The sequence below is a fragment of the Silene latifolia genome, chromosome 11, assembly GCF_048544455.1.
Source record: "Silene latifolia isolate original U9 population chromosome 11, ASM4854445v1, whole genome shotgun sequence".
In the NCBI taxonomy this organism is placed as follows: Eukaryota; Viridiplantae; Streptophyta; class Magnoliopsida; order Caryophyllales; family Caryophyllaceae; genus Silene; species Silene latifolia.
Window position 1 is genome coordinate 492,840 of NC_133536.1, and position 142,730 is coordinate 635,569.

Consider the following 142,730-nt stretch of genomic DNA (forward strand, 5'->3'; position numbering starts at 1 on the left):
TGTTGTTGATCGTAACATAGTAATTTCGTACCTATTTACATAATAAATGTATCCGTTTTATCATTAATCATGATTTATACCTATTTTATTATCTTTAGTACCACTTTTTCTTAAAATTGTACAATGGTCTCCCAATAAAGCTTATTAAGAGACCGTCCTCCAATTTAATTATAATAGAGCTTATTATAAAACAATCGTATCAAAACTCGATACCACTCGATAACGTCGTCTCGTCGGCCAAGTGTTGACCAAATTCCCTCACAATTTCTCCTCCTTCCTTAAACCCTGGTTAAACCTTGCACAACAATCCACCTAACAGATTCCCATTTAACCAAACCCATAATCTTCCTAAAAAATCCCCAATTTACACCCTAATTTCATTTTCAAAACCCTAATTACCTCAATCACCAGCTCACTACCATGAAATTAACAGAAAAGCTGAGATTAACCGTATCGGAAAACCCTAAGACATGGATACTGATCGCCGGCGTCGGAGTTTTCGGCGTCGCCGCCGTCGCGGTGGTAACTTCTAGAGAAATCAATCGCCGAAGAGAAATGAAGAAGGTTATAGAAGGTGGTGATTTCGGCGCGTTTGTTGATCGTTTTGTGCTTTTACCGTTTCCGCCTCCGCCGCCACCTGCTGCTCCTCTTCCTCTCCATGGTCTTACTTTCGCCGTCGAGGATATGTACGTCTTTTCACATTTTTTTCTCTATTACTGTATTTGTTTATCTTTGATTTGATTAAAATACAGCTCATAAAGAATATGTTAGATTTTTGTTTTCATTTGATTGATTTTGATATTCATTGATGTCAACATTGATCAAGATATATTAATATAGGTGCCTCCGATGATCGTGTTATTAGTTTTGAAAGGTTATAGCTTTTGTATATTGTAAGAAAGTATCGGTCAAAATAAGTGTTTCGGATTATCGTATTATTAGTATTGAAAGGTTATTGCTTTTGATTGCGAGAGAGTATCGGTCAAAGTGCTTCTGAGATCATAGTATTATAAGTTCTGAAAGGTTATCGCCTTTGTGTTGTTGTGTGTTGTGAGAAAGTATAGGTCAAATGTCTTGAAAGGTTATAGCTTTTGTATATTGTGAGAAAGTATTGGTTTACAAAAATGTGCTTCTGAAGTTCTGATGATCGTATTATAAGTTTTGAAAGGTTACAGCTTTGGTATATTGTGAGAAAGTATCAGTTAAAATAAGTGCCTCTGATGATCGTATAATTTTGAAATAAAAGGTTCTAGCTTTTGTATATTGTGAGAAAGTATCGGTCAAAATTGTTTTATTTTTCTACCAAGGGCAATAAATTTTGAATGAATAAGCTGATTGAGGTTTTGATCGGGTGCAGATTCGAGATAAAAGGAAGAGTGACAGGTTTTGGAAGTAAACAGTGGAAGAAGACGCATGAGGAAGGAGGAACGACGGCAGTGGTGATAACAACCCTATTGAGGAAGGGTGCTACCTGTGTGGGCTCCACTGTTTTGGACCAGTTTTCCTTTGGGTATACGCTTTTTCCCTTAATCTCCTGCTACCTATTGTATGTGTGAATAGCTAGTACAAGATCTCATTTGAAGAAGTTTTAAGCTCACGAGGGTATCTTTCCATGATGTGGTTCGTTTAATGACTAATATATTGACTACTCCCTCTGTCCTATTCATTTGTTTACCTTTTTTATTCTTTATGAGGGGTATTTTAATCAAAAGTAAACAAGTGATTGGGGCGGAGGGAGTATGTTGTAAGCTTGAGACGGTCTGAAGCTAGACTAGCTCAAGCTTAGAAATGTTACGTGCGGGCTCATGTTGTATTTTGGTTATATAGTTATGGATGTTTGTTTTTAGAAACTTAGAGAGGTTACATGCAAGGGGGTGGAGTTTCAGACTTGCAAAATCTTGTATGAGACTGTCTCAGATCATTAAAGTATTAAGTTTAGAGGTTACTGCTAGTTTCCTTTTCAGGCTTGAATGATTGATTCAGTTGATCATTGAAATTTAATGGTATATGAGATGTTATTCATCAATAGCTTCTATGTGGTTTTCCAATCAATGAATTGACTTTAAAGAGTTAATATAGTGATGTATAGGGACCATCTGAGGGAGGTCTGTTTTAATTTGTTATAGAGGCGTATTTAATTATATGTGGGTGAAAAAGCAAAATGAGATTAAGTTGGTATTCATATATGTCGTAGCCGAAGGCCTGAATCTCATCGTATTTGGAGAAAGTTGTACCAGATAGGCAGTTTTAGCTATTTCTCTATTTGTGCTTTGTGGCAAGATGACCTAGCGAATTTGCAAGCTGCAGACTTTGAGTTCTATCACAATTCACATTAAACAATGGAATTCATTAGTCGTCAATGGACGTTTTGACTATGTGTCACAGCCTCACGAGTCCTGACTAGTTTAGGGGTAAGACTGAGGGTCTTGCTTTAGAACTGAACTTACCAAAGCCTTTCCATGTTTACTTGTTTCAGTGTATTTTTCTTCTCTGTTTGCTTACTGCTTACTCTCTTAGTTGTGGTTGTTATTTTAAATCATGGAAAAGCATGTTGAGTTGAAGCAGTGTTGCCTTTTAGGATCACTGGAGAAAATGCGCATTATGGAACTCCTATCAATCCGCTGACACCACAATATATTCCTGGGGGGTCTTCTAGTGGCTCAGCTGTTGCAGTTGCTGCTGAACTTGCTGAATTTGCACTTGGTATGGGATTATTTCTGAGACTTCTGTATTTTTTGAAGTGATCGTAGTAAAAATAACCCTTTGCCCATCGATTTTTCTACGACGGTTGTAACTATAAAGAAAGCATGCATGCTCAGAGAGCTATTTTTGCGAGGGTGGTTGCCTGTTCATTGAGTTTGCTAATGCACATTCCTTCTGTATTTGTTTGTTCCATTTACGTGGCTCCGTTCCCTTAGTTTGGTTGTTAGCACATATAGTTGTGGTGCATGCTCATATTAATAATGATCTAATCAACTTTCTTTGAAACAACTGAATGCAGATTGTTTTGAGTGGATCTTCTGTTAGAATAATTAGTTCTTACAGTATTTTGTTTCAGTCAAGATTTTCTGGATGAGTAGTCTGATTAGGTTTCTGTAAGTGCAGGTATCGATACAATTGGCGGTGTGAGGATTCCAGCAGCCTTTTGTGGTGTATTTGGATTCCGTCCGTCTCATAGAGCTATATCTATGATTGGCGTCTTGTCAAATTCACAAAGTCTAGATACTGTTGGTAACTTTCTGCTCTTAACCATCTCTATTTTGCTGCCGTCACCATCCTTCATTCTTTGTGACTTACATAAAAGGAACACTTTGGTCTTTGAAATGACAATCTAAGCTCCGGAATGTTCTGCTGTCATTCATTTTCGCATATCCTTCCCCATTTTCCATATTAGTCCAGTTAAGTGCTTTATTAACTCTTAAGTTACGGAAGTAAGATTGCTAATGGCAACATTATGACAAAACTGAGTTCAACCTAGTCGAGGAACTTTAGCAATCCTGTCATCGTTGTTCACCTATAATTTTTCAGTGAACTCGTAACTGCGTCTTTAGAGATGCCATAGTATTGCTGAAAGACTGCATACCGACTACCAAGCTCGATGCAGGAGCCTATACATCATATCTTTGTTACTTCACTTTAGTAGCTTGTCACATGTCAACACAACATTCCTTCCAACAAACTTGAACACTTCATTTTAGGCTAAAATGTGACATATTCTCAAAATAGCTGTGTGGCACGCGCCTAATACTTGCAGTTGAGCATGAGAAACATACCATCTTATTTTCTTTATTTTGATCTTTATCTCACGGTTTCTGATGGGCCATGCTAGGTCGCGTGGAACGAAGACTCCCCCCCCGCCCCCCCGCAATAGTGCCAAGCTGGTCCATATGATATTGCCTGTCATTTATCCTTTTTTAGTCTTATTTTGACACTGGTCATGCAATATCGTTGGCACGATGAAAATCTAATCTTCTTGTTTGTTTCTGAGCATGTCTAGATTGTAACCTTGAATAACGGTTTTAGCTTTTGTTCACCTAATGCCTTCATACAGGATGGTTTGCAAGGGATCCCTCTATTTTACATCGTGTTGGACATGTCTTGCTCCCAAGTAATACTCAATCTAGAAGGTCAAGGAGATTCATATTTGCGGATGATCTTTTCGAGCTTTCAAAAGTTCCAAAGCAGAAGTCTTCATATGTGGTGAGCAAAGCAACAGAAAGTCTATCTGGATGTAAGTTGACTGTTTGGTTAGTTTGTAGGATTCTCTTACTTATGTCGAACCGTGGAAGTTGTACATCAATAGTGTCATATGTAATAATATCTGGATTCATAATGTTGTCTAGCAGTGTTTGGTGGTTATTATGTTGTTGTAATCAAGCTTTATTGATTGTACAGACGAGAGTCCCAGGCATGTGAACATGGGCGAGTTTATTGCTTCAAACGTTCCAAGTCTAACAGGGTTTTTGGAAGAGCCCTCAAACGTGAAAAATGGTGTCGCTGTCCTTAAAGCACTTGCATCAGTAATGGATCTACTTAACAGGTATAATCTCTTAAAACTCTGTGCATTAAGTGTATCTATATCTATGCTACACATATCATTAGTCAACAATTGTGATTAAGAAGTTAGGCCTTGGAATAGTACTATGTGGCCACCTTCCCTAGTTCTTCAAGGCTTTGTATCTCTCTAATGCAGTAAAGGGATACGAATATTAGTTTGCTTCATTTAATTACAATACAGCTCCATTTGGAATTCATACTGAACCTAAAAGACCTTTTGGCCTCCTGCTATTATCAAGCGCTTATATTTAAGTGTGGAACGTGTGTCAGGGCTAAGGAGCTTGAGAATCAATTGCTGATAGTGTTTTGATAAGTGTGTGCAAGGAGATCTGAAAGTGAACAACTGGAGTGGTTGTCATGCTCTTTTATTTGTATTTTCTCCTAATGTCATTAGTGTGTTTTCCTATTCCTCTGTTGCTTTAAAATGGCAAGGAGAAAGGTCCATGATGAAGATTGAGTTAGGGATGAATCATACAAATATACAATAGAGGAAGAGTATCAAGTAAAGATCTATATATTTTATTTTTAAGGCTAATTTACTTTCTATCGTGATCAGGAAGCCTACTATTGAGTCACTTTCTCATTTTAGTTGCTGACATCATGTTTTTTTTTTCTTTTCACTGAAGCTAAACTGTCGTAAATGGAGATTACCCTTCAATTTGGTAACTGAAATCTTCTTATCATGAACAACAACGAGGGGAAACTGATGAATTATTAAGTGGTCGGGCATTTTGTTAAACACCTATCACGAATTGTACTATTGTAGTCCTCAGCTTAACTGAATGACACAGAAGTATTTTTTGTTTGAGGTTTAAACACTCAGTGAGATATACTGTGCACTCAGATTAGACCTTAATAAATAATAAATGAAACTCTCTGTGACCGGCTTCTGTCTTCCAGTCACTGTTTTACGTGAAGTCACTCCTAGTCCTAGGACAGACTTGATCTAAATTAGTTTAATGTATTACAAAGAGGGTTGAAAAGTACACGAGTTTCATTTGTTTATCCCACACCTAGTTTTGGTTCATCAGTTTCATTTTTTTTCCTGTTTTCTTACACCCATTCAGCTACTTAAAGTTGTGTAATTGTTTCTAAAACACTGGACACAGTCTTAAAAATACAGAATTTCACTTTACTTTAAAGTTTACACGCAAATTATATTACTTAGAGTACCCTACATGTGCAATAAAAATGCTTGCTTCATACTACAGCCTACAGGCATGCCATATTGCCATGGCGTTTTGCAGGACTTGTGTTGTTTTAGTTTGTTGCAGTGAAAGAAAATTTGTTAAAGCTGTTTTTTCTTCCGCGGCTCTGCTTTTTTATGTAAAATTTGTTATTCTGGTTTTATAGTTTTCCTCTGTCCCTTATGTCTTGTAGTTGCAACTCGTATTATGTGGTTAAATATCTGTTTTGTTCTGATCAGCATATACTGCCTCTCAGATATGAGTTCAAAACAAATCACGAAGAATGGTTTACATCCGTGAAACTGAAGTTGCCGTCTGATGTGTCTGGACTTGTTCACAAAGGTTCTGATTCAGTACCTGACAAGCTAAAAAAAATTTATAAAGTGAAGTCTGAAATGCACACGGCACTGCAGACCCTTTTAAAGGTTCTTACTTTCCCTTATTATGTGTGTGCTTTTTCACTGCTATCTGGAGGCAAAGATGTGTCGCATTTTGCAACTTTTATTGGCTGGTTGAAGTTACAGTTAGAGTTTCTCTCTCTGTTTTTTTTTTGGGAACTTGGTCAGAGGACTTTTCCCACGAGGAATGTAATACATTAGGACTTCAATAGGGAGAAACGTAGGGTGAGATAACGGTGAGCGAATTATATAAAATTGGACATTTGTTGAGGATAATACTGTAGTATAGACCTTGAGTCTATATCAGTGTAACCTTCATTCAAGCTGTTATAGGCATAACTCATAAGCTTCTCCACAGTGCCTTGTAATTGAATAGCACATGGTTAAAAGCTAATGAGTGCATTCGTACCAGTTATTCTATGGAGACTCTTAAGACAATTACGACTTCTGTAATTTTGCTGATTAGGTAAGCGGTAGTGGTTGCTCTGTAGCGTATTACGCCTCTGACCTTTATTTACGTGTCATGTATCCATTGACTTTCAGTGGCAACTACTGACTACTAACTAGGATTTGGAAAATTGGAAGTAATGACTGAGCATGCAAAACTCATCAATACTGATCAACATCTATTTAGCTGAACAATTTGGAAACTTACTCTGAAATAGTATAGTGCTTTTCTTGAGTAGCTCTTGTGATTTTGACTTAAGAGAAGCACTTGACAAGATTGTGTGTTGGTGGTTAGCTGCATCCAATTGTATATGTACCTTTTCAGATTAAATTCATAAAACTGTGAAAGCTGCTTTTGTTTCTTAATTTGAGGAATATTTTTGGGCCATATTTGTTTTTTAGCTTCTTGCTAACAAAAGCCTGTTGGACTTCTTTTCTTTCTTGCTGACGTTATCAGGTGTATCATAATCAGATTTAATCATTGTTCAGATTCAATCTTTGTTTTGAATGCTTTGACATTGTCTCATTCTCGTTTCATTTTCCATCCCAACGGTTCCATATGATGGCTCATGTTAGCGTACCTCAAATCATCTTTGGTTCACTGTTGTTTTGCACTTTTGTGAAAGTTGGCCATAATTTGATTGTGATGGCTTGATTTACATCCTTTTTGCTAAATACTTTCTTGCAGGAAGATGGAATACTCGTTCTTCCAACTGTAGCTGATCCTCCCCCCAAATGTAACTCCAGAAAAGGTCTGCCTATTGAGTTTTATGATAGAGCACTAGTCTTATCCAGCCTATCAAGCATGTCAGGGTGTTGTCAGGTAATTAAGTACTGTCTGCTGTTTTTCTATGGTTTTATTTGCATATGATATGGTAACCTCTATGCTTTCTCTATTTCCCAGGTTGCTGTTCCACTGGGCGAGCACGCTGGTTTTCCAATATCAGTTTCATTTATTGCATCTCATGGAGCTGATAAGTTTCTGCTTGATACAGTTGTGGACTGTTACTCCTCACTTCGGCAACAAGCAAGTCTTTCTGCTGAGTCTTTGCCAATGGCTGATGCTAACGATGACTTGAATGCTGCTGAACTGCTGAAAGAAAAGGTGGGTGTTTCACCATTGCACAATTAGAATTGTGAAAAAAAGGCTTATGTTATTGTTTTGAGTCGATTCCTCTGTGATGAATGGATTTACCAGTTGACAACTGGCCTTGTTGCATTGCTGTCAAATACAGTTCGAGCTGCTTTCCTTGCAACTTCACCTGTGCATCTTGTACACTAGTATACTATGTTTACAGATTGGCGAATCATAGAAATCTTCACTCGTATTCTTTGCTATGTAGGTATATGTTCATTATGTGCTAGTATTTAGTAAATGCTTAACATTTATTGCCTAATAAATAGTAGATGGTCACCTGACCTGACATTTTGCATGGATGGTTTCCCAAATAGTAGCGGTACCTTTCTGATCCAAGTTCTTACCGGCTTTGTTCAGAAAATAAAAATGAAATGTTTTTTTATTGTACTCTAGAGGCAGGTCAGTTCCATATGTCCAATGGAGCCAAAGACTCAATAACTCTTTGGTTCTGGATTATGATGGAATAAATCAAAATGGCTCACTAAAGTGGCTGCGATTTTTGTTTCATCTTGGGTCATTCGGAAACATCCTCTTTGTGTTGCTAACACAAAGGTAAGGCTGCGTACATCCGAACCCCCCCAACCTTACCTCGCAATTTTGCGGGAGCCATTGAGGCACTGGGGTAAACCCCTCCCCTCAACCCAAAAAATGACATAAAAAAGTCTACTTTCTTTTTACCGTAGTGTTTTAAACAATAATTAATTCAGATCCTGTGATGTTGCAATTCGTTTACTGTGTTGCTAGTAATTTGTGAAACTGTAACATGTTCATTTGGGGTTTTGTTTTCTCTGAGTTTAAAAGTTGCGGTATATTATGACATGAGTTAGTGACTTCACATTTGTTCAAAGGGCTTTTTGATTTTGTTTAATGTTTTATACGTTTCTGTAATGTATGAATGAACTAGTTTCAGTTAGTTTGTTCCATGCTTGCTTACTAGATATGAGTATACGAGAGTTTCAATTCTTACTGCTACTCTGTTAATATAGGAATGAGTCCTCAATGCTCTTAACCTGATGTCATTGGCAACATAGACAATCATGCATTATTTGTCACACAACATAGACAATCATGTTATTTGGTGTCGTCTTTTAGAGAACATATTCCGTAGATATGTTGAAGGAGATTTTAAATTTGTTTATTGTTGATGGTAGGGTAATAGTGCTTACAAGGGAAGACAGTGGAATAAGGCTGTCAATTATTACACTGAAGCCATCAAGCTGAATAACATAAATGCAACTTACTATAGCAACCGAGCAGCTGCATATTTGGAACTCGCTAGGTAACCAATGCTCCTTTTATTACAAACATTTCAGGCCCTGATTCTTTTGTACAAATATCTCAAGATTTACTAAGATGAAAGTTGAAGCATTATGCTAAAGTGAACTGGACTTAATATTTTGTGCCTTAGTCCTGTCGCAAACAATAAATCCAGTTCATGAAGTTCTATAGTGAAGTCTAAGAAGTCCACTAAATACAGTGCCATCATTTTAATCTTTGCTCCCATCGATACCTTTGTAAGTCAGTATCTGGAACTCAAGGATTTCTTGATTGCATAATGAAGTTTGTAGGCTAGAGTGATTGAAGATTCTGTATTCCGTGATCCCAGGTGCCTTGAATTAAGCTTATTTCTGTTTTGACTTATCCTTTCTGTGTAGCTTTCAAAAAGCCGAAGAGGATTGCTCAAAAGCTATATCACTTGATAAAAAGGTGACTTATCGCTTCATCTTAGTCACAATATGCTTTGTTGTTTTATCACAATCTTTTAATGGTTTTTCAGTGTTTCTGCTCTCTCCCCTTCCTCTGAAACCCCAATTATGGCTGTAGGAGTATCACTTAGCCAGATTATGGCCTACTACTATTAATCTGAAGTCATTGCACTATAGTGTCGATTATTTATGATAAATTCCTGTATCAAGACGGTTGATACCGTTTTCTCGTCTGGATCTAGACCTTTGGGTCATTACTTAATTTATTCATGCTCACACCTCTTGCTGGAGCAGCGTCAATGGTTCTTCTGTACATCGTACGAAGTATCAGTTCAGATCGTCATAATTGTGGGTAGAAATGTAATTTTGCTCCTGTTAATAGTTGATGCTCTGTGCAGAATGTGAAAGCATATTTACGTAGAGGGACTTCTAGAGAATCACTTCTTCGATACAAGGACGCAGCTGAAGGTGATAAACTCATGCTCATTCTCCTTTTGATTATTGATACATCTAGCATAGTCGTTGCTCCTCTCGTTTAACTTTTGATTATCAAGTCCGACTTCCAACAGTCTGTATCCCCTAAGATACTGTTCTTTGCAAGGAGATTTGCTCCACTTTTTTACTTGGATGTGTGTACATGCAAAATAAAGTGTTGCGTTTGTCTTGATCATCTTCTATATTTATATTTCGGATTGAGCCAAGAGTGACTTGAATGCTTGCTTATGATGGTAACTGTAATTGCAGATTTCAAGCATGCTCTTGTTCTCGAGCCTCAGAACAAAGTTGCCAGTACCGGAGAAAAGAGATTGAAGAAGCTCTTGAGCTGAAACCGGACATCAAACCCAAGAAAAATGAATCATTGTTCAAGACAATTAATGATAGAGAAGTGAATCAAGTAAACGGTGCTCCGTAGTTTGTGCATCTACTTCCGGCCTTTTTTTTACCTGTGCATAGAATTACCGGCGTCATTAAAACCAATGTAAAATTGCGTTGAAAATTTTTGACCTCGTAATTGGTGGCCATTGGGAATTCGAATCCCTGCTTATCTTCCGTGTTATAAATTAGTCACGAATCTGTACACAGTGATTCAACAAATACAAGTTTTTTGTATTGACCAAAGATGGGTGTTCCATCGTTTGAAAACTTGCTCAATGGCGTCATACAAGAAAAAGTATAGAGAAAAATCGGGTTGGAAATGGACGAATTCCACTCCAATACAATGTTACGAAATGGACTTAATGAAATTCCACCCTTCTCATCATTCCAGTTCAGTTTCATTTACACAACGAAGGACCACTTTTGCACGGGATTTTCAACACTTTTTACGCTCCCTTCTTTTACCGCTGTAGTTGTGTATGTGTCTCGCAAAATAACCGAGTGCAAAATTACTTCCCTTTTCTATCCTGAAGTATACTGTTACTTGAGTTAAGTTGAGTTAGACCCTGTTCTTTTGGACTTCTATTTGCTGAACTGAACTGAGCTTATAAGAGCTGAACTGAACTTACAGGAGCTGAGCTGAACTTAACTTAACTTAACTTATATAGAAACTGAACTGAACTTATAGGATTAGGAGCTGAACTAAACTTATATGAGCTGAACTTATAGAAGTGAAACTGAACTTATAAAAATTTTACGCTTTATATATATTAATTCTTTTTTTACAACTAATACAATACATTACAATAAAAAAACAAATTATATATTACATTTTTTTTTCTAACCATTTATTACCATATTATCATCATACTCGTTACTTTCATCTCCATCTTCATCGAATCCATCTATTTTTTTTCTAACCATCTATTTTTTTTTTAAGAATAATGTATATAGGATAATTTAAATATTGGATTTTTTTTTGCATTGATTTGAATGAAAAGAGTACTATTTTTTTTCAATTCGTCAATATTAAAAAACGGGTATGCATTTATATATAATATAAGTTGTATGAACTTGTCTAAACTGAATTTATAGGAGCTGAACTGAACTTATAGGAACTGAACTGAACTTGTAAGAACTAAACTGAACTTAAAAAGGCAAATAGAAGTCCGAAAGAACAGGGCATTAATCTTACATTGATATAGAAGTATAATGTTTTTTTATCATATATCATACATCACAAATTCTTATTTAAGGCGACAATACTCGTCATAAACTTAAAACGAGTTAAGTATAATACATGAGATAAAAGAAGGGGTAGAAGGCCACGAGCAATACATCACAAATTTGTGATACTTCTAATGCCACGAAGTTTTCTACATGCAAAGGCAAATAATAATTAAATAATAGTCCACTCACAAATGTCGATATATGGGGCCCTAAAAGAATGATGCATAGGGACTAACAAAAGGGTTAACTTATGACAGCACATATCCGTCACTTCGGAGTGACGGATACCATTTCCTCTAACAAATAAACGGTGAATCAAGTAAACGGTGTTCCGTAGGTTTGTGCATCTACTTCCGGCCTTTTTAACCTGTGCATAGAATTACTGGTGTCATTAAAAACAATGTAAAATTGCCTTGAAAATTTTGGACCTCGTAATTGGTGGCCATTGGGAATTCGTATCCCCGCTTATCTTCCGTGTTACTCCGTATAAGTTAATCACGAATCTGCACACAGTGATTTAACAAATACAAGTTTTGAGTATTGACAAAGATGGTGGTTCCGTCATTTGAAAAGTTGCTTAATGGTGTCGTTCAACACAAAGTTTGGAGAAAAACAGGGTTGGGAATCGACCGATTCCACCTCAATACGTCACAATTTTTTGTGTACGACGACAATATTCGTCTTAAACTTAAAAACAGATGAAGTATGCGGATAAGACAGAAGAATGATGCTTAGAGACTAACAAAAAGGTTATCCTATACGGAGTATATGTTAGTGGGAGTATATTTAATCTGTTTTTATTTTAAGATGAATATTATCGTCCTCGCCCTCCTCGGTCATATACTAATCAATACATTAATCAATTGCTACTTTGGGACTTTAAATGCAAAGGTGCTTGCATCATTGCATGAGGGACAAGTACTCTCAGGTCTCAACACAAATGATGCAAGTAAAATGCTCATGAAAAATAGTGATACTAAAAAACATCTGTTAGTTTCTTATAAGATAGATATATTCATCTTAACATTAAAACGGGCTAATATCATTATGCTCGAGTATACAACACAAATCTTTTACATTTTTCTATACATTTTGCTTTTGTCTTATTCATACTACTTAACCCATTTAAAAATTAAGACGGTTACACTCGTCTTGAACAAGAATTTATGAAAAAACATATTGCACACGACTTAAAACGAATATAACAATATCTAGTTTTAAACTAGTGCAAGCACGGGGTTGCTTTTAGAATGCAAGCAAATGAGGAAGATTTCTATAAAATAAGTTTTAACTTCGATAGATAGGAACTGAACAGTCTCACAACACGACTGTTAACTGATTGACATGTAATACACAAAATATTGCATTAATGTAATTCATACTGAAATAATTTCAATTAAACGACAACTAAGGGATTCTAAAATATTAGTAATCTAAACGAAAAGACAAATTCTTGTTTAAGACGAATGTATCTATCTTACCGTCTTAAGTTAAAGACGGGTCAAATAATATGATCAAATAAAAGTATAATGCATAGGAAAAAATGAAAAATTGATCTTAAATGTTACTCCATACTGTAGTAAATAAACTTGATTTATGACAAAATTAAGAGAAAAAAAAAAGTTGGGATTAGTTTATTTCAACATTAATATTATTATTCTTATTTATATTCTTATTGTTATCATTATTATTATTATATTAATTTATTTACTATTGTTATTATTATATTTATATTTATATTTATTATATTACTATTATTACTATTATTACTATTACTATTATTATTATTATTGTTGTTGTTGTTGTTGTTGTTTATATTATTAATTTATATTTAATATATTTATTTATTATTATATTATGATGACTAATGGCAATATTAGTAGTATTAATTTTATATTATTATTATTATTATTATTATTATAATATATTCATTATTATTAATATCATTAATAATATATTTATTATTATTATATTAGTAAATTATTATATTAAGAAATTATATTAGACTTATTATTATTATTATTATTATTATTAATTGTTATTATTATTATTTATAATATTTATCTATTTATATTATTATTATATTATATTGATCATATTTATTTTTAGTTATTATTATTATTGTTATTATTATTAACATACTGGAGTATATTATTATTTGACCTGTCTTAATATTAACACGAATAAGTCTGTTTTAAAGAAGGCTCAGTGGCTCACCGATGTAAAAAATGCTTATGGAAAAGAGTGATATGTATACGTCTACGGCTTTTGACGGATTAAAGTGAGAGGAAGGTGATAGGGCGTTACCGGGTGACGTCCAAATTGAATGCGACCATGCATTTTTAATTGAAGGAGTCCTCATTCACCGTATGTGAGAGAGTGACGCCTAAATTAGACCCTCTCATTTTCCAAAGTGAGAAATTGTGAGAAAATATCTTGCTTGCACAACTTCACGACAAAAACAACATTAGCCACCTCTATACCCCAGTATCACAGATAATTGATTTCTGGGAAATTTGCCAAATTTTTCCAACTGGAGTGGCCCTCGTGTTGTCATTCTCATCCACCACATCTTTCTATTGATCCGTTAAATTCTTTTTAACTTAACATGGTAATAATTAGGGCTACTGGATTCACTCGGTACTTTATAAATTGTGAATTGTTAAGAGTGAATTTTATCGTGTCTCTTAGTAAAAAAACACATAACACACATTCAATCGTATCGTGAGTCATTAAGGGCGTATCCGCGTATAATCCAATTCAAACCCAATCTGTATCTGAAGTGACCGATCCTATTAAATCAGACTCAAATGTGTATTACCGCTCACTCACGGTTACCCTAAATAACTTGATACATCCCACCTGTAAATGATTCGAGCTCGAAATAACCCAACCCCTCCCGAATTCTCCTAAACCCGAACTTGAATTGACTCGACCCAAACTACTTGACCTGACTGACCCGATTGTCAGGTCTCTCCAATTAAAATGCATGTAAAAGAATGATGCTTATAAAACCGGGAAAAAAAAACAGGTGTATCTATTTTAAGTTTAATGGATCAAATCATATAAATAAGACAAAAGTAAAATTCATAATGAAAATAAAAGATTTGTTCTATATAAACCATCTTCATATACTTCCATGCACAATGCACCATACCCGAGCAAAGAAATAATTCCAGTTGGAAATCCATGGAGAAGCTGTTTGTTTCAAGTTGGTGCGACGGTGAGACGGTGCCGGAAAATTATGTATTTCCACCGGAATTAAGACCCGGAGATAATCTAAACCCTAAATCCGATATTACAATACCAATCATTGACCTTAACAAGTTACATGGGTCTGACCGTGCATCTATTGTCAACCAGATTATGGAGGCTTGTATAGAATTCGGAGTATTTCAGGTACCATCTCCTCTTCTTCTTCTTCTTCTTCTTCTTCTTCTTCTTCTTCTTCTTCTTCTTCTTCTTCTAAAACATATTCCGTTTTTTCAATCCCGTTTTTATTGTCCTCCTTTGAATTTAAACTTGCTCATTTAAATTCATTTAACAAAAATTCATAAATAACACATCTCATGACTTTAATTACCAGTTAAGCTGGTTGACATCCGGCTATGCAATATTATCTCACATGCAGTGGTGGAGCTAGGGGGGTCTAGCAGGGGCGCTCGGCCTGCTGGCGGATGGAAATCGCAAAAGTTTTAGTTAGAATTTTTGAAAAAAAATCGAGTTTTTCTTATACCATTACCCGTACGTCCCCGCTGATGAGTTCAAATCCTGGCTCTGCCACTGCTCACATAAATGTCAAAATTGTTTATGTCAAAAAATTATCTCAACCAAAAGTTTTGTGGGTAAGCTGATGGTTGAAGTCTAAGATCGGTGTTATATTCTAATATGCCCCCTCATCATATGAATTGAGGAGGGGTGGGATGGGAACTCGTGAGTTTTTAGTCGCATTGACTCTGATACCATGTCAAGAAATCATCTCCACTTTTTGCTTCTTAATTGAGACATATAAGTAGTTAACAAGAGTTAAATTGTAGAATGTGGCAAAATGGACTAAATTTCACTAAATTAAATTAGTGTGAGACGGTCTTATTTGAGAACATGATGTATATCATAATCGGATCAAATTCTCCGAGCAGGTTATTAATCATGGAGTCTCAAGGGAAACAATGGATGAGACGAGAAGAATGTTTAGTGAGTTTTTCAAACTTCCAGCTGAAGATAAATCAAAGTTCATCTCTTGGGACCAAAATTCAATTTTCAGTTTGTACACAAGTAATTATAATTACCATGAAGAAAAGATTCACTTTTGGAGGGATGTTGTTACACAGAAATGTCATCCTTTGGAAGAATGCATTCCTTACTGGCCTCACAAACCTGATGGATATAGGTTTGTCCGTTCCATCAATTATACTTTTAGATAGGATTTGAACTCGTGACCTTTTGGTCACCGTAACTACATGATTTTAATGGGAAATATAGCAAATCATCTTCATAAGTTTGATATTATGTGCAATCAAACTCCTTAACTTATAAATATAGCAAATTAACCCCATAAGTTTATTTTAATGTGCAATCAACCACATCTCTTATTTTTAAGAATAAAATTTGCTAATTAAATATTTACTATTATTGAAAATCAAAATTATTGATTAGATTTTAATTCTAAAATTCTTGATTATTGAAAATCATGTTCAAATATTTTTTATTTTAATTTATTTTGGTTTAAAATGTTCATAAGATGAGAATTGTTAATGAAATTAGAATGAAAAGTTACATGACCATATTTTTTTTATACTAAATTTGGTTCACATTTTTCGTTAAATATGTAAATATTATATTTAATTCTTAATAAATATATTTAAAATACTTTTATAATAGAAAACAATAGGTTTTAATTAAAAAATGATAAAAAGCTTGATTTGTGCTTAATTGCACAATTTTGGAAAGTTATGGGGTTAATTTGCTACAAATAAAATTTAAGGGGCTAATGTTCACATAGTTAATAAGTTATGGGGCTAATTTGATACATCCCCTGGTTTTAATTAGTACCATGTGAGAAGATTATCTCAACCAAAATCTTAAGGCGATTATATGCATAACCTGGTTTCACATGATCAGTTTATTTTGTCAATCGACTTTGGTCGCGAGATAAATAAAAGAACTCTATGATTGTGAAACCAACTCAACTTTAATTAACATTTGTATTAATTAACCTTAAAATTGCAATTTATTCAATTTTTTTTATCAAATAAAATATTGTGAAATTCTGGCTCGTGTAAATGTGACCAGACTACATATAAGTGTAGGGAAATTATCAAAGAATATAGCGTAAAAATGATCGAGTTGGGATCAAGAATATTGGAGGTGATAAGCGAAGGACTAGGGCTCGAACCAGGGTATTTTGGGAAGGAGTTAAGCCAAGACGCGAAGGTAAATTTGAATCACTACCCACCGTGTCCCGATCCTCGTCTCACGCTTGGAACAGCAAAGCATAATGACCGTAGTCTTGTAACAATACTCTTGCAAGGCCATGGCAATATTCCTGGTCTTCAATACTGTAAAGATGGTGAATGGACTACCATTGATCCTAGTCCCGACGCCTTGGTTGTTTTCATGGGCCACATCATGAAGGTACGTCTTCAACGGGGCTGTTTTGGTAATTTTTACCGAGTTAGTTAATTTAGGTTTAGGCTCTGTTTGGTAAAACGGTGAAAAGTCACTGAAACACGAAAAGGACTAAACCACGATAAGGATGAAATTAAAAAGGACGCGAAAAGCTAAATTGAAAATTGGAAACCGATAAGGTAGCTGATTAATTGTAAAGTGTTAGGTAAAACTAACTGAAAAGGTAACTGATTTTTTTGTAAAATGACATAAAAGGACATTAATAATTATAATAAATTAATTTAAATAAAGGGTAAATATGTAAAGTAGAACACTTCAGCTACCTGAAACTTTAAAAAGTTACCTGAAGTAACTTTTCATTACCAAACAGCACTAGGTAAAACAACTACCTGAAATATTAGTCAAATCAGGTTGCTTGGTCAAATCAGGTACCTGAAATGTCTTGTTAAACATAGCCTTAAAGCGGTTTTATATGTTAATCAAGTGATTTTGTATGCGTTTGATTGATTATGATGCAAGTAATAATGAACGTAAACAAAAGATATTGACACAAGAGATTTGATGACGCAGAAAACCCGATATGGGAAACGATCGCGAGTAGCAGACGGTATCCTTCTAAGATTTGTGACCCACGACTTCTTTCTTTCCTTGTCTAATCACTGGCCCATGAGCTCACCTCATTTTTCGGCCCAATTAGTCTCTGTGGCCCAATATGCAAGATTTGGCCCAAACAGTGGTCATCTCAACCAATTACTTGTGTGTAATATTATTTTCAAACGTATTTATGAATTTATTTTCGGGCTCTATTGCGCAGATTGTTAGCAACGGGAAGCTGAGAAGTGCAGATCATCAATCAGTTACGAACAAAACAGAAGCTCGAGAAAGCAGTGCGTTTTTCTTGTGCCCGACACAAGACTGTGTTATAGAACCTGCTAAAGCGCTGATCACACCGGAGAATCCTCCACTCTTTAAGAGTATAACCTACACCGAGTTTCTCAAAGCTCACAACGCAACTCGAAACTTAAAAGCAAATCCCGAGGATGTCGTCAAAACCTTTTCAATCAAAGCATAAATACCATCATAAATCGTTTTAATTAAGAACAATTTGTCTTGTTTAAGATTGTTTTTTCTCCTTGAATAATCGAATATTTGCCGTCAATAAGAAGCATTACAGCTTGTTTAATGACAAGTAATCACTTAACGTCTAAAATTGAGTTTAATTGACGGAGAATAAAATTTAGGGGTACACTTAGTGATAATGACAACAATTAGGGATATCATATATGTTTTAAAAAGTGTAGGTTCCAGGTAAAAAGTCAAAAATTTGAGGAATAACGTATAGAATATCATTTTTTTATATCTCAAGGTTAATTTGACCCAAATAGACATAAACTGACTGTGACTTATTTGATCATTTATAGGCCGGTGACAGTCGTCAACATCTAGATGCAAAGGTCTGATCACAACATGAATTTCGTATTTTCAATGTCAAAGACTTCAGACGACGATAGCTGTGACAAGTCTGACACACCCCCGAACTTGAGTAAATCGGGTCAGTCGGATCGGGTTTGGGTCGGTCAAGCCGGATCGGATCATATGGGGTCAACCACCCATTCAGGTCGGATCGGGTCGGATCGGGTCGGGTTCGGATCATTTTGGGTCAAATGATGTATCGGGTTTGGATCGGGTCATTATCAAGTTGGTCATTTCGGGTCAAATGATGTGTCGGGTCAAGTCATTATGGGGTCCGGTTAATTTATCACATTACTTCAATTTTTGACCATTAAATTTAGTTTTTAAGCATTATTTGGTTTAATTACTTCATTATTAAGTCAAACATAACAATCTAATTACAAAATCGCTTTCATTTTGATCAATATTAAGCTTAATAATTATCGTTTCATCAATTTAATCGGTCGGGCAATATGGGGTCGGGTTCGGGTCACTGATCGTCGGGTCATGTCGGGTTATGGGTCATCATCGGCTCGGTTTCGCTTTCGCTTTCGGGTTACAATATTCTCGGGTCGGGTCGAGTTTGCTCGGGTTTAGGTCGGGTCAGACTTGCAATATGATACGTCATGTAACATGATAAAAATAGTAGCTGAAACAAAAGCAATGAATTAGGACACTTTGCAGACTGATGTAATAAGTAAAAAAAGCTTATGGAAAAACACATTGCACACAACTTAGTGACAGCTTTACCAATTGTAGGGTAAGGTGTCGGATGTACGTACTTAAAGTTGCATAAAAGGAGTCTTTAACACGATTGAAAATGTCAAAGTAAAGAAAGTAGCTAAAACAAATTTGTATACACTACTATATCACGTAAAAAAAGGAAAATGATAACGTTAACCACACTCTCTGTTAATAAGGACATATTACTATTCACGGCCTCACAATTATGGGTGATATTAGTAATTTTGGAGTGACGTAATGCCTTACCCCAAAATGAGACACGTACTTTGATTCTTCCTGCCTGCCATTAACAAAGAATCAACTATAAAAAAACCCATGCTCTATTTTGTGACGGGTCATAAATTATGGTGGAAGAAATGTAACCTTTTTTTTTTATGATAAAAAGTAATCATTTATAATTTTTATTTATCAAATAAGATATATAGCGAGTCCATTTTATCATAAAATGGTCATGAAAATGTGTGTAAACAAACACCCAAAACGTGCATTACGTTACGTGGTTTGCTTTTCTATGTTTTAATTTGTGCACAAGTTGTAATTACAACTCCCTACCTACCTTTCTTTACAACAGTAGGTCTCCCTTGTGACGGGTCGGATCTTGCGACGGGTATTTTGTGAGTGGAAATGGGTAGAGGGGACAAGGTGGGCACCCACCCCATGTGCTCCTTCTCTTACCCCTATGGATTTTTTGTGAGACAATATGGTACCCGTCTCTTGTTTGTGACGGATACCCTCCGTCACAAATAAGAATTTGCGTCTTTACAATACTAGTAATTGAACTAGCTAGGAATGCTAGGATAGTTTTACTATTGACGATTAATTTAATAAAAGATAAATAAATAATTGAACTAGCTAGAAATGCTAGGATAGTTTAAATCGTCGTATACTTTTTTTATGCACCATTGCACCTCTTACCCTTATTAAAAAAATAGCTTATCACTCAAACCCGAGAAAAGAAAGCATTCGAGTTCGAAATCAATGGAGAAGGTGCTAGTTTCAAGTTGGTGTGACGGCGAGACCGTGCCGGAAAATTATGTATTTCCACCGGAATTAAGACCCGGAGATAATCTTCTTCCTAAATCGGATATTAGTATACCAATCATTGACCTTGACAAGTTACATGGACCTGATCATACTTCTATTGTCACCCAGATTATGGATGCTTGTCAAGAATTTGGAGTATTTCAGGTTCCATCTCTTCCTCTTTTTTTTTTCACCCCATTTTTATTTCAATCCGTCTTGCTTTGTAACCGTCTCTTTAAAGAGACCTCTCACAGTCTCTCTCACTTGCCCTTATGACTCATGTCTCTTTAAAATCGGTCACAGATGAGAATTTGTGTTTTTATTGTCCTCATTTAATTGACTTTATTGGTCAAAATAAAATACGAGTATATATCTATCAACTTTGACCACGCTGTCACTTTGTTGTTAAAACATGACTTAAAATCTAAAAGGCATAGACTCAGGTCATAAAATTAACTTTACATACATGGTCGCAGCTATTTGATATATTTGATGCATGAAATGGAATATTAGAGAGTTCAAATTTTATAAATTCGGTTCAGATCTTAACAGAGTTTGATCTATAGTTGACATCAGGTTATGCATCTATAATAGAAAGTAATTAGTGATTTATGGTGTGTTTGGATTGATAGATTTGGAGGGAAAAGAAAAAAAAAGGTGGAGTAGGTAATTTAAAATTACTTGTTTGGATAGCAGATGAGGATAGTGGGAAATGAAAGGGGGGAGATTTTGAGGGATACACTTTCCATCCTCCAAGCTTAATAAAAATATTCTTCATAATAGGCAAGATTAGGAGAGAAATTGTATCCACACCACATTCCCCCTCCCCTTCCCTTCCCTCCTTCCCTCTCCCCTCCCTTTCTCTTCGTTTTTGTTATCTAAACACACCCTTATGATGTGTTTAGATTGAGAGGGAGAGAAAAGAAAATGAGGGAAAGTAGAGATTTAAATAAATAAGGGTGGAGGGAAATGAAGGGGGAGAGATTTGGAGGGATCCAATTTATCTTATTCAAGTTTAATTAAAATATTTTCACAATAGGCGAGATTTGGAGGGAAATTGTATCCAAACATCTACATCCGATTTCACCTCCCCTTTCCCTTTCCCTTTCCCTTCCCTCCTCCTTTCCCCTCCCCTTCATTTCCCTTCACTTTTGCTATCCAAGCACACCCTTAGTATTATGTAAGATTGTCAGATGGATGCCAAAATTGCTTGAGACATATAATTATCAAGAGTTTTACTAGATTAAAATTAGTGTGAGACCGTCTTATTTGAGAACATGATGTAGTAATTAAGTCGAATCAAATTGTGGGAGCAGATTATTAATCATGGAGTGTCAATGAAAACATTGGATGAGACAAGAAGAATGTTTAGTGAGTTTTTCAAACTTCCAGTTGAAGAGAAATCAAAGTTCATCTCTTGGGATCCGACTTCAAAAGTCGGTTTATACACAAGTAATTATAATTACCATGAAGAAAAATTTCACTTTTGGAGGGATGTTTTTACACAAAAATGTTATCCTTTACAAGAATGCATTCCTTACTGGCCTCACAAACCTGATGGATACAGGTTCATCGTCTCTTCCTTCGACTTTTTTCGTTTATTTCCACAAGAGATCTTCTTAAACCAGTCGCTGAATCATATAGCGACTAATTTTAAAAATAGATAAAAAAAAAATACTAGTCGCAATATGAATCTGCGACTAGATACAAAATCTATAAAATAAAAAAAAAATACAATGCTGACGTGGACCGTGTAAATGTGAGTGTAGGGAAATTGTCAAAGAATACAGCGTAAAAATGATCGAGTTGGGATCAAGAATATTGGAGGTGATGAGCGAAGGACTAGGGCTCGAACCAGGGTATTTTGGGAAGGAATTAAGCCAAGACGCGGAGGTGAATTTGAATCACTACCCACCGTGTCCTGAACCTAGTCTCACTCTCGGAACATGCAAGCATAGTGATCGTAGCCTTGTAACAATACTCATGCAAGGCCATGGGAATGTTCCTGGTCTTCAATACTGTAAAGACGGTAAATGGACTACTGTTGATCCTAGTCCCGACACCTTGGTTGTTTTCCTCGGCCACATCATGAAGGTACTTCTTCAACAGGGCCGTCTCACCCGATTATTTTTGTGTATTATTTTCGCACGCTTATTTATCAATATATTTTCGGGTTCTATCCTGGCCTGCAGATTGTAAGCAACGGGAAGCTGAGAAGTGGAGATCATAAATCTGTTACGAACAAAACAGAAGCTCGAGAAAGCATTGCATTTTTCCTGTGCCCAACACGAGACTGTGTTATAGAACCTGCTAAAGCTCTGATCACACCTGAGAGTCCTCCGCTCTTTACGAGTGTAACATACCGCGAGTTTCTCCAAGCTCATGATGCAAATCGTTGCTTCAAAGCAAAGCCTGAGGATGTCGTCAACACCTTTATCAAAGCCTGAATACCATGATGAATCGTTTTAATTAAGAACTGTTCGTCTTATGTGAGATTGTCATCTTTTTTCCTTTGAATAATCGAATATTTATATCTCTAAGGTTACATAGTATCCAGAACATGAAGCGACTGTGAGTGATCGCATCATTCGTAGGTCAGTGACGTAACCTGGGATCTTAACTTTTCTGAACTGAACTTGGATCTGAATTGTACTTAGAGGAATTGAATTTTGGAACCTCTAAAGGCAAATTTCATTGCTGATTCCGAATCTAGATCAATCGATACAGTAAGTTATCGATGATAAATTTACATTTCACAATTACTCAATTAGCAAACACAATATGCGAAAAAAATGGGTAACAAGCAGAGGTGACTAGTTAATGAAGAAATTGAATAAACTTCTTGTTTTACAGCTTACTGTGTCATCCAGCAGATCACAGCATGAACTTCGTATTTTCAATGTCAAAGACTTCAGACGATGATAGCTGTGGCTCCTGCAAATGTAGCCACACGAATATAACGTAACTAAATTATTTCACACAATGGGATTCAATATCAGTTCAAGTATAAAACAGGAACCACGATACTAAAAAGACGGAACTTGCCTGTGATATCCTGCGGTTTAACAACTTATCGATGAGCTTAGAACTGAGGCATCTAGATGCAAAGGTTTCGAGAATGATATCCCGAACTGAACTTAAAAGTTCTGCGTATGTCAACTTTGGTTTAGTCAGAATGGTTTGGATGAAACAATGCGTCATGACACCACTCATTGCCTTCTTTGTGAAAGCCTGCACTTAGATGGCAATATGAACAGTTTTAACGCGCAGGAAAATAAATTGACTTTTAGCCGAAACAAAACAAGTTCAATATATCATGATTGTAATCGGCAGATGAAGATAGAATTGAAGGCGCGGGAAGTTGAGAAACTAGAGACAGTACTAAAGGAAAATCATGGTTTTACAATTGTCATTTGCTGTGTCGGGTGAAAAACGGAAAACATAGACAATGTAAGTTAGCATAGAACTCACATTGCTGTCAGTGGCCATCTCATCATCACGGCAAGCACTAAAACAGACTGCACGACCACCACTGGTGCATTTTTTCGCTCCAGATGGAGGTCGATTGTCCAGCCATTTTTTCCTGGTAATAAGTACGGGAAAGATCAAAAACTTTGATATCTATCCCCGATTAACACCTCAAAGCTCATTAACAGATACGAATGCATAGGCCGTTTTCTAAAAAGAAAAAGAGAGAGGAAAGAAAGTTACTGACTCTTTCAGGCTATACAAATATTCCAGATCAAGTATGGTTCCGCTGTGACAAGCATCAATAATTGCATGAAGTATTACGCCTTTAATAAGAGGCTTTACAATCATGTCGTTGAGATCATTGTCAAAGATCATTCCTTTCGTCTTAAAATCAACAGGGCACAGTGTCTCGTCAAATCCATCAATCTCATCATCATCAAAATCAGGCTGACGTAGTCCGTGTCCTGAGAAGTAGAACACCAATGAATCTCCTGGTCTGCATCCCTCCACCAGCCATCTTAACCCTGCTTCCATGTTTGCTTTAGTGGGAATTCGATCAAGATCGTCTTCTTCTGTTCCATGTTCATTTTAATAGTATTGCATTAACAAATGAGCATTATTCAGATCGGAACATTACTTATGACATGAAATACCACACGAGAAAGTAAGCATTGCACAAGTATAATTTTCAATTTGTATATGACATGAAGTCCGACATGGGAAAGTTTATAATTTTTTTAGTGTTGACCAGTAGTATCCCCTACCGACAGCTAGGGCAATCATCCATTTATATATGACATGAAATACGACATGGGAATGTAAGCATTGCACTTAAAAGTATAATTTTCGATTACCTGTAAGGACTCTAATCACATGCTCCGGAAAATGATACTTGTACATAAGAAGGTGTTTTATATTGTAAACATCAGTAAGAGTCCCTTTCAGCTTGTATTTCTGCTTCTTGTAGCTCACACCACAAATAAGCGCTCGCTTTCCCAACCTCGCTTCAGAGAGAACTCTAGGACATGCATTAAACATTGAAAATGAAGCTTTTGGCCTTTCAAATGCCAGATACTTAACGCCAGATGATCCTGAAAAACGCGCAAGACTGCCATTGTTGCTCAACTGGTTCTCACTAGAGCTTTTTATCTTCGGCAATGGAGAGGTCTTCACACTTCTGTTATAGACAATTGTGGTGCGGTTTTGTTCTTCGTGTGTTTGTATGGGTATTAAGGAACGGCATCTCGAGCAACAGAATATATCAGTCCGTTTGACAGCAAAATGCTCTAGCCTGCAATATCCACATTGGATTACTATTCCCCGATTTCCACTCATTCGTAAAAAACACAATAAGACTGGAAAAATATTTTACGATAAATTTTCTATCGAATATTAGACAAAATAAAACCCTATCATACCTAGGAGCTCACTGTGGGTACTATCTTAATCACTCAAAAGTTTTGACAAGCCAGGTTGTCAAAAAAAATAATGTGAGCATATATATATGTTACGCGATTACATCATGCTCAAGTGCTTCCCCCGTTTACTTTATAAAGAAAGTAACATGGAAAACGACAATATTTTACAACCGACTATAAATATGATGGAAGGAGTAATACCTTTCAGCGCTACTGCTGCAGGTATATCTTTTTTTGGCTTTAAGAAGTTTCTCGAATCAGATGCTCCATTAGCTTGTATACACCATCAAGGTTTTTCTTTGTGTATTTAGGTCTTTGATACCCACTTAATACGATACCTGTGTCAGAAAACAAAAGGACACAAAGTTGTAAAGACAACCTGAGCAGATTCAAAGCACCTCAGATTACCTTCATAGCTTTATAGCGCGATCACATGCCATGTTACCAACAAAAAAGTCATGACAGTAAGAATACACTCATATGTCTAATGCACAAAAATGCTATTCCTATAATATTCATAAGATGCAGTAAAAAGACGAGAAATTTAACTCATTCAACAACGATGTTGGGTTTAGTAAACTTACAATACGCATTAAATTTGTCAACTTTTTCAAGAAACAAGCATAATCAAATCATTTGTACTCAGAGAGATGCCTAGACTTCAGAGTTCAGATTGCATCAACTCGATGAATCTTTCTTAAACTAAAGTTTACCCTTTTTACTGCTATGTTCAGACACTTTTAATTGATTATTTCAGCAATAATTTGTCGAGCCATAACATACAGCTCTGAAATTCCCAATGATAAAAGAATCAGCACATTTGATGAAAGCACAAAACTTTCACCAGTCACGCTGATGATAACCTACGAATGAGAAGATAGTTTCTGCAATAGCGATTACAACTGCAGTCGGAAGGTGTAAAATACAAAATTTAGAGTTCGCTACATTGTACACTGTAAAATACCAACCTCAGACAACCGAGATTATTATTTTTGATGAAACCCGTCACCATGATTCTCAAAACAATCAATTTGACCTTCCTTCCCCCAAAATGAGAGATTTTTGTTTTCGACCCGAGGTACATTATTGTAAAATCAGTAAAAATATAATCTTTTACTAGTGATATTACTCAATCTCAAAAAAAAAAAAAACTAATTAATTGATTAGACCCACAAAATCAAAGTGAATGATCTGAAATTAATAAAGTACCAAAAGAAAGAAAATAAACAAATACTAAATCAAGTAAAAAGAACTAAAAAGATACAGATTTTTCAACCTAAAATCAGAATAAAAGAATCAATATTTCCTTTTGCCTTTTTTTTTCTCAAATATTATTCAAACAATCAAGGCATGTACTTTTATTCTTGCTGCATGCCATTAACAAAGAATCAATCATAAACAAAGAAACACCCCAAATATCACAATAATTTTAAACATTGATGCACGCAGATGTCAACTACCTTAGTCGGTAAAGTCATGAGAGGTAGTGCTCATACCCTGGGTTCAAACCCGTCAGGATCAAAATCGCCCAACCAAAAAAATGAATAATTGATGCATCCTAGAAAATACAAATTGAAAATTGAACCATAATCATCATTTATGAACATTAAATTAATCAAAGATGGAAGAATCTTTACCTTAGACTTTTAATCAAAAAGTGTCAAAATCTGATCTTTACATTAGTAATTAAGACTTTAAGAGGGAAAAAAACGTCAGCAGCAGGACTTGAACCTGCGCGGGCAGAGCCCAACAGATTTCAAGTCTGTCTCCTTAACCACTCGGACATACTGACTTTGTTGAGTAGGGATCCCCACCATTTTCTTTTCTTTCCCTTTTATCTATAACTAGTTGTTGCTCTGCGCCCTATCGGGCGCAGTGCCCCAATTTGGTCGAGATTGTTGGTTTGCCCACTGGGTAATACCGTAGAGCAAATGGGATAATTAAGGTTAACATTCACACTGATTTGTGCGGCAAACGGGATAGCACTATTGTGTACAACATACCCCATGTTAACCGAGTGTTAAATAGTTCCTAGACCGGTCTTTCATTTGGGTTAAAAATTTATATGACCCTAAAAGCAGATATCACGGGGAAAATTGTCATTGCGATTGAAGCTTGCATAGTGCATGTTATGGTTAAAAGCAAATGATCTAGGAAAAGGATGTGTGAGATCTCACAAGTGTCTTAGCCTAAGAGACCGGTTATTTAAAACGGTTTCTTTGGTAACATCAACGAAACCGGTCGTCACCAAAAACTGGTTTCTTTGATCATAGACCAATTATTGGCCAAAACCGGTTTCTTTGATCCTATCTTTGAAACCAGTTGTGGACAAAAAACCGGCCTCTTAAATTCTATTTAAAAAAAATTACAATTCGAGAAAGGAACGACTTCCATAATTTTAATCAAAAATTACAATTATTATAATATTACGATTATCAAATTACATCATCCATCAACTTTCAAAATCAACCAATCTTAAAGTTATATTCGGATATCATACAAACTAATCCGGGATTATAAATGCAGTAAATCTAACGAAATTATAACTCTCGGAAGTTAACTTTGTAGCTCTAATCTGTACCTAAACTCGAATTCATCAAGGCTCGCTCCCTGCACGTAGGAAAAATAACAACCAGTAAAAACTGAATTAATGTAGAATGAAGGTTCACCAACAGAACATTGATACTTGTATGAAGGTGTAAATTGCTCAGAAAACAAGAGTATACAAACCATGAATATATAAGATCATACTAAATGTTACAAAGACCATGTAATGTAATTGCTATCTTGTAGGAATAAGACCAATATATACTATGTAAATAATTGCAGCAAAGCAAGAGGCCTGATCACAATTGAGAGAAAATGTTCTTTACCATATCTTTGAACAACAATAGTTTGCTGCAATTCAAAATCAGATTGCCCAAGCACATATACATAATCAAAATTATTATTGATAGAGAACCATATAGTTTGTTGCACAAACTAAATAATAATTCATTTGCGGATAAATATGTTTTATCATATCAATGATAGAGAACCATATAGTTTGAAAGAAAATTAAATTTTGACAGCTATCCAAATATCCAAAATATATTTGACATTGATGTCGAGTATATAATCATATAGTGATGTTTTTAAACATCATATACGTGGTAGGAAGGTAATGATGATAATTGAAATGTGATCATGACATTGACTGAATGGGACGTTCACTATATGATTATATACTTGACAACCAACATTACTGTGTTTGGGCATTTATTAAGACTGGTTGACTGTGGATTATTGTTAAGCATTTCTGAGGATGACTACATCAAATCTTAAGCATTCAAAAATTCTGTTAAAAGTTCCTGCCAAGTATACTTATGACCCGCTAAACTGACAGAAATTGACCAGAACTTGTGGGGTAGCCTGGAAACAAATCCAACCTACTTGTAAAATCCCTGAAGATGATCACAATGTTGATAGTCTACTAAAAGTAGCAATAGTCTACTTGTGGGGTAGCCTGGAAACACCTCTGGTTTTTTTTAACGACAGTACAATAAGTGATAAGGAATCAAATGGTGGAGGTGAGTATAAGGTGGAATAAATCAAGGGAGGGAACTCAGAAAAGAATATAAAAGAAATGAGATACAACAAAGAATTCAGGACATAGAACAAACAAATTCAAGATACGATGTCTCCGAAACATTTGAAACAAATTAAGTTGCGAATAAGAAGCCTTAAAAATCACTATGCATCATTATGCAGCTAAAATTGCTCCTAATGTCATCCTAATTTGTGACAGGTGAGATGCCCTTGTTGGTGTCTTTGGTTAATGAGACAACACTGTTAGTGGAAAAGTACAGTTTAATGTAAAGGGAGTCCTGTTTTTGTTCAAGGCAACACTAAACAAGAGAGCAAAATTTAGGGACCTTTAAATTAGCTTGGTATGCGACTGGGCCATTGCTGACATGGGGGATGGGTCCTAAAACGGGACTCAAACAATAATTAGCAGCGGTAATTCAACATGAGTAAAGTGAGTGCAAAAAAACACAAAGGAAAACAAAATTAAGATGGCGTACTGAATACATGGCTGTCGCCGTAGTCGTCTTTGCCATAGCCATCACAACAACTCCTATGTAAAATAACAAGAATTAGATCAAGAAATAGATATAGCTGGTCTGCTCTAAGTCATCAAGCCTACTCTATCGAACAACCGAAGATAAAAAATTCCCTCCCAAGAGAAGAATTACAAACCGCTTGTCTGCGCGTGTTTGTGGAGTTAAACGCGGAAATAATGAAATCAACAAAATTGGGGGGCTGAATAAACGACGAAACCAAATTTCATAATTAGCATTAGACGCAAATAATTAACCATGCGTAACAACGAAATGAATAAACAACAAAATCAAACTGGAATATCAGTATAATACCCAAACAATAAAGATATCAAACTGAATAAACAATAATGGAAATCAAAATAGCTTTTAATAAAAAGGAGAAAATACCTTTGAGAGATTTTCATTAGAGTTGCTAGCTTTGTCCATAACAAGGTGTTTGAGCTTATGCTCCCTCTTCTCAAGCTTAGCTATCAAAGTGAAATATCAGTATAATACCCAAACAATAAAGATATCAAACTGAATAAACAAGAATGGAAATCAAAATCGCTTTTATTAAAAAGGAGAAAATACCTTCGAGAGATTTTTCATTAGAGTTGCTAGCTTTGTTGAGGAAGCTGGAGAGGTCCATAACAAAGTGTTTGAGCTGATGCTCCCTCTTCTCAAACTTAGCTGGTGGGTTGATTAGGCAGGGTTAGTAAAATGGTCTTTTAAGTGCATAATAAAAAATGCTTCTAGGTACTGAAATGCAATCTGACAATGACTCCATTAACTCCTAAGGAAACAATCTCATGAAACGATTGTTGCAAAGGTGTGAGTGGGAGTGTGAGAGTAACAGAGGGCAAAGATGCCACAGTGGAAACCAGGGGACTGGAAATATTGTTGGCCTATGTCCGCAAATTAACAGGATGTTGTCGCAGGAATAGAAGAAAGGCGTCAATGGAAATAACAATCCAATTATAAAGGCACCTAAACAAACCAGTCTAAATTAGGCTAATGAAATTAGCACCAATTTTTCAGGCAATGCTAATGCAACTGCGATTGTGAACCTCAAAGTGGCGCCAAGCTCAAATCATGGCCAGCCCTATAGCTGCACCGAAACAGCAATGCTCGGCGCCTCTAAATTCAAACCGAGAGAACCATATCGAAATAATATTCATCACGAAGAAGGGAAAACTTAACAACTGACTGTAAACCAGGCGCAAAAGTATAAACCAACACCGACTTCATCAGCAGTAGCAAGTCGCTGATTAACGGCTTGAAGACAATTTTGACCCAAAAAAATTATAGTGTCAAGACAATTTTAGGCCATCAGCAATAGCAAGTCGCTGATTAACGGCTTATTCCTATCCCTAGTTTTAAAAATAATATCATAGTATATGTGTTATAGATACACATTAAAGCGGCTTATCCTTGAACATGTCAGAAACACCAATAGTAATCACCGCATCAGGAGTTTTAGTGCCGCCCCCAAAGACCCAATAACCCTCCCATCCATCGAGAGCTCTTCAAGCACGCCCCCTCCCGATCCCCAAACTAATATTCAGCGACACCAAACGTTCTTATCATCCCTCAAGGCAAAGCAAACTCCATCAACACCCCGATATCCCTCCACAATTAAAATCTATTTACTACATAAGCCATAGGATTAGTAACAGAAAGGGCAAAAGATAAGGAAGCAATATGGAAGAGAGACATGATGAGTTCAACAAAAGTTCGATGTAAAATTCAAACTATACAACAAACCATTCAATTGACTTCCTCGTATCGCCATACCTAAGTAGGTTGTCGCAAATTGGAGCTTCATACTGTCTTTAGAGACCATGAAAGGGACATTCAGTATTCCTGCATTGCCACTTGAAACAAAGGACGCATTAACAGTCCGCTTCACAAAGTTCAATCACAATAAAGTCGGTTAATAAAAAATTAAAGCACATTAACAAATTAAATTAAAACAACATTACCAAAAACAGTAAGAATTATCCAAAGCTACTTCTCTTCACAGATTTGATATTAGCAAAAGGAGCCAAATCAACCTACAACAAAAACAACTGAAAACATCACAAGTCGAAGCTCGGGCTCAAGATATTTCAAGTAGACAAGCATATGTAAACAAATTAAGACAATCAGCGAGCATAAGGAAAGACCTTCTTGGCCGGGTTGATAGCTGCAATGTCTAGAACCATAGGGAAAGAACTCATAAAGCTGCGAGTATAAGGAAAGACTTCATAAAGAAACAAAATTAAAACTCAGTAAATCAAATAAAATAGTCAAAACACACATCTCCAACAACATATATGAGGAATTGATAACTGAACTGACAAATTTATGATTGAATATACCAACACAAAAATCGTCAGGGAGGCTAAAGGGCGTAACTAAGTAACAAGCTTACAAATGAGAGTATCTATAAGGAAAGCCAGCATAAAAAATGCCAATCCCAAAACGAGAATCTGCAAACATCAGCAACAATATCCATAACACTAATTATAACCGCATTTAAAAAAACAAAGAGATCAGAAATATCAAAATCACAAAATCCACATTAACAAAAACAATACATGGCCGCTAAATCACTAACCTTTTAGGAGAACTAAACACATCTCCAGGTCCAAGCTCGTGCCCACAACTCTAGTCCCACAAAATAACCATTTCAGAAATTGGCGCAATAAATAGACAAATGAACATATGAACAAAGAGTGAACAGATGAACAGACGAACAAGCTTGTTCATTTCTGAATCGGCGGAATAAATACAGATAACCATTTCAGAGTTTCCACACCTCTAACCCCACAGAATAACCATTTCAGAAATGGACACGATTTCATAAATGGTTATTTCATAGTGCACAGATAAACAAGAAGTTGTGGGCACGATTTCTGAACTTGAGCAATAAATAGACAAAATGAAGAACCGCACCCTAAAATTTAACAGGGCACAAACAGAAAACAAAGAGTAAACTAATTAACCACAGAATAAGAAAATCAATAAACCCAGAAAACAAACCAATCGTCGTCATCATCAGCATCACTGCATCGTCATCATGCCAGTTCATCATCGTGATTGACTGTGATGGTGTTGAAGGGGAACAGAACACTGAGATGGGGCTATGGAGTAAAAGGATTGAAGAGGGTTTTTTAGAGGGAGATGGATGGAAATAAGCGGATGATACTTTTGGATGACCTAAATTTGTGGATGAGAGTATATAGCAGAGTTTGGAAGGTGGAGATTAAGGGTGGAAATCCAACGACAGAGGGGGCTTTTGGGCAGAACTATTCATTGCTACAGTTCAATGAACTTCCCATGTTTATAAGAGTAAGGATAATGCAATGTTGAATTATTATTCTTTCTCCGCCTTGTTAGACAACTGATATTAAATCGTCTATATATAATACCGCGAATGGCTTAAAATATACTTCCTCCATTTCATTCATTTATATACATTTGTTTTTTGGACACTATTCATATGTGGGGAGAATCATCGATATATCTTACGATATATAACATAAAAAATAGTCATTTGAGATCATGTTTGAATTGTCTTCCCGACTACATTGTGAATATCAAATTTTTATAATTTTTATTAATACATAACTAAAAATATGAACAAAAGAAAATGAGCATGAATACACGTGTATAAAGCAAATGTATAGAAATGAATGGAATGGAGGAAGTATTGATTAAGGTCATTTTGAGTCACTTTCAATCATTTTCGTTATGGTCAATTACAAATGTCTTGGTTTTAGGTCGAGCCATTTCAGGTCCGTCAACTTTAGGCCAAATCGAGTTGGATCTTGGTCGGGTAATTCGGTTTCAGATCATATTAGGATTACGCACTTTCAAGTCATTTCCGCGTCTCGTTTGAGCCTTATCATTAGCTTTATCAGGCCTAATCAGAATAACTACATACATGGATCACCCTAACTAGTAGAACAACAAAACTCATGACCCAAATTTAAGACAACCATTATTCATCACCGTAAGTCCATAACTCTTACACAAACTTAATACTACAGTACAAATTACATCCGACTTGGCCTGAATTTGAGTCGTTAAGATCACAAGCACAATATAATAACTCTCCCCGAGAATTTTACACTACTACATTTTTAAAACTCAACTCAATACCTATAATTAAGTGTTTAGGCCGACATAACTTCTTACTCGTTAATCTAAACACTTGCGAATCGCGATCGCAAGTAGTGGTGTTCAAATTTGGGCTTGGGCCGGGCTCACGTTTAATTTTTGGCCCACGCATAAGCGGGTTAGTGGGTTCGGGATGGGTTAGTGGGCTGGGCCTTTGTATTTTTCTTAAAATGTCTTGTTCGTATCCACTTTCTAGCGGACGGGATAGGCCAAATTCAATGAACGGGACGACCCATAAACAGCTCTAATCGCAACTTACTCCCAATGTGAGCCACTTAACCAATTCCTCAAAACTATTGCAAGAACTACCACCAAATCTAGTAGCAATCCTAGCCATGTTCTTCAATTCCAAAGCCCTAACCCTAATTTTTTCCCCAATTTCACCTTCCATCATCTCCCTCACTACAATTTCAACCCGAGTTCTCTTCACATCACCATCTTCATCCCCAATTTCCATCCCAATTCCCCATTCTTCAAACGCATACGCACAATTCGTCGATTGATCAGCAAAAAACGGCCAACAAATCACCGGAATCCCTTCTCCGACGCTTTCAAGCGTCGAATTCCATCCACAATGCGTCAGAAAAACCGCTATCGACGGATGTTTTACCACCGTTTCTTGCCGACACCATCGCGCAATCATCCCTCTTTCTTTGATTTCATCCATGAATTCCTTCGATAAAACCCTAGTTTCGCCATTGACGAGATCTTCACGAATTATCCAGAGAAAATATTGATTACTATTCGCTAATCCCCATGCAAATTCCGTTAATTGATCATACGTTAATGTCGCTAAACTTCCATAATTAACATAAATCACTGATTTTGGACTTCTTTGATCTAACCAATTTAAGCAATTTGAGTCTTCTGTAAATAAATTTGATCTGAATTGTTGAATTTGAGGCTGTTGATCGCAGAGTAACGGTAACGGACCGATAGTGACTAAATTTGGTATCTTGGATTTGATTTGTTGTAGTGCATTGTATTCTAAATCGTCGAATGTGTTGAGGATTAGAGTTCTGGAATCGACAGCGTTTTCTGCTGAAACTATGTTGTAGTTGATGAACATCATTTCGTCTTCGTCTGATCTTATGAATGAGGGAAGGTGCTTTAGCTTAGCTCCTTTGAATAGTCCCGGAATCCAGTCGACCGGTGTGTCGAGAATTCCATTGTTGACGTTTTTACCTGACAATTGATCGGCAGTAAATGAGTTTCTGGAAGTTGTAAACCACGATTATATATTCATGTTTTTAATGTGTAAATGTATTAACTCAATACTTTCTAATAAAGCTCATATTTTTTAACATAAAGCTCAGATTCTACACCGTACAACATATACAACTGGTTGTATAGTCCATGAATTGGATGTAAACCGTTTCACATTTTGATCGCCTTGATCGATTTCTAAGACTTCAGTATATACAAAGTACTTGATTATCGTTAGCCTTAAAGTCTAACGATTAGAGAGGAGATATGATCGGAGAGAATGTTACCTGATAAAGGGAAAAGGCCTTTGTTGACGAGTTCATTGTAATGCAAGTACCCAAGCACAGCGCAAGCACTCGCAGTATGAAAAGGGAAAACTCGAATGTCAAACTCTTTAACGACTTCAAAAGCGAAGTTAAGCTGAGCATCTAAGATTACACTCGTAATAGGAGGTTTATCCGAGGAAGCAAGAAGTTTTCGTAGAAGAGACCTAAGCGCGTTCTTAGGCTCTTCTCCTGATGCCATTGCACGACACAAATCAGGGTGTTCTTTCGCTCCACGCTTGTTATCCTTAGGCAATCCGTCTGGTATTGTTTCGAAATAAAACCCATTAATGCCATGAATAAAGGGCGAGTCTTGGCCACGCGAAATTGCTTGTTGGTCGAAATTGAACTCTGTATGGACAAAGGTTATTAGAAAGCCTTTAGAATGGAGGAGCTTGGCTAAGTTAGTCATCGGGTTTATGTGGCCTTGCGCCGGAGCTGGAAAACAGACAACATGGTGCTGTTTAGGCTCCATTATTGCTATACCTAGTACTTTGAGAATATGGTCTATGAGTACTATGAGTAAAACAGAGTATTTTTATATGTAAAAGTGTGGACACCATGAATTAATTGATAAGGTTTGATTGATTGTTTGAAAGTTAGTCAAAATTGAGGGTCTTTGTTACTTGCTGTGCAAGTATTTATTTCATAATGTTTTTTTTAACTAGCAGCCGTAGAAAAGTCGAAAAGTGAGTTGTTTTTTTTGTAATTGTCTTTTCTAACTCGGTTATTTTGTATTGTTCGCATATTGTCTTCGAACCATTTGCTCCGTTTGTAGGCTCATCTCAAACCGTGGCCATATAAAACTTGGATAGTCGGATGAAAACAGTTAATCTCCCTTAAGACAGAGGTATTCGTTTTATAGCTAAAACGGGTCAAGTATTACATTGGTTAGATAGATGAGATAAAGTTTTATTATTTCCGAAATACTTAACCACAAGTTTGTGAACTTGTGATCATTCATTTACAAAACAAACACAAACACATAAATGAATACATTATTCCAATATTTAACTTCTATACATATAGAATTATTATATAAGATCGGTGTATAATGATATATTAAAACACTTTATTTACTGATAGTAATAAATAAGTTTTTGACCAATTACAGGATTATCATGGCCTGAAAGACAGTCTTATCCTATAACATAATCTAGTCTTTTAGACTAATTTCATTTACCAACTTGTTGAAATTCTTGTAAGAAGAACCACCAGGTTTAGCAGCATCCTCAGCCTTACACTTCCACTCTTTTGCCCTTCTTCTCATCTCCATCCCCTCACTCTCCTCCATCAACACTCTCACCATCCTCTCCACCGCCGTTCTCTTCACATCGCTCTCGATCTCCATCCCAATCCCCCAGTCGACACAACTATATCGACAATTAGTCTGTTGCTCCGCGAAAAAGGGCCAACATAACATTGGTACCCCTCCACAGATACTCTCCAGAGTCGAGTTCCATCCACTGTGAGTCAAAAACCCTCCTATCGACTCGTGTTTAAGCACTTCCTTTTGAGGACACCAACTAGCCAACATTCCTCTATCTTTCGTCTCGACGACAAATTCTTTAGGCAAAGTTATAGAAGAATTCCCCATAACAATATCTGGCCTAATTACCCATAGAAAATATTTCTTACTATTTGCAAGTCCCCATGCAAATTCGACGAATTCTTCTTGTGACATTACCGTAATACTCCCAAAATTTACGTAAACAACTGAATTCGGTTCTTTGGAATCTAACCATTCCATGCATTCGGGTTGTTCTTTCCATAAACTCGAACAAATTGACCTAATCGCGGAATTATTAACATCCGGGATTAATTGATCAAGGAGGAGGTCTATGGATCCGACAGAATAAATTGGAGGGAATTGTTCCATGGTCGATAGGGTATTTAGGACGTCTTCTTCTAATGCTTCGAAAGTGTTTAGGAAAATCGCGGTAGCTTGAGACGATATTTGGACTGCCTTTTGCATGTAGTTGAGCATGTAGTCATCTGGATCAGTTGTTCTTATGAAGGTTGGGAGATCCTTTAGTCGGACGTTCCTTAATCCTTGTAGTTCTACTTGGGTGTCTAAGTAGCCGTTTGTAAGATAGGTTGCATCTGGTGATATACATTTGAAATAAATTCATTACTTTTGAATAAAATAGACGTCATAGTATAAAATAAAGCAAAATGACTCGTTACTGGCTTACTGCAATCCAATCCAATCTTCCGATTGGACAATATTTTGACCAAATTTTTTCTATCTGTATGGAATTATTTCTGTTGAAAATACTTATATAAGTTTATGAAAGATTTTTTAATATCAAATATGCGCAAACATGTTAATATCATATTATTGTACATTTTCATAGTTTTTAATGTATCTATGGTCAAATTTAATAAAAAAATAAAATAAATAACCTTAAAAAGTCAAATGGAAATATTAGATTAGATTAAAGGAAGTATTACACATTCTAAAAATGTTAGAAAATTTTCATTTAATCGATTTTGTACGCATAATATCAACCGACGATTCAATCACACATTCTAAAAATGTTGAAAAATTTCATTTATTTTAAAAAGGTACAGTACTACTATGTATGTCAATAGAAAGGACCACCTTTTTTTCTGGTTGCTATATTGATTCATCATTCATTTAGCTTCTTATACGATGTACCCAGTACACGGTACATCCGATCATATGCATGCATGCATTTATGCGATGTAAACAGTTAGGTAGACAGTTATGCGATGCAAATAGTTACGCCCATTCTTTTGAACGTAATTTCAGCTTAGTTCTATTCAATTCAGTTCATCTTTTCACAAGTTAAATCTTAGTCTCTTTTCTTTTCATCGGGAGATAACTAAACTGAACTTATGGAACTGAATTGAACTGAACTCAATGAAGATAATATGAAACTGAAGTAATAGTTGATATGTAAAAAGATAACTAAATTGAGCTGAATAGAGTTGAACTGAACTGAAACAAGCTGAAATTAAGTCCAAAAGAACACAGTCTTACTTCAGTTCAGTTCAGTTCAGTTTAGTTTCATTAAGTTCAGTTCAGTTTAGTTTTGCTTATTTCAACCGAAAAGAACGTACAAAACCAGTATAACCCTACCATAGCCGAAATAAGGAAAAGAGTGCTAAAATTTGGGATTTTAGATTTTTAGTTAAATAATAAGTGTCTTAATTATATTCAAATCTAATAATGTAGACAGTCTATGTGTCATTTTTTAGAGTAGTTATTGCATTAGGCAGTCGTATACTGTGAGACGATCCCTTTTTGTGTAAAAAATTAACTCATATTAGCGCTAAATGAATACTTTTTATACAAAAATACATGTTAGTATAAAGCCGTCTTACTTTATAATTTGTGCTAACTTTATTACTCCGTATGATGTAGCCCAATTATTTTTAGTTCATGAGAGTGTAAATTTCCATACTTGATCAATCTCCATACATATGCTATTAGATTATTCAATTAGACTTGCGATGACTTTACACACTTGATATATTCATTTCTACTTGTTAAATAACGTGTTCTTTTGAAATGCACTTTTTTAAAATTAGATTTTAATCCCTTTTGAAATACACTTTTTTAAAATTATCCCCTTTTAAATTTTTTTGCTAAAATCACTCTCTTAAGTTGCATTTTTACCTAAAATTGCTTAGAACTCTAAATTAGGTGACTTATTTCGTCTTTTTTTTAAACTTATTTTATTTGTGGCTTAGTCAATTCATACTTTGAAAAATATATATATATATGTAGACAAATTGAGGGAGATAATTTACATAATTTGGGCTTTTTAAGCAATTTTACGTAACAATAATGCAATTTAAGGGAGTAACATTAGTTAAAAATCAACTTAAGGGAGTAATTTTAAGATAAAAAAAAAATTAAAAGGGAGTAATTTTAAAAGTGAATTTTAATAGGGAGTAAAATCTAAATAACTCTACTCTTTATGTCCCAAAGTGTCAATCATCTGTTTACCATTTCTATCTTCTATTAAAGACATCCCCCTTATACTAAAAGAATAATACTTCTCCAAACTTTTTCCGCCTAAATGAATTTGGATATAATTGGACTGTAATTGGGATTTTATTATATCATATCTGTTATTGGGCTTTCATTATATTATATTTACATCTGGATTATACTATACTGAACTTTTCCTTTCCACCGTTAATACAAAATATTAATAATAATAAATTTACAATTAAATTTTAAATTGAGTTAAATATTAGTTTTATTATTATTTTCTTTAATGTTTCTATCTAAAATACCGCGCTATACCAGTTCTATCTAATCCAATGTAAGCAAATGATTAAAAACGTAACAAATTATAACAATGCAATTTTCGACGAAGTTTCATCAAAGTAGTAAGCAACTTGTTTACCTAAGAGGGGAACAAGTCCTCTATCAACAAGTGTACGAAAGTGTACATAACCCATGAATCCACAACCACTCATAGTCCAAAACACCACATCCGGTATTCCAACCTCTTGAGCCACCTCGACCGCGAAGTACAAGGCACCATCCGAGACAATGCAAGTGACGGGTGGACCATCCTCATTGAGCCTAGCAATTAGGTCACGGAACGAGTCATGACAAGTCGAGTTCATGGACCGACAAAGGGTAGGGATATCCTGAGTGGCATCATCATTGGGAGATAGTTGGAGGCCGTCAGAAATCGACTCAAAATGAAAGCCGGGAAGGCCGTCGAGGGAATGTTGGCCTAGGGATTTGAGGAAGCGGTTGTGGTTGTAGATGGTGTTAAGGAAGGTGATGTTGAAGCCTTTGGAATAGAGGAGTTTTGCAAATTGTAGCATGGGTGTTATATGGCCTTGTGCTGGAAATGGGATGCATATTACATGCCCTTTACTACTACCAATGATTTCCATATTGTTTGGGATAATTGTCTTGTGTTGTATTTGGACATGTAAATGTTATATAAATGGGGGAGGGGAGATTGTGAAAGGATAATTATAAGGTCGATATTATTAGGTGGTATTAAGATACGATATCACGTTTTTACAGGTCATTTTGGTATCGCCATTTAAAATGAACCCTACATGTTGTAGCTAGCAGTGAGAAAGTGATACTGAGGTTTGGTACCACTGGTGGTGGTGGGCACTGGTGGCACCAGCTCATTTCTATTCTGAAATAAAATGAAATCATCTAAATCCAATTCTATTAATTGGGCCGGGTTGTTCAGATATTAAACGAGATTTGTTATATTGTAATCAAAATTATTATGTATTTTTTTTTATTGATTTGACTTATTTGTTAACAAAAAAATCTCGTATAAAACTTTTTTATAATAACTAATCCATGTTAATATCAACAAAAATAATAAAAATAAATAATCAATATGGTGCCATATACCAAACCCTATGAATGTATTTATTAATCCATGTTAATATCAACTATCAAAGGAATTATTTAAAGACGAGTTCGGCATTTCAGGCATGTTTTTAATGAAAGTAGGCAAATTTGTTTACCCAAAAAAAACAAGAAAGTAGGCAAATTCGGCATGGTTTATATTTTACGCCCTAGTTTGGACATTCAATTATAAAATAACACTACTCGAGCACCTCAATTGAAATTGAATTATTACAACGTGATTGTGCCAAAAATAAGGCATCAATCAATTTATTCAATAACAAACATTAACGTCATGACAGGCGAGTGTCTTTAAGGCACCGAGTATAAAATAACAAATTGTCGTCGAAACTAGTTCAATAACCAAGTATATATATATCCTTGGCCTAGAAGTGGTGGCCTAGGACATTTATTTTGTAACAACATAACTTTGCCTCAAATAGTTTTAATTATTTCATTTATTGTATTTGATCAAGAAAGGCAAGTAGCTTGGTTCTTCAGGAGGCTTAGACAAGTAATTAGCAACAAACTCGCCTAATGTGAATTCTCTATAAACAGGCGGGTTTTGTTCGGATAATAACTCCTTAATCGGGCCATACGTCTTTGGGGATGTGGCAAGACCCGTGAAGAAAAAGGCTGCGGATATCCTTGGCCCGACCCGATTTGATCTCACTCTATGGCACACACTCTTGAATTTGTCATTTGACAATATCTGCAAAATTATCCAAGACATAATATAATAACTTAGCTTATAATATGGACTTACGGAATACATAATTTTTACAAGAAAAATAGATTTGTGAATATTAATAAATCTTATCAACTAGCAATTATTTTGGTCGTGATTATATTGATTTTCTCATCTGACTTTTTAAGGTCAAAGCTTACAAATTTTGACTATAAATAGTACTCCGTATTAAAAAGCTATGAAAAATTACAATAAGATATAAAGTTATTTGCGGCAAAGAAATGTTTCGTAAATTTTTATTTTTATTTAATTTTTACAAAAAATCAATGATGATATACAAGGGTAAAGAAACGGGAACAAAGTGTCACCAAGCTAGAAAAAAACGCAAAAAGTCAAACAAAAACATCAGTTAGCTTTACTGGTAAAGTCATGTAAGGTGTTGCTCATGACTTAGCTAGGTTCATACCCCGTCAGCAACATATTTGTCCTTGTGCCGTTCTAATCAAGTTTGAGTTTCTAACTTTCAAACTCACATACTCTCTCAGTCCCGGTCATTTGTTGTCCTTTGGTTTTTGGCTTTTGCACAAAGACCAAGGAAATGGGAAGGAGGCCAATTACTAATTGACAAGTGGATAAATTGAGTGTGAATGATCAAATTACTCATCAAATTCATTCTTAAAATAGAAAGGACAACAAATGACTGAGACACCCTAAAATCGAAAAAGAACAACAAATGACCGGGATAGAGTGAGTAAAAACTTTAAGTACTTAGACGAACTTGCGAAATTTATGCCTAAAAACAAACCTGAAAGAGATCGCCGATGTTAATAACCAAAGCACCGGGAACAGGCCGAACTTCAACCCATTGATTATCGTAAAGAACTTGAAGGCCACTAAGTTGATCTTGAAGAAGAACAGTTAAGAAAGAACCATCAGTGTGCTTGAGAATGCCTAAGGCCAATTCTGGTTGTGGGCATGCAGGATAATAGTGATACCTACATGCCCAACCCTTGTCACATTCCAATTCTTTCATAATCGACTCGGGTTTTAGACCGAGTGCCTCTAATAATAACTCGAGTATATTGTTTCCTAACTTGAGTACATGCTTGATATGGTCTAATATCTCGTTCCTGTGAAAACGAAGAGGAAAAATGAAACTCAAACATTTTGATTTAGGTAGCGTTTGGAAACCTGGATTTCATGGAATTGAGAATAATCCTTTTTGGGTTTGATATGTACTCTATATTTTATCCCAAATTAATCATGTTCATCAACCAAAAATCTATGTTGATGGTTGATCGATTTAATCATTTTATACCCTAACCTAATGTTACCGCCGTAAATAATTTAAATTTCTCCAGACCTGTTTGTCCGAGTAATTACTTTGTTTTTTAACATCGTTTTTAATAAATGAACTAAAATAAAACTATTTGTATATCTATTTTTTATAATCATTTTATTACCCGGCAAAAATTGTACTCCCCCTGTCTCAATCATTTATTTATCTTTTATACATTCTTTGTGAGAGACATTTAATCAAAAGTGAAGAAATGATTGGGACGTAGGGTATAAGTGTATAAGGATGCATGACGATTATATAAAACAACTTTTAATTACCTTAGTACTCTAACTTTCATATGAAGATATATATCAATTTCGAATGAAACATTATGCAATGAAAGTTTAATAAAGTACCCATATGTCTTGTGATACGTATTTTAATGAAACGTAAAGAATTACGAGTACTTAAGATCGATAAGGTCTTACCTGCAAATTGATGGTAACAATTGAGGATCAAGATGATCAATTTGAGCTTTATTAATTGTCAAAGAATCCCTCCAATCAACAGCTTGAGTCTTATCAAGTTCATACTCACCCATATACACAACTTGTTTACTATCCGTACTATAAAACTCCTTCTTAACCTCAATATCTTGCTCATTCAAATTTCTAACACCTTCAATTGTATTATCCAAAACTTCTAAGGGTATCCCATGATTAATAACTTGAAAAAATCCCCATTTCTCCATCGCATTCTTAATCTCGTTAACTATTCTTTTACGTTCTTCATCCTTGTCTAGTCCTTCGAGATTTATAACAGGAAGCTCGAGTTCTTCTCCCTCGATGCTAGTATTTTGTAGGATTTCTTCTTGAGGTCGAATGAATATCTTAGGAATAGTTCTAATGTCGGAATCTATTAACCCTTTTATACCGGTTTTGGATTTGTTGAATGCCTCAATCTCTTCCTCTCGATCACCATTCGTATACATTTTTTTACGTAAATTTGATGTTTTGATAGATGTAAATATTTTTATTTACGGATGAGAATATAAATGAAATACATTGCTCTAATTTCGAATTTATAATTCCATGCAAATTAATGAAGAACAGCAATTGTTGATTAATTTTAAATATTGTCAATTATGATAAGCATGCAACGTCAATCGGTTAAAGTCGATTTGCCATTGAAATTAAAACAGCAGTAAGTTTTAGAAAATGAGACAATTAGTGACGTAAATATAGTAGGGTTTGCATGCATGCAAAATCAACTACGTACAACTAAGAGCGACCTATCCATTAGAAAAATAAATGTGTAGGGTCTACTAGAATCACTACGTGCATGTATGTGAAAGGATGATATTAAAACTCGGTATTATCTGATTGTGCAATTTCAAACTTATACGGAGTACTCTCGTTTCCTTATTACCAACTCATCGTCATGTCGATTAACTTTGTCATCAGTTGTCATTGTTGAGCTGAGGTGGAGTTCTAATCAATATGCTATTGCATCGTCACTTAGTCTAGTGGTTAAGACAGAGGTATTGTTAACAATAGATAGTCCCAGGTTCGAATTTCGTCTCCCCTTTATTATAATGCGACTAAGTGCGCGCTTTCTTAAACAAAAAAAAAACATATTATTACTTGGCAAAAAATTAAATGACTTTAATTTGATATCGAGGTAATTATATCGAGTACGATTATTTATCTTTATGAAAACATTATGTATATATGGCATTTAAGCTTATGGCCGGTGAAGTTATCTGATCTCTACCGTATGATTGATTTATCGAACTCGGGTATTGTGTAGAGATAGTAAAATAGGAACTTTTTACTCTTTATATTTTTATCCAAACAGATGACGGGGCGCTAGAGTGATTTCAAACGAACATAATAAGAAATAAAAAAAAATTTCAATCGATGATCATAAATTTATTACTTCATACACCGTATCATGATTCTTTTTCACAACTTAACATACACCAAATATGATATTATACACAAATCCACGAATTTCAAAAAAAAAAAAAAAAAAAAAAAAAGTATACAATCACACGTCTATATTTATTGTTTTCCGTTCAGAAACAATTAAGAATGTACTCCCTTCATTTCAATGAATTAATTAGACGTATTCGACTTTACTCCATATCAGTAATCGAGAATAAATAAGTCGAATGCACTAATCCGTTCGAGGTACCGAAGGGCTAAAGTGTGTTGAGACGACTCCAAAATTGAGCACGTCCAACATATGGACCGATTTCACGCACCTCGGAATCTTAAATTGAATAAAAGACGACCCTAATTCAGAGATTGCATAATCCCTAACCTTTTCGAATGTCCCGTTTTTAACGACTCGGATCTCAAGCGGACCAATTGACCCATCGCCTCGACACCACCTATAGTAAACACCTAGGTAGCCTTCCATAGCCGAGCAACATTGTTCCAAAATCTCGGGTGTCAATAACCCATTTAAGCCGGCGGACGTAGTCGTCATGAGTTCCAAGTAGATGACATAGTGGCCAGGAGTGGTCTTCATTTCCGCACAACTCGTGTAGTCGATTATTTGGGTGTTAAATGGGTGAAGCAACGATGAAACCTTATCTATCGCGGTTTGTAATTCGATTTCCGTTGTTTTAGCCAAATCCATGCTTAGTAACACATTTTTTCTCCTCATGAACTTGAATTGTGGTGTTGAATTGTAGAATCCTGTTGGGGATAGCACATCTCCAACTTTGTATCTGAAATGCACAGTGTGTACATAGATCAACTGATAAGGGGCTGTTCTAATTTATATACTATACTATGTCTTATGTTCAAAGCTTGGAAATGCAGCCGCGTTAAAACTTATGAGGAAAGTTTTACCGCCCTATCCCTTATATCACAACTTTTTATTAGTAAATATCTTATGAATTTTTCTAAAATGTGCCCTAAGGACATATGTTAATAACTTTAATATGGTAAGATTGACAACATATTCTCATGAGATATTTAACTATAAACTCACCGTTACCATAATTATTGAGAATATATTGTTAATCTTACCATATTATTAAGGTTTAACATGTGCTCGATCTTAGGGCTCATTTTAGAAAAACCGCTATCTTATTTATTGTATGTATCTTATTGTTATAGGATATCTACTACTCCCTCCTATTCGGAATAACTGTCCCATTTGAACAATGACACGAAAATTAAGGAATGAAGTTAAAATAATGAAAAATATTATATAGGGGTAAGAATATAGGAGTTAAATAATGAAAAGTATTGAATATGATGGTTTAGGGGTGGTATGAGTGGTAAATAAAGAGAAGAGCCAAGGGTAGGAAAGTCCAAAAACATGTCCAAATATGGCAAATGGGACAGTTATGTGAATAGACGGAAATGGCAAATGGGACAGTTATTCTGAATAGGAGGGAGTAATACTTTTCACAACCAGATATCCTATAACAATAAGATACATACAATAAATAAGATATTTACTAATACTTTTCACAACTGATCAATTTATGCTAAGTTATGGAAAGTAAAAGTGCGTACCTATATAGACCACAGTAGTTGGTGACTACAAGCTCATACTCTTTGCCCACCTCTACATTTGCCATATCAACCGTCCGAGGCGGTAATTCAGAAGATCCATAATCCGACAATAATTCAAGAGGTATAAACTCATAATAAGCCATGTTAGGCATTATAGTATAAGAGACGTTATACGGATCACACATCGGATTCAAGTTAAAACCCAAATCACATTCCGAGGCCGAATACTTAACACAGACCAAGGGTAACCCTCCACTATAATAATTCAACATCGGTATATATTGTGCCATAGAACCCGTGACAATAGTCTCGACGTACTTAATATTAGGCCAAATCTTACGAAAAATCCCTTCCCAATTCTCTCCCATACAAGCAGCCCTAATAACATTTGCCAGCATTGGGTCCGGGTGCTGCATAAAGGTCTTAATCATACAGACCCGTAGAGACGGGTCTGTAATCTTTGTGCTTAAGCTACCGGACTCAATATCATGGCAAATGTCCAAATAATGTTGCTTAAGGAAATGAACAGCCCAAATGATGCTAGACCCAAAAACGGCTTTTGCATGAGACACGTCATGGCGTTGGTAAAACCCGCATAGTAATTGAGTGTAAACCGATTGAAAGTGGTCCGTACAATATATGGCCTCCATTGGACTAGTGTTATAGTTGTTAGGGTAAGGATTGTCCCTATAAAATCTAGGGTTCTTGAATACACTTGTTAGACCCGTACATAGTAGTAACCCGTTTGGTGTTACCGTTTCTTCTCGGGTTATTAGCAAGCTGAATCCCTTCCCTTTGTTTGCTTCTGGTCCTTCAATACGTCTGCATGCCACAGAGATGATGCAATTTTCATTAATTAAAAGAAAAGATTAATTGGATTGTATTATCCTAATGATATTGGTTAGAGAAAATCAACGTACTAGCTAGGTCTGAAATCCATTAGTGACATATAAGGGGTACTAATTTAAAATTGAACTACCTTGGAATTAGACGTGTCAAACGGATCGGGCGGGTTGGGTCCCGAGTCGGGTCAGAATATGGGTCGGGTCATGCATATCACGGGTTGGGTTAGGGTCAGAATACGGGTCAAGAAATAATTTCTAACGTCTTTTGTAACGATTTTTTTGATAAAAAAATACCTTTTTTAAAAATGTAAAATATATTTAAAATCAATATTTAATCATATTGCCTCAACAAGGATAAGTCTGACATTTATTTCAATGGTGTTTCTCCGGATGTTATGAATGATATTGTAACGCCCCGTAATTTCGGACCGTTAATATATTTCAAAAATGATTTATTAATCAAATAAAATTTGATATTTAAAGTAATTAAAGTAAAAATAATTCAAAGAAATATAATTTTATTATATTTTGAAGAAAAGTATTTATTTTGATAGTTTCGAAATGTTTAAAAATAGTTTAAACCGTGTAAAATTTTTTATTTCGAAATAAGGGCGTATCGGGGGGAAAATGACAATTCTATTGAACGTTGGGTAGACGAATTTGGAAATGGGTAGTATAAATATTCAATTTTATTGTAATCTCGTGTTTAAGAACTTTGGTCTTGACGGAATTTGTCTTTGACTTACGGATTTAATTATTATTGAAACGAGTCAAAACCGACTCGTAAAATCCCGACTCAAACTCGCTCTTTTCCTCTCTTTCTTTCCTATCCCACGGCTCCCTTCCCCTTTACCTTTCTTTTCTGATTTTTTGTTCTTGTGTCATCATCATCAACATCTCACCAAAGGAAAAACACCATTTTTATGAAAATCAAGCTAAAATCGCCCTAATTTCTTCGTTTCTTATCGGTTTTTCGCATAATTTACCTTTCCGGAATCCCCTCGACGAGATCTACAACTTGGTATAATTTAATTTCAGTTTTCTTGAAGTTGTTTTAAGACCAATTTTCGGAAATTTCGGTTTATATGCTTATTATTGTGTTTTAATTGTTTATTTAGGTGAAGGATTGGAAGACGAGTTTGGGGACTCGTATATTGTAGAGGATAGCGGCTAGTTGTTGTTGGGGTTTGGGTTTTGAGGTGCTAATTGCTTATTTTCTAGCTTAAGGTAACATATTTCGAGTTACTCGACGAATTATCGTCACATGTTTTTGATTCTTGTATGTTTGGTGAAATTTTGTTGAGAATTAGTTTTCACATGTTTAGAATGGTTGCATGCATGTCAATTGTTAGCTTAAATTATGCCTTTTGTTAGTTTAAATTAACAAAGTTGAATTGGGAACGATTAATTAATGTTCAGACGGTCTTTTACTAAATAAAAATGGAGAAAAATGGTGGTGTAGGGGAACGGGCAGCAGGCCGGCAGGCCCGTGGCAGGCCCACGGCTAGCCCACGGTTGGCCCGGGTCGGTCCGTTGCTTGTTTCGCGGTTTTCCATGCAAAATTTGTCATTTAAGGGTTATTAATGACATAGTTAGTATGAGTACACTTTAGGAATTGAATCATATAAGTAATAAAAATTATGTTAATGGTAAAACTATGCTTATATTAATAGTTATCACATGTTAGGATAGTTTACAAAATGAATTTTATAGCGATAAATTGTAATGTTTTGTTGATTGTGCCGAAAACTGAGCCTTAGTCCCTTTGACTGATGCGATGTCAGTTAATTGAGTGATTGGTCACGCAATTTGACCCGCACTGTCGCAGTGGTGGGGTTGCGGGTAAAAATTCGGTTGAATGATTTAGATAATCGGCCTTTTTCTTGTTTTAGGCCATTTATCAAGTTTTAGTTCACATGTATAGCTTATTGAATTTAATAGCTTCTTATTTTGTAGTAATGGCCCTAGTTTCCCCTAAAGCCTTAAATATTGTTATAATTGCTAGGATTGGAAATTAGTATTGAATACTTATTGAGGAACTGTTGGTTTATCTATTTGAATAGACAATATTATATAGCCTTTTACATGATAGAATGTTAGAATTCATGTTGGTAAGTGGGACTTTTTGCCCTCTTATGGTTAAGTGGGTGTCTTAATTGACTTGTGTGGTAAGTCGTGTGTGGTGTGGGCTAAAGTATTCAAGCTGGGACTAGCTGGGACTAGGTCCTAGGTGAGTATTTCGGCCTTCATCATAGATAGGTCTTTATAGTCTCTGACGAGTATATGTTCACCGCTTGATAGCCTTTGTGTTCCTGACTAGTGGATTTATATCCAAGTTGGGGCATGACCTCGGTACTTATTTTGATAGTATGGGGTCGCTTAAGTACTAGCCAACCCTTCGGTGGTGTCCTTAGGGTACTCACTTCACTTTGTTTTAAAAAAAGTTGTGGGTCTTGGGTGCGGTGGTGTGTATCCGCATGTCTAGGTCTGCTCAGATTTTAGGCTAGGGTTGTGTTGTCTGTTGGCCATGTTTTCTTAATAGTAACCGCTGAGCCAAGATACCGGTTCGATTACCTTCCCTACCTCGTGGTATACACTCGAGTTACAAAGTGACTATTGACCGTACTAAGAACTTATGCCTGTCTTTGATATATTGCCCTTTCTTGTTTGATGATTCTATGAATCATAGAAGGTGAGATGCAAGCCGGCTATGGTTGATAGAGTTTGGATTACAATTTGTTAAATGTTTCACATGTTAGTTTAGTTTGGTCAGTTTAGGACTCATATGTTAGAATAATTGATAATTGAATTCTTTATCATCTTGTTTACATGTTTTACTACATGTACATTAATTTTGACGATTCGTGGCTGGGAGGACTCGAAGTTACTCCCCACTGAATTGTGGCTTTCGTGTTTGTATAAAATGCGATTGACAGGTTGTTGATTCTTTGTTGGGGTCACAGACGAGCTAGTGAGCAAGGAACCTTGGACCTAGTTTTGGCTATTCTATTAGTAACCCTTTTATCCTTTGGTTTGTATATTATTTGAAGGGACATATGTCTCCCTTTTCTATTTTGGGTTTGTATCATTCTACTTTCTATTTAGCTATGGCAAAGTAGTTCATCGACTTTTTGCGGGGTTTTGCACCCGCTTCTGGGAATGTTGGACTTCTTGTGTTGGATTGGTTGTGAATGGTTTAGTTAGAAATTTTTTTGAAATTGCAGGTTTTTGGATAGTTGAACCATTTACAAACATATCCTACCAGTTTTTCCGTATAATTTACGCATTTAAGTAATTAGATAACGCTAAATTTTAAGGGTGTCACAGATATTCTTCAAGTCTCTGGGTTTAGGAAGGGTTCCCTCCCTTTTAAGTATTTGGGAGTTCCCATTTCTTCCAAGAAATTATCTAAAAATGATGGGATGCAGCTCACTGACAGAATTTGTGCAAGAATTAGATCATGGGGCACTAGACAGCTTACCTATGCTGGAAGATTGGCTCTTGTAGCATGTTTCTCATACCTAATGGGATAATGAATAAAATAGACTCAATATGTAGGAATTATCTTTGGGGTGGAAAGGATTCTTATCAGAGAGCCCCTAATGTTAGCTGGCAAAGTTGTTGTACTCCCAAAGCTGAAGGTGGACTTGGTATCAAAAATTCAAAGCTTTGGAACAAGGCTCTTATTGGAAAATATATTTGGTGGTTGGCTAGTAAAAAGGACCATTTATGGGTCAAGTGGATAAACCATGTTTATATGAAAGGCATACATTGGTCCAACTATGATCCTCCTGATGATTGTAGTTGGACATGGAAGAAAATTGCTCACACTATGGTTTCTTTTAAACTAGCCTACTCTACTGATCGTTGGTTGGATTCTGATCAGCCTTACTCTGTTGCTGAAGGTTATTAGTGGCTTAGACAGCCTCAAGCTTCTGTCCCTTGGCGTTATACCTGTTGGAATCTTCTTAATGTACCTAAGTGTTCATTTATATACTGGGCTATTCAGCTGCAAAGGCTGCTTACTTAGGATAGAATCATGAATATGGGTTTTGGGCAGAATAACATTTGCTACTTATGTGCTGCTTCTGTGGAGAATCATGCTCACTTGTTTTATCAGTGTGCTTTCAGTCAGAAATGTGTGAATATCCTACAGAAAATGCTTGGTGTTAATTTTGTCCCTGAGTGTTTGAGTCATTGGTTTTCTGTGGGTGGTGGAAGAAGTAAATTGCAAAGAAGTATAGTCAGTGCTTGTCATGTTAGCCTTGCTTATCATATTTGAAAAGTTAGAAATAAGGCTCGGTTGGATCAGTACGTTGCTTGGCCGTGGAAAATTTGTCAGCAGATACTCAAGGATATCCTTTCTCGTTTCTGGGCTCGCAATCAATCTGTTGTTGCTACTAGGGATAGTGCTTGGCTTTTGCAGTTAGCTCATCCTTAGTGTTGGATACTTTAGGACACTTTTGTTATCAATTACTCATAGTTGTATTTAAAACTCTCACTACTACAAATCCAGGCAACTACAACGCCCCTTTAACAACGCTTATTCACGAAAATCACAATAGATGTTGTAGAATGTATGGCGCAAATTTTACTAAAATTAATTACAACGGTATGGTTATATAACCGTTGTTATAAGTTTTAACAACGGGTCAAACATGCACAACCGTTATTAATAATTTGGCGCAAAATTGGCGCAAAGTTAGTGAAAAGTAATCACAACGGTTATTTTTGTAACCCGTTGTTAAAACTTATTTAACAACGGTTGTTGTTTTACAGCCGTTGCTAAAACGTTTTAACAACGGTTTTTGTTTAACAACCGTTGTCAATACTTTCCATACTATAAACCACACAAACACAGATCAGCTACAGCCACAAAACACAAACCTTAACACAAACACAAACACAGACAAACACAAACACAAACACAAACACAAACACAAACACAAACACAAACACAAACACAAACACAAACACAAACACAAACACAAACACAAACACAAACACAAACACAAACACACACTTTCTCATCGTCTCTTTCTCATCGTCGCTTTATCATCTCGCCGTCACTGTTGGTTTCATCGTCTCTTACTTTCTCTAATTATCGGTAAATCTCGCCGTCCTTTCGTTGGTTTCATCGTCTTTCATCGTCATTATTTTCTTTTTCTAAGTATTTCATTTGCATGTATGTGTTTTTATCGATCATTATGTTATTTCTCTAAGTATTATTCGCTTAATTAGCTAGTAAAACAAATTAAATAAAATAAAACAAAAAAGAAACAAGATGATAGAGAGGAATGCATGATAAACTTAATTAATTAATTAATTAATATATATATATATATATATATATATATATATATATATAAATACATAAATTAAAAAAAAAATTACATTAATAAAAATGCAATTCTTATATTTCCATAGAGTGTCTTATTCTCTTCTATGATATATGTCCTCTCCTCCTTAGCTATTTGGAGGTTCCGTTCAGCAGTTGTTATATCGTCATATAGCTGCAACAACTGCTGCTCTGTCAAGCCATCTTTTTTGGCGTCCTTGAGTACGGATCGAGCATCCACAAGGTAACTCCTGAAACTGTCCTCAATGTGGAGCAACCGGCGGATGAAACTGTTGTTGTTCTCAATCATAGTAAGAGTCTTAAGGATGATATCATTCATTTTGTTAATGAAGTTTGGAGTTTGTTTGAAAGATTAATTAGAGTTTGGAGTTTGTTTTAGCAGTTAGGGTTTGGAGATAATGAGATAATGGAATGGTAGTTGAGATAATGCATGTATTTATACTAAGTAATGTGTGGTTTGAGTTGTTTTTTAATTAATATATGTTAGGAAGTTGTGCCATAATCATCATCATATATATCTCTCTCTGCTGCTTCAAATCTTATTATAACCCTTCTCATTCCATATTGTCCATTCATATGCACAGGGATGGCAGTAATAATGCATGCACCGGAATTATAACGGGCCGTAATTATGCATGTATATAGTAATATTTAATTTAATTTTTTATTATTTTTTAAAAACAAACAACAACGGTTATTGAGAAACAACCCGTTGCCTTTAGTTATAACAACGGTTTTGTATATTACAACCCGTTGTTATAACTTTTCCCCCAAAATTGAGTCACACTTTCCACAACGGGTTTTTATACTTAAAACCGTTATTAATAGTTTTAACAACGGGTTCCTTAAGAAAATCAACCGTTGTTAAAACTTTTTACAACGGACGCTTTAACAACGTCCGTTTTTTATATAACAACGGTTTTAACCGTTGTTATATCTGTATCTGTAGTAGTGTCTCATATACTGGATGATATATCTTTTTTGTTGATATCAATATACTTACCTTTTACCAAAAAAAAAAATATTTAATCATATTTAATGTTTATATAAAAGTTATATAAAATTGACGGTTTTTATTGATACTTTAACGTCATCTTATTGTAAGTTTTAATTCTATGTAGGAGAATTAGAATACGAATTTAAAAATGATCCATTCTAAATAATCTCGGTTAAATAATGCAACTCGATAAAACATTTATATATTATCAAGAAACTGATGCTCAAGTAAGTATATTATACAATAATATACTCCGTATATAATAGCAAATACACCGTAAAATTTTATTATATCATACAACGATCTTACGTGAGATAAAGTAGCGTTACCGTTTGATAAAAGGCATGATAGTGGTGGACAAATTATCCCGTCTCACCTTCTCTTGATCAGTTGCGGGTAATAGCTTCTCTTGAGCATCTGATGTCCCCGTGCTGCATAAATAAAATACATTATTCTTATTTGTAATATTATTTGACATCTTAATTAATTCCATACTTTATTTGAAAAACATATCCATAAATAAATTAACAAACACGTACGACAATAATTTTCCTATTGATTTTGCTTGCTCAAATAAGTCAATTAATTAAGCATCATCAATTGACTTTTAATTTATTTTTATTTTTTTGGTACGCAATTGACTTTTAATTTATGAACAAGCAAATCTTATTATGCTTATGGATAATGACATTTTTGCAATTGTTTATTTTTCTTTCGTTCCTATAGAATTTTACGATCATTATCATCGTATTTATTTCGACTAGGTTAGTTAGTAAAGTTTCGAGAAGTGATACACATGACCTGGTTCAAACTTCAAACCCTGTCATCATCAAAAAAAAATTAGTGACTCTCTTTACAGTTTACACCATAAAAAATATTTATATTCATAAAAATACTCATATTTGTATTCATAAATTTTCGTATGAGACGGTCTCATTAAAGACTATGAAATTTTGTTAATGTTGTCACTTTTTTTTTTTTGAAAGAGAAAACGGGTTCTATATTAAATCAATTTCTGCAATAGCAGAAACCGCAAGCGGAAAATCCGAGTTCATTACAATAGTATCACCCACCGTCTCACACAATCTCGCAACTAAATGAGCTACAGCATTCCCACTCCTCTTGACATGGGACACACAATTACTAGGAAAGAAATGAAGGAGAAAATTGATATCATCGACACAAAGACCCACCGTACTCCGGGAAGATACATCACTCCTTACGGCTTGATCAAAGACAGAGCATCACTCTCAAGCATTATCCTAGCCACTCCCCTGTCTTGGGCCATTTCCAACCCGAAAATAGCCGCTTGAGCCTCCGCCACACCCACATCCCACCTCGCCCTTACCCTTCTGCTCCCAATCCACTTAATTTTATGCATATTACGAAATAGCATTAACAATTACTCCGTACATGCTCAAACTTTTCCAAAAGAAAAAAAAAAGTATCTAAACTGTAAATTATTTTGCCAGGTGTCTGTTTTGGCAGCTTTCATTTAATGAAAGCTACGCGCATCTATAATAAATAAATAAAAAATAATAATAATAATAATAATAATAATAATAATAATACGTAGTATATAATAAACAGTTTTCTAATGTGTGTCCTAAGAACATTCATAAATAATTTAAATACGGTAAGATTAACACCAATTATACGAGTCTTTTTTCTTTAAATAGAACAAACAAATTTAGAATTACCTAATCCATAACTCGGAAAAAGGTTGAGCACATAAAATCGGAGTATAATCCCCATTATATATACGCATAATATCGGGCTTTATATCCTTATACGTAACAATTGGCACACGGGTTTTAAACGTCTCCCGATCAACTCCCCCATGCACCATGCCATGTCGTTTCAAGTACTCCGTCTCTGCGTTTTGGCTTAAGATCTCGGCCAAAACTTTACCTTGTATTTCATCACACTTACTAGTCACTTCATTAATGAAATTTACCGACTCGTCATAGGCATGAGCATGATCATCTTTGCCCACCGCCATGAATGACATATTACAATCGTCGTAAACCGTCTTAATTATCAACCGTAAATGATAATCTAGGGTTTTATATATGAAATGTATTTATCACTTCTTAATTAATTTTATATTATGTGTTGCATGTTTGCCCTTTTTATAGTACAAGAAACGAGTATTAGTGCACTATTCATGTGTAGAAATTTATTTAGGATCACGTACGTGAGTACGTAGAATTAGGATTTAACTAGTTTTGGTGCCCGCCCGGGCTACTATATGGCTTCATTTAGCATTAAAATTTATTTTCAATTAAATAAAACTATTTTAATTAAAGTTGCATCTCTCATAAATTTATTAGTAGTATATTTTTCTATAATACGGAGTATATCTTAAAATTACGATAAAATAAATTATGAGACAAATTCACTACTCCCGCTTTTAATATTTTACTTAAATCGATTGGTTAGCTAATTGTTCATTTTCTTTTGTTGTTAGTATTGTTACTTTTATTACCTTTGTTATTACTACGTACGGTTATTATTTTCACTACTCCCGTCGTAACTATTGTTATTTTCACTTTTGCCGCATTAATATTGATAATTTCGCTACTCCTGTTATTACTTTTTATTACTTTCACTACTCCCGCTCGCTGCCAATATTGTTACTATGATTATTCAAATGAGTGATTACTATCATATTACTATATCCAATGTTATTACAATTTTTTTTCACTAATAACATAATTACTTTTACTATTTAGGTATTCAATTTTAAGAAGCTTATATATTTATATAAATATATTACATATATGCATTAAATCAAATAAAAATAGTTATGGAATATTATATTTTTTTGGAAATCTAACTTGATTTATTTATTTTAATAGTTTTGATAAGTCCATAATTTATACATATTTACCCCATTATTTAGCTCCATTTTATATGTATTATGCACTACCTTTAGTGTTTATGAGCTAATATTGCTTTCTAGTTCCATTTGTATGTTTTCTCATGTTTTGTAGGAAAATGAACTAAAATGAGCCAAATTCTACTCAAGTACAAATACTAGAAGCATGAGCTAAGCTAAAGAAGAGATGATGGACCGATATGGAAGATGTTCATGGACTTGCATGGATAAATTGATGGATTAATTTGAAGAATTACAAATGCAAAGTCAAACCCATGTATAAAATCAAGTGTTAAAGCCCAAGTAGAGAAGATGAGAGAATTTCTTGGATGCTCAACTTTGGATTCTCATGGGGTTCTAAATTATGTGATCAACCAAAGGCTTAAAGATGAGATTAATGGCTCACATGAGATTCTCTAGACAATTACTCAAGCAATTAAAAGAAAATATTTGGGGTTGACCCCTTGTATTTGTTCTAAGTTTCACCCCTCATTTCCTATATAAAGGGTGTAGACTCCAACACTTCCACACACCATTGACATACACAATTTCTCATAATTCTCTCTAAAGTTTAGTAGTTAGATTAGTTTAGTTATTAGCTTAGTTTAGTTTAGATTTACTTTATGTTATAAACATTTCAATACAATTTCCATTCAAGTTATATTCCAATTTACATTTACAAGTTATTTATATTACAAGTATTGTTCTTCCATTTCCATTTCCATTTCCAATTGAAATGTAATTTCTTATTCATATTTTCATTATGTTGTTATTTATCACTAGTTTAATTTATATTTCCATCATGTTAGAATAATTTACCTTTGTCCAGGGAATAAAGGAAGTCATGCATGATTAAGTAATTTGTAAATGTCAAAATAAGGATAAGTTAATATTGCATAATTGTTTCTATCATATGTTTGCACCATAATGTTTAATCTATGTTTAAAGGCCTTATTCATCGATTAAGTTTGTTCATTTGTTCTAAAAGTCAAGAGGCATGGAACCGAATTAGACAAAGCATGTGTAGTAGGACGACCTAGTCATGGACGAGAGTTTCTCTAGGACTCGGTCTATGGTTGATACTAATGTCGTAAGGTGGGTATCTCTAAGCCTAAACATTTACCGCAAAATCAACTTCTTAACTTGACATAAACATTTACGTAATTAGCATGTGTGACCCGACCTCTCTAGACAATTTCTTTTTATTGTTGTTTTCATTTTATTTGTATAATCAATCAATCAACCGCATCGACTCAAGATAAACTTCGCTCCATAACAATTAATAAATAACTCCCGTCTCCTTTGGGTTCGACCCCTACGTACTACATTCATTTGTTTTGTTAGGGTATAAATATTATCTTTGCATAGTGTTAGGGTGCAAACCCATGTCCCACATTGGTAGAATAAAGATGGAAGATCATCTTTATAAGTGTCTACTAAATATAATAGTACGAGGCCTTTTGGGAAGGAGCCCAAGAGTAAATCCGTGAGGGCTTGGCCCAAAGCGGACAATATCGTACTATTATGGGTTGTGGACACAGATGCAGCAGAGGCCCAACACGAGGTATTCACGCTTCCGCACAACAAGTGGTATCAGAGCCCAAGGTTCTACTTGGGCTAGACACGGAGATTCATCAGGACCAAAACTTGAAGGTGGACGTACACTATAAGGCGTGGAACTCCTATAGCTCGAGGGAGAGCTAATATGTTCGCGAGAAGCGACATGGTCTCACGGCGTTGAGACGGCAGACCGTCCAAGAGAAGATCGTCAGCGACCCGGCGAGGTCGGCTGAGGCTTAATGGAGGCAATAAAAGCGGTCCATGGTAAGTCCAATGGCGGCTCTGGGGCGACGCACTGAGGAACTGGATACGGACCCAGTCCAGGGTATATTGGATGCAGAGGAGTTTGGTACGCAAGTGTAGCACAAGCCCCATGAGACACATGGTGTGTCGTTTAAGGGGAGGTTATCAAGACTTGGTGATGCGGGTGTCTAGAAGTTGGGGCTGTAGAAGTGTGGGCGTTCTCCATAGAGGTCAAGGTCCGAGTCGAGATGATGGTCCTTGGTTTGAGGGGAGGATTGTTAGGGTGCAAACCCATGTCCCACATTGGTAGAATAAAGATGGAAGATCATCTTTATAAGTGTCTACTAAATATAATAGTACGAGGCCTTTTGGGAAGGAGCCCAAGAGTAAATCCGTGAGGCTTGGCCCAAAGCGGACAATATCGTACTATTATGGGTTGTGGACACAGATGCAGCAGAGGCCCAACACGAGGTATTCACGCTTCCGCACAACACATAGGTGTGCGATTGCCTATCAAGTTTCCAAAATATAACATGCTTATATTATATTTGTGTATCTTAAATAATTAACATCTTTATACTAATTAATATCATAAGTGGTGTATGTTTATTTTAAGGAAAATCACCATATTTCAGTATACTCTAAATTTATACTTCAATCAACTATATAATATTTACATTAAAATCCCTTGGGCAGGTTCATCCTATAGTGCTATCGATTTAAAAATATATAGTAAAATTAATTTGTATAGATTTATTTAATTACATTGAGATCCCTTGATTAGTGGGATATATAGTATTGATTTATAATGCAACTATGACACTATTAATCCTCTAAGAGTCTAAGAGCACCTCCAATAGAGAGGATTGAACATCGTCTTAACCCTTAATTAGAGGAGTTCATTTTATCGCGTGGTAAATAGTTTCTGTATTTTTTATGTTAAACATTTTAACTATGAAATAAATGGAATGTAATAGCTAAATAGGAAAAATATCGAAAATCATTGAGAACCGATTTTTTAGACGATTGTCCTAAGAACGCACATTAAGAACCTAATAAAGAAAGTTTTTCTTGAATTGTTCTCACAAGAAATTTAAGATGAAATAGTTATTACCTTTTCTCATAGGAGAATCATGAGAAACTTTTAGTCAATATTTTAAATATTTTTCTTTTATTATTATTTGTTCACTCCATTGACATATTTTACCTTTGCTGAGTTTAAAATATGGTTGCGCCAATACAATCAAGTGTATAATTTTGTATTGTTGTTTGACTACGTGTGTGTCAATTTCTTCAAAACCGGCGGCTGTTGAACCTTTAGTTTGTAGTGTGACTATTAGAGTAGCTATCAAAGAAAGCTTGTTGCATTGTGGCTCTTCCAACCAATAATTTTCTGCAGCTTATTAGCTTCATTAAGAGTACTATGACTTTAAGGGTGTTGATCAACATCAAATAACTTTGAATAAATTTCGTAAAAGAATCAAGTATCTCAAACAGTTTTACAATATACTTGTGCTAAACAGCCATACATAAGTACGGGTGTTTTCGCTTAGGCTGATTATATATTTATATGTGTTTTCAGAATCCACCAAAATTAAACCCTTATACTGGATTAGATCAAGCACACAATTAAATTATGTTTATGTGTAACGCCGTCTTACACAAGTAATTCTGTTTTCCCTTATATATGCCGATTACGTACGTGTTTTCAAGATTCACCAAACCCGTTTACTAGGTTGGATCATGTTCTGCGAATTTATAATACCATGCGCACTTATATAGGATACGAAAACACAGCTTCAACATAGTAGTATCTTTTTTTTTTTTTGGCAACCGTAAATTATACTACCTCCGTTCCAGTGATATGTTTACACTTATTCTATTTCCCCTTCACAAAATAAAGGAAGTGTAAACATATCACTGGAACAGAGGGAGTAATATTTATAGAGATGACATTTAACTTATTTGGTCAAATCTTGGTGATGGGGCATATTCTGCACCCGCTGACCGAGTCAACATATTGAGGAAGGTCAAAGCTAAAAGACAGCAAGTCAACATATTAACAGCCTAACCGACACAGCCTGTCGGCCTCTCACCTTGGGTCTCGACACGGCAACCAGTCGGCCGAGAGGCACATCCGCGTACTCACATCCAGTCCCCTCGGCATGAAGTCAACCAGGCCTGCCGGCCTGCCACAGGTCTCTCGGCCGAGGGTAGAACGGTCTTTTCACCTGCTCTGCCACTTGGCCACTACGTGACAAAAGGTGAAAGCCTATAAATACTCCACTTCTCTCATTGAGAAAAGGATCCGAAAAACTATCTAAACTCCTCCTAATCTGGTATAAACTCTCTTATCTCTCTACAATATATCTTTGCCAAGTTAACACACAACTTATCCCGTTAAGTTTACTGACTTGAGCGTCGGAGTGAGTACGTTCGGCCCCAAGCCGAGCCCTCAGTTTGTTCATCTTAAACAGGAAAGAGTGAAAGGAAGAGACAATCAACGACATCATTCTACAAGCTTACGTGGTCACAACACTGCTCCGAAATTACACTCGGAACAATTGGCGCCGTCCGTGGGGATTAGATACTAAAAGCTAGTTACCTCCCTTACAAAAAAAAAACCATTCAAAGAGCTAAGAAGATGTCAAAACAGCCAGAAATTGTGAGTGTAGAAACTGAATTCTACCAGGATGACACGGTCCCTAACTCGGAGATCGGGCAGTCCCCCAAATACGGGATGCCAAGAGAGCCAGAAACACCGATGCCGACCGGCCAGGTCACTGTCATGGGACATGTGGTCGATGCGGCCAAATTGAAACTATTCCTGTACCTGATGGGTAGTACGCCGACTCCCACTGTCACGACGACAAGAGCGGCAGCGCACCCACAGGTGACCAGGGCCCATAAAGTGACCCCGAACAACTTGACCGGGGCACTACATGGAGCCGGGACACCGGAGCCCACGCTGCCAGTAGCAGACCTAAGTCCTTCCCCCACTCGCGGGAGGACAGCGTCGCCGCGGCAACAGCGAGGGCATCCCCGAAGAAATGAAGAAAGAAGTCCGACTCTCCAAAGTCGGACAACAAGAAGCCCTTCCCGCCACGGGGAGAGAAGCCGGACTAAGGATGCGAGGAGCCGATCGCCGCGTGTCAATCGACACGTGGTCAGACAGCCCCTCAGTGCCTTTGTCCTAGAGGCCTCGGTGCCAACTAAGCTGAAGCTGCCGCCCTTATCGTACAAAGGGGATAGCGACCCAACCGACCATGCCGAGGCTTTCGAGTCATACATGTCGGTGTGGGAGCAGCCTGATGAGGTGTGGTGCCGAGTCTTCCCAACGACCCTGCATGGGATGGCTCAGAGTTGGTACAAGGGGCTACCTAATGGTTCGGTATACTGTTATGCCGACCTGAGGGACAATTTCTTAGCCCATTATTCTTGCAACAAGAGAAGGGCCGTGGAGACATCGGACCTCCTGACTATCCGACAGGGGGGGACGAGTCTCTCCGAAGCTATGTGAAGAGGTTCGACGCCAAGGTTCAGCAGATTCGTGAGCTGAACACCGAACTGGCGGCCTTCGCGCTGATGAAAGGCCTCCCGAAAGGCGAGTTCAAAAACGAGCTCATCAAGTGCGAGGATCTCAACCTAGACTCCGCCAGAAAGATGGCCGACCGAGCCATAAAGGTGGAGGACTATCACAAGACCTGGTTGGGCCACAGTGAAGCTGGGCACCCAGAGAGGAGTAGCCGCCGGGACAACGTTAACGAGGGTCGCCGTGACATGAATAGGTCACGGCCTGAGAGATTTAATAGAAGACAGAACTCGGCGGGCGCCGGGGGGAGTTCGGGACCATACCCCCAGAAGCGGTACAGCAGTCTCACCCCCCTGGTCAAATCACCGGCCGAAGTCTTTGCCCTGAGCAAGAATGAAGGGCAGAAATGGGCAAGGCCCCCCAAGGCGAGGGGGGACGGTGACCTTAGCCAGTTTTGCGAATACCACGGCCAAGCCGGCCATAAGACCGACAACTGTCGGCATCTGAGGAACGCCATCGAGGAGCTGATCCGAAAGGGGGCCCTCAGCAAGTATGTAGCTGGAGGCCCGGAAACAAGCTCCGACGGGGCGAATAGAAAATCAGTATTCCAGCGGATGGGAGTGATCCAGGTTGTCATCGGAGGAAACGAGAACGGTGGGTCAGCTAATGGGCACAAACGGCACCTAAATGAGCTTTACCAAGCCATCAACTTTGTGCCCACCACAGCGACCCCCGCTTCCACCGTCCCCGATATAACCATCGGAAGGAAGGACTACGAAGGAGTCGTTGCCCTGCACAGCGACCCGCTTGTAGTCCACTTGGACATAGCCAACCACTTGGTCAAGAGGTGCCTGATTGATACAGGCGCCTACACGAACATCATGTTCAGGGAGTGCTATCTCAATCTCGGTTTGAAGATTGGAGACCTGAGCCCCTGCACCAACCCGTTGTACAGCTTCTCTGGGGCCGACCTAGTACCCCTGGGGTCAATCAGACTGCCGGTGATGTTCGGTGAAGGGAATTCGGCCAAGAACGTTTTATCCGAGTTCGTGGTTATTGATGGTTCGTCTGCCTACAATGTTCTCATAGGCCGAGTCACTTTGAGCGAGGCCGATGCTGTGATGTCCATCCGGGCCCTGACACTGATGTATTTCTCGGACCGGGGGGAGGCACATAAGCTCGTCTCAAAGGACGAGAAAGACGAAATAGTCAATGTCCAAGTATCTGCCAGAGGGTGCAACATGCAATCCTTCAAAGTGGCGAAAAAATCAGAGAAGGGGAAAAGCCCATCCTTACAGCAGGAGGGCGACCCGATGAATACCAACATCGGCATGGTCAAAGGAGCCGAGACCGAAGAAGTGGAAATTGACCCGGAGCGCGCCATAACTATCGGTGCCGACCTGGAGCCAAAATTCAGAGCCGATCTCCTAGACCTGCTGAGGAAGAACAAAGATGTCTTCGCGTACTCAGCAGCCAAGATGCCAGGCGTGAGCCGGGAGGTGATCGTTCACAAGCTGAACGTACTCTCCACCGCTCGCCCTGTTAAGCAGAAGATGAGGAACTCCTCGGCCGAGAAGGATGAGGCCATCAAAGCCGAAGTAGACAAACTATTAGAGGCGGGCTTTATCATGCCTTGTACTTACCCTGAGTGGCTAGCAAATGTTGTAATGGTAAGGAAGTCATCAGGGGCGTGGAGGATGTGTATAGATTTTACCAATCTTAATAAAGCATGCTCTAAAGATTGTTATCCCTTGCCTCGAATAGATAGTTTAATAGACGCCATGGCAGGCTACACTATGCTGAGCCTGCAGGACGCCTTCTCAGGGTATCATCAGGTGTTCATGGCCGAAGAAGACATGCCTAATTGCGCATTCATCACCATACACGGCACATACATGTACAAAATGATGCCGTTCGGTTTGAAGAACGCTGGCGCAACATACACTAGGCTAGTGGACAAAGTGTTCCAAAATCAGAAAGGGCGAAACATCGAGGCTTGCGTCGACGACGCTATTGTAAAAAGCAAGTCTGACAGCGAGCACTTGGCCGATTTAAGCGAGACATTTTGTTCACTAAGGAAATATAGAATGAAGCTCAACCCAAAGAAATGCAACTTCGGTGTCCGGGCCGGGAAGTTCCTCGGCGTACTTGTCAGCGCCAGGGGAATTGATGCCAATCCAGAGAAAGTCCAAGCAATACTGGACCTACCGGAGCCGAGGACCCGAAAAGAAGTTATGACGCTGACCGGGAGAATGGCGGCTCTTGCCCGCTTCATCTCTCGGTCGGCCGATAAGAGCACACCGTTCTTTAAAGTACTAAAAGGGAATAAGAACTTCAGCTGGGGGGAGCAACAGAGCACAGCTTTCAGGCAACTGAAAGCTCACCTTCTGACACCGCCGACCCTGTCCAGGCCGATGCTGGGGGAGACGCTATATCTATACTTAGCAGTTACCTCGGTCACGGTCAGTGCCGTAATCGTCAGAGAAGAAAATAAGCAACAATGCCCAATTTACTTTATCAGCCATACATTGCTGGCCGCCGAAAGAAACTACCCACTGATTGAAAAAGCGGCCCTCGCCGTTGTCGTTGCCGCAAGGAAACTGAAACCCTACTTCGACGCACATCCTGTGACGGTCTTAACCGACCAGCCATTGGAGAAAGCGTTAGAAAATTCGAAAAATCAGGCAGACTTATCAAATGGGCAGTGGAGCTATCCGGCTTCGGCATTCAGTACAAACCAAGGCCTTCGATAAAGGGGCAAGCGCTTGCAGACTTCCTGGCCGAGTGCACATATCAAGAAGAATCACGTCCCGGCATGTGGGAAGTGTACACCGACGGATCCTCCACGGCAAACAGCTCAGGAGCCGGCATCCTTATCATCAGCCCAAACGGGGACGAATTTGAGTATGCCTTGAAGTTTACCTTCTCGGCCTCAAATAACGAATCCGAATACGAGGCGGTGATAACTGGAGTCGAGTTAGCCAGAGCTGCCGGGGCGGAGCATATTGTGTTGAAGACAGATTCACTCTTAATGGCTAATCAAAACAGAGGAGAGTATGAGACTCGAGACGATGATATGATAAGGTATCTGGAGAGGGTAAAAGCTGACATTTCAAAATTGAAATCTTTCCAAATACAGTGCATTCCCAGGTCTGAGAACAACCGAGCCGACGCTCTCTCAAAACTTGCCAGTTCAAGCATCAAGAATGTCAGTCGAACCGTGCTGGTGGATATCAGGAATGCTAAAAGCATCACTGAGACCGTCGGCATGGTGGGCGACATAGAAGCCGAGACGACGTGGATGACTCCGATAATGAAATACAAACTGACAAAGGAGTTACCGGAGGACCGCAGTCTCTCGGCGAAGATAAGAAGTATCGTTGCAAGGTACTTAGTGTTTGAAGGGGAATTATACAGAAGTTCTGTAATAAGACCACTCTTGAAATGTGTCGGCCCATCCGACGCGGAGCTAATACTGACAGAGATTCACGAAGGCATCTGTGGACACCACATGGGGGCGAGAACGTTAGCCCACAAAGCTCTCCGAGCCGGCTACTTCTGGCCTATCATGCTTGAAGATTCCAGAGCAAAAACCAAGAAGTGCAAGAACTGTCAGATACATGCTCCGGTAATACATGCACCTTCCCGAGACTTGCAGCCGGTACTTAGTCCCCTACCATTTGCACAGTGGGGGATGGATCTATTAGGGCCATTTCCAACGGCCTCCGGAGGAAGGAAATACCTGATCGTCGCCGTTGACTACTTCACCAAATGGGTCGAAGCTGTCGCAGTACCTGCCAAGACCGCGGCGGCCGTAAGAAAGGTGATTTGGGAGAATATCATAACTCGTTTTGGGCTTCCCCAAGTCATTGTATTTGACCACGACCGAGAGTTTTGGAGTGACACGGTGATGAATTGGTTGGAAGAGCTCGGTGTCAAATTCGCATACTCCTCTGTCTGTCACCCTCAGAGCAACGGGCAGGCGGAGGCCGCAAACAAAACAATACTTAACGGTTTGAAGAAAAAGGTTGAAGATCTAAAGGGAAGGTGGGCTGATGAACTACCCGGCGTCCTGTGGTCACTTCGAACCACGGAGAAAGAAGCAACGGGGTACAGTCCATTCCACCTAGTCTATGGATCTGAGGTCGTCCTGCCCATTGAAGTAGCAGTGCCGACATTCAGAACGCAAACCTTTGACACAGTCGAAAATGAGGAAGGCCTGAGAGCCTCCCTAGACCTGGTCGAAGAAAGTCGAGATACGGCACGGCTCAACTTGGCAGTATATCAAAACCGTATGAGAAGAGCTTGCAACCGTAGGGTCCACAAAAGGGACTTAAGAGTGGGAGACCTAGTCCTAAGAAAGTCGGCCGCCACCAACAAAGGAAACATCCATGGTAAAATGACGGGCAACTGGGAAGGACCCTACAAGGTGGTTGAAGAGATGAGGCCGGGGACATACCGGCTGACAGACATGGAGGGTGTTCCTCTAATGAGCCATTGGAACACAGACAACCTTAGGAAATACTTTGTATAGCGGCGGAGGTGTCCGAGACCGTTGTGGGCACCCCAACGCATGATTATACCTTATGAAGAATGATTCAAATTTTCCATCAAGATGCTTGTCCCCTCCGTAGTCATACCAAGGTAGACGCCACGGCCAAGGTCGGGCAGTCACCGCAATGGCAGTTGGTACTCGCGAAAGCGACCAACATGCTTAGTAGACGCCGCGGCAGTCACTACAAATGCAGTTGATACTCGCGAAAGCGACCAACATGCTTAGGAACGTATAAGTACAGTTGAGACGCAATTCTAGTCGCCTCGGCCAATCCGAGGGGGCAGAGGAAGCGATCAATATGTCTACAGATACGAACGCTGTCGAGCCGTAACCTCGATTACCTCGGCCAAAGCCGGGAGCGACGGGGACACAACGACCGATACGCTAAACATGTTCACAACGGCGGTTGGGAAGCGCAAATCTGACCGTCTCGGCTAAGACCGGGAGTGGAAGAGGAAGCGACCAACATGCCAACATGTTAAAAAACGTTTAAGTACAATTGAGATGCGCCTTCTAACTGCCTCGGCCAAGCCAAAAGTAAAAACGAAAAAGCACTCAATATGTTGAAACGTAATAAGACAACTGAATGAAGGATCAAAGCCTCGGCCAAGCCGAAGGCAAATTAAACAAACTTCATTAAAATGTTTACAGGTGAGGAGAATACAGACGACGGCCGTCCCCATAGGGATAAGCCTAAATACAACCTACCAAAGTTTAAACAAAAACAAAAAGGTACAACAAAAGATTACAGACATAAGACTTGAAAGCGCCAAAAGGATGGCAGGGAGGAAAGGCTCAATAGTTGGCCCCCGAACAGCTGAAGCTGTCCGAAGGGCCGGGTGAATCCGATGATGACCGCCCGTCTCCCTATGCCTGTTTCTGCTCGCCGCCGGCAGCAGTAGCAGCATCACCAACAACGGGCGGCTCAGAAGCCGACTTGGCAGCTTCACCTGCCTTTGCCCTCTCAGCTTCCTCCCTGGCCTCCTTCACCTTTGCAGCATGGGCCGCCTTGGCCTCAGCTTCCTGAGCGGCCTTCGCCGCCTTCGCCTCATCCGCAGCCTTGGCCTCCGCAGCAGACGCTTTCTCATCCAAGAGCCTGTCAAAATCTGCCCATGGAAAGCCCTCAGGAAGGAGCTCCTTGATCACCTCCCTTGTGGCATCTTCGGCTTGGTCCCGGTACTGGGCACACATGTTAGGGATGATGACGGTTTTAAGCACCTCAATGTCCTTCTCCCTATGAGCAAGGATAGCAATTGTGCTCTTGTGCTCCTTCGCCTCGGTGCCGTGCAGGTCCTTCCATCTCCCTTTCTGCTCAACCATGGACTTATAGGTGTAGGGTAATATCTGTATAAGACCCTTTAAATTTAGGACTATAACGTAAATTTAACATGTGAAATATAGTCATAAACGAAAAACAATGAAAAACGATAAAGATTAAGAATCAACCTCGGGTCCTTTGATGCGCGGCGTAAAGAACAGAAATCAACAGAGATTTCCTCCTAATCGTTGCACCCAAGACCGTCTGAGACTATGCCCTTGTGCTAGAAATGCTCTCTAATTGACTTGCAATATCGAGAGAGCTATTGTGAGGTTATTCGATGTGAGATCGAGGTTTTTCAGAGAAAATTGCTCTTCCAAACCCTAATTTTCATGTAAAATGAATGCTTAGGTCAAAAGGAGAGGAATCCTCTCCTTTTGTTGCCTCGGTCCGCGGGTCTCATGGAGGAGGGAGTGGGCTTTCCACTTTCTCCTCATTATTAACTCGTGGTCCGATCAATTCCGCTAAAAATGTATATGACGGGTTTTATTATAAACTGTCATCGGTTATCGGTTATTAATACATCGACTAGTAACACGGATTAGTCTAAATATCAATACATGTCCGACAAAGACAATATTGTATAATTAATTCAATATACATTAATTAAATATAATCGTTTATATTTAATTTACGAATTAACTGTTTAATTCGCCTTAGCCCATGATATACGATTAATTTACCTCTAATTCCCTCTTTCTTTTATGCTTACCGACTCATATCGAGTCGGTTTCGGGTGTTTTTCCTTGCGTTTTGTGCCCAATACCCGTACTTGTTACCTTGTGCATCCTTTTGTAGGAAACGATCCAAGTATGGAGAATTCGGGGCAAGAAAGGCACCCCATTGCCTTTACATGAAGAAGAGGTGAAGAAATGCTGAAGAGTGTGTTTTGCCGGCAGACCGGCAGCCGGTCTAGCCACCGGCAAAACACACCCCAGAGAATGACTTAGGATTTTGAAGAAAAGTTGAGGAATGTGCTTTGCCGGCAGGCCGGCAACCGGCCCACCGGTAAAGCACAGCAGATGGAATTAATTGAAGAATTTGGTTAAAAACAAGCTTGGCCTCGCTGCCGGTGGGAGCACCGGCAGCCGGTCAACCGGCATTTCACACACCCAAAGTCCTGAAGAAGGTGTTTTGCCGGCAGGCCGGCAACCGGCCCACCGGCAAAACACAGATGCCAGCTATTTTTAATCCTTGCACGGTTTTGCCGGTAGGAGCACCGGCAGCCGGTGCACCGGCATTACGCAACAGACGCGAATTTGGGCTTTTCTTCCTTTTTTTCTTCCTAATCTTGTACAAGCCTATAAATACCCCCTCTTAAACCCTTTTGTACACACAACCCTAGATCCAGAATATTTACCCTTTCAAGCTTTAAACTTTCTTAATCTCTTTGTTAATCTTTCTTTAATTAGAGAAGTTCTTCAATCAATTAGTGATTGAATTTGGGTTTGTAAGAAGATTGAAGGATTTCCTTCTTTATTATTTCTATCCAAATTCCTCTTTCACTATTTTGTTGGTATTAATTCTCTCCTTATTTTCATTTGTTTACATTATTGTTCTTCTTTTATGTTTGTTTGATTGTTTATGTTGAAATTATTGTTGTTGTTTGTTTGTTGTTGTTAATTCCATCATTGTCTCTCTTTTCATTGTTCATCTTTCCTTTGTTCCTCTTTCTTTTGTTCATCCTTGGGTAGTTGTCCTCAAAGACTTAATCTTTGAGTTGATTTGGTTAAAGATTGTGTCTTTAGGTTTAATCACTCTCATTATTAGATTAAATCATCTTTTCTTACACCCATTGTTAGATTGTTGCATGATTAGTAGTGAATTTCATCTTCTCACCATGTTTGTGACCAAAGTTTCCATCTTTATTGTTAATTTTGCAATTAGGACCATGATTAGTGAGTAGTCTTCCACTAGGGCTCGGTTTGACCCGACATGAGTAATTTCATTAATTGAATTTCATAAAAGCTAATTATTTGGGGAAATTGGTGAGGGTAGTTTAGAGGAATGACTTGGGTTATGGGTTGACTCTTGGGTAGTGTTGACTTACGACCCTTGACCACCAACGAGAGTTGGTTAGGTTGTGATTTGGGTGCCCGAGATTTGACCCTATTGTTGACCTCGGTTGAGACCGAAAGGGAGAACCGGGGTAGGACACCTCTAAATTAGTGTTTGAAATCGACCCTCGAGAGAGGGAGTGGGATGACCCGGGAATTGATGGGGCTTAATGACCTTAGCGAATATCGGACTACCTCGGGAAAATGCATGTTTTTGGGGTAGTGGGGTATTGAGTTAGGGATTCCGACCTTCGAACCCGAGAGGGGGGTTGGTGGGTAGTGCTAGTGTCCTATTTCGAACCCGAGAGGGGGGTCTTAGGCGAATTAGAGCCGTCACCTCCTCACCTAACTACCTTTGTGATTAGCCTAGGGATTTAATTATGTGGAATTGCGAATTGTTTGGGAAGAACCGAGTCCTAGGCCTTTTAACCATTTGAATTACAACCTATCCTTCGTTCTTGCTTATTTTCCTTGTTTTTGTTAAGTTTGCATTTCATTTTGTTTTAGGTAGCATTAGTATAACAACCATCCTCTCTTATTTTCGACTTAGCTAAACGATCGGATTAGAACAATTAGTAATCTTTTCAACTCCTTGTGGGATCGACCCTTAATAGTGTACAACGATAGAATCGTGCACTTGCGAGGTATAGCTTGATACCATCAAGTTTTTGGCGCCGTTGCCGGGGAGTTCGGCTAGATATTAATTGTTTTCATTCTTGTTTAGACTAAGTCTTTGTGTTACTAATCCTTCTCCTAAGTGTGTAGGACTTTTTGCATGAGAAGGAGAACTCGGAGAGGTCATCCAATTCGTCCGATTGACCACGAGATCGAAGCAACCGCGAGAAGACTAAACTCACTTCGTAGAAGAGGGCTTATAGAAACACCGATTCCTCAAGAAAATCCAGTAATTGAGAACCTTCAAGAAGAACCACGGGTCTTTGAAGCTTTCGAAAATCCTTTTGCAACACCGGAAACGGAAGTAACAATGGCCGCGGTTCCTATGAGAGATAACTTGGCTCCGAAAAAGGTGGTTAATCCGAGTATTGTGAAGCCACCTATTCAAGCCAACAATTTTGATGTGAAAGCCACCTTGCTACAACTTGTCCAAGGGAACCAATTCGGAGGGGGAGCCACCGAAAACCCCAACGAGCATCTCAACGAATTCTTGGATAGTTGTGACATGTTCAAGGCCAATGGAGTGACGGAGGATGCCGTACGCCTTAGGCTTTTCCCTTACTCTTTGAGGGGAAGTGCCAAGGAGTGGCTTAAAAGTTGTGAACCCGACTCTCTTCGGACTTGGGATGATGTCTCTAAGGCTTTTCTCAACAAGTATTTCCCACCCCAACGAACCGCAAGAATCAAGAGTGAGCTCCAAGGGTTCACCCAACAAGAAGATGAGACCCTTTATGAAGCATGGGAGAGGTACAAGGGCCTCCAAAGGCTATGTCCTCACCACGGTATTGGGGATGATGAGCTTATCAACAATTTCTATGAAGGGTTGAACAATGATATGAAGATGAACCTCGATTCCGGCTCGGGGAAGGGAGCATTGGATAAGATAGATCACAAGACGGCGAAAGAGCTTATTGAAGAAATGGCTTCTCGTACCTTTCATTGGAACAATGATAGGCACAAGAGGAAAGGGAAGTCAACGGTCGAATCGGCCAACAATGTGGAAGTGAAAGAGATGATAGAAGAGCTTAAGCAACAAGTTGCCTTGATGAGCTCAAGCAAAATATCTAGCAATTCTTCTATGAGGAACCAAGTCTATAGTTGTGAGCTTTGTGGAGACCAAGGACACCCACCCAATGAGTGTCCCTTGGTGGTTGGAGATGGAAGTTGTATGGAGCAAGTGAACGGGATATGGGAGTCTAGTCCGGCCAAGCAAGCATTTAACAACAACCAATATCACCCGGGATTGAGAGCCCACCCAAACTTCTCCTATGGCTCTCAAAATGTCCAAAACCCAACCTTCCAACAAAAGTCACAACAACCAAACTTCCAAACTCAAAAACAAAATACTACATTCAACCAAGGTCCACCGGGTTTCCAAGGGAGAACCTTCCAACCAAGGCAACAACAATTTCAACCACTCAACCCACCAACCAACCCGCCTTTCCAACAAACCAACCCGCCTTTCCAACAAACCAACCCGCCTTTCCAACAAAACACCCAACCAAAGTCAAGCTTGGAACTCATGATGGAACAATTGATGACTTCACAAAACCAACTTGTCAATACTCAAACACAATTCATCAACCACTCCACTCAAAAACATGACGAGACAACCTCATCCATCAACCAACTTAGGACCCAAATGCAAGCTTCTCAACGGATGACGGACAACCAAATCTCCCAATTGGCTACTCAAATGAGCCAACTTCAAGCCTCCCAAGGGAAATTCCCGGGTAAAACCGAGGAAAATCCGAAAACCATGAATGCTATCCACTTGAGGAGTGGTAGGGATTTGGAAGACCGGGAATTTGTCAAGAAAAGGAAGAGTAGTAGACCGGGCAATGTCATTGAACCTCAAATGGTGGTTGAACCTCCTAAGGTAATTGAAGAAAAGGAGGGGAAAGATGAGCTTGTGGAAATTGTTGTGGAAACTCCAAGAGTGATTGATGAACCAACAAGGGTAGTTGAAGAGCCTCAACAACAAGTGGTAAGAACTTATGTACCACCGGTTCCCTTTCCACAAAGGTTGGCAAGAGCCAAACTTGAACAAAAGTATGGGAAGTTCATGGACATGATGAAGGGTATCAACATTACCATGCCTTTCATTGATGCCGTAAAGGAGATCCCAAGTTATGGCAAGTTCTTGAAGGAGCTTATCTCAAACAAAAACTCTTTGAGCCCAACAACTACGGTGAGCCTATCCAAGGAGTGTAGTGCAATTCTCATGAATGAAGCTCCTCAAAAGCTTGAAGACCCGGAGAGTTTTTCCATACCTTGTAAGATTGGGACCGTGCACATTGAGAGGGCTTTGTGTGATTTGGGGGCAAGCATTAGCCTTATGCCCCTCAAAATTTTCAAGAAGTTGAAGGGTTATGAGCTTTCACCAACAAGGGTTTCTCTCCAACTTGAGGATAGGTCGGTAAGATACCCTATTGGTCTTGTGGAGGATGTCCCACTCAAGGTGGGGAAACTTGCATTTCCATGTGATTTCTATGTAATGGACATCCCCGAAGACTCAAATATTCCCATCATATTGGGGCGCCCTTGCCTTGCTACGGGGGGTGCCATGATTGATGTGAAGAATGGGAAGCTTTCTTTGCAAGTGGGTGAAGATAAGGTTGAATTCTCCTTGAGCAAGGCTATGAAAGAGCCTTCGGAAGAAAAGTCTTGTTATATGATTGATGTGGTAGAAGAATGGGTTGATATGAAGAAATTTGATGAAGACAAGGGTTTGCAAGGGTTCCTTGAGGGCAAGGTAAAGGATTGCAAGGAGCACCGGGAGTATGCTTTAGCTATGGAAGCAACAATTGAAGAAGACCCGGACAAAGAATTTGAAAGCTTGAGAAGAGATGATAAGAAAGAGGAGAGATCCACGCCTCCTCAAGTGGAGTTGAAACCTCTTCCTTCTACTCTTAAACATGCTTTCCTTGGCCCTAATGATACTTACCCTATTATTGTCAATAGTGCACTCAATGACACCGAACTTCAAAAATTACTTGATGTTGTGAAAAAATACAAGGATGTCATTGGGTACTCAATTGATGATATCAAGGGGATTAGCCCTTCTTTTTGCACCCATCGCATTCACTTGGAGGATGAGAGTGCATCTTCCATTGAGCCTCAACGCCGCCTTAACCCCGCTATGAAAGAAGTGGTTAGGAAGGAGGTGTTGAAGCTCTATGATGCAAGCATAATTTACCCTATCTCCGATAGTGCATGGGTGAGCCCGGTGCATGTTGTGCCGAAGAAGGGCGGGGTCACGGTAGTCACCAATGATAAGAATGAACTAATTCCAACAAGAGTCACAACCGGGTGGAGAATGTGTATAGACTATAGGCGCCTAAACAAGGCAACTAGGAAAGACCATTTCCCCCTCCCTTTCCTTGACCAAATGTTGGAAAGACTTGCCCAACATTCTCATTTTTGCTACCTTGATGGGTTTTCGGGGTTTTTCCAAATCCCGATTCACCCTAATGACCAAGAAAAGACCACATTCACGTGCCCATTCGGCACCTTTGCTTATAGGCGCATGCCCTTTGGGCTTTGCAATGCGCCGGCCACATTTCAAAGATGCATGCTAGCTATATTTTCCGAATATGTTGAGAATATCATGGAGGTGTTTATGGACGACTTCTCGGTCGTAGGCACCTCATTTGATGGATGTCTAGCTAATTTGGGTAAGGTCTTGAAAAGATGTCAAGAGAGTGGTCTAGTCTTGAATTGGGAGAAATGTCACTTCATGGTGACATCCGGGGTTGTTTTGGGTCATGTAGTGTCAAGTAAGGGCTTGGAGGTTGATCAAGCCAAGATTGAAGTGATCAAAACACTACCCCCTCCCACTAATGTAAAAGGAATTAGGAGCTTTCTTGGGCATGCCGGTTTTTACCGGAGATTCATTAAGGATTTTTCTTTGATTGCCCGACCTTTAACTTTGTTGCTTGGAAAAGATGTGCCATTTGAATTTACTAATGAGTGTTTGGATGCATTCAATAGGTTGAAGGAAGCTCTCATCACCGCTCCAATCATGCAACCTCCCACTTGGGGAGAACCTTTTGAGTTGATGTGCGATGCTAGTGATGTGGCGGTGGGAGCGGTGCTAGGACAAAAGAAGAATGGTAAACTCCATGCCATATATTATGCAAGCAAGACTTTGGATGAAGCTCAATCACATTACACTACCACCGAAAAGGAGCTTTTGGCGGTCATATATGCCATGAACAAGTTTCGTTCTTATTTGGTGGGCTCTAAGGTAATTGTGCACACCGATCACACGGCGTTGAGACACTTGCTAATCAAGAAGGAGTCAAAGCCCCGCTTGATTCGGTGGATACTATTGTTGCAAGAGTTCGATATCGAGATTAGAGACAAAAAAGGTGTAGAAAATGTGGTAGCCGATCATCTTTCTCGGCTACTACATGTCAAGGATAAGGATGGATTGCCAATTGATGACACATTACCGGATGATCAACTATTCGCACTAGCTTTGATGGATACCCCGTGGTACGCGGACTATGTAAATTATTTGGTATCCGGGGTCATCCCACACGGTTATGATTCCCATAAGAGAAAGAAATTCTTCCATGACCTTAAGCAATATTTTTGGGAAGAACCGTGCCTCTACAAAGCTTGTGCCGACGGGATAATTAGAAGATGCATCCCCAATGAAGAAGTCCAACCCATAATCTCTCATTGCCATGACATGCCAAGTGGAGGGCATGGTAGTTCACGAAAAACCGCCGCGAGGGTGCTCCAATGTGGATTCTTTTGGCCTTCCCTATTTCACGATGTGGCCACCTACGTCAAGAAGTGTGACAAGTGTCAAAGAAGTGGTAACATTTCAAAGAGGCATGAAATGCCAATGAACTACATACTTGAGGTGGAGTTATTCGATGTATGGGGCATTGACTATCAAGGCCCTTTTCCCTCATCAAATGGGAATGAGTATATTCTTGTTGCGGTGGACTACGTGAGCAAATGGGTTGAAGCAATTCCAACAAAGACTTGTGACGCAAAATCAGTAACCAAACTCATGGAGACAATCATATTCCCACGGTTTGGAGTTCCACGAATTGTGATAAGTGACCGTGGAACTCATTTCCGGGAGAGGACTCTTGATGCTTTACTCAAGAAGCATGGGGTGCAACATAGGCGGAGCCTTGCCTATCACCCACAAGCTAACGGCCAAGCCGAAATCTCTAACCGTGAAATCAAGATGATCCTTGAAAAGACCGTGAGCCGGTCAAGGAAAGATTGGTCTACCAAGCTCAACGATGCATTGTGGGCTTACCGGACCGCTTTTAAAATACCAATAGGAACTTCACCGTTCCGGTTGGTGTACGGTAAGCCTTGTCATCTACCGGTTGAGTTGGAGCACAAGGTACATTGGGCCATCCGTCTACTTAACTTCGACTTGAAAAGCGCCGGGGAGAAGCGGCTACTTGACCTCAATGAGCTTGAAGAATTCCGACTAGAGGCTTATGAGAGCTCTAGGTTGTACAAGGAAAAGACCAAGCGGTTCCATGACAAAGCTATTATAAGGAGGGAATTCAAGGAGGGGGACTTGGTTCTCCTATTTAACTCAAGGTTCAAGCTCTTTTCGGGAAAATTAAAGTCAAAGTGGTCGGGGCCTTTCACCGTGGTCCGAGCTTTTCCCTATGGGTCGGTTGAAGTTTCCGATGGAGACCAAACATTCAAGGTAAATGGACAACGGCTAAAGCACTACATTGCCGGAACCCCTATTATCAAGAATGTGAGCTCAATTGCCACTTTTATTCCAAATTATTGATTGTTATTCATAACTCCGTCGAGCCTACGACATTAAACAAGGGCGCTACATGGGAGGCAACCCATGCATCTTTGTAAATAACTTGCATTCTAGACTAGTAGTGAGAGATTTGGAGTCGTATTTTGTCAATTTGGATTGGTGACGGAGGTCACTTTTGAAGAACACAAGTTTTATTTTCGTTGACCCGAAATCCCGACATCATGCGTCGGAGTAATTGTGGAAAACATGAATCCCGGGGTCAATGAAAAAGCTCAAAGTTGAGTTGAAGAAAAATTGAGCAAATTGGAAGAACACAACAAAAAATAGCTGTGTGTTGTGTTTTGCCGGTGGACCGGCAACCGGTTGGTCCACCGGCAGCGAGGCCAAACAAATTTTTGGAAAATTGAAGTTGTGGTGTGTTTTGCCGGTAGGCCGGCAACCGGCTCACCGGCATAACACACCTGGCAAGTTGAAAACACGAAGAAATGATGTTGAGGAGTGTGTTTTGCCGGCAGGCCGGCAACCGGCCCACCGGTAAAACACACCTGAAGACTTGGATTTTTTTGAAAATTGGTGAAGAGGAGTGTTTTGCCGGTAGGCCGGCAACCGGCTCACCGGTAAAACACTCATATTATGAAGCTGGGAAGTTGGATTTTTGAGTAGGAGTGTGTTTTGCCGGTAGGCCGGCAGCCGGCTCACCGGCATAACACACCTGGTTTATGGGAAAATTAATTGAGGAGAGTGTTTTGCCGGTGGACCGGCAGCCGGTTGGTCCACCGGCAGCGAGGTCAAAAATTTTGAAGAAGAAATTCGAAAAATAGAAAATGAGGGAGTGCGTTTTACCGGCAGACCGGCTGCCGGTTCGCCAACCGGCAAAACGCACACGCAGACCATCAAAATAAACCCGAGAATCCCCTTATTTCAATTCATTTCCTCTTTCTTCCTTCTTCATTCCTCCATATTTTTTCCCCCTTTTCAACCCTAACTCCATTAAAACTCAATCAAACTCCCTCCAACCTTCACCAATCTCCTCCAATCATCAAAATGGCCGGAAGAAGAACAAGGGCCGACATAGCAAGGGACCAAGCGGCATTGATTGCTCAAGCGGCGACCGATACTTACCCAGATCCGGACTTTCCCACTGTCGAGTTTACCACACCTACGCAGAAGGGTAAGTTTATTCTCTTTAAAAATCGTCCCCTCACCCCTACTAAGTTCCTTCATCATCCGTCTTTGTGTACCCTTGGGATTGCTAGGGAGACGGAAGCTTTGTTTACGGGGTGTGGTATGAGGGGCATATTTACCATGCATGAGTATACTTACCCTCGGATCACATGGGAATTTCTGAGTAGTCTTAAGATTAACAAACACCGTCAATCCGGGATGGTGGCTACCCTTAGCTTTAGACTCATGAACCGGGAACACAACATCACTTTGGGTCGGTTGGCTCAAATTTTTGGGCTGGAAAATGCGCCGTCACATACCCCGCCCACTGATTTTCACTATTCCCGTGTTTGGAAAGCAATTTCGGGCCTTGATGATCAACCGGGGGTAAAAAGGCCCGCGATGAGTTGCCACAATCCCGTCATTCGGGTGTGGCATAGATGTATGGGGTGCACCGTTCTTGCGGTAGATGAGCCATGGGTGTTTAGGACCCACGAGCTTGAAATTTTGGGGTCCTACTTGTTCACGAAACCCACCCCCTTCCGAATTAATGTGGCTCACTACCTAGCCCTTAACCTAGCCAAGATTGCAAGTTCTCCGGGGCATAGAACCCCGATACATGTGGGTGGCATGATCACCCGAATTGCCCGCAACTTGGACCGTCCGGTTGACCTTTCCACGATGAATTGGATAGCCGGGGAAACTTACTTGACAAAGAGTTACTTGACCACAAAGCTTGAGTGGCTCAAAGAGAACCCCGCCGACGGCCTTGAATATTGGCGAATCAATCACAAGAACTCCATCCGGCTCCCAAATGTTACCGCGATCAAAATTGAGAAGGACAAGGAGTTCTATCTCCTTGATATTGAAGAAGACCCTCCCACCGACCAACCTCCCCCTAATCCTACTCGTGTCTATTCGCGAGACCGTCGAGTGGACACTCATTCCACCCTCCGATATGCCGCGCCTCAAACTCATCAACCTCCACCGTGGCAATTTCAACAAGGAGAGACCTCCTCCTCGGGTCAACCTACTTATCCACCCTTGCCTCCATCTCTCACCGAATGGATGGAGAGGATGGACATTGCCACGGCGAAGGCCGCTAGTGAGAGGGACGTGTTGGGGAGAAAGTTAGACCGGATATACTATGATCAAGCTACCGGTACTTATCCCATCTATGATGACTTTTGTCGACGGGATTACGTGGGTTATGAGCACCCTCACCCCTCCTACTTCACTTGGCCCGATGGGAACTACTCGAGAGAGGATGGGAGTATGGTCCGCGGAGGTCTTAACCTCCAACCGGACTACTTTGCGCGACCCGTTTTCCCGCCTATGCCCGAGTCTAGACCGGAGGGGCATGAGGCCCAATGGTTTGGGGGAGTCCGGCCCTATTTTGCTAGTGATGCGGGTGCGTCGGGATCGGGTGGTGGTTTCACGGGAGGAGATAGCGGCGTGATGAATATGAGTGGTGATTTCACGGGAGGTCTTATGGGTGACGGCGGTAGTGGAGGTAACTTTACCTTCAACCCCGAGGATTTGGTTCAAGGCTCCGATTTGAACACCGGAGATGATATCAATGATGAAGATTTTGATGATGAGATGGGGTCTTAGTCCCCGAATTGATGGCTTTCTATCCTCCCAATCAATCCAAACGACAAGTATGATTTCTCCCTTTTATCCAAATTTTTCATTCATGTTTAAATTTTTCGCATGCATTTAGTTGATAAATCATTTAGTTGCATCATATAGGATTACATTAGATTTCAATTTTGTAATATATTGTCACATTTAGTAATTGCATTCACTTAGCATAATTTGCATTGTCATTTCAATTTAGCATATAGAATAGAGCATGCATTGCATTTTCAAAATAAAAACCAACTAAAAATTGAAAAATGACCAAAAAAAAAAAAACCATAAACATGTTAATTTATTTCACTAATATGCCCTCCCATGTCTATAAATAAGTGTGGGGAGGGCCTAAAAAAAACAAAAAACATGCTTTCAATTTGAATTCCCTCCACACATTTATTTCCATTTGGAAGTAATGTAAATAAATAAGTGTGGGGAGGGAGTTCTCATATCATAAAAAAAAAACCAAAAATATGTCTTTTTAATTTTTCAAAAGCAAAAATCACAAAAATATGTTATTTTCCATTTGAAAAATCAAAAATCAAAAAATATGTTCATTTCTTTTCCTTATTCACTCCCTATGCTTTTGTCCATTGAGGACAATGTACATCTCAAGTGTGGGGAGGGAAATATCCACTCTTGTGAATATTTGTTTATAATTGTAAATGTTTATAAATTAGAGAAAATGCCTAAAAATTGAAAAATTTCTGAAAAATTCAAAAAATTTACATTGTATATATATGTTTTGTCTAACCTTTGGCATGGCACATTGACCACTTGAGGCAAAAAGGAGCTAGAAGACCGCTTGGTATAATCCTTCCTATCCCTTGCTCCTTTTTACTATTCTTTCTTTTTGGTATCTTTGATATTTTGAAGGAGAATGGGAATTTTGTTGCTTTGGGTGTCTCCTTGGGAGACCGTTTGGAATTTTGGTGTTGATGTGCTGCTAGGTTTAGCCAATTTGTTGCATGTTTCATTTCGTGTTTGTTTAAATTTCCGCATGCATTTGTTCACATGTAAATACTTGTTGCATTTCTTTCTTGTGCATTGAGTTTGTAAATAAGTTTTTAAGGAAGAACATGGTCAAAGGAAGGGAACCAAGTACCCCCATGATGAACTAATGTGCCCAATTGTGCCTTTCCCCTCCTCGTGACTCGCACCCGTGGCCTCTTAGTTAGCCGAGGAAGGGGGAGCTTGACCAATGAGTCTAGACCGATCTTGTGAGACCTTGGGCCGTAGACTAGACCTTTGGCTCGACTTAAACTACTCAAAGGTAAGGGTAGAGCCTCCTAGGGCGGGTACATTCATACCCCGCCCTCATCTAGGTTTGAGAGTAGGTCTCCTCGCGAGGCGTGTCACATCTTTACGCATAAGTGTGTCGCATCGTCCTTAGATCATGAAATTGCATTACATTTTTGTACATATGATATGAAGCAAAAAAATCAGTTTATATGAACCTCACAATAGCCAAATAGCCTTGTTTTATCCCCTACATTATCTCCCTTTTTGATTCACCCCCTTTTGAGCCTTAGCCTTTTCATTGGCAAACCCACTAAATTAACTACATTCCATAAACACCTTTCCTTAATCAAGAATTGGTCGGTTTTGTAGTTGTGTTGTAGGAGGTGATTTGGGGCATAGTGATGGATAGTTCACATATCCGTTCGGGTCGGAACTTGGTATGAATTTGGCATCATATATATATAAATAAGAGGTTTTGAAAAAAAAAAAAAAAAAAAAAAAAAAAAAAAAAAAAAAAAAAAGTCATGAAAAATCAAAAGAAAAATGAGTTATGTTGTATATATTTGTTTGTTGTCAAGAAAAAGAAAAAGGCGTGCAACACCCCTACTCATCATTTAAAGGGGGTAGAAAAAGCCGTTGCCAAATAAAAAGGGGCAAATTGATGTTTTTCCAAAAATGAGTCGGGTCTACACATTTTTTGCATGGCTTTGGAAACCGAGTCGTTGTTACGGTGTAGACGTTACCATTTGTTGAAATAAAAGGAGTTTTATCATTTTTTTTTCCTACTTGAGTTGGGTTTATGCAATTTTTGCATAGTTTTGGTCATCATTGCTATGTTAGGGCATAGACGTGTCTCATGTGTTGCAATAAGAGATGGGATGTGATGTGTCGACTATTCTTGATTTGAACTCCACATGTCCAAACGGTGCTTGCACCAATCCCGTTTCGACCCTCTCCTTAGCCCCGTTGTAACCCTTGCTTCATGTCTTGTGCATTTTTCCCATTGTTTGCATTTCATTGGACATAGGACGGTGTTACACATTAGATTGCGGGCACGTTTTCGCTAGTCGAGTTAGTTGAGTGATTTTGGTTGCTTTTTGTCACAAAAATCACCTTGTTCTTTAATGAGTGACGAGTGAAAACCGTGAGGATGTCGTTGCCTTGGTCTCCTTAGTCATGGGTCCTTTGGTTGAATCTTGTGTCGGTTTTGTAATTCTCGGCGGACTTGCCCTTTCTTCCCTTTCCCCGCTCTTGAATTAGTTTCTTGAGCATTGGTCACACAAGGGTTGCTTTTGTCACATTTAGGGGGTTGGCACCTCAATTGGCACTCCTGAGACGGTACTCCCGACCGAGACCATGTTTTGTTGTTTGAAAAATCCGACCACTTAGATGAGGAAAGTGGGTCATTTTGTTAGATGCATTCTACTTGTTGATCACGTGCTTTCATGATGAATGTGTCGAAAGTTTTGTAGCAAGACCCAACTTGCCTTGCAATAGGGCACTCTCCCCTCATGGGTGTCAAATTGTGAGTTGAAGGGGCGTTGAGTGCGCTAATACTCGATCGGCTTTAGTAGTAGTCTAGTTGAGTGATGCTTATATTGTGCACCCACTCTCCATATCTATCATAATAATGCTTTGTACATTTGGTTTAAGGACTTACTCGGGGACGAGTAAGGATTAAGTGTGGGGAGGCTTGATATACGATTAATTTACCTCTAATTCCCTCTTTCTTTTATGCTTACCGACTCATATCGAGTCGGTTTCGGGTGTTTTTCCTTGCGTTTTGTGCCCAATACCCGTACTTGTTACCTTGTGCATCCTTTTGTAGGAAACGACCCAAGTATGGAGAATTCGGGGCAAGAAAGGCACCCCATTGCCTTTACATGAAGAAGAGGTGAAGAAATGCTGAAGAGTGTGTTTTGCCGGCAGACCGGCAGCCGGTCTAGCCACCGGCAAAACACACCCCAGAGAATGACTTAGGATTTTGAAGAAAAGTTGAGGAATGTGCTTTGCCGGCAGGCCGGCAACCGGCCCACCGGTAAAGCACAGCAGATGGAATTAATTGAAGAATTTGGTTAAAAACAAGCTTGGCCTCGCTGCCGGTGGGAGCACCGGCAGCCGGTCAACCGGCATTTCACACACCCAAAGTCCTGAAGAAGGTGTTTTGCCGGCAGGCCGGCAACCGGCCCACCGGCAAAACACAGATGCCAGCTATTTTTAATCCTTGCACGGTTTTGCCGGTAGGAGCACCGGCAGCCGGTGCACCGGCATTACGCAACAGGCGCGAATTTGGGCTTTTCTTCCTTTTTTTCTTCCTAATCTTGTACAAGCCTATAAATACCCCCTCTTAAACCCCTTTGTACACACAACCCTAGATCTAGAATATTTACCCTTTCAAGCTTTAAACTTTCTTAATCTCTTTGTTAATCTTTCTTTAATTAGAGAAGTTCTTCAATCAATTAGTGATTGAATTTGGGTTTGTAAGAAGATTGAAGGATTTCCTTCTTTATTATTTCTATCCAAATTCCTCTTTCACTATTTTGTTGGTATTAATTCTCTCCTTATTTTCATTTGTTTACATTATTGTTCTTCTTTTATGTTTGTTTGATTGTTTATGTTGAAATTATTGTTGTTGTTTGTTTGTTGTTGTTAATTCCATCATTGTCTCTCTTTTCATTGTTCATCTTTCCTTTGTTCCTCTTTCTTTTGTTCATCCTTGGGTAGTTGTCCTCAAAGACTTAATCTTTGAGTTGATTTGGTTAAAGATTGTGTCTTTAGGTTTAATCACTCTCATTATTAGATTAAATCATCTTTTCTTACACCCATTGTTAGATTGTTGCATGATTAGTAGTGAATTTCATCTTCTCACCATGTTTGTGACCAAAGTTTCCATCTTTATTGTTAATTTTGCAATTAGGACCATGATTAGTGAGTAGTCTTCCACTAGGGCTCGGTTTGACCCGACATGAGTAATTTCATTAATTGAATTTCATAAAGGCTAATTATTTGGGGAAATTGGTGAGGGTAGTTTAGAGGAATGACTTGGGTTATGGGTTGACTCTTGGGTAGTGTTGACTTACGACCCTTGACCACCAACGAGAGTTGGTTAGGTTGTGATTTGGGTGCCCGAGATTTGACCCTATTGTTGACCTCGGTTGAGACCGAAAGGGAGAACCGGGGTAGGACACCTCTAAATTAGTGTTTGAAATCGACCCTCGAGAGAGGGAGTGGGATGACCCGGGAATTGATGGGGCTTAATGACCTTAGCGAATATCGGACTACCTCGGGAAAATGCATGTTTTTGGGGTAGTGGGGTATTGAGTTAGGGATTCCGACCTTCGAACCCGAGAGGGGGGTTGGTGGGTAGTGCTAGTGTCCTATTTCGAACCCGAGAGGGGGGTCTTAGGCGAATTAGAGCCGTCACCTCCTCACCTAACTACCTTTGTGATTAGCCTAGGGATTTAATTATGTGGAATTGCGAATTGTTTGGGAAGAACCGAGTCCTAGGCCTTTTAACCATTTGAATTACAACCTATCCTTCGTTCTTGCTTATTTTCCTTGTTTTTGTTAAGTTTGCATTTCATTTTGTTTTAGGTAGCATTAGTATAACAACCATCCTCTCTTATTTTCGACTTAGCTAAACGATCGGATTAGAACAATTAGTAATCTTTTCAACTCCTTGTGGGATCGACCCTTAATAGTGTACAACGATAGAATCGTGCACTTGCGAGGTATAGCTTGATACCATCAGCCCATATTATTTAATCCGTATTAAATAATTGTCTCAACATCGCGTTTGACTAATTACTAGTCAATAACTCCGACTAACTGGTTAGTCATAATTGGCATCAACATGACTGTATTTTCATACTGTCACGTCTCTCAAACGTATCCTATAGGTGTGACTTTTAGGGACCAGTTGATCACCGCCATCTGTATGACAATAACGTCAAACTTATCTAGCAAGCCAACCGTTATTGATAAACGTGGATCAACTGATAATAATACCAAAAGTATGCCCTTTGATCCTTTTAGAGATTTATAAGTCCTTGCACTAACTGTTAAGGACACCAACCCCAACAAGCTCCCACTTGTCCGTACAAGTGTATGTGCAATGACGTTATCCGCACTCACTGGAGGACACAAGCTCCAACAAACTCCCACTTGTCCGTACAAGTGTATGTGTGATAACCGATTCTCATATTCATTTAAAATTTCTCCCACTCAATGTAAAACAATTTGCAGATCCGGATCCGCAAAGGTCGTATTTTACAATCGATCTGTATCAAGAGTGGTTTCCCCGACTAGAGAGTAACTTAACTGATAAAACGAATCCGTATCCGAGCATGGCCATGCATTTCGATTCTGACTCCTCGAGTGGCCCCGAGAAATATCGAGTACACGATAAAGGCTGAATATTTCCTTCAACTCGACTCCTTCCGATCTAAGCACAGCATGAAATGACCCAGAAAAAATCTACTTGGCCCCCTGTTACGGATGACCGTGAGAAAGAAACCAAAGTCACCCAAAATCTGCCGTAGTCTCAAGAGACAGTCGATAGTCAAAAGAATCGACTCTTAGGATCACCATGGAGGTCCTATCCACGACCGGGCACGGAATGTTATAAAACATTTAGGACTCCACGTCGATGTCACAATGGTGTCCTACGAGATATCCGTATAACTCGCCTCTGTGATTGGTCAGTCAACAGGTTGACTTATGGCTCGTTGAACCCACCATCAACCAACGTCACAAAATAATTGCCAGAGTTATCAGCTCATGTGGGCAATTAAGGACTAAAAATATGATGTTTGTTCAGTTCACTTTGTGGTGTTCAAAATTGTCGTACAATTCCACATGAAAAACAAAATATATATATAAATATCAAAAACGATGATGTCGTATAGAGTACAAACGAGAATGAATCTAATCCATAAAAAGTACTACAACTCAGGAACACGTTTGATTCCCATGGAATTAACGTGCCCTTCATGCTTATCTTGTCGTAATGGTTTAGTGAGAGGATCTGCTATGTTATCATCGGTAGCAATCTTTTCTATCACTACTTCCTTTTGCTCCACGTAATCTCGGATTAGATGAGCTTTCCGTTGTACATGTCTAGACTTGTTGCTAGACTTTGGCTCCTTAGCTTGGAAGATGGCACCACTATTGTCGCAATAGATGGTGATCGGGTCATTCGAACTAGGCACTACAGATAGCCCATGTAAGAATTGACGCATCCATATCGCTTCCTTTGTAGCTTCAGACGCGGCATAGTACTCGGACTCGGTCGTAGAATCTCTTGTAATGTGATTTGTTTCGAACTCTTCCGGTGATCTGCAGCGCCATTAAGAGTAAAAACGAATCCGGATCGAGATTTCGAGTCATCACGATCCGTTTGGAAGCTAGCATCTCACAGAATCGATTGCGCATAGCTTTTGTGCGCCTCCATAAGTCAATGCCCAATCTTTAGTCCTCCGTAGGTACTTAAGAATGTTCTTGACCACCATCCAATGTGATTCACCGGATCTTTGTTGGAATCGACTTGTCATACTCAATGCATATGCCACGTCCGGGCGTGTGCATATCATGGCATACATGATTGATCCTATAGCCGAAGAATAAGGAATCCGTGTCATGCGCTCTTTTTCTTCCGGTGTCTCTGGTGCCTGAGACTTGCTCAAATGCACCCCTGGAGCCATAGGAAGGAACCCCTTCTTGGAGTTAGTCATCTTTGAATCTCTCTAGGACTTTGTCTATGTAAGACTCCGATCGAGAGATAGCATCCGTCGTGATCTATCTCGATAGATACGGATGCCTAGAATTCTTTGTGCCTCTCCCAGATCTTTCATCTGGAAATGGTTTTTCAACCATACTTTCACCGAAGTTAAGAGAGGTATGTCATTCCCAATCAGGAGTATGTCGTCAACATACAATATTAGGAAGACAATCTTGCTCCCACTCGACTTGATATATAGACATGGTTCCTCGACCGATCGAGTAAATCCATTGTCTTTTATCACTTGGTCGAAGCGATGATTCCAACTCCGAGATGCTTGCTTAAGTCCATAAATGGACCGCTTAAGCTTGCATACTTTCTTAGGATGTTCAGGATCGATGTAACCTTCGGGTTGTACCATGTACAACTCTTCCTCCAAAAAACCGTTTAAGAAGGCGGTTTTCACGTCCATTTGCCAAATTTCATAGTCATGAAAAGCGGCAATCGCTAAGATAATCCGAATGGAACGCAGCATGACTACGGGTGCAAAAATTTCATCGTAGTGCAACCCTGGCACTTGGGTGAAACCTTTAGCAACTAGTCGTGCTTTGTAGATATCTTGCTGACCTTCCACAGAATGCTTTATCTTGTAAAGCCATTTGCATTGAAGGGGACGAACCTTAGCAGGTAAGTCAACAAGATCCCACACGTTGTTCTCATACATGGAGTCCATCTCGGATTGCATGGCCTCAAGCCATAGCTTTGAGTCAGAACTAGTCATGGCACCTTTATAGGTTGCGGGTTCACTACTCGTTAAGAGTAGAATGTCATCTATGTCATGTTCCTCGACCATACCAATGTATCTGTCCGGAGGAATAGAGACTCTACCCGACCTCCTAGGTTCCTCAGGAATGTTTACCGCAGCCGGGATTGAAGGAATAGATTCCTCCAATGATTGCTCGGTACTTGGTTCTGGAATCTCCGACAGTTCGAAGGTTCTATCACTCTTTGCATTCTCGAGAAATTCCTTCTCTAAGAATGTCGCACTAGCCGCAACAAAAACACGTTGTTCGGTTGGCGAATAGAAGTAATGACCAAGTGTTCCTTTAGGATAACCTATAAAGTATGTCTTGACCGATCGCGGGCCGAGCTTATCCTCGTGTCTCCACTTGACATAAGCCTCGCAGCCCCAAACCCGTATAAAGGACAAGTTAGGGACCGTTCCCTTCCATAGTTCATATGGAGTCTTGTCAATGACTTTAGACGGACTTCGGTTAAGTATTAGCAAAGCGGTGATGTGAGAAGAGCATAACCCCATAATGAGTCGGGCAACACGGTGTGACTCATCATGGATCGAACCATATCAAGTAAAGTTCGATTTCTCCGTTCGGACACACCATTCAATTGAGGTGTTCAGGTGGAGTTAAGCGTAGGGCAATCCCATGTCTTTAAGGTGTTGATCAAACTCGTGAGAAAGATACTCGCCACCACGATCCGAACGCAGTGTTTTAATCTTTCTACCCAATAGGTTCTGTACCCTATTCTGGTATTCCTTGAATTTCTCAAAGGATTCACTTTTGTGCTTCATTAAGTAGACATAGCCATATCTACTTAAATCGTCCGTGAAAGTGATGAAATACCTATAGCCTTCTCGTGCGGTGATTGACATAGGACCACATACATCCTTGTGTATGAGTCCTAATAGGTCAGAAGCGCGCATTCCAACACCTTTGAAGGAAATCCGAGTCATCTTACCGATGAGACATGATTCACACGTGCCAAATGATTGAAAATCAAAGGCCGAGATAGCTCCATGTTTGATGAGCTGTTTTACGCGTTTCTCATTAATGTGTCCCATACGGCAGTGCCATAGATACGTTTGATCTTTGTCACCAACCTTTAACTTTTTATTCATTACGTGTAATATTTCGGTGGTCGGATCTAAAACATAAATTCCGTTCATGGAGACTGCCTTTAGTAAATCATATCGTGTAATGAGAAAATGCAAGTATTATTTTCTATTACAAATGAAAAACCAAGTTTATCAAGTGCAGAAACTGAAATAATATTTTTCGAAAGACTGGGTACATAATAGCAGTCATATAATGACAACTCAAATCCGCTAGGAAGCTGGATCACATATGTCCCCTTTGAGATGGCAGCCACTCTTGCTCCATTCCCAACACGCAGGTCCACCTCACCCTTTACGAGGGGTTCGATGTTTCGGAGCCCCTGCACATGATTACACAGATGAGAACCACAACCAGTATCAAGTACCCAAGTTCCGTAACTTGCGTGGTTAATCTCAATCATATGAATAAAAGTAGAAGAGAGAGAAGACATACCAACAGGTTTAACACGACCTGCCTTTAAGTCCTCATGATAAACAGGACATGTACGCCTCCAATGCCCAGTCTTGTGGCAATGGTGGCACTCCATGTTTTCATTCTTGCTCTTTGTCGTGCCTGATGAGGTGCTCGACTCACCAGGCCCACTCTTACCTGAACCCGACTTCTTGAACTTCGGTTTACCTATCGCTAGGTTTGCACGAGCTTTGCCCTTACCTTTCCCTTTGTTTGACACAACGAGAACATCCTGTTTCAAGCTCCCACTGAACTTCATGTCCTTCTCGGTGCATACGAGAAGGGAGTGCAGTTCATGTGGGGTTTTCTTCAAATCATTCATATAGTAATTCGCTCTAAATTGCGAAAAACCATCGTGGAGTGAATGAAGCATGCGGTCGATAACAATGTTCTCGCTGATGTTGCAATTAAAGGTCTCCAGCTTCTCGACATTCTCAATCATGCTGAGAATGTGTGGGCTAACCTGGTTGGCCCTTTCGGAGTCTCGCATCAAAGAAGCGAGTGGTATGCTCATAGGTCACGATTCTCGGTGCTTTCGAGAATTCCTTGGTGAGCGTGGTGAAAATCTTGTTTGCACCATGGGCTATGAAGCGTTTCTGCAAATTGGGTTCCATTGCAAAAATGAGTACGTTTTTAATCGCACCCGCTTCCATACAGAAATCATTAAACTTGGTGATTTTGACTCTAGCCGTGGGACCTGGGTTTGCCGGGATGGGCTCTAATAGATATTTGAGCTTCCGTCGGCAGCGGCAGCATTCCGTAATACCGCCTCCCGGTCCGCGAAGTTTGATCCATCATTCTTGATCGAGTAGGCTGATTCATCTGATTCATGAAGATCCGAAGCCAGGACTCACGGTCCAATGTGGCACTTGGCATTGGGTTATCAGTAGAACCAGCCATTTGTTATTAGCAGTTTAAAAAATTCGTGATCTACACTGAAAAAGAAAGAAAAACAAAACGAAATAAGCAACTCATCGAGGTGATTTAAGTCTATTTTTAAAATACATTTTAACATGTAGACTCTCGCACTTGCATAATTGATCTCCCTCAAGAATGATACAAGTGATCCCAAGACTCAATTTCTGTAAATTGATAAGCCAACTGTTTGGCTAATTCTTCCGTAAGAACTCTTGGTCGATAGATTTCCGTAAATCCTATCTATAGTCCACCATAATCACAGGATCGTACGAGTGACCATAGTGTTGAGATAAAATAAGTCAATCGGTTCCAACTTACCCGACGTAGAAGGGGTCATATTATGCCTACCGACGAAGAAGGGACTCATTGGAGTTTGACCTATAAAGACCGTTCTCAATTTTGGTTTATACGAGGAAGATCCCATCAACTAAGTTTTAATTCATTTTAAGTGAACGAATAACTAGCAACTGCGTGAATGAATTAATTTAGATGATGGCTTTAAAACGTGTGACATGAGAATGTCAAAGAAAACTAACTCGTGACCTCTATATGTGTCAGTTTTCATGCAATAAATAGGTGGTTTGGTTTTTAGGCGGAAAATGATGCATATTATCGTTACAAAATAAATAAAAGAAAGCAATACGTAAATAAAAATTCCTAGTGTGGCCTATCCTAATAAAAAGAACATAAAACAACTTTGGAATCCACCGTTGGACCCGAGAAACTTGTCTTGATGTTCCATCTTGATCCATGTAGCGGGAGTGAGCATCCGGTCTCCATCTTTGGTCTTCTCAAAAATTACATTTAAAATTACAAAATATAACCTATTTACATTCTAATTAAAAATTGTAATTACAAGTGAAAAATCCAAAACGGAGATACGAGATCTCAAAATACAACCAAGACCGTGTTCCATCATTACGGTAACACGTTCTACTAAGGCCACACTAAGTTACAACTGATTGTAAAATTAAATACGTAATAAAAGGCATTCACAAGTATTCAAAATTAACGATAAATAAAAAATGCATCAACTAAAAACAAATTCATTCGTGACATAATTCCGTAATTATGTTAAATTTATCCAAACCACCTTTTAATGATTAAAATTCATGTGATAAAACTGCTTCTATCAATTTAATTTTAATCTATTACAATCCGTTACTTTAAATACGCTTTAAAATAACTCAATGGTACGTGTGTGAACCGTTTCACAATCATAGCGAGTGTACAATATCCGTATAAAGTACATATTGTGGCCAAAAGAAAATTTAAAGCAAAAAGAATAAATTTTCAAAACTGCCAGAAACGAAATCCCTCGATCCAGGGACAATCGTTCTCGATCGAGGAACAAAAAGGACTCGATCGACTGAACTGCTAGTCGATCGAGTGGAAAGCTAATCAGAAAGTACTCGATCGACAGTACTGGAGGTCGATCGAGGGCTTTTATCAGCAAATCTGCTCGATCGAGTACGAGGACTTCTCGATCGAGCAGTGGGGTTTTAAATAGAGGTCGATCGAGTACAGCAAGGACTCGATCGAGCAAAATCAAGACAGAAAAAGCTCTCGATCGAGTAGAAATCCACTCGATCGAGACCAAACAAGTTCTGAAAACTTAAAACCCTCGTAAAAACAGTTTGACAAAGCAAAACCTATTGCAATTTTGATCAAAACCGCATCAAAACAATTTTACAATTTGACAAAACTTGACATATTGTTATAATCTCCGTATAAAACAACAATATGCACAAAAACAAATCGAAAAAAAAAAATGAAACAACCGTGTAAAACATGTCACGGTTTCAAAAAAAAAATTCTGCCGTGTATACAAGGCACGGTTTTTGAGACAAATACAATCGTTTCAAAATCGTTTTATGAAAAATCACAAAGAAAATTTACGTGGCCTCGCTCTGATACCACTTGTAGGGTAATATCCGTATAAGACCCTTTAAATTTAGGACTATAACGTAAATTTAACATGTGAAATATAGTCATAAACGAAAAACAATGAAAAACGATAAAGATTAAGAATCAACCTCGGGTCCTTTGATGCGCGGCGTAAAGAACAGAAATCAACAGAGATTTCCTCCTAATCGTTGCACCCAAGACCGTCTGAGACTATGCCCTTGTGCTAGAAATGCTCTCTAATTGACTTGCAATATCGAGAGAGCTATTGTGAGGTTATTCGATGTGAGATCGAGGTTTTTCAGAGAAAATTGCTCTTCCAAACCCTAATTTTCATGTAAAATGAATGCTTAGGTCAAAAGGAGAGGGATCCTCTCCTTTTGTTGCCTCGGTCCGCGGGTCTCATGGAGGAGGGAGTGGGCTTTCCACTTTCTCCTCATTATTAACTCGTGGTCCGATCAATTCCGCTAAAAATGTATATGACGGGTTTTATTATAAACTGTCATCGGTTATCGATTATTAATACATCGACTAGTAACACGGATTAGTCTAAATATCAATACATGTCCGACAAAGACAATATTGTATAATTAATTCAATATACATTAATTAAATATAATCGTTTATATTTAATTTACGAATTAACTGTTTAATTCGCCTTAGCCCATATTATTTAATCCGTATTAAATAATTGTCTCAACATCGCGTTTGACTAATTACTAGTCAATAACTCCGACTAACTGGTTAGTCATAATTGGCATCAACATGACTGTATTTTCATACTGTCACGTCTCTCAAACGTATCCTATAGGTGTGACTTTTAGGGACCAGTTGATCACCGCCATCTGTATGACAATAACGTCAAACTTATCTAGCAAGCCAACCGTTATTGATAAACGTGGATCAACTGATAATAATACCAAAAGTATGCCCTTTGATCCTTTTAGAGATTTATAAGTCCTTGCACTAACTGTTAAGGACACCAACCCCAACAATAGGCGCCCTCAAACCTAATCTTCTCCTCCCGCTGCTTAGCGGCATCAGCCAACGCAGCCTCAACTTTGGCCCTCTCGGCCAGGACTAGCTTGTCAGCTTCCTCCCTGAGGTTTCGCTCGGCGAGTAAGTCATTCTTGGCAGCCTGGAAGTCCTTCTTCGTCTTCTCGGCCTCCCTCTTAGCAGCGGCAAGCTCAAGCTTAAGCCATTCAAGCGCAGGGGCAGCTTGAGCCATGACCTTTTCTTGCTCCATAATATGAGTGCCGGCTAGTTCATTCCACTTCCCCAGCATCTTGGACAACCTTATGCCTTCCGCCCTAAGCTGGGCGGGGGAAACCTTCTGGGATGAGGAGTTGACGGCAACACTTGGCACCCCCATCAGCACAGGCTGCTTCTCCAATTGCCGTTCGGTAAGAACAGAAGCTGCCGCCGATGGATCTGGAAAAAACTCAGACAAAGCATCCATGTCAACATTCATTGACGTGTCAGAGAGCCTGTCATCAGGAATGCCTAATGAACCTGCTAAATCCGAGCCATGGGTTAGATCCGTACCAGTCTTAGCCTTCTTGGACCGAGGGCCGGCTGACCCCTTTTCTACCCCCGCCTCGTTAACAGCAGCAACGGCAGGCGTTGCCTCTTTTCTCTTATTTGAAGAAGGAGGAGCCTCCGCAACGGTGACCTCCTCTTCAACATCGATGACCACCGTCTCCTTTTGGACTGCGGGGATTGAAGACTGAGCAGTAGTTGACGTCGTAGCCGCCGAAGACATTGCTTTTGTTTTTCGGCGCGGCACGAAACCGCCAATCTCCGCCTGAGTCGCCGCCACATCCAGTCCCTTCATCGCCTGCTCCATAAGTTCGTGAGGGGCCGGTCTGCGATCACGTGGCGCGGCCTTAGGATGCAGCTCAGTAACTCTCCCGTCCTGATCAAGTCCCAACTTGTTTAAAATGGAGACGGAGAGATCCTGGCCAAATCGATCTGCAAAAGAAATAAAGCCAACGGTTAAGCAAAAGAAGTAAAACTAAGCTCAAATACAGAAGCATGAAAGCAAAGGTGGGCCTCATACCGACCCCACTCACCCTGGCCGAGGGCCGGTATGAGGCCGACATGGCAAAGCGGCTCGTTCTGAAGAACGATCTGCGTCGGGGGCATCCATCCCTTCGGCGTTCCATCCTTCTCAGCCTCAAACAGCCTCATTGCCCGCTTTTCGTCCTCGTTAAGATAGACCTTCGAGGCATCCATCTTAAGTTTACTACGGGAGACATATCTATCATGCTCCCCCTTACTCTCGCACCGCAAATTGACGTGGCTCTGGAAGGACCGGGGCAGCGGATAATCATCCGGAACCTCGACGTATACCCACCGCCCCTTCCAGTCCTTGCAAGATGTCAACTTGGAAACGGTAACGTAACCCGGCTCCGTCTGTATGTTGTACCACCCCGAGCCACCTAGGGTGGTCTGCCGAAGATGATGAAGCCGGCGGAACAGGTTAACCGTTGGGGCCTCCCTCTTAAAAAGACATAGCCAGACGAAGCCAATGATCGTCCTGATGGCCAACGGATGCAGTTGGGCCACGGCGACGTTCATGGCTTTAATTATAGCAGCCACGTGTGCATTCAGAGGAAACCGGAGCCCATACTCCAGGTGTCTGATGTACACGCCGATACAGCCCTCGGGAGGGCAGCAGACTGCCTGATCACCCTTAGGGATAACAATTATATACCCCCTGCCGAAGGAGTAATGATCTTCAAAAAGATCGGGATCGGAACAACTAGCAAACTTGTTTGTCCAAACGCGATCAGGATTGATCGAGCAGGCGTCGCCGTGATCCAGGAACTGCGGCCTCTCTTCATCAGATTGGGTCGCCTCATCATCGCCATCATCAAAACCCTCCAAAAATTCCGGAGCGATTTCAGGAGAAGGTGACTTGGGACCCCCGAACCCCACCGGGGTGACAACCAGTGGCTCCTCTTCAACAGGACGCGACGGTTCGCCCCCCGGCGCAGAGGTACTGGGTTGAGCATCAGCAGAAGACATGATTGCAACAATTAACAAATTAAAGTTTGGAGAAAAATTTGTTTGTTTACCTTGGAAGAAAGCGTTACGCCGAGTAACACTTCGGAACTTAGAGAGAAAAACTCTTCGAAAAACTAGAAAGATGAAATTTTTTGAGAAAATGAAGTTTGGTGGTCAAAATGAGGGGCACACTGCTCTATTTATAGAGTAAAGCCCACTCAATTGACCAATCAGAGCAAAGCCTAAGAAGCGTCAACCAATCAGCACCAGGACACGTGTCAAGCATGCAGCCACGGAATGTCAATCGACACACAGTAACCACTCTTCTTTGACACGCTTCCTGGTATCTACTTGCCAACGGCCAGCTGATCAACCAAGCTTGGCAGCACCGGCCGGGGCAATCAAGAGCACACGGCACCCTCAACCTTGGTCTCGGCCAGCGCCTTTTCCTTTTCCACATTTGATGTCCATTACACAACCATGTGGAGGGGGGATATGGTACGGCCTGAACAGAACCAAGCCGAGGAAGAAGAAGCCGGGGAAGAAGTTCAACATGCGCAGAATACACTCAACACTCATCGAAGGTCCATACCACGGCATAGACTACGCTGGGGGCAAATTGATGGGGCATATTCTGCACCCGCTGACCGAGTCAACATATTGAGGAAGGTCAAAGCTAAAAGACAGCAAGTCAACATATTAACAGCTTAACCGACACAGCCTGTCGGCCTCTCACCTTGGGTCTCGGCACGGCAACCAGCCGGCCGAAAGGCACATCCACGTACTCACATCCAGTCCCCTCGGCATGAAGTCAACCAGGCCTGCCGGCCTGCCACGGGTCTCTCGGCCGAGGGTAAAACGCTCTTTTCACCTGCTCTGCCACTTGGCCACTACGTGACAAAAGGTGAAAGCCTATAAATACTGCACTTCTCTCATTGAAAGGATCCGAAAAACTATCTAAACACCTCCTAATCTGGTATAAAACTCCCTTATCTCTCTACAATATATCTTTGCCAAATTAACACACAACTTATCCCGTTAAGTTTACTGACTTGAGCGTCGGAGTGAGTACGTTCGGCCCCAAGCCGAGCCCTCAGTTTGTTCATCTTAAACAGGAAAGAGTGAAAGGAAGAGACAATCAACGACATCATTCTACAAGCTTACGTGGTCACAACACTGCTCCGAAATTACACTCGGAACACTTGGTTTTGATTATGCAAACTATTTCGATGGTCATAACCTAATCTCGTTAATACAACCAGTTATTGCTTCAAACCGAGGTAAGATCCTAAGATGTTTTGAACTAAATAGAACTAATCTGAACTGAACTGATCTGATCTGAACTAAACTTAATAGAGCTGAAACTGAATTGAATTGAACTTATAAGAACTGAAATCAAGTCCAAAAGAACAAGGCCTTATAGGCTTATATGACCGATTCAAGTAAAATTAAGCTTTATGCATCAGAAATACTTTTCAAATACAAAATGGTAAAGATCAATTTGATCCAGGAGCACACCAGGGAAGAACAGAAAAAATGGACAAAAGCTATTGAAATCTTATTCAAGTCAAACTTTATTCTTGAGTTTCGTCAGCTATTTTGATCTTTGAACAACAATGTTTACCGACAAGCTAAGATCACGATTTGATTAATCTGCCAGCGGAGCTAGCGATTGAGCGAAGTTTATCCAATTATGATGTCACCTAAATGTTGATTTGAACCGCTTTCCGGTCTATATTAGTACCCCTTAAGCATCGTCCTTGAACCTTAGTTGGATCAAAAGCTGAGCTTCTTTAACAATCATTTTCACAACTTCACCAGCAGGTAGTATCTCCTTTATGAGTCCGACACCTTGTCCAGCGTACATGGCCATACTTTCGATATCACCAGTAGTAGTTTTGTTAGGAACGGTTCCTGCAAATCGTTTGATCTCTTTTTCCTGCCATTGTGAAAGACCGCATGCTCATATGCATTAAGCAGCATTACAGAAAGAGGTAAGAACTAAATGCAGGAGTTGAGAGGTCCCGGGTTCAACTACCAGCTCGGGCGATGATCACTTGGCCACTATAGCCCCCGAAGGGGGTGGCTTACATGGTCCATGTGGTGGTGCGGGAATGCATGGGCCGGGGGGATTCAACACCCTCGTCATCAAGAAAAAAAAAAACTAAATGCAGCTGATAATAGTAAATACAACGAAATACTCGGGTTTCAGCAGATCGGGCCACTCAGGTGATCTGGATCCGGCCAAGTCATTTTGGGTACAGATCAATTTCAGTACGACCATTCAGAAAAAATCAGATCATTTTGTGTTGCTATTATAAGATTAACTTACCAATCCGTGTATTGTAGAGCGGCCAATAACAGGCTGGTCAGTCTCATCAGCATTCTCAGGAAGGGATTTCCATTCACTAAAGAAAGGCGTCTGCAACACACGTTGTGGTGCTCCTGGCCATCTTGCACGACCAAATATATTAGTGTGCTCTGTCATCGAATATTCGATCAGCTTCTCCTTGTATATAGGATGAGCATAGCTCTCTTCCGTTGCAAGAAATCTAATTCATGCAAACAACTACAGTGATCAAGAATAGCTTGCAGAAAACTTGCAGTTAAAATTAGTTCTTTTAACAGTTCCAACAAAATTGACGCGTTAAAATTAGTAATGCTTGAGACGGCTAGTTTTCTTTGCAGTAGAAAACTTGCAGTTAAAATAGTTTTTTCCTTTGTTACTCCATTACTTCACTTAGTTGCCGTATTCCGTATCTGATACGTATTTTGTCGAATACGATACGACACTTTGATACATCATTTTAGACCAAAATATTGAAAATTTCGCACAAAATAGCCGTATCAGATACTCTGATACGTATTTTGCCGGATACAAGTAGACGAGTCTGAGTAACATAGGTTTTTTCTATAAAAGCTGAAACTGCAATAAATTTAAGTAGTTTCAGTCTTTCAGAAGATAAAATCAGTAGGATGGAAGCGACCGTCGAGACTTACACAGTCTTTGTAAGTATTTATATTGAATGTATCAAATTACGTAGGGTGCATTAGTGCATACCTAGTGCCAAGAGCAACACCGCGTGCTCCTAATGCCAAAGCAGCAATGTACCCACGCGCATCCACTATGCCACCAGCAGCAATCACTGGAATATCTCGCTCCCCTACCAAGTCAACTACTCTAGGCAACAATGCAATTAAACCTTCCTGCACAATATATACCATGTTTCAGCCGTATCAAGAGCATTTTACCGAAAAATAAGCATTAGATGAGTCTGTAGCAAACTGTGAATTTAGACGGCAAATGTCAAAGTAACTAAGATATGCAAGATTTTCCTAACCTGACCAATCACATGTCCACCAGCTTCACGACCCTGTACGATGATTCCATCTACGCCCACATCAATTGCCTTTTTTGCAGCTTCAACGCTCCCAACCTAATGTGACCATGCAACAGGCAAGTCAGACAAAACTTAGACGCTTCCTTATGTGAACACTTTGATATGTGACTATTTAGCCGACAGATATTTCTCATGTACGGTGCAGGGCAAAGCCCACGGGATACTCAACCAAATCCAAAGCGAGTTATGAAAGGAAACGAGTAAAAGGGCAGCATTATTTCGTCAGGCAAGAAATGTACTCAGATATACTTACTTGGGGAACAACTTTAACACCGGCATTATGAGCCCTATATACAAGCTCTTCTGAGACCTCACCCCAGTACAATTGAAGCACTGCCACCTTTTCTTCTAGAATAGCTTTCAGATTTGCCTCATGAGGAAATGCCAAAACAAGGCCGATTCCAAAGGGTTTGTCAGTTAACGTCCGCGTCTTCCTTATCATATCCCTCACATATTCTGGACATTCCTGGCACAAGTATAAAATTAATGTCAGACATAAGTTTGCATGAAGCCAATGGTTAATATTAAGTGGGATTTGGGTGTATACTAGTGCTTAGTGGTCAGGGCTTAGGGCGAGGACACTTCAAAAGATTTTAATGTGTTTGCCGGGCAATCTGTGTACTGAAGTTACAGAAGCAGTGCTGTTTTCTTATTTTTCTGTTTACCTCGGTTGTTCAGATGCAAGAGTTTTGCCATATGTGGGATCAGAAAACTGGATGTTCAAAAATGTTTGGGAATTGGGATCATCTTCCTGCGATCAGCAGGAACTCGAAGTCCGATAAATAATCTTACTGGAAAATGGCTTGGAAAGGTTGGCAGTAGGCAACTAAAGAAGCCACTGGCGCGGTGATGATAACACAAAGTACTTGCAGTTCAGGCCAAATCAGTGTTTCTATACCTTAATATGTATACAATCCTACAACTAGTTCAGTAGTACTCCCATCAGTAGTATAGCGGAGCTAGGATTTGACATTAGAGGAGGCGAGAAATTCCAGCAGGGGCATAGTACAAATATAATACAGTAAACTACAAAATATATCAAACATTCCAACTTAAAGCATCATTTTTTTTCAATTGTTCACCCAGGAAGCAAGGGTGATCGCCTCTGCTAGCCCCCGACTGGCTCCAATAGGAAGCGACTGCCCCTGATAGTCCCCCTACGTTCCGTCACTGACTTAAATTACCCCCTAAAAACTCTCATCAGCCCTGTTCATCATTTTTTTTTTTTGTTGACCAGAAGTATCCCTACCCACAACTGGGTAATCTCCTTCGGGGTACTGAAAGCAATTTAATGGATTGACTCTCCCAAGTTTGGCTTTTTCATTCGCAAGAGTCAGGAATCGAACTACTGACCACTATCACACCAGCCAACTTTGGTAACCTTGTTCATCATTGTAAAACATTACTTCTCTACCCAGAATATCAACATCAATAATCCCATATACCCGCAATCTAAAAAAATCACGAATTATTTATATAATCAAAACTCCTAATAAAAGAACAATTATAAAGCGCCACCAGATACTATCGAGTCTCAGTACCACCATCTCACGTGAGGGTCCAACAGTTTGTAACTTTTTAAGGACCCTACATGGGATTCAATTTGCGAGATCATCTGGTGGCGCTATCTCATTTTCCGACAGCAAAGACGGCAAACATACCCAATCAGGACAACGAAGAAAGGCAAGAGCACCAGCATTAGCAACAGCAGCAACAAGTTCAGGCCCAGAAATATCGGGCCCAAGTGGGGCCTGTACTATTCCATACTCAAACCCAAGTATTCCTTTCCATCCCATTTTTTTCACCAATTCTTATTTAAGATCGCCTTAACTTAAATTAAAATAGTTGAAAATATAAAGTTGTAAAAGGTGTGTTGTAAATTTGAAATCATCATGCTTTGGGTTAAAAATCTATATTTATACTGTATTTATTTATGCATGATTTCTTTTCGGATTAGATTATTAAACTTTAAAGGGAGAGAAAGAGAACGTAAGCCAAGACGTGAGCAGAAGAAAGTTAGTGTCCAATTTGGTTTGTTTACCTTTATTTTTTACATAGCAAATGCGGAGTAAATAGGATGACAGAGACTATTTTAATCAGTGATAAGTAGATTAAAGTATCGTGAAATAAAAAATGTTACTCGTAAAGTCGTAATAAACCAGTAAGATGTACGGAAATATATAATACCTAGATAAATGATTAAGACGGTGAGAAATCTTATAGAATACAAATCAATATAAAGGTAGGTAAGTAAACTAATCCTTTTAAAGGGGCTTTAGTACACCTCATGCAATTTTACTATAATATTAATATAAAACTGTTATAGGTAAGAATTTTATGTTATATTTTTTGACTTTTTTATTTGATTAGCTTGGAATTAAAAAAAAACAGTTTTTTTTATCTGTGCTCTAAGAACACGATAATAAGTTAATTAGAGACAAATTTTTAAAAATGTATGAACATAAATTGTTGAACAAATTAATTTTTAGCATAAATAGAGAAAAAACTTGTAAATTTTTCTCTATTTAGCTTTTTAATGTGTACGCTCTTAGAACACAACGGTAAAAAAAACCGATAAAAAATATAGGAAAAATAAATAAAAGGCCTGTGACGTTGTCCTCGTGTAATGGATAAGCAATGAGCCTATGACTATTCATTCCCCTTTTTTCGCGGCCCATGAGTCATTCACTTGTCCTGAAAATCATTGGGCCTATACTTTCTTAAGCAAAAGTGAATGGGCCGAATCCTCATGGGTAATGATTTGTGCTTGATAGATGCCCAAATGGTTTAACGTGAGAATATACTCCTTGAGTCATCGGTCTGTTCATTTGTTTACTTTTACTTTTGAAGCAAATACTAAGGGAAGAGTAGTAGAACATTTGTCATTTTTTTTTATAACGAGGGGTTGGACCCCCCCCCCCCGGTTCATGTATTCTCGCACCATCATATGGACCATCTAAGCTACCCTTTGCGGGGGCTGCAGTGACCAAGTGATCATCACCCTAATTAGTAGTCGGACCCAAAACCTCTCAACTCCTGCATTTCTGCAAGCTTCAAGTTTTAACTCGGCTAACACTGAATCACTTGATTAACATTTGTCATTATGATTATAGTATGACATGTGGACAATCATAGATATAGAAGATTTATCCATCTAAGCATTCATAATATAAAAAGGTATACCAATAATTTAGACACCAAAACTTAGAATAGGTAAATAAATGATTCGCATAGAGAGGATAATATACAATTGGATATTAGTTATTAGGTTAATTACTTAATTTATATAGGTTCCAAGCTCCTTTACAAAAGTGATTAATTTTTGGTTCTCATGAACATGTAAGTGAGCTTGACAAATTGTAAACAACTCGGAAACTTAGTGAAGAGGCTCAATAAACAATAATCAATAATGTATGTATAGTTGATGGTATAATCCTTTTAATAGACCGGTTTCATGTTACTTGATATGTCTTACAGAAGAGGTGTACAAGTAACTCACTTATAAAATCATCTTGTCATAAGTTAGATAAATAAAAAATAGTTTATTCACTATGTTTTGAATTACGGGTAAAAGAAATGGGAAAAACTGATACGAGTAATATAGTACCTAAAATCATTAAACTTGTTTTATCCTAAATATGACGAACAGTGGAGGTTTTCAGAATGTAATGGTAAATTATAATCATTTTATCTCGTATTGTAATATGTTAGCAACATTGCTAATACAAAATAATATTTCTGATCGATAGGGTTTGTAATTTTGAATCCATGCTATGAGTGTCATTACTATCATATCTCATGACTTTACCATTTAATTAAATTAAGTAATGATAAATACAACTCAGTGGTTGTATTTAAGCATTAAATACCTTCTAATTTGAGTATTAATTTAGTAATTATGAACTAAATTACACATTAATCAATACAATTAATGTATATATTAATAATTTATTTCCTTTTTTGGTTTCTTAAATACAATCCACTAGATTGTATTTATCATTAATTATCCTTAAATTAATTGTCATTTGAATAATAAATTACTTAAATAATGTGCGTAAGAAAGTGATACCGACCATAACTCGCAATGCAAATCTAGCTAGTTCCTTAAATTTTGACATGGGATCAAAATATCATCATGATCTACTTGCATTGTATATTCCATATACAAAATGACAACAATAATTTGGAGGTAGCCAATATATTCATGGAGGAGCATTAAAGCCAATTTGCTGCTTTTTCAGTCACTAGGTGATGAGAACAAACCATTAAAGTCAAAGAAAAATCGAGAGGCTAAAACCAAAAAAAGTAGTCAAATTATTGGTACTACTACGGGTTTGTCTGGAATCCATGCAATAATTCGGAGGTAAATTTTAATTGGGTGATAATTACCGGGAAAGTTAATTACTTAGGTAATGGGTTTATTGATGATAGGTTTGGCATAAGGATAATTATTACCCGGGGGAAGGGTGGGTAATATATTACCCTTTCAGAAGGATAATAGATTCAGGAGGTGAATAATTACTCTCATGTTAATATGTAAAATACACCTTACATATTACTCCCATATTATTTCTTCTCTTTTTACCCTCAATTCAAACAAACCCCAAATAGTACATATAGTCGGTTCATAATGCCAACCCTTGTTTTGTTTGTTTGACACTATTTATCGTGCAAGGTTCAAAAGGTTTGAAAATTGGAAATATCTCGATGACTACCTATGTCGGACGTCTAAGAACAAATTTACACTCATTATTATCTTATAAAGTACTTAGTACCGTTTCACCAAAAAACAAAGAAACAAAAAAAGTACTAAGTACTATATAAAAGACGGACTCTTATTTACTCCGACTTAACTTTAATTTTTATAAGTTATGAGTCACAAATAAGACCATACAACCTGTTGTACAGTAGCATTGTACAACAGGGTCACATATTATATATACTATCTAAATCCAATTAAAAAAAAAAAATTGACGCACATCTCAATTGTCAAATCTCTTTTAAACGACTCCCAATTCTCACACAACCACTTGAAACCCTTCTCTCATCTCTCTTAAGCGACTCTTAATTCTCAAATCTCAATCGTATCACAATTTAGGGGTTTAGGGTTATAGTTTTCTATAATCTCTCTTAAACGAATAGTCACGTTACTCTTTTTTCCTAATTCTCATTCCAAAATAATGGTGAAACGGAAGCAATTGACATCAATATCAAGGAGGAAAAAGGCATCTAATAATATTTCAGTGAACGAGATGCAATTTACACCATCAAGACGGAAAAATGCATCAAAATAATTTGAGGTAAATTTCTACACCAATCATACAAAGAATACGAGCTAAAAAATACGAGCACATAAGAATACGAGTTATTAAGATAAGAATACGAGCTAATATAAAAAAAATACGAGCTTAAATCACATAAGAATACGAGTTATTAAGATAAGAATACGAGCTAATACGAGCTATTAAGATAAGAATACGAGCTAATGAAAAAAGAATACAAGCTTAAAAATACGAGCACATAAGAATACGAGCTATTAAGATAAGAATACGAGCTAATGTAAAAAGAACACGAGCTAACGTAAAAAAATACGAGCTTCAACTATTTTCATGCATTATAAATTTTGGATAAAAAATTTCCTTCAAGATGATGTTCACGAGTCACGTCATATGATTTGTTCCGCATAGTCAATTAATTATAATAATTTAAGGGAGGATGTGATTCATTAACTGGATGATAGAGGAAGATGAAAAGGAGTTAGAAAAATATTGAACCAGTCAGAGAGAGAAGGGCAATTGGATTGAAAATTGGATTACGTTAATTTTTTATTTCAAAAGTATTTGAAAAAAGACTAAAATAACCCTGGATATACAATAGCATTGTACATCCAGTTGTATAATCTTGAAACTGGTTATGAGTTATGACAAATGTAATGTAATCATTTGTATATTTTGAAAGTGATAGAATTTGTAATGTGTACAATGTAAGTATTTATTGGAAGATAAAAACGTTTTAAGTGTTTGAAAGAAAACATGGAATACAGTAAATTTAAATAATGTCGAGCTTTTTTTTTTTTGGTTGTTAGAGAGGTTTAGTAAATTAATTGTGTGATGTGTGATGTGTGACGTGTAGGGGTGTACATTGGGTTGGGCAGGGCTAGGTTGTCAATTCGTGGCCCGGCTCACATAGTGTTTTTTTAGTGTGTTTGAATTTTTAGCGGGCCAAGTCGGGCTGGGCCGGAAATTTGGGGCACTGGCCCGAACTGGGAGAGGGATCGGACGGGCTAGGCTACGCTGGCACGCGGGCTGGCTAGGCTAGAAAAAACCGGTTCACTGATGCGGGTTGGGCCGAGCTGGCCCGTATCGTTGAATAGCTCTAGTGACGTGTGTTGTCTGCATATATAGTTATATTGTTTCATATAAGATTGAGGTTTCGTTTGACAAACTTAGCTGAAAAGCTAATTAAAACTTAAAAAGATACTATAAGTAACTTTTTATTTTAACTATCTTATTTACTTTCCAAACAGTTACAAAAGATAAAGTTTATTTTTTTTTGTTTTCATCGAATAAATTATCTTATTTGCCTATCAAATGCCATAAGAAGTCAAACATTACATTGTGTTGACCTATAATAATACAGCTAGTTTTGTTATATCCGTCTATAGCTAAAGACGAGTTAAATAGTTTGAAAGTGGTAACATTTTTGGTCCCCATCACTCTACTTGTTACTTGTTCTATTAGTAATTAATGTGGTATTGAATTTGACCCGTCTTTAATTATAGACGAATTTGTGCCGTCTATAATGAAATTTTGTGATAATAATACCGTCCTTTGGAAGATTAAGATAGAATATTTGATTATTTGAATTTTATTTGTGGAAGGAAAATGCCAAAAATCATTAAAGCACTTACATAGGCACACGAGCAAATTAGACGCGCCCTTATTATGTAGGGTATATAAAGAAGACGCCTTGATAGTTTTCATTCATAATTTGATTTTCATATATAATGTGATGGGATAGGTTAACCTACGTTCAATGGGTTAGGAATAAATACTATTGTGCATTATTTTGTCCTTGGCCGACTATATTCCTTGTCAAACAATTACTATAACTAACGTTTTGTAATAGGTCTTACTTAAGACGGGAATATCCGTTATAACATAACCAATACGAAGTATAACCTTAGTAACCACACGGTGATAACTAGGACATGTTTTTTTGGGCATTTTTTAGGTAACTTGTTTTGAGTTTTGGTATCCGTTTTAACATATTTTTGTTTACCACAGATATTTCCATCGTAAGCCCTGTTCTTTTGGACTGAATGGGGTGAATGAACTAATCAATAGAACTATACTAAACCAAAATGAGCTGAACGAGTTGAATAAAACTGAACTAAATTGAAATTTCCTGAGATGATTAGAACTGAAATAAACTAAGTTGAACTAAAGTGAGCTAAACTAAATTAAAGCGAGTTGGATTGAGCAGAAATTAAGTCGAGGTGAACAACCTAGTGGTTGATTGGTGAACATTTTTTTATTTGGTAGGATAACATATACTGTATCATTCAATAATAGTGGCTGATTTCTCTGTTATCTTGGTCATTTGAGTGATTGATGTCCTAAAATAGGGTCCCAAATAAGGTTATCAAATTTTCTGTCTTTTCAAATGAAAGTTTAATTCTAAATAAGGGTTACTCAAAATTTGCAAATACGGAGTACAAAGGAGGAGTACACAATTTGGTACGATTAATGATTGCTATAATTTTAATTGTTTTTTTTAAAACTAGAGCATAACAACATTTAGTCTAGAATAATTTAAATTTTAACGAGGCAAATTAAAAACACTTACATGATAAGTCTAAATAAATGAACGCCACTGAGGGAGTAGATGACAGCCTTTTATTTGCTAGAGGAACAAGAAACGAAACAGTACGAAAGAATTGTGGCTCTAATTCCATAAATATTGTATTATACAACTGGTTGTATAAAAACATTATATAATACTATAACCAATCTAACTGAACTTATGTGTATTTTTTCGAGCACTTATATTTTTTTATTTATATTTTAATTTTTTGATGTCAAAAATTAAAATCTAATTGAGCTCATATATATTATTTTTAAGTTTTATTATAATTTTTTAATTTCAATATTTTTATAATGGATTTCAGATTTTCTTAAACAAAGGTCGTAATATATATCTAAATTCAATTACACACATTATATAATTGAGGTTCTATTTTATACAACCGATACAACTAATTGTACTCCCTCCTATTCGGAATAACTGTCCCATTTGGACAATGACACGAAAATTAAAGAATGAAGTTAAAATAATGAAAAGTATTGTATAAGGGTAAAAGTTAAATAATAAAAAGTATTGAAGTAATGGTTTAATGATGGTTGGGGTTAAATAAAGAAAAGAGTCAAGGTAAAAAAGTCAAAAAAACATATCTAAATATAGTAAATGAAACAATTATGTAAATGACAAATGTAACCGTTATTATAAATAGGAAGAAGTATAATTTACTTGTTCCCATTCGTCAATTCACGATGGTCGACACTACATATTTTTTGCATGGCAAATAAACTTTTTCGTGTCTTGTTGTTAAGACAAAATCCGTACCACTAGCAATTTTGAACTTTAAAATTTCTGTGGCATTATTAAAATTGTAAGTGGATATATTTATTGGAGGATTTGTAATCCCGAATTGAAAAAATTGATATATATTTTTAACCATTTTTTTTTTTTTTTTTTTTTTTTTTTTTTTTTTTTTTTTTTTGATTAGGTAAGAAAACTAGATTGATCCTCTAGGGTAGGACCAACCTATCTCATCCTTTCGAATGAGGGAGGTAAGTTGAAGCCACCGCTATCAAACCACTCGAAAGAGTTGGACATGAATGTCCAATGAAGCCATGAAAGTCAAGAACTTTGTTGGCTTCACGAAAGCAATGTTTAATTATCACTTCATCGAAAAAATGAAGATCTAATTTCACATCCTTGATAATACTAGAAATTTCCCACGTAATTTGCCAAGTACCTCGAATCGAGTTAATAACACATAAGTTATCACCCTCCACAATTAACTTTGAGATTCCTAAGTATTTAGCTGCTAAAATACCTTCTTTTAAAGCAAGTGCTTCCGCCACAAGGATACTATTGGATCCGCACATTTTTGCTCCCAATAAAACGACTTTACCATTGTGATCTCTTATAGAATATCCTAAAGCAGCTTTATTACCTTCTATTCTCGATCCGTCAAAATTTAGCTTTAGGAAACCGTTTGTAGGTTTTTCCCACCAAATCTCTTCCTTACTAGGATTGTTTCTAGCTGACTCTTCTACCTCGGGATTGTTGAGATCTTTGAATCTAGTCACATTCCATGTCTTAGTGCTATTATTACATAAAGTAATAAGTTTGCTGATACTTAAATTAACATTATTAAAGATAATATCATTTCTATGGAACCATGCATTCCACCAAATAAAAATAATCTTTATAAAGTCATCTTTTGGAATTAAATCCTTGAGATAATTAAGTTTCGTTAGAAAACTTTGACTTGTAATAGTGCCATAAATTGACAAAAACTCGTTGAAACTAATAATGTTCAGGTCTTGGATGACAGACCCAATCAAGGGACATTCGTAAAAGAAATGATCTTTGTTTTCAATAGGATTGTTGCACAGAACACAATGAGGTGGGACATCAATATGACTCTTGAGAAGTCTACTTTTTGTTGGAAGGCCGTCAACACATGCTTTCCAAAGAAAAAATTTCAATTTAGGAGGAATATTCAATTTCCAAATCCACTGAAATTCACATTTGTCAAGAGCTTGATCGAACAAACCTTGCGCTAACCAAGTTGCTGTTTTGGTAGAGAAATTTCCATCTACGGACAACCCCCATATACTCTCTTTATTCCAATAATATATTTACATTTTCTTAATTTTGTTAGAGGGAAATAAAGTAAATCACTACTACAAAAAATGTATAAGAAACCGGTTATAAATGGCCTAAGAAACCGGGTTATAACCGGTCTATATCTCACAGGTGTCTTAGCCTAAGAGACCGGTGAACAAGCCGGTTTCTTTGTTAATTCTTAGGAGTCCTGTTATAGAAAATAACCGGTCTCTTTGCTTTGTATGTAGAAGACCAGTCACTACCAATAACTGGTCTCTTTTCTTTGAATTTAAAAGACCACATGTCGGTTAAAACCGGTCTCTTTTATTAACATTAGAGACCAGTTTTTCAACGGAACAGGTCTCTTTAGCTTTCACCTAATTAAGAAAACCGCCTTGCTTGCTATACACTGATTTCACTATTGTCATTATCATGCTACATACACAAATATGCCCATTGATACATTGTTTCACCTACAACTTATTATTGTTGTTCTGAGACAATAATAATATTAATAATGCTCATCTATTAATTTATACCATCAACAAAAAAATTCAATACATATCACCCAAATATCCAAATCATTACTACTCCAAAACTACAATTCCTTTTGATGTTCTAAAAAATAAAGCCTCCCTTCTAAAAAAATTATCAACTACAAAGGAAGTCAAAGAAAACTCGAGGTCAAAAAGAGAAGTTCTAACAATGACTACAATCCAATTAAGCTTTCACCAACATCCATATATTATGATCGCCTTTCATCGTCTTCAATCTTTCATCTTCACCGCATAACCAACTACAAATGAACAATCTCAAAATTAGCTACCAAACTGATAACTTGACAAACAAAAACATTATTCAGCAATTAAAAGTCGTACTTGTTAAAAAGACGTAAGCAGCGACCATATAAATCAGTACGAATCTCACAATTATTCAAAAATAGAAATGTATAATGATGGCATCAAGATGATTACCATAATCACAGCATACATGATGAATCAAGGCCTTTCACGCATGAGATGTAGGCAATACATACAAAAGAATCGATTCGTTGATTGATGCTGGCAAGTGTTTCATACGCACTTGAAATTTATGTATTCTTCATGTGGCAGTAAGCCATAACATGCTCATGTCCCTTCTCTAACCAATTTTAATATTCAAAAGTAACATCTCAGACGGGTAAAAAAGCAATCCCTATCTTTGACAACTCAAATTTGAGTTGTAGCAACATTCCAATAACTAAACAAGTCATCTTGCACATCCAATATTGCAATTTAGCCTACCATATACTACACATCTCATCCTAGTTTCATACAGTTTGTAAAATGTAGTAGTACTAAATTATGATATAGATTATCTAAAGTAATTTGATGCTACTCTAGATCAAACTACCATATACTACACATCTCGTCCTAGTTTAAATTCTGAAACCGCAATTTACAACCTATAAACCATTATTTTTGTGAGTGGATGTAAGCTTTCATTAAAAAATCAGCCGTATTAAAATTCGTTTTGACCATTACCAGCCATTATCCCATTACAATCAAGCAAATCAACAGAAATTACTCTGCAACCCGATCAAATTTTGCTTCAACTTTTGAACAACTGATCAATGACTATGAAGCAATTAAGCAGTATTGCAAAAATAATTCTACACCACACACAATAATATATACACCTTAAAAAGACTTTAAATTTAAATAGTTTAGCGGAGAAGAAATCAATTAACCTTTTAAATTGAATTTGAACAAACAAAAATAGGATCGGAAATAATTAATCAAAATCAGTAATTTCACCAATTGTTTATGAGCAGTAAACTGATTATATATACTCACACACAAATTCAAACTTCAAAGTAGCAAGAACAATTGTGATTCACATAGAGAAGAAAACAATCAAACCTAAGAGAGGTAGATGTGCGATGGCGTCGAGATCGCTACGGTCATCGCTGGTGATTCAAGTAGGAGACGAATAGACGATCGAGAAATACTTCAATGGTGATGCAGACTTGGCGGTGTGAGTAGCTAAACTGACGGCGGAAGAAACAACTGCGGCACTAAAGCAGTTGTGTTTTCCTTCTTTGTTTTTTATTTATTTAGGAAGTGGTGGAGATGTTTTTAGGGCTTAATTAATAATTAATACGTATATCAGAAAAGTTAAGAGACCGGGTTTAGTGGGAACATGTTTGTTATTCCCGATTCTATGAGACCGGTTCTTTCAGATCAATGGTTTCTTATATTAAGAGACCGGTTTACAAACAAAACCGGTTTATTATTTCCAACTCTATGAGACCGGTTTTAAAAAATCAACGGTTTCTAATATTAAGAGACCAGTTTGAAAACTAAACCGGTTTGTTATTAGTAGTTCCTTTGGCCATTTTTGTAGTAGTGAATGTAAACATATCACTGTGATGAAGGGAGTAATATAATGCACATTCATTGTAATTTATAAATTAGTTTCAAAATAAGCTTAGAGTAACATTTTAAATTGTTTTCAGTCGTTTTTGCATTAAGACATGTGTCGGCCGAAACACGGTGCTGACATTTCTTCCATCTCCGGGAGTCACTACGAACATGGTTGCAAATTCTGACTGGAATTTTTATAGTTGCTCATGATACGAGGCTGATTTATTGATTATAACGAACTACGTTCCACTAATCATAAACATACCAAACTTATAAAGACTTTAATCAACTAAAATTAATCGTAAAACATTTTTAAAGATTCATCACGTTTAACTATACTTACCAATTATAACAAGAGTGATATTAGTGTACAACAATTGGATCTTGGAAGAAACTCGATATATATACACCAGTTCTTTAACTTATATACCGATCTTAATGTTTGGCTAAATACGAATGTGGAAGGTACTTAGGCCCTGTTCTTTTGGACTTAAAGTCACTTAATTTAAGTTCAGTTCAGATCCTATAAGTTCAGTTAAGTTCAGATCCTATAAGTTGATTCGATTCGAGATCTTATAAGTCGATTCGAGATCCTATAAGTTGATTCGATTGATTGATTCGATTCGATTCCTATAAGTTCGATTCGAGATCCTATACCTCACTTAATTTAAGTTCACTTCGATTCTATAAGTTGATTCGATTCGATTCGAGATCCTATAAGTTGATTCGAGATCCTATAAGTTGATTCGGTTTAGATTCTATAAGTTGATTCACTTGAGATCCTATAAGTTGATTGATTCGATTCGAGATCCTATAAGTCGATTCGATTCGGATCGATTAGTTTAAGTCTAAAAGAACAAGGCCTTAAGATAGGGAGAGAATATAGATTATTTTATTAAACCTCTAAATTAAGCCTAAAGATGCTTATGATTATAAGTGGATTAGGTTAGATTTATTAGAATAATGATCATTAATGAACAAGAGTGACTTGTTAGTTGAGTCCTTTGAGGGGTGAGGGGTGTTTCGTCTTGGTTCACAAGATGAGCATCATTCAAAGTTGATGCTCGACGCATATTATACAATTATACATACGTCTATTCCTTAGGTTCTTTCACAAGTGCTTGTCATTAGTATAGTATCTTTGTTAAAGTTATTCTGCATGCCCACTTGCAATTGCAAATGTATCAATTTAAATAAAGAGTCTTGTTTGTGACGTTTTTTTCAAAGAATATCTCACAGCTCCTTCCTACTTGTCCTCCCTACTTACCCTTCCACTTTCCCATTTATCTCACATTTTTTCAAAGTGATAAATTTTATTCTGTTACAAATGAGAATTTGTGCAATTTTAAATGCCATGCTCATATTTAATACGGAGTAGCTAACTGTACCAAGAAAAAAAGGCTAACCTTGTGTCAAAACTTTTTCATGGCAAATGGCAATCTCAAATCAAGCCTTTCTATGTTCTACCCCTAGTGATGTAGTAGGTAATTCGGCCGAATAATATAAAAGACGTAAATTAGAATTTTTATTTCTTTAAGAAAGTGATAGTTTAACATTATTTCAGTGATTTTACTCTATGTGATTCACTCTATTTCCTCCTCCAAAGTCTAGTTCATCAATATATCCACTGTACATACAATGTATTATGTTGTACTCTGTATAAATTAAATATTTGATGAGCGAAAAAAATACGTCATTTGACTCCCAAACTTTCACTCACAATCATAACCTTGGATATTTCCCATTTATTTTTCTTTCAAAACCCGCTTCCAAACGAAAATTAAAGGCACATTATCTTAAATTCGGCACCAAATTACGCAAAGAGAAAAAAGCCTTTTAGTCTCCTACAACAAAACATGATAATGTTTATAAATTTGATTTAATAATGTACTTAGCAAAGCACTAATACAAGTACTAATATTATAGTCACCGTACCTATTCCATATGAATACTCCGTATGATCCAAAGAATTGAGGGACCCGGGGTTAGGTTCTTGCAATGATTAACTCCAAGTTTGAAACATTGGTTAGAGTTTTAGAGCATCCATATATAGGTGCAGTAGGCAGCTACCCTTTGTAGACCTATTACCAACCTTACGCAATTTCTGACTCCTATGGGACCTTCTTTACTTGATAAGCCTTTGCTCATCATTCAATTGTTCCACCCAACACTATATTAATTCAAAAAATCTTGAATTAATTAGGATGATAATAATATAAACAATTGGTCTCCCTTGTGACGGGTTACCATTTGTGACGGATATTTTGTGAGATAAAATGGTAACAAAATGGGTTAGTGGAGAAAGGGGACCACATGAATAGTGTTGCAGAGAGAGAAAAAGTGGGTACATTGTGAGGTAAAATGGTATCCGTCTTCAGCTTGTGACGGATATGTCATGTCTTCAATGAGAATTTGTGTAATATAAAAAACGAGAATTTGTGATAGAGTCGTAAATTTGTAATGTTTTATAATTATTTTAAGTAATGACAAAAAGAAAAGGTGGTTGTCCCGAAGGGTGAAATTTAATCAAGAGTATCAGGTTCAAGACTTGTAAAGAATAATTTTTTAAAATATTTATAAGCTAAGGTCTAAGGATATGACTTTTAGATGATCGAGTTTAAAGGTCTCATCATGGGTATAATCTAGTTAAATACATAATGAATCAAAACTCGATTATTCATTTCGAAAGGCCTTGTCATGGGTAAAATCTTTAATCCAAAGTCATCTCATATTCTCATCACCATACCATAATGTCTTTTGATGTAACCATAGGGATCACGGACATAACAAATAATTACAGAATTATTTAATTAATTTGAATTATTGTGTGAAACAATCTCACATTCTAAAACGATCCTATCTATAAGAAATATATAGTCATTTACTATCTATAAGATCATCATGTTCTTTTGCACTTGAAAAGCACCACCTTTTAAGTTAAGTTCAATTCATATAAACTCAGTTCAGTTTACATATGTTTAGTTTAGAAAGGTTCAACTCCTATAAATTTAGTTCAGAAAAATTCAGCAAAGTTAAATTCAAAAGAACAAAAGTCTAAGTGAATAATTTTTGTATAAAATGGACCATCTCAACGGGTAACGGAGTGAGACCGTTTTATTGGTAGATTATGTAATGAATAGGGATTAGGGGACTTAATAATGAGATTATATAATGAGATAGGGATTAGGGAGGCTTAATAATAAGAGGACAATAATGCATGGTCCAAAATGAACAATACTGTAGAATACAACCAGAGTAGTCTACATTCTTGGACTCTGGTCTTAATTTACTACACTCTTCTCTGTGACACATTTACCTACACACGTCATTCTCCTTCCCTTCTCCCATAAGTCACTATCCCTTCAGCAGACTCCCATACGATCCAATACTTACTTATCCACGTCACCCTCATTGCTACAGCCTGTCATCTTACTATTTTTATACTTTTCTGACTCACCAATTAATTAAATAATCCATAATTTAATTAATTAAATAATCCATAATTTATTATATGGAATAAACGCTAGATCTTATTTAAATTCGTCTTAATTAAAACCTGTGATCTTCTGGTTACAAAGGCTCTGATACTATGTGAAAGATCAAGATATCAACTCAACAAAAACCTTAAACTGATGATTCGAAGCCTAGGAATGATTTTATGCTCTAACATCTTACAACATCCTTTCATTTAACTTGTGTGTAATTTAATTGGTTGTATGAGTCGTTATACATTAATTTAGACGATGCTAAACAAGAATTGATGTGGAATAAACTTGTTCGATAAACATTGGTATTCAGTATTAGGGTACTTAAAGTGACGAGTGACTCTCACGATGATCGACATACTCGAAAACTTGAAAAGTACTTTGTATTAGAGGAAATTCGAAACGAACGAAAGGCATTCCTTTAATTAAGTAATTTAAATCGCGTATTATTGTTGGAGTCGTTACGGTTTCTTTTTATTGTGAAGTAAGATGCGTTATGTATCGACTATTACCACGTATGCTTTCCACTCTTACCTTTAATTTGCGGGAGCTCTTGAGACACTGGCGTACTATAATCGCACCAACTACAAAATCCCACGTGGACATCCAAAACACTTGACATATCTACCAATACAGCTGTCATCCTCCATGTCACTCCCCTACTATAAATACCACACTACCCACGTACTCTTCCTCCACACTCACTTTCACATTTTCACTACATCATCCTCCTATATTCCCATACTACCCTTTCCAATGGCGATAAATTACACCCATGCCACTCTCACATTTTCTCTCCTCTGCCTTTTCCTCTCCCGGACCTCAGCTGCCCTTGTGAAACAACAGCCCTTAGTACTCAAATACCACAACGGCGCGCTTCTCAAGGGTAAAATCCCCGTTAATTTAATCTGGTACGGTAAATTTACCCCAATCCAACGCTCAATAATCGTGGATTTCATCCAATCTCTCGGGTCGTCCGTCACAATGACTCAGCAGCCTTCTGCCGCGTCGTGGTGGCGCACGACCGAGAAATACAAGGGAGGCGCTACTAATAGCGCGTCCCTTGTATTAGGAAACCAAGTCCTACATGAAAACTACCCTTTCGGTAAAATACTAAAAAATTCTCATATTATCGGGCTGGGCTCACGAACCCGGCCCAATAACCAGATTAATTCGATTAATATCGTCTTAACGGCCCATGACGTGGCGGTCGAGGGATTCTGTATGAGGTGTGGGTCCCACGGGTCAGCCGGAAAGCGGACTTACATTTGGGTCGGAAACTCCGCAACACAGTGTGCTGGACAGTGTGCTTGGCCGTTTTACCAGCCGATTTACGGACCGCAGACACCGCCTCTAGTGGCACCCAACGGAGACGTTGGGGTTGATGGTATGATCATCAACTTAGCTACGCTGTTGGCGGGCACTGTAACTAACCCGTTTAAAGACGGGTATTTTCAGGGCCCGCCAACAGCGCCACTAGAGGCGGTCTCTGCTTGTACCGGGGTATTTGGCTCCGGAGCGTATCCGGGTTACCCGGGTAATGTGTTAGTAGATAAAACTACTGGCGCGAGTTTCAATGCGTATGGGGTAAATGGGAGGAAGTTCTTGCTTCCCGCAATGTGGGACCCGAAGAGTCTAGCTTGTTCCACACTTGTTTGATATTTCCATATCCGGATGTATGATGTATGGGAGTATGGACTCTTTCCGTCTCAGTTAATAATTTACGTTTACGACGAACAAGATAAAAAGAAGTCACAAAGAAGTATGTAGGTGTTGTAGTAGTTGATGATAAGTATGATGGGAGTTTAAAAAGATGTAAATATAGTGGGGTAATATGTACTGTATATTATTGTCTACTCTAAAAGAATTGCTGATATTTTAATTTTAGAGTTTGGTGTTTGTCGTTTAGTTCTACGTGTATAATATTCTATGTATGAGGTTGGATAAAGTGTGACAAGTTGTGTAGTGAAAAAAATGTGTGCAAATTTGAATGTAAGTATAATAATATAACTCTGTTTGTTATGAAGTGACGATCTTCTAGCATTTTGAGTAGTGTTGTGACTTATTTGTATTCCAGTGTCCAGATTCCAGTCCCTTCTTCCTTATCATCACATGTTTGCGTACAAAATTTCCTACGGACTCGAAATAGCTCATCCAGAAGGGATTGGTGTAAGCGTCTCCGATCAATAGAGATATTGAAATTTCTGTTTTCTAAGCATTTTATCCCTGTTATAGTAACTCGATCCCACCTCTTATTAGATGCACTTGCTAGGTCCTGTTCTTTTAGACTGAAATGATTTGAAATGAAGTACTGAACCGAGCTGAACTTAATAAAGTTGAACTGAGCTGAACTGAACTGAACATAAGTAAGAGTTAATTTAAGAAGAAAAGAGAAGAGCTGGACTGAACTAAACGAAGTTGAACTGAAATAAGCTGAAATTAAGTCTAAAAAAACAGGACATTACTCTTTATTCTCTCTTATTTGAACCATGAAGCGGATTATTGCATCGTCTGAAATCTGAAGTCCTTTGTCTTGGTGATTTTTCTACTCCTAGGTTATTGGGTTATACTCCCTCCAATCCAATCCAAACTATCCAGTTGACTTTTTACGGCCTACGAGACGACACTTTGACCACGTTTTTCTTCATTTATATATTATTTTTTGGTGTCGAAATTATAATTTTCCGAAACCTCTTTTTATAACAAACGAAATTATGTCAAGTTTACGCATAAATTTTAAAAATTTGATTGAATATAATCAATGTCAAAATTTAAAAAGGTTGAGTGGGTAGTTTGGATTGAATTGGAGGAAGTATTTTTTTGTTGTTGTAAAAAGAGTAACAACTAATACCAATATACTTTTAACGCGATTTGAATCTAGATCATGAAAATCAATTTTGGTTGATTAATTCTCAACTACAAGGTCCAAATATGTTCCGAACGTGGATTAATGGATTACAACTTATAAGTACGAGTGTACCACATAATATTGCATGGTAGTACGAAAACTAAATAAATGAAACAAGTTTGGTGTTACAAAACAATACTCCGTAACAAATTTGTCTTTTCGGATGGTGTTGACTAATTAACTACATAAGATGCATCCTTTTCCGAACCCAATCGATGGGACATTGCATTATGTTCGTCCATGGATAATAATCAAGACTACTTTGTCTAATCAGCTTTCGTATATTACCTCTCTACTGCGATCGTCCAACTAATGCACGGTGTATCACATTGGTGGACCTAGGATCTTAAATTCAGGGGGGCACAATGTGTTTCTACGATTATTCAAACCATCTTATGCCCTTCTTATAACACTTTGGTTCATGGCTTGGACCGAAAATCAGACCGAATCGCATAACTTGGTCTACACTGAAAAACCATAGTTTATTTGGTCCGATCCACGGTCCAATAATATTGGTTAGTTCAATCTTTGGGTCTGGTCCTATACCAAAACGATTAGACCGTGAACCGAACTAATTTCCAATATTATGTGTCTATAATACGAAACAGATATTTTTCTAAAAGGTTATACATTTTGGTTAATTACTTTGTGTTTATAATTTAGACGGACTATCTTTAATACTAATGTCGGAATAATACGTTTATAATATCACGAAAGTTATTGTTTATACACTATGTTTGCATAAAAAAATAAATTTGGTCCGGTCTAGTCCGGTCCGGTCTAGTCATATATATGCGGTCCGGCACCAACGTAAATACGGTGTGGTCTTTGATCTACTTTTTTTGTCTTCGGCCCAGATTGGACCAAACCAATGAACACTCCTATTATTACTGATTACCCTCTAATTTAGCCAAAATTCAGCAAGGACAGCAACCCTCCTATAGGACCGTCCTATAATATATGACTAATCCAATAGGAAAATAACCCATCCATTTTTGAAGTAATGGTCAAAAATAAAATATTTGTCGTTTTGGGTCGGTTTTGAAAATATTTGTCAAAATGGTGTCCACGTAGGCTCGGTATTTCTGGACCTAAAACACGCCACTACCAATGACGTGTTTATAATGAGTAGGGAAAGAAATTTCATTAAAAAATGGACTAAAACAAACACGCCATTGGGAATGGCGGGTTTCGGAGGGGAAACACGCCACCCCCTATGGCGTGTCTTATGTAATTTTTTTTTTGTTTTTTTGTTTTTTTTTGTTTTTTTTTTTTAAAGTTCAGTCAGTTGAGGAAAAAATTGTTGTAAAGATACGCCACTGCTAATGGCGTGTTTCCTTCATAAAACACGCCATTAGTAGTGACGTGTTTCAGGTCTAGAAATCTCGAGCCTACGTGGACACCATTTTGACAAATATTTTCAAAACCGATCCAAAACGACATTTTATTTTTGACCATTATTTCAAAAATGGACTCCCAAACTAATCATTAGATTATATTTGTATTTAAATTTTATTTTAATAACTCGATATCTTATGAGTAATACTAACACATTTAAATAAGTAATTTATCAATATAAAACATTAGGTTATCAAAATAAAAAAAATTATACTAATTTTTTAATTAATTTTATTGGGCTTTTTATAAGTGGACTTCTTACGCATAAAGTGGTCTTATATGGCAAAATGTATTGCCGTATGGGCTGGATAAGACAAAATGCAGCCCAACGTTTTTCAACAACAAACAACAAAGCCCAAATTTTTACCCTGAGCTAACAATTGTTATCGACACTTTTACTAATGACCGTATAGGTAAATGTATCATCAACGTACGTTAATCGGGGTAAATTATCGACGACGAATAGTGAGTAATTCCGTATATTCTCACAAACGACACTCTCACCTAAACCACTTCGCTGCTGTCTCGAAGCAGTGACGTACCAACTCACTCGAGAAACAACAATGGCGGAACCTCAAAACCATGACGTCACCATGATCACTTCTTCTGACATCAACGATGCCGATGCCTCAACGGTCTCTTCCTCTCTCTTCTAATTTTATCAATTGTCGTTGATTTTGATCATTTTAGATATTATCGAAACCCTAATTTAGTGATCAATCGTAATTCGATCGTGTTATTGATGTTGATTAATGTAGGAAGTGGAAAATATGAGGAAGAGATTGAAGGAGATGGAGGATGAAGCCGCTGCTCTTCGAGAGATGCAAGCTAAAGTTGAGAAAGATATGGCCGGTGTTCAAGGTTTTGCTTAATTGATAACTGATATCTTTACGCGACTTTTGTTTTCGTCATAAATCGGAATTTTGACGTGATCATGAATTCATCTGTTTTGATCGTAAAATTTCCGGTGATTATAATTACAAGTTTTTTAATCGGATTCTGTTGATAGATGCGTTTTGCATGTGAATGCAGAGCGAATAAACTATTATTTCCGCGATTTTTGTCGTAAATTATTAGGTACATTGGTGTGATTACTCTATATAGCTTTATGTACGTTTAGATTAGGTTTATGAGCTTTATGAAGAGTTGTTTTTGTATAGTTGTCAAATTCTGTTGATATATGGGTTTTGCATTTGAATGTGTAGCAAAAAAAAACATTGTTTTCGCCTTAATTTTTTTTTTTAATTATTAGGTACATTGGTGTGATCACTCTATATAGAGCTTTTATGTTTAGATTAAGTTCGTATTCTATTAGATGTTGTTTTAGTGTAGTTATCAATCAATGACGCATTTTGTGTTGGGAGTAATCTTAAGTGATTCATCTGTTGTTCAGTTAAAGGTTTTTCTCATCGAATTCTGTTGAAAGATGCTGTTGTATTGAATTGCAGAGTGAAGAAACTATATTATTTTCGCGATTTTTGTTGTAAATTATTGGGCACATTGGTGTGATCACTCTATAGAGCTTTATGCACGGTTAGGTTAGGTTCATTAGTTCATGTGCTATGACTCTATGAGAAGTTGTTTGTGTAGTTATCAATAATAGACAAGGTTTGTGTTTGGGTAATCGGGAATATATACAGTAAAGATTGTGAGTTACATATGGGCTATTGTCAATCTATTATAGCCTGTATTTCATGAACAAAAAAATGTTGGCATCAAGAACTCTCAGCCTGTATGGATAAAATAGGAGCTCTGTTGACTGTTGTCCGGTTGTTTATGTCATAATTGTGGTGACGGCTTTTGTGAAATGCAGACCCCGGTGCTGCAACAGCTGACCAAGCTAACAAGGAGGAAGTTGATTCTCGATCAGTGTTTGTGGGTAATGTGAGTTTTTCTCATGCACATACCCTGTTTCATTTCGTACAGCATTACCTAGATGTACGAACTATAGTTTTCATTGTTTGTATTTTATGCCGATTTCATCATACTTTCCTTTTGCTTAAATGAAACTTTTCGTGAGAAGTTGTCTACTTGTCGCTTTTGCCATTTGTATTGTCCTCAACTCCTCATATAACGTTGGTGGTCGAAGATGTCGACTTTTACACATGAAATTAGATTGATTTTTGTAGTGAATCAAACATGTCAAACTTACCTCATATAGTCATCATATCTTTGCATATATTCAGAGAAATTTGCAGTCAAAGTTGATTCTTGTATGCCGATTTAGCAAACCAATGCCTTAAGCCACTCAGCCATTCCTCCAATTTGTTAATCAATTAATGGACCATCGAAGTCAAATGGTGATAGTATTAAGGCTTCAACCTCGTGGCAAGAACAGGCTACTATATAGAACCGTTGCAGTTAAACTTCTGCAGTTTCCCACGTCCTCTGTTTCATTGCTAGTTCAACATTACTCATTGTTTTAGACTTTGAGACCTTTCTTCCTCTGTGCCTGACTATTATGTATTGCCTAAATTATGTACTATTGTATAAGGAGAAGTTTAGTTAGTTGCATCTGCGATGACTGATGAGGATATTTACCATGTTACGGTGAAAGTTTTATACAGAATATTCTTTTTAGCAAACCTGAAACCTTCTCTGCAATTAATGTCTTGCCTGGAAGTTAGAGCTGATTAGCTGGTAGTTGTGGATGAGATTTAGATTCTGAATGTCAAGCTGAATACTACTTGCATAGAATTTTTATTTGGTAGACCATGTCTTGAAAGTAAATTTCTTATGCATAGTGTCATATTCTGATGACCCAGGAGTTGTTGAAAAGCTTGTGTCAGACCAAATTACACTCAAGCCGGAGCCACCCCTATCAAAACTATATTTATCCTCCTCATAACTACACCTTGTCCCACACTCCCACCTTGATTTACACTGGCAGTTCTATATCTTCCGTTGCTGATAGTTTTCTTCGTTTTCGATTGAGCAGTGAAATGTAGTTTGTTACAGCTAGAATTCTGATATTGCACAAGCATTACCTTAAAAATTTTGATCTCCGCTCCTATATTACTAATAACTACGATTAACTCTTAAGAATATTTTCTTTTACATCACTGGCTAAAATGACACTGGTTTAACTGGTAAAACTTGTGGGCAACAGCCAAGAGTATGAGTTCCTCAGTCATAAATCCTCTTATATGACCCTGCTAAAAGTTGTAGGAACAGTTTGTTGAAGAAGTCGGATTCCTTATTCATTGTCACACTCACCACCATCGAATTTGGGCATGGTTCCGTTTTACTATGTCTTAAGCCTCTTCTATGGTTTCTCTTTAGTTCTTGTACAGTTGTAGCTAAGGCTTGTTATGCAGGTGGATTATGCTTGCACACCTGAAGAGGTTCAGCAGCATTTTCAGTCATGTGGAACTGTAAACAGAGTGACTATCAGGACTAATAAATTCGGACAACCGAAGGGTTATGCATACATCGAATTCTTGGAGACGGAGGGTGTTCAAGAAGCACTTCGCTTGAATGAATCTGTTCTGCATGGCCGCCAGTTGAAGGTCAAGAATCGCTTATTATTTGCTATTTTATATGGTTCATTTTAGTAGGGTTAATGGTAGACCTACAGTATCATGAATCTCCTCTTGTTTTAATGTGAACATCTTTACTGACTGAAGGTCACAGCAAAGAGAACAAATGTTCCAGGAATGAAGCAGTTTCGTGCTAGGCGCCCTAATCCATTTATGGGCTATGGTTACAGGGGAGCTTATCTGCCACCTCACTTCTATAACCCGTATGGCTATGGGTAAGAAAATGCAGTTTATGATGCCGTTCTTTCCCCTGCCCCGCTCATTACTGTTATGCTACCACCGTGCCATTTATAGTCCCATCTGACTTTAATGGTTAAACGATGTCAAATACATGTGAAATTATTGATGAAAATTGACAGTTTGACGGTTAAAGTCATATTTGGAGTTGGGACAATGTAAATGAGACTGCTTACCTATAGCCCGTTCCTTGTTGCAGGAAAGTCCCGAGGTTCAGAATGTCAATGCGTTATGGGCCTTATTAGTAAGTAAAATATTGAAGCTTTTCTGAAGATCGATTGTTTGAGAATTGTATCGAGAGGATATGCTGTGATACTCTCTGAAACCTTCACCGGAGTTTGTGACTCTTTAGCGGATTCAATGAGCAACATTTTAATGATCAGCAATGTAATTAACCATTAATTAATTAGGTATATCATTATTCTTTCCATCCTTTCTACTTCCCAGTACCTTATGAATGTCGAAGCGTGATAACCTCCTGCCGCATGAAATAACATATAAAGAGCTTGTACAGGCAATATTGCCGCTTTCTTTTTTATTTGCTACTGTATTTGCTCGTGAGTTGAGGATGGTAAGTTGCGGTAGTGGTAGTCGAAGTTGGAAAAAGTTGGGGTGATGGAAAAACTATTGTTCCGTTTTGATAGTGCATTATCCTCCGCCTTCAGGATAATTATTGCCCGGATTTTCATTTCTGGCTTCGTCCTTAAGTCCTTGAGATATCCTCCCTCCATTCAACTCCACTTTGCTGTTTCTCTTTTGCACAGTATTTACAAGTGGACATTCAACTTCAATTTTCTCTCGATACAGAAGTTAAAATATATTCCTGTGGGATCTTATTTGATTCGTCTTTAAAAGTACATTAAGAATATCAAACTTTTATAATTTTTGCAAATACGTAGTTAAAAATATTTACCGCGTAAAAGTTCCGTTGACAAACGTGATAAAGTAAACATGTAAAGTGGAGTTGAATGGAGGGAGTCTTTGTTATGGGAGACCTTGTGCACGGCAAATTTGTTGCTGGAATAATTGAAACAGATGTTATCTTCGTTTTATCGTTTTATATTAAGGTTTTCTTAAAAAAAAAAAAATTAATACTTCATAATAAAATCTCCACTGGTTATATTATTACTAGTCAGAATTCACCTAAACGAAACAAGTAACAAGGAGCCCAAGCATAAATTGTTCACTAATACTATCGCCAAATCTCAAAACACAAATCATTCTATATTACAATTTTAATCAAATTCTTATGTAAAACGGTTTTATAAACTAATCACACATATTGGATTTTGTCTTTTATGGATCAGCAACTCTCCTATAGGACCGTCCTATAGCATAGGACTGGCCCAAAAGGAGAGAAACCCAAAGAAAACAATTAAGTTTATTTGTATTTTAAGTTTACTTTAACGACTCAACATTTTATGATGAAAACTAATATATCTAAATATACAACTTATCAATATAAAACTTTAGGTTATCAAAATAAAATAATTTTTTATAAGTTTATTAATTATTTTTTTTGGGCTTTTAGTTATTGGATTAGTCTTATGAATAAAGTGGTCTTACACAACAATTTGTGTTTATGGATAGTTTAGTTATACAAGAGATCAATAAAAATTCACTGTTGAACGGATTCTTTTATTAACTACTTTATTCACGCACTCATATTGTACAAAAATAATTGTGTAGAGACGATTTTACGCAACTTTATTGTTTTATCTTTTATTAACCATTTTACCCTCTTTAGACCCGTTTTACGATAATGCTGACTCCATAATGTATGATCTATTTCAGTACATTTTTACTCATTCCTTCAGAAATCAACAACCAGTTCATCATCATCGTCGTCGTCGTCGTCGTCGATTGTTGGGACTGCCGCCGCAACAACAATGATCATCATCATTCTTTAACAGTAATTTGGGGTTCTTCATGCAATTAGGGCTTTTGGGATCATTGTAAGTCCGAATCTTTCTTCAATATTGGTTATCAATTGTTTATAATTCTTCAATTTAGATGTAATCATAGTTACTCCTTCCGTTCGGTTGAATTCCATACGTTTGATTAAAATATACCTCACGTATTTTAAACAAATGTATGAAATTCAACCGTACGGTGTGAGTACTTACTTATATTGGTGTTATAATTTCTATGTGTAGGTTTAATTAATGTTTAATCACAGTTCCGATTTCATGGATCATATTACTGCATCAACTCAATTTGCATGTTATTTTTGTGCTAATGTTACTCTGCTAATAATCATTTTATAATATTTGGGATTTGGGATTTTTGTAATTTGTTGTCTGAATTGGAAATGTTCGTAATTTTCATTTTGGATCATTTGAAACGGTCTATATATAGTAGCTTTGGAGAGACCGGGGCGTTTTATAAATTCGGAACAATTTGAGGTGTTGTATGGTATTGAAATACCATACTAGAATGAGGCAATTAAGCCATAATTTGTTTATAATTTAGTTTGTTTTCGACTTTTCGTGCTGTAGTTGATTTGGCATGGCTTATTGGTCAATGTATAGCTTACTGCGCTGATCGTGACTGCTGTGATTGGCATGTCAAGCCGCGGAATGTTCTTTTAACCCGATTGGAAATAATGGAATGTCAAGGATGCTGGAAGTACATGTTGAATGCCTAGCATGCTATGCGCCAGAACTTCCGACTTGGGTTTTGTCTAGGCGTAAGACTCGGCTAGTTTATAAAAATCCATTTTTGGTTTTAAATAAAGTGTCCAAGTGTCTTACACATGTCGGTGTGTCAAGTTTTGGACACGTATGTGCTGTAATATCAAGTGTCGGACCAACATTGGTTGCATGTCAAACGTAAAAACAACCTTTTCTTTGGCTAGCCAAGAAGGTAAATTCTATAGTACTACATTACGTCCCGTACTTAACTCATGCTCAGGACACCTCAAGTCCTCAAGTAGCATTTATTTTCTAATAATCCAACTTCATTTTCTCGTCTTCTATTGTGCAAATATGGAAACATATTCATATTGGTAGTCGCTTATGTTCAAAGTTCAAACTATGCAACCTGAAAGCATTAATACAGACACAGGACAGTTTTCAGTCTTTCAGAGAAGTACCTTGGGCTTCTGGTTGTGTCTCTTAAATGTTCGTCATATTTCGGGTTCTGATCTTTTTCAGTTAACCATTACACGCAGTGTTCTTATCAGCCGTTACACCTCCAGTGAATGAAGATGATTCTCAGCAACATTTAAGTTAGGAGTCTTTTTCAATTAGTTAGGGGATTTTGAGCTATCAGAATGTGAACTAATGCCTTTTAAAATGACATCCCAGTGAGTGTTTTAGGGTTGGGTTCCAATTTACGGATGATGCCTTTTAACTTCAGCTTATCGCTTCATGTTCGTGTCTCAAACGGTTTTATTGAGACTGACATCTTCTGAGCTTTATGAATACTTCTGTTCAATCAACTATGAAGTCGGTTTTGGATTTCTTCGTGTTTGCCCTCTCTGCTATCTTTTTTCCTTATCAATAAAAAGGTTTATGGAGTTAGTTTACAAGTAGGTATTTATGTACATTTCAACTGTCAAATTTCTTTCGTTCTTTGTCCATTTGAAACATGCATCCATTAAATAAATAACTTTCCTGCTATATTAGTCTTGATGAATGCTACTGAATGAGCCTAATCGGTAAAATCTTGAAACTATCCCTTTATGATGCATACTTTAATGATCATTGTTTCATAGCTTGCACAATCCTTTCGGCATCAATATTTATCTGCTGTACTACCACCGTCATATATTTTGTAGGCATTTTCCTCAGGTTGAAGTATTTTTGCTTGTGCGTAGGCATTCATGTAACGTGTAGATCAGTAGATGGGCGGCATCTTGTGTCGATGTCAGGTGCAGGGATATATAGAACAAAGCGGATAATTTCCCCCATTGGTAAGTCTTTCACGTTGAAAAGGTCTCATAAAAGAAAACGTTACTTTTTATACTTTTCTTTTCCTCAACTGATAATCTAAGTGTTTCTTTTGTTTTTTTTTCCTCCCAGATTATTTTCTGCTTCAAAATTTCAAATAATGCTTTGCCAGTCGCCTACTGGACTTATGTGGCCGGCGTGGAAATCTGTGCTTAGTTTTGTGGAGAAAAAAATAACAATGTCAGCAAACTGATCACTTTTCCGCTGGTTCAATTCCCTCGTTTCTGATGTTTGTTCTTATATGAGTTATATCTATTTGTATCGTTCATTTGCTGATGTTCAAATATTTGTACCAGGACAAAGGGAATACTCATGGAAACATGGCCAAGTATTGCTGTGAGAGGTTGTATGATTCGGTTACACTGGAATTAGGAGCTGGCCTAATTGCAGACTTGCAGGGACAAGGCTCGGTAACTCTACTCCCGTACTTATATTTCCATGATACTCGTTTAGTGTGCTGCTACAATCGACATGCCAATCACATTATTTCAACTTTGCAAGCATGGAAATAAGGCTTACGGGTTTTGTTTTATCGTAAGACTGTCTCATATAAATTTTTTGGTACATTGTTTCATGAGTCTTACTCTTTGCATTTATTTCTTGAAGCCCGAATTACTTGAGCCTTCATATCCGTTAATCAATTCGTATCTGGAAGGCCTTCATGTCTTAATTATTTGCCAAATTAGTTGTTGCTGATATACACTTTTTGACGTACTTTCAGAGATGATATATTTGAGCGTGTAGTTTGCGTGTCACCCACGTCTATATTATTAACACTGTAATTTTCAAAGTTTATACATGAAATACGGTGTTTGAATTTGTAGTTTGCATGTCACGTACGTCGACATCAGTAACTTTGTGATCTTTGAAAGTTATGTGTGAAATACTCCGTATTTTTAACATGTATTTTGTTTGTTACCTATGTCTTATACTCTTGTAATTTACTTTGAAAGAACGCAAATTTTGGAACATGTGTTTCTTCAAAGATGATTTAATAGTTAATACTCCATGCGAAGTAACAGTAGTCTATGAAGGAGTATAAATTAATTGCATTTTTTAGGTCGTCGTTTTTTTCTTGTGTTTGTTTTCTTTTGTTCTTTGTTGTGTTCGTTGTCACAGGGAGGGTATACAATATACATAGAACTTTGTTCTTGTACCGGTTTGTTGAATCGTGGCTGTAATTTAAATTTATGAAACTAAAGTGTTACTTCTACTCAATAATGGACTGGAAATGTACAATTTATTTTTCTCATCCAGAACGATGTATTCCGAGTCTTAGATACAAAGAAGAAAAGAAAACAAAATCAAGGAAAAAAAACACGACTATGATAAGGAGGGAATATTTGTATTCAACAAAAACTAAGAACCCCCGGAACCAAAACCCCTGGAACCAAAACAGGATCCACCTTGTGGATTGAAGGCAGCATCTAAACCATCCTCATTATCCTCATTATCATCCATCAGAAAAGAAGCGAGGCTCCGCAAAGCGCTTGAGGTGGTAATCATTCCCATGCTTGATGGCATACCTTGACGCCCATCAAACTGTCCATCAGTAGGGTGGATAGGATGTGGAGCCTGTGTAACAGGCTGCATCGTGGTTGGATTAGATGGACCTGCACCCATAAGATCTGGCACAAAGGAGGAAGATGGAAGGTTAGGATCATGAAGTGGCTGTCCTATGCCACTCGGCATCATAACCATTGATGTGTCCCCAAAGACTCCTAGATTAGGAAGTGGCCCTCCTATGCCAATCGGCCTCATCGCCATTGATGGGACCCCAAAGGCGCCAGGAATATCAACTGGCCCACCTAAGCCACTCAGCCTCATCGCCATTGATGGGACCCCAAAGGCGCCAGGATTATAAACTGGCCCACCTAAGCCACCCCGTCTCACCATCAGTGATGGTTCAATGATTCTCATAGGAGTCGGAACCATCATCATCGGAGGATTGACATATGGGCCTCGCACCATGGAACGTGGCATCATCATTTGGGATGGATCGCCAAATGATGGAAGGATAGGGTTAGGGGTGGGGTAAAAATTTTGCCCTCCCGACATACTTGGTTGCTGAATAAGGGCTTGTCCATGACCGATAATTGGGTTTTGCCTAGGCATTGTGTCAGAATGTTCCTGCCTAACAAGGTTTTGCCCGGCCGATGGCATCGGCATCGTATGTGATTGACCTTCTAGTAGATATCTATGTACATCAACATTATTTCCTAATTCATCTAAGGATTGTAGCATTTGCTTTAACTCAGACAAGGTGAGTTCTTCGACAGGACCAAGGAACTTCAGGACGTCGACATGCATCGACGTCCTTGGTTCCAAGAGCTGATCGGTACGTTTCTTTTCTTCCTCCAATTTATCCTTGAGGAAGGTAAGCTCCAAGTTATAATTTTTGACATTCTCATTTACGGCCGGATTCTGCTGCCCTAAAATTGGGTTAGTACCATCACCTAGCAGAAATCGGTCGAGAATGGTGTCAACACTTGGGTGGCCATAAGCGAAGCCTTTTTCCCCAGGGGAAGAGACAATGACTACGGCCTCTGCGCCGCAAAGCGTACAAAGCTCGTTGGCTTTTTTGAATAAATTATTATGACGCTTTGAAAAAGTCACCGCTCTGTTGCCTTCAATTGGCATAAGTTCCATGCGGACCCTTTGCCTTCCTCGATTCCTTCTCACTGGAATGGCGGCCATTTTACAAAAGTAAGAGAGTTTTTTTTTTTAGGAAAAAAAGAATGTTTAGTACTTGTGTGATTGATATAAGATGTATGTATATGAGTGCATGAAAACTATGGTCACCAATAGAGTTATTTATATGGGGCTGCTTGTTTAGAGTTCAGATAATTATTTGATATTTTCATGGATCCTAATTTTCTCCCTTGTTTATATTATTATTTTCCTTATTGTGTTTTATAAGTTTTCGCGTCATTTACTGGCTCAGATTAAGGCTGCCAATACCGAACTAAGTTATTAGTGAAAATTGTACGATAAATATAGGCATTAACTCTATGACTAATAAGTTACGAAATATGGAGTGTAAACTTGAAAATTCTGTTATTTAGCTGAAAAGACGATAATGATTCTTATATTATGAAAATAAGCTAGCAAGTCACAAATTTCGGATGTTTACGTAACTTACAGATTTTTGATATTTTACATTTAAGGAACTATGAACTACTCCGTACTTATTATTATGTCTTGGTCTTGAATGTTATATAATCTAAATGTTTACGGATACTACGTCTTGAATGTTATAAGCTAAATGTTTACGGATAATACGTCGAAGCTTCGATTATCCCGTCCCAGTATATGAATAATATGTCGAAGTTTCGATTATCCCCTCCCTTTTGTTGTAATTGCATTGTAATTCCTTTCACAAGCATAATAGGGAATAATACTATAAAAGATCCTTTTGTTGTTAATGGCATTGTAAATCATTCCATACACATAAAAAAGGAACAGATCGATGTTTGGATAGAAACATAGTCATGGAAATTCCGACTTAATTTAGAAAATTTTGATTTTGTAGAATTATTTCATTCCATATTGAGAAAAAGAATTTGAATTGTATTTTTCTTGATTTACCAACCTTTGATACATAATAGGTAACATGTCAGGATTTCGATTTTTAACTATAAGTATATAATGGTCAATTACCTATTATTTTAACTCTACAATTAATAATTTTGGCTTTACTTAATTCACATCCCCTATCCCCTATTATTACTAAATGAATAGACGAAACTTCAACTTTCCCGCCTAAAACATCATTAATTTCTCGGTAAAAAACCAAAAAAATAATAAAAATACTCATTTTATTACTTCTTACGATTTAAATATTATTTATTTCTCTAATCAAAATACATTAAGGAGAAACATAAAAAATAAGTGAATTGTCAATTTAAATTCTATAAATAATACACTAAAAAGTAAAATTCTATAAATATAGTGCGTATATTGCACGGGGTCTATATTAGTAACTCTATAAATACCGCGCATTCATTGCGCGGGATCTAAACTAGTTAGTTAATAATCAACAAGGTGATTATTTTTTCTTGAAAGTTAAGGATAATATGTCGAAGTTTAGAATTCTCTTTCATATTCTTGTATTTAGTCGCTTTGAAAATCATCACGCAAAACAAACAAAAACTAAGGAATAAATCGTCGCTTGTGATTTTTGTAGGAAATTTTCATTTCAGATTGACAAAAAGAATTTGGATTGTATTTTTTTTTAATTAACAACCTTTGATACATGATAGGTAATAAGTCGAGATTACTATTGGTAAGTGGTAATTCATAGCGATTAAACTACACTTTATTTAAAAAAGTATCAAAAAAACTATGACATAGTGGTTAGTGGGTAAACGGGGAGGGTATGGGTCTAGATTTTCACCCAGTGGGGCGGCTACGGGTATGGAAGCTTGTACCCGCCATGGGTGGTAGGGCGGGTATGGGTATGGAAATTACTTGGTGGGTACGGCTACGGGGAGCCTATATCCACCACCACCCCGCCCCAAGCCCCCAACGACATCCCTAGTAACTAAGTCTTAAGAATTTTTTCTTTTACATCCCCTGGTTAAAATGATGCTGGTAAAACTTGTGGGCAGCAGCTAAGATTATGAGTTCCTCACTCCGAAATCCTTTTGTATGACTGCTAAACTACTGTAAAGTAGTAGCAACAGTTTGTTGAAGAAGTGGATATATGCTTTATTCATTGTCACGCTCGCCACCATCGAATTTGGAAATGTTTTCCTTTTACTATGTCGTAAGCTTCTTCTATGGTTTCCCTTTAGATCTTGTACAGTTGTAGCTAAGGCTCATTATGCAGATGGACTATGCTTGTACACCTGAAGAGGTTCAGCAGCATTTTCAGTCGGGTGATTCTCCGGCTAATAAATTCGGACTACCAAAGGGTTCTGCATACGTTGAGTTCTTGGAGACGGAGGGTGTGGATGATCAAATTGCAAATCAAAGACATTCCCAAAATAGAAAGGTAAACAATTGACCGAGACACCCCAAAATGGAATAGTAAACAATTGACTGGGACGGAGGCAGTAATTTGTTTATAATTCGTTAATTTAGATGTAATCTTTGTTATATTTATTTATTTATTTATTTATTTTATTATTACTGCATGAACTCAATTTGCATGTTATTTTTGTGTTGTGTAACACAGTTAATAATCATATTATAATATTAAAATGTTCGCAACTTTCATTTCAAGTCATTTGAAAACGGTCTATACATGGGAGCGTTCAAGACAGTAGGGCTTTTTATAATTTCGGTACAATTTAAGGTGTTTTATGGACTTGTGGTATTGAAATACCATACTGGAATGAGGCAAGTAAACCATAATTTGTAAAATTAAGTTTGTTTTCGACATTTCGTGCTGTAATTAATTTTGCGTGGCTGACTGCTGTGATTGGCATGTCAAGCCGCGGTATGTTCTTTTAGCATGATTGGCACTAATGGAATGTCGAGGATGCTGGAAGTACATGTTGAATGCCTAGCATGCTATGCGCCTCAACTTTCGACTTGGGTTTTCTCTAGGTGTAGGACTCGGCTATTGTCTGAAAATTTCGGCATGATTGGCAAGTAAACCATAATTTGTAAAATTAAGTTTGTTTTCGACATTTCGGCTGTCAAATTTCTTTCGTTCTTTGTCCATTTGAAAAATTCATCCATTAAATAGCTTTCCTGTTATATTAGTCTTGAATCTTGATGAATGCATCTTAATGACCCTAATCTGGTAAAATCTTGAAACTATTAACAGGGGTAGCTACTTTGTAGCTGCTTATATAGTCATGCTTCGCCTATCGCCTACTGGATTTGTGGCCGGCTGGGAAATCTGTGCTTAGTTTGGAGAAAAATAACAATGTAAGAACTGATCAATTTTCCACTGGTTCAATTCCTTCTGATGTTCATTCTTATATGAGTTAGATATCTATATCTATTTGTATTATAAACTCATTTTCTCCTTAAGCGTCTTCATCACATTTTGCTAGCACCAAGGTTATCTTGTTCACTTGCTGATGTTCAAATATTTGTACCAGAACAATGAGAATACTCATGGACAAGTATTGTTGTGAGAGGTTGTATGCTTCGGTTAGACTGGAATGAGGAGCTGGCCTAATTGCAGACTCTCATATAAATTTTTCGGTACATTGTTTCATGAGTACAGTCTTTACTCTTTGCATTTATTTCTTGAAGCCCGAACTGCTTGAGCCTTCATATCCGGTAATCAATTTGATCGTATCTGGAAGGCCTTCATGTCTTCATTATTTGCCAAATAATTTTTGACGTATTTTCAGAGATTTAGTTTTCTTTCAGCATTTACTGCATTCCGGATACGTTTACTTCAATACTGTACCTATTTATTTCCTTTGGAAGTCCGACCATGAATATATTTGAGCGTGTATTTTGCGTGTAACCCACGTCTATAGTATTAACACTGTAATTTTCAAAGTTTATACGTGAAATACGGCGTTTGAATTTGTAGTTTGCATGTCACGTACGTCGATATCAGTCAGTAACTTTGTGATCATTGAAAGTTATGTGTGAAATAAGAGTATTCCATATTTTTAACAGGTATTTTATGGGAGGCTGAATTGAATAGTTTTAACTCCTGAAATGACCTCGGACGCGTGATAGAAAAACCGGGAGAAAGAGAAACTGGGTCAGGTACGACCTTCCGAACGGCTCAAATTGAAGTGTATAATACACAGTTTTTCGGGATTCCAGGGTCCCGGAACAAAATTCTCCTAAAATCACATTGAAAGTTCCTCGGGTCAGATAAAGCGGCCACGCAAAATTTGAGTAGCAACGGAAGACATTTGGGGGTGACAGTATGCCATAAACCAGCATTCGTCGAACCTCGGATAATCGTGAAAAATGGAATAATGCTCGTTTAATGCTCGTTATTGCAGGCTGAATCGAATAGATTAACTCCTGAAATGACCTCGGACGCGTGATAGAAAAACCTGGAGAAAAAAAAACTGGGTCCGGTATAACCTCCCGAACGGCTCAAATTGAAGTGTATATACACGGTTTTTCAGGATTCTAGGGTCCCGGAACAAAACTCTCCGGAAATCACATAGAAAGTTCCTCGGGTCAGATAAAGTGGCCACGCAAAATTTGAGTAGCAACAGAAAACATTTGGGGTGCCGGTATGCCATAAACCAGTATTCGTAGAACTTCGGATAATCGTGAAAAATAGATTAATACTCGTTTAATGCTCGTTATTAGAGGCTGAATTGAATAGGTTAAATCCTGAAATGACCTCGGACGCGTGATAGAAAAACCGGGAGAAAAAGAAACTGGGTCCGGTACGACCTCCCGAACGGCTCAAATTGAAGTGTATAATAATACACGGTTTTTCGGGATTCCAGGGTCCCGGAACAAAATTCTCCGGAAATCACATATAAATTTCCTCGGGTCAGATAAAGCGTCCACGCAAAATTTGAGTAGCAACGGAAGACATTTGGGGATGACGGTATGCCATAAACCAACATTCGTCAAACCTCGGTTAATCGTGGAAAATGGATTAATGCTCGTTTAATACTCGTTATTAGAGGCTGAAACGAATAGGTTAAATCCTGAATTGACCTCAGACGCGTGATAGAAAAACCGTGAGAAAAATAAACTAGATCCGGTACAACTTTCCGAACGGCTCAAATTGAAGTGTATTACACGCAGTTTTCGGGATTTCAGGGTCCCGGAACAAAATTCTCCGGAAATCACATAGAAAGTTTCTCGGGTCAGATAAAGCGGCCCCGAAAAATTTGAGCAGCAACGGTAAAAATTTGGGGGTGCCGGTATGCCATAAACTAGCATTCGTCGAATCTCGGATAATCGTGAAAAATGGATTAATGCTCGTTATTAGAGGCTGAATCGAGTAGGTTTACTCCTGAAATGACCTTGGACGCGTGATTGAAAAACCGGGATAAAAAGAAACTGGGTCCGGTACGACCTCTCAAACGGCTCAAACTGAAGTGTATAATACACGGTGTTTCGGGTTTCCTGGGTCACGGAACAAAATTTTCCGGAAATCACATAGAAAGTTCCTGGGGTCGGATAAAGCAGCCACGGAAAATTTGAGTTGCAACGGAAGACATTTGGGGCCTTGGGGGTGCCGGTATGCCATAAACCAGCATTCGTCGAACCTCAGATAATCGTGAAAAATGGATTAATGCTCGTTTAATGCTCGTTATTAGAAGTTGAATCGAATAGGTTAACTCCTGAAATGACCTCGGACACGTGATAGAAAAACCGGTATAAAAAGAAACTGGGTCCGGTACGACATCCCGAACGACTCAAATTGAAGTGTATAATACACGGTTTTTTGGGATTCCACGGTTCCGGAACAAAATTCTCTTGAAATCACATAGAAAGTTCCTCGAGTCAGATAAACCGGCCATGCAAAATTTGAGTTGCAACGGAAGACATTTGGGGGTGCCGGTATGCCATAAACCAGCATTCGTCGAACCTCAGATAATCGTGAAAAATGGATTAATGCTCGTTTAATGCTCGTTATTAGAGGCAAAATCGAATAGGTTAACTCCTGAAATGATCTCGGATGCGTGATAGAAAAACCGGGAGAAAAAGAAACTGGTCCGGTATGACTTCCCGAATGGCTCAAATTGAAGTTTATTATACGGTTTTTCGGGATTCTAGGGTCCCGGAACAAAATTCTCCGAAAATCACATGAAAAGTTTCTCGGGTCAGATAAAGCTGCCACGCAAAATTTGAGCAACAACGGAAGAAATTTGGGGGTGCCAGTATGCCATAAACCAGCATTTGTCGAACCTCGGATAATCGTGAAAAATGAATTGATTATCGTTATTAGAGCCTGAATCGAATAGGTTAACTCCTGAAATGACCTCGGACACGTGATTGAAAAACCGGGAGAAAAAAAAACTGGGTCCGGTACGACCTCCCGAACGGCCAAATTGAAGTGTATAATACACGGCTTTTCGGGATTACAGGGTTCCGGAACAAAATTCTCCGGAAATGACATAGAAAGTTCCTCGGTTCAGATAAAGCGGCCACGCAAAATTTGAATAACAACGGAAGACATTTGGGGTTGCCGGTATGCCATAAACCAGCATTCGTCGAACCTCAAATAATCGTGAAAAATAGATTAATGCTCGTTTAATGCTCGTTATTAGAGGCCGAATCGAATAGGTTAACTCCTGAAATGACCTCGGACGCGTGATAGAAAAATCGGGAGAAAAATAAACTGGGTCCGGTACGACCTCCCGAACGGCTCAAATTGAAGTGTGTATAATACACGGTTTTTCGGGATTACAGGGTCGCGGAACAAAATTTTCTGAAAATCACATAAAAAGTTCCTCGAGTCAGATAAAGCGGCCACGCAAAATTTGAGTAGTAACGGAAGACATTTGAGGGTGCCGGTATGCCTTAAGCCAGCATTCGTCGAACCTCGGATAATCGTGAAAAATGGATTAATGCTCGTTATTAGATGCTGAATCGAATAGGTTAACTCCTGAAATAACCTCGAACGCGACATAGAAAATCCAGGAGAAAAAAAACTGGGTCCGGTACGACCACCCGAACGGCTCAAATTAAAGTATATAATACACGGGTTTTCGGGATTCCAAAGTCCCGAAAGAAAGTTCTCCGGAAATCACATAGAAAGTTTCTCGGTTCAGATAAAGCGGCTACGCAAAATTTGAGCAGCAACGGAAGAAATTTGGGGGAGCCGGTATACCATAAACCAACATTCATCGAAATCTCGGATAATCGTGAAAAATGGATTAATGCTCGTTATTATAGACTGAATCGAGTAGGTTAACTCCTGAAATGACCTCGGACGCATGATAGAAAAATCGGGAGAACAAGAAACTGGGCCCGGTACGACCTCCTGAACGGCTCAAATTGAAGTGTATAATACACGGTTTTTCGGGATTACAGGATCCCGGAACAAAATTTTCCGGAAATCACATTGAAAGTTTCTCGGTTCAGATAGCGGCCACGCAAAATTTGAGCAGCAACGGAAGACATTTGGGGGTGTCGGTATGCCATAAACAAGCATTCGTCGAATCTTAAAAAATCGTGAAAAATGAATTAATGCTCGTTTAATGCTCGATTAGAGGCAGAATCGAATAGGTTAACTCCTGAAATGACCTCGGACGCGTGATTAAAAAATCGGGAGAAAAATAAACTGGGTCCGGTACGACCTCCCGAACGGCTCAAATTGAAATGTATAATACACGGTTTTTGGGATTCCAGGGTCCCGTAACAAAATTCACCGGAAATCACATAGAAAGTTCCTCGGGTCAGATAAAGCAGCCACGCAAAAGTTGAGTAGCAACGGAAGACATTTGGGGGCACCGGTATGCCATAAACCAGCATTCGTCGAACCTCGGATAATCGTGAAAAATGAATTAATGCTCGTTATTAGAGGCTGAATCTAGTAGGTTAACTCCTGAAATGACCGTGGATGCGTGATTGAAAAAGCGGGAGAAAAAGAAACTGGGTCCTGTACGACATCCCGAACGACCCAAATTGAAGTGTATAATACACGTTTTTTCGGGATTCCAGGGTCCCGGAACAAAATTCTCCGGAAATAACATAGAAAGTTCCTCGGGTCAGATAAAGCGACCACGCAAAATTTGAGTAGCAACGGAAGACATTTAGGGGTGCCGGTATGCCATAAACCAGCATTCGTCGAATCTCAGATAATCGTGAAAAATGGATTAATGCTCGTTATTAGAGGCAGAATCGAATAGGTTAACTCCTGAAATTACCTCGGACGCGTGATAGAAAAATCGGGAGAAAAAGAAACTGGGTCCGGTACGACCTCCCGAACGGCTCAAATTGAAGTGTATAATACACGGTTTTTCGGGATTCCAGGGTCCCGGAACAAAATTCTCCGCAAATGACATAGAAAGTTCCTCGGGTCAGATAAAGCGGCCACGCAAAATTTGAGTAGCAACAGAAGACATTTGGGGGTGCCGTTATGCCATAAACCAGCATTCGTCGAATCTCAGATAATCGTGAAAAATGGATTAATGCTCGTTTAATTCTCGTTATTAGAGGCATAATCGAATAGGTTAACTCCTGAAATGACCTCGGACGCGTGATAGAAAAATAGGGAGAAAAAGAAATTAAGTCCGGTACGGCCTCCCGAACGATCAAATTGAAGTGTATAATACACGGTTTTTCGGGATTCCAGGGTCCCGGAACAAAATTCTCCGAAAATCACATAAAAAGTTCCTCGAGTCAGATAAAGCGGGCTAGCAAAATTTGAGTAGCAACGGAAGACATTTGGGGGTGCCGGTATGCCATAAACCAGCATTCGTCGAATCTCAGATAATCGTGAAAAAAGGATTAATGCTCGTTTAATGCTCGTTATTAGAGGCTGAATCGAATAGGTTAACTCCTGAAATGACCTCGGACGCGTGATAGAAAAATCGGGAGAAAAAGAAACTGGGTCTGATACGACCTCCCGAACGACTTAAATTGAAGTGTATAATACACGGTTTTTCGGGATTCCAGGGTCCCGGAACAAAATTCTCCGAAAATCACATAAAAAGTTCCTCGAGTCAGATAAAGTGGCCACGCAAAATTTGAGTAGCAACGGAAGACATTTGGACGTGCCGGTATGCCATAAAACAGCATTCGCCGAATCTCAGCTAAAATCGTGAAAAATGGATTAATGCTCGTTTAATGCTCGTTATTAGAGGCAGAATCGAATAGGTTAACTCCTGAAATGACCTCGGACACGTGATAGAAAAATCGGGAGAAAAAGAAACTGGGTCCGGTACGACCTCTCGAACGACTCAAATTGAAGTGTATAATACACGGTTTTTCGGGATTCCAGGGTCCCGGAACAAAATTCTCCGAAAATCACATAAAAAGTTCCTCGAGTCAGATAAAGCGGCGACGCAAAATTTGAGTAGTAACGGAAGACATTTGAGGGTGCCGGTATGCCATAAACCAGCATTCGTCGAACCTCGGATAATCGTGAAAAATGGATTAATGCTCGTTTAATGCTCGTTATTAGAGGCAGAATCGAATAGGTTAACTCCTGAAATGACCTCGGACGCGTGATATAAAAATCGGAAGAAAAAAAAACTGGGTCCGGTACGACCTCCGGAACGGCTCAAATTGAAGTATATAATACACGGTTTTTCGGGATTCCAGGGTCCCGGAACAAAATTCTCCGGAAATGACATAGAAAGTTCCTCGTGTCAGATAAAGCGGCCACGCTAAATTTGAGTAGCAACAGAAGACATTTGGGGGTGCCGGTATGCCATAAACCAGCATTCGTCGAACCTCGGATAATCGTGAAATATGGATTAATGCTCGTTATTAGAGGCTGAATCGAATAGGTTAACTCCTTAAATGACCTTGGACGCGTGATAGAAAAATTGGGAGAAAAAGAAACTGGCTCCGGTACGACCTCCCGAACGGCTCAAATTGAAGTGTAATACACGGTTTTTCGGGATTCCAGGGTCTCGGAACAAAATTATCCGGAAATGACATAGAAAGTTCCTCGGGTCAGATAAAGCGGCCACGCAAAATTTGAGCAGCAACGGAAGACATTTGGGGGTGCAGGTATGCCATAAACCAGCATTCATCGAATCTCAGCTAATCGTGAAAATGGATTAATGCTCGTTTAATGCTCGTTATTAGAGGCAGAATCGAATAGGTTAACTCCTGAAATGACCTCGGACGCATGATAGAAAAATCGGGAGAAAAAGAAACTGGGTCCGGTACGACCTCCCGAACGACTCAAATTGAAGTGTATAATACACGGTTTTTCGGGATTCCAGAGTCCCGGAACAAAATTCTCCGAAAATCACATAAAAAGTTCCTCGAGTCAGATAAAGCGGCCACGCAAAATTTGAGTAGTAACGGAAGACATTTGAGGGTGCCGGTATGCCATAAACCAACATTCGTCGAACCTCGGATAATCGTGAAAAATGGATTAATGCTCATTTAATGTTCGTTATTAGAGGCAGAATCGAATAGGTTAACTCCTGAAATGACCTCGGACGCGTGATAGAAAAACCGGGTGAAAAAGAAACTGGGTCCGGTAAGACCTCCCGAACGGCTCAAATTGAAGTGTATAATACACGGTTTTTCGGGATTCCAGGGTCCCGGAACAAAATTCTCCGAAAATCACATAAAAAGTTCCTCGAGTCAGATAAAGCGGCCTCGCAAAATTTGAGTAGCAACGGAAGACATTTGGGGGTGCCGGTATGCCATAAACCAGCATTCGTCGAATCTCAGATAATCGTGAAAATGCTCGTTTAATGCTCGTTATTAGAGGCTGAATCGAATAGGTTAACTTCTGAAATGACCTCGGACGCGTGATAGAAAAATCGGGTGAAAAAGAAACTGGGTCCGGTACGACCTCCCGAACGGCTCAAATTGAAGTGTATAATACACGGTTTTTCGGGATTCCAGGGTCTTGGAACAAAATTCTCCGGAAATGACATAGAAAGTTCCTCGGGTCAGATAAAGCGGCCACGCAAAATTTGAGTAGCAACGGAAGACATTTGGGGGTGCCGTTATGCCATAAAACAGCATTCGTCGAATCTCAGCTAATCGTGAAAAATGGATTAATGATCGTTTAATGCTCGTTATTAGAGGCAGAATCGAATAGGTTAACTCCTGAAATGACCTCGGACGCGTGATATAAAAATCGGGAGAAAAAGAATCTGGGTCCGGTACGGCCTCCCGAACGGCTCAAATTGAAGTGTATAATACACGGTTTTTCGGGATTCCAGGGTCCCGGAACAAAATTCTCCGAAAATCTCATAAAAAGTTCCTCGAGTCAGATAAAGCGGCCACGCAAAATTTGAGTAGCAACGGAAGACATTTGGGGTTGCCGGTATGGCATAAACCAGCATTCGTCGAACCTCGGATAATCGTGAAAAATGGATTAATGTTCGTTTAATGCTCGTTATTAGAGGCAGAATCGAATAGGTTAACTCCTGAAATGACCTCGGACGCGTGATAGAAAAATCGGGAGAAAAAGAATCTGGGTCCGGTACGGCCTCCCGAACGGCTCAAATTGAAGTGTATAATACACGGTTTTGGGATTTGGGGTCCCGGAACAAAATTCTCCGAAAATCACATAAAAAGTTCCTCGAGTCAGATAAAGCGGCCACGCAAAATTTGAGTAGCAACGGAAGACATTTGGGGTTGCCGGTATGGCATAAACCAGCATTCGTCGAACCTCGGATAATCGTGAAAAATGGATTAATGTTCGTTTAATGCTCGTTATTAGAGGCAGAATCGAATAGGTTAACTCCTGAAATGACCTCGGACGCGTGATAGAAAAATAGGGAGAAAAAGAAATTGAGTCCGGTACGGCCTCCCGAACGATCAAATTGAAGTGTATAATACACGGTTTTTCGGGATTCCAGGGTCCCGGAACAAAATTCTCCGAAAATCACATAAAAAGTTCCTCGAGTCAGATAAAGCGGCCTCGCAAAATTTGAGTAGCAACGGAAGACATTTGGGGGTGCCGGTATGCCATAAACCAGCATTCGTCGAATCTCAGATAATCGTGAAAATGCTCGTTTAATGCCTGTTATTAGAGGCTGAATCGAATAGGTTAACTTCTGAAATGACCTCGGACGCGTGATAGAAAAATCGGGAGAAAAAGAAACTGGGTCCGGTACGACCTCCCGAACGACTCAAATTGAAGTGTATAATACACGGTTTTTCGGGATTCCAGGGTCCCGGAACAAAATTCTCCGAAAATCACATAAAAAGTTCCTCGAGTCAGATAAAGCGGCCTCAAAAAATTTGAGTAGCAACGGAAGACATTTGGGGGTGCCGGTATGCCATAAACCAGCATTCGTCGAATCTTAGATAATCGTGAAAAATGGATTAATGTTCGTTTAATGCTCGTTATTAGAGGCAGAATCGAATAGGTTAACTCCTGAAATGACCTCGGACGCGTGATAGAAAAACAGGGAGAAAAAGAAATTGAGTCCGGTACGGCCTCCCGAACGATCAAATTGAAGTGTATAATACACGGTTTTTCGGGATTCCAGGGTCCCGGAACAAAATTCTCCGAAAATCACATAAAAAGTTCCTCGAGTCAGATAAAGCGGCCACGCAAAATTTCAGTTGTAACGGAAGATATTTGAGGGTCCCTATATGCCATAAACCAGCATTCGTCGAACCTCGAATAATCGTGAAAAATGGATTAATGCTCGTTTAATGCTCATTATTAGAGGCTGAATCGAATAGGTTAACTCCTGAAATGACCTCGGACGCGTGATAGAAAAACCGGAATAAAAAGAAACTGGGTCCAGTACGACCTCCCAAACGGCTGAAACTGAAGTGTAGAATAAACGGTTTTTCGGGATTCCAGGGTCCCGGAACAAAATTCTCCGGAAATCACATAGAAAGTTCCTCGGGTCGATAAAGCGGCCACGCAAAATTTGAGTTGCAAATCGAAGACATTTGGGGGTGCGGTATGCCATAAACCAGCATTCGTCGAATCTCAAATAATCGTGAAAAATGGATTAATGCTCGTTTAATGCTCGTTATTAGAGGCATAATCGAATAGGTTAACTCCTGAAATGAACTCGGACGCGTGATAGAAAAATCGGGAGAAAAAGAAAGCGGGTCCGCACGACCTCCCGAACGGCTCAAATTGAAATGTATAATACACGGTTTTTCGGGATTCCGGGGTCCCGGAACAAAATTCTCCGAAAATCACATAAAAAGTTCCTCGAGTCAGATAAAGCGGCCTCGCAAAATTTGAGTAGCAACGGAAGACATTTGGGGGTGCCGGTATGCCATAAACCAGCATTCGTCGAATCTTAGATAATCGTGAAAAATGGATTAATGCTCGTTTAATGCTCGTTATTAGAGGATTAATCGAATAGGTTAACTCCTGAAATGACCTCGGACGCGTGATAGAAAAATCGGGTGAAAAAGAAGCGGGTCCCACGACCTCCCGAACGGCTCAAATTGAAGTATATAATACACGGTTTTTCGGGATTCCAGGGTCCCGGAACAAAATTTTCCGGAAATGACATAGAAAGTTCCTCGGGTCAGATAAAGCGGCCACGCAAAATTTGAGTAGCAACGGAAGACAATTGGGGGTGCCGTTATGCCATAAAACAGCATTCGTCGAATTTAAGCTAATCGTGAAAAATGGATTAATGATCGTTTAATGCTCGTTATTAGAGGCAGAATCGAATAGGTTAACTCCTGAAATGACGTCGGACGCGTGATAGAAAAATCGGGAGAAAAAGAATGGGTCGATGACGGCCTCGAACGCTCAAATTGAAGTGTATAATACACGGTTTTTCGGGATTCCAGGGTCCCGGAATAAAATTCTCCGAAAATCACATAAAAAGTTCCTCGAGTCAGATAAAGCGGCCACGCAAAATTTGAGTAGCAACGAAAGACATTTGGTGTTGTTGGTATGGCATAAACCAGCATTCGTCGAACCTCGGATAATCGTGAAAAATGGATTAATGTTCGTTTAATGCTCGTTATTAGAGGCAGAATCGAATAGGTTAACTCCTGAAATGACCTCGGACGCGTGATAGAAAAATAGGGAGAAAAAGAAATTGAGTCCCGACGGCCTCCCGAACGATCAAATTGAAGTGTATAATACACGGTTTTTCGGGATTCCGTGGTCCCGGAATAAAATTCTCCGAAAATCACATAAAAAGTTCCTCGAGTCAGATAAAGCGGCCTCGCAAAATTTGAGTAGCAACGGAAGACATTTGGGGGTGCCGGTATGCCATAAACCAACATTCGTCGAATCTCAGATAATCGTGAAAAATGGATTAATGCTCGTTTAATGCTCGTTATTAGAGGCTGAATCGAATAGGTTAACTCCTGAAATGACCTCGGACGCGTGATATAAAAATCGGAAGAAAAAAAAAACTGGGTCCGTGCGACCTCGGAACGGCTCAAATTGAAGTATATAATACACGGTTTTTCGGGATTCCGGGTTCCCGGAACAAAATTCTCCGAAATGACATAGAAAGTTCCTCGTGTCGATAAAGCGGCCACGCTAAATTTGAGTAGCAACGAGAAGACATTTGGGGGTGCGGTATGGCATAAACCAAAGATTCGTCGAACCTCGGATAATCGTGAAATATGGATTAATGCTCGTTATTAGAGGCTGAATCGAATAGGTTAACTCCTTAAATGACCTTGGATGCGTGATAGAAAAATTGGGAGAAAAAGAAACTGGCTCCGGTACGACCTCCCGAACGACTCAAATTGAAGTGTATAATACACGGTTTTTCGGGATTCGTGGTCCCGGAACAAAATTCTCGAAAATCACATAAAAAGTTCCTCGAGTCAAATAAAGCGGCCTCGCAAAATTTGAGTAGCAACGGAAGACATTTGGGGGTGCCGGTATGCCATAAACCAGCATTCGTCGAATCTCAGATAATCGTGAAAAATGGAGTAATGTTCGTTTAATGCTCGTTATTAGAGGCAGAATCGAATAGGTTAACTCCTGAAATGACCTCGGACGCGTGATAGAAAAAAGAGAGAAAAAGAAATTGAGTCCGGACGGCCTCCCGAACGATCAAATTGAAGTGTATAATACACGGTTTTTCGGGATTCCGGGTCCGGAACAAAATTCTCCGGAAATCACATAGAAAGTTCCTCGAGTCGGATAAAGCGGCCACGCAAAATTTGATTGTAACGGAAGATATTTGAGGGTCCCTATATGCCATAAACCAGCATTCGTCGAACCTCGAATAATCGTGAAAAATGGATTAATGCTCGTTTAATGCTCATTATTAGAGGCTGAATCGAATAGGTTAACTCCTGAAATGACCTCGGACGCGTGATAGAAAAACCGGAATAA

At 38.3% G+C, this 142,730-nt stretch overlaps 12 protein-coding genes, 2 long non-coding RNA genes and 2 other non-coding genes across 17 annotated transcripts; 7 read left to right on the forward strand and 9 right to left on the reverse strand.

Annotated features, from left to right (window-relative positions):
• Window positions 1-216: 216 nt before the first annotated feature.
• Window positions 217-10,576, forward strand: LOC141610549 (outer envelope protein 64, mitochondrial). The gene is made up of 13 exons (XM_074428682.1): window positions 217-686; window positions 1,358-1,510; window positions 2,579-2,703; window positions 3,106-3,231; window positions 4,052-4,231; window positions 4,396-4,540; window positions 6,001-6,169; window positions 7,278-7,412; window positions 7,494-7,694; window positions 8,879-9,006; window positions 9,383-9,434; window positions 9,832-9,901; window positions 10,178-10,576. Exons 1-13 carry the CDS (start codon window positions 421-423, stop codon window positions 10,258-10,260), a joined length of 1,833 nt encoding a protein of 610 aa, XP_074284783.1. The 5' UTR covers window positions 217-420; the 3' UTR covers window positions 10,261-10,576.
• Window positions 10,577-14,578: 4,002 nt separating this feature from the next.
• Window positions 14,579-18,377, forward strand: LOC141610553 (hyoscyamine 6-dioxygenase-like). Its single transcript, XM_074428687.1, has 4 exons — window positions 14,579-14,938; window positions 15,679-15,929; window positions 16,849-17,173; window positions 17,982-18,377. The coding sequence occupies exons 1-4, from the start codon at window positions 14,729-14,731 to the stop codon at window positions 18,237-18,239; spliced, it is 1,044 nt and encodes a 347-aa protein (XP_074284788.1). The 5' UTR covers window positions 14,579-14,728; the 3' UTR covers window positions 18,240-18,377.
• Window positions 18,378-20,162: 1,785 nt separating this feature from the next.
• On the forward strand, window positions 20,163-23,087 carry LOC141610555 (flavanone 3-dioxygenase 2-like). The gene is made up of 4 exons (XM_074428690.1): window positions 20,163-20,551; window positions 21,703-21,953; window positions 22,156-22,480; window positions 22,579-23,087. Exons 1-4 carry the CDS (start codon window positions 20,342-20,344, stop codon window positions 22,831-22,833), a joined length of 1,041 nt encoding a protein of 346 aa, XP_074284791.1. The 5' UTR covers window positions 20,163-20,341; the 3' UTR covers window positions 22,834-23,087.
• A 51-nt stretch (window positions 23,088-23,138) lies between these two features.
• On the reverse strand, window positions 23,139-25,387 carry LOC141610554 (metacaspase-1-like). Its single transcript, XM_074428689.1, has 5 exons — window positions 24,712-25,387; window positions 24,102-24,429; window positions 23,858-23,969; window positions 23,432-23,617; window positions 23,139-23,320 (listed from the first exon to the last, which is right to left on the reverse strand). The coding sequence occupies exons 1-5, from the start codon at window positions 25,190-25,192 to the stop codon at window positions 23,261-23,263; spliced, it is 1,167 nt and encodes a 388-aa protein (XP_074284790.1). The 5' UTR covers window positions 25,193-25,387; the 3' UTR covers window positions 23,139-23,260.
• Window positions 25,388-26,985: 1,598 nt separating this feature from the next.
• Window positions 26,986-27,067, reverse strand: TRNAS-UGA (transfer RNA serine (anticodon UGA)). Its single transcript has one exon. It is a non-coding gene; the product is annotated as a tRNA-Ser (tRNA).
• A 6,329-nt stretch (window positions 27,068-33,396) lies between these two features.
• On the reverse strand, window positions 33,397-35,525 carry LOC141612548 (7-deoxyloganetin glucosyltransferase-like). The gene is made up of 2 exons (XM_074431360.1): window positions 35,015-35,525; window positions 33,397-34,706 (listed from the first exon to the last, which is right to left on the reverse strand). Exons 1-2 carry the CDS (start codon window positions 35,523-35,525, stop codon window positions 33,766-33,768), a joined length of 1,452 nt encoding a protein of 483 aa, XP_074287461.1. The 3' UTR covers window positions 33,397-33,765.
• A 419-nt stretch (window positions 35,526-35,944) lies between these two features.
• On the reverse strand, window positions 35,945-40,026 carry LOC141610551 (7-deoxyloganetin glucosyltransferase-like). The gene is made up of 2 exons (XM_074428685.1): window positions 39,436-40,026; window positions 35,945-37,153 (listed from the first exon to the last, which is right to left on the reverse strand). The coding sequence occupies exons 1-2, from the start codon at window positions 39,938-39,940 to the stop codon at window positions 36,207-36,209; spliced, it is 1,452 nt and encodes a 483-aa protein (XP_074284786.1). The 5' UTR covers window positions 39,941-40,026; the 3' UTR covers window positions 35,945-36,206.
• Window positions 40,027-40,608: 582 nt separating this feature from the next.
• Window positions 40,609-43,438, reverse strand: LOC141610552 (1-aminocyclopropane-1-carboxylate oxidase homolog 1-like). Its single transcript, XM_074428686.1, has 3 exons — window positions 42,877-43,438; window positions 41,915-42,239; window positions 40,609-41,133 (listed from the first exon to the last, which is right to left on the reverse strand). The coding sequence occupies exons 1-3, from the start codon at window positions 43,377-43,379 to the stop codon at window positions 40,876-40,878; spliced, it is 1,086 nt and encodes a 361-aa protein (XP_074284787.1). The 5' UTR covers window positions 43,380-43,438; the 3' UTR covers window positions 40,609-40,875.
• Window positions 43,439-44,451: 1,013 nt separating this feature from the next.
• Window positions 44,452-55,205, reverse strand: LOC141610556 (putative indole-3-acetic acid-amido synthetase GH3.1). The gene is made up of 4 exons (XM_074428691.1): window positions 54,826-55,205; window positions 53,455-53,556; window positions 45,925-46,746; window positions 44,452-45,125 (listed from the first exon to the last, which is right to left on the reverse strand). Exons 1-4 carry the CDS (start codon window positions 55,134-55,136, stop codon window positions 44,567-44,569), a joined length of 1,794 nt encoding a protein of 597 aa, XP_074284792.1. The 5' UTR covers window positions 55,137-55,205; the 3' UTR covers window positions 44,452-44,566.
• On the forward strand, window positions 47,633-49,885 carry LOC141612616 (uncharacterized). Its single transcript, XR_012529118.1, has 3 exons — window positions 47,633-47,790; window positions 47,888-47,996; window positions 49,706-49,885. It is a non-coding gene; the product is annotated as an uncharacterized LOC141612616 (long non-coding RNA).
• A 15,420-nt stretch (window positions 55,206-70,625) lies between the features above and the next one.
• On the reverse strand, window positions 70,626-70,732 carry LOC141615453 (small nucleolar RNA R71). Its single transcript, XR_012529875.1, has one exon. It is a non-coding gene; the product is annotated as a small nucleolar RNA R71 (small nucleolar RNA).
• A 24,328-nt stretch (window positions 70,733-95,060) lies between these two features.
• On the reverse strand, window positions 95,061-99,104 carry LOC141610557 (uncharacterized). 2 transcript variants are annotated; one of them, XM_074428693.1, is made up of 7 exons: window positions 98,728-99,069; window positions 97,320-97,532; window positions 97,007-97,102; window positions 96,727-96,872; window positions 95,998-96,217; window positions 95,369-95,604; window positions 95,061-95,296 (listed from the first exon to the last, which is right to left on the reverse strand). In XM_074428693.1, exons 1-6 carry the CDS (start codon window positions 98,860-98,862, stop codon window positions 95,413-95,415), a joined length of 1,002 nt encoding a protein of 333 aa, XP_074284794.1. In that variant the 5' UTR covers window positions 98,863-99,069; the 3' UTR covers window positions 95,061-95,296; window positions 95,369-95,412. The 2 variants fall into 2 exon arrangements, with proteins under 2 accessions (XP_074284794.1, XP_074284793.1); XM_074428692.1 differs by having other exon boundaries at window positions 95,061-95,604; window positions 98,728-99,104.
• An 8,368-nt stretch (window positions 99,105-107,472) lies between these two features.
• On the reverse strand, window positions 107,473-109,313 carry LOC141612617 (uncharacterized). The gene is made up of 2 exons (XR_012529119.1): window positions 108,868-109,313; window positions 107,473-107,762 (listed from the first exon to the last, which is right to left on the reverse strand). It is a non-coding gene; the product is annotated as an uncharacterized LOC141612617 (long non-coding RNA).
• A 4,216-nt stretch (window positions 109,314-113,529) lies between these two features.
• Window positions 113,530-114,882, forward strand: LOC141610558 (protein EXORDIUM-like 2). The gene has a single exon (XM_074428694.1). It carries the CDS (start codon window positions 113,613-113,615, stop codon window positions 114,513-114,515), a length of 903 nt encoding a protein of 300 aa, XP_074284795.1. The 5' UTR covers window positions 113,530-113,612; the 3' UTR covers window positions 114,516-114,882.
• Window positions 114,883-117,542: 2,660 nt separating this feature from the next.
• LOC141610559 (polyadenylate-binding protein 2-like) lies at window positions 117,543-121,608 on the forward strand. The gene is made up of 6 exons (XM_074428695.1): window positions 117,543-117,797; window positions 117,921-118,023; window positions 118,976-119,046; window positions 120,480-120,671; window positions 120,789-120,916; window positions 121,138-121,608. Exons 1-6 carry the CDS (start codon window positions 117,726-117,728, stop codon window positions 121,181-121,183), a joined length of 612 nt encoding a protein of 203 aa, XP_074284796.1. The 5' UTR covers window positions 117,543-117,725; the 3' UTR covers window positions 121,184-121,608.
• Window positions 121,609-122,699: 1,091 nt separating this feature from the next.
• Window positions 122,700-131,392, forward strand: LOC141610560 (polyadenylate-binding protein 1-like). Its single transcript, XM_074428697.1, has 7 exons — window positions 122,700-122,893; window positions 124,759-124,854; window positions 124,964-125,071; window positions 125,188-125,301; window positions 129,723-129,887; window positions 130,668-130,771; window positions 130,948-131,392. The coding sequence occupies exons 4-6, from the start codon at window positions 125,212-125,214 to the stop codon at window positions 130,671-130,673; spliced, it is 261 nt and encodes an 86-aa protein (XP_074284798.1). The 5' UTR covers window positions 122,700-122,893; window positions 124,759-124,854; window positions 124,964-125,071; window positions 125,188-125,211; the 3' UTR covers window positions 130,674-130,771; window positions 130,948-131,392.
• Window positions 131,393-142,730: the final 11,338 nt, after the last annotated feature.

What these genes read in the sequence shown, in the direction of transcription:
- LOC141610558 (XM_074428694.1), top strand. Translation starts at nt 113,613, where the DNA reads ATGGCGATAAATTACACCCATGCCACTCTCACATTTTCTCTCCTCTGC.
- LOC141610559 (XM_074428695.1), top strand. Translation starts at nt 117,726, where the DNA reads ATGGCGGAACCTCAAAACCATGACGTCACCATGATCACTTCTTCTGAC. An exon ending in GATCAGTGTTTGTGGGTAAT is followed by an intron (nt 119,047 to 120,479) that starts GTGAGTTTTTCT and finishes CTTGTTATGCAG; the next exon opens with GTGGATTATGCTTGCACACC. An exon ending in TATAACCCGTATGGCTATGG is followed by an intron (nt 120,917 to 121,137) that starts GTAAGAAAATGC and finishes TCCTTGTTGCAG; the next exon opens with GAAAGTCCCGAGGTTCAGAA.
- LOC141610551 (XM_074428685.1), bottom strand. Translation starts at nt 39,940, where the DNA reads ATGGAAATCATTGGTAGTAGTAAAGGGCATGTAATATGCATCCCATTT. An exon ending in AGGACTTGTTCCCCTCTTAG is followed by an intron (nt 37,154 to 39,435) that starts GTAAACAAGTTG and finishes GTATATCACCAG; the next exon opens with ATGCAACCTATCTTACAAAC.
- LOC141612548 (XM_074431360.1), bottom strand. Translation starts at nt 35,525, where the DNA reads ATGGAGCCTAAACAGCACCATGTTGTCTGTTTTCCAGCTCCGGCGCAA. An exon ending in AGGCCTTTTCCCTTTATCAG is followed by an intron (nt 34,707 to 35,014) that starts GTAACATTCTCT and finishes ATCAATTGTCAG; the next exon opens with GTAAAAACGTCAACAATGGA.
- LOC141610553 (XM_074428687.1), top strand. Translation starts at nt 14,729, where the DNA reads ATGGAGAAGCTGTTTGTTTCAAGTTGGTGCGACGGTGAGACGGTGCCG. An exon ending in TAGAATTCGGAGTATTTCAG is followed by an intron (nt 14,939 to 15,678) that starts GTACCATCTCCT and finishes TTCTCCGAGCAG; the next exon opens with GTTATTAATCATGGAGTCTC. An exon ending in CACAAACCTGATGGATATAG is followed by an intron (nt 15,930 to 16,848) that starts GTTTGTCCGTTC and finishes ATATAAGTGTAG; the next exon opens with GGAAATTATCAAAGAATATA.
- LOC141610549 (XM_074428682.1), top strand. Translation starts at nt 421, where the DNA reads ATGAAATTAACAGAAAAGCTGAGATTAACCGTATCGGAAAACCCTAAG. An exon ending in TTGGACCAGTTTTCCTTTGG is followed by an intron (nt 1,511 to 2,578) that starts GTATACGCTTTT and finishes GTTGCCTTTTAG; the next exon opens with GATCACTGGAGAAAATGCGC. An exon ending in GCATATTTGGAACTCGCTAG is followed by an intron (nt 9,007 to 9,382) that starts GTAACCAATGCT and finishes CTTTCTGTGTAG; the next exon opens with CTTTCAAAAAGCCGAAGAGG.
- LOC141610555 (XM_074428690.1), top strand. Translation starts at nt 20,342, where the DNA reads ATGGAGAAGGTGCTAGTTTCAAGTTGGTGTGACGGCGAGACCGTGCCG. An exon ending in AAGAATTTGGAGTATTTCAG is followed by an intron (nt 20,552 to 21,702) that starts GTTCCATCTCTT and finishes TTGTGGGAGCAG; the next exon opens with ATTATTAATCATGGAGTGTC. An exon ending in CACAAACCTGATGGATACAG is followed by an intron (nt 21,954 to 22,155) that starts GTTCATCGTCTC and finishes ATGTGAGTGTAG; the next exon opens with GGAAATTGTCAAAGAATACA.
- LOC141610552 (XM_074428686.1), bottom strand. Translation starts at nt 43,379, where the DNA reads ATGTATACGAATGGTGATCGAGAGGAAGAGATTGAGGCATTCAACAAA. An exon ending in TTGTTACCATCAATTTGCAG is followed by an intron (nt 42,240 to 42,876) that starts GTAAGACCTTAT and finishes TCGTTTTCACAG; the next exon opens with GAACGAGATATTAGACCATA. An exon ending in ACATCGGCGATCTCTTTCAG is followed by an intron (nt 41,134 to 41,914) that starts GTTTGTTTTTAG and finishes ATAATTTTGCAG; the next exon opens with ATATTGTCAAATGACAAATT.
- LOC141610560 (XM_074428697.1), top strand. Translation starts at nt 125,212, where the DNA reads ATGGCCAAGTATTGCTGTGAGAGGTTGTATGATTCGGTTACACTGGAA. An exon ending in ACTTGCAGGGACAAGGCTCG is followed by an intron (nt 125,302 to 129,722) that starts GTAACTCTACTC and finishes CTCATTATGCAG; the next exon opens with ATGGACTATGCTTGTACACC.
- LOC141610554 (XM_074428689.1), bottom strand. Translation starts at nt 25,192, where the DNA reads ATGAGTGGAAATCGGGGAATAGTAATCCAATGTGGATATTGCAGGCTA. An exon ending in TGTGATTAGAGTCCTTACAG is followed by an intron (nt 24,430 to 24,711) that starts GTAATCGAAAAT and finishes AACATGGAACAG; the next exon opens with AAGAAGACGATCTTGATCGA. An exon ending in AGATGGCCACTGACAGCAAT is followed by an intron (nt 23,618 to 23,857) that starts GTGAGTTCTATG and finishes ATCTAAGTGCAG; the next exon opens with GCTTTCACAAAGAAGGCAAT.
- LOC141610557 (XM_074428692.1), bottom strand. Translation starts at nt 98,862, where the DNA reads ATGGGATGGAAAGGAATACTTGGGTTTGAGTATGGAATAGTACAGGCC. An exon ending in TTCTTCGTTGTCCTGATTGG is followed by an intron (nt 97,533 to 98,727) that starts GTATGTTTGCCG and finishes TACTTGTGCCAG; the next exon opens with GAATGTCCAGAATATGTGAG. An exon ending in GCTCTACAATACACGGATTG is followed by an intron (nt 95,605 to 95,997) that starts GTAAGTTAATCT and finishes TCACAATGGCAG; the next exon opens with GAAAAAGAGATCAAACGATT.
- LOC141610556 (XM_074428691.1), bottom strand. Translation starts at nt 55,136, where the DNA reads ATGTCATTCATGGCGGTGGGCAAAGATGATCATGCTCATGCCTATGAC. An exon ending in ATCATGCCTTTTATCAAACG is followed by an intron (nt 46,747 to 53,454) that starts GTAACGCTACTT and finishes TGTGGCATGCAG; the next exon opens with ACGTATTGAAGGACCAGAAG. An exon ending in AACTACTGTGGTCTATATAG is followed by an intron (nt 45,126 to 45,924) that starts GTACGCACTTTT and finishes TGTGCATTTCAG; the next exon opens with ATACAAAGTTGGAGATGTGC.